This window comes from Tauraco erythrolophus, chromosome 14, assembly GCF_009769465.1.
Source record: "Tauraco erythrolophus isolate bTauEry1 chromosome 14, bTauEry1.pri, whole genome shotgun sequence".
Taxonomy (NCBI): domain Eukaryota; kingdom Metazoa; phylum Chordata; class Aves; order Musophagiformes; family Musophagidae; genus Tauraco; species Tauraco erythrolophus.
In genome coordinates this window covers 14,932,502-15,076,680 of record NC_141478.1, presented here as the reverse complement: position 1 = coordinate 15,076,680, position 144,179 = coordinate 14,932,502, and the positions used below count along the sequence as shown (strand labels likewise).

The following is a 144,179-nucleotide window of genomic DNA, read 5'->3' as shown; positions in this document are numbered from 1 at the left end:
AATTTATATTAGATAAAGTAAAATGAAAAACTGTATACATGAGAGGGAAAGTACTCTTCCAAATTGTTCTCAGATAGTGCCTGTGGTTTATGTTATGAGACCACTCATGTGTTTACCCTTCCTATTCATAATTGTTAGCTCAGTTATGAAGAAGAGTTCAACGTGTCTCTAGTATGTTTAAAAATAGCCACATTTGAAAGATGTGCTTGGTTGAGCAAGTTTTATTGTGTTTGGCCCACCTGCGCTGGGTCTGTCTAGATTACATTGTTGAGAGGTTTGGCATTTGTTAAGAGTTCATAATTTCAGGATTAACATATGTTTGCATGTAAGCAATGTAGATAGCGGGCTGAGGAGAAGGCAGTGATTATTACAGAAGACACATAAATAGTTACTGACTTGGACTGTATAATGGGCCCTTCTCTGCATCCATGGTATTAGCCAAAATCAGAGAATACTTGCATAAATTGTCTCCATTCTGTACTGTATTAAACTGTGTAAGACTTCTATGACTTTTACCTGCAATAGCAAGGTTAAAGCTTTTGTACTGTCTTTTTAAGTGGATTGTTACATGGGATAAAACGGAAGTAAACCACCAAAAAAGACACCAATATGGAATTGTTACTGTAACCAATGCTGTCTTCATTTTTTTTTTTCCTTTTTTTTTTTCCTCCTCCTGACATATAGTCCTTAAACCCCAAGTGGAATGAAGAACTCCTATTTAGAGTAAGTGTTTTTTATAGCCTTGTTACCTGTGTTTGATATTACATTAACACCTTAGGAAAAACGTTTTCTCACTACTTCAGATTAAAACCAGAAATACATCTATAATTAAAGTTCAAAAAGGCTCACAAACTGCTTCCCTTAGAAATACATTTGTTAACATTTTCATTTGTACCGGAGTTAAACTTTCAGTCTTGATGTTATTTTCTTCATTCCATGAATGTTTAAAAACATGAACATGGATTTAGAAACAGTTTGGGACAGCACCGGTCTTGGTTTATTAGTTACAATAGAAATGTCTTGCACAGAGAAATGGCAGCAAGGCCTAGATTTGCTATTTAATTTAGGTCCTATGCGTTTCTTTCCTCCTGCATAAACATAGAGATTTTGGTGAAGATAAATGCTGAAATTCAGCATATATTTTAACTATTAACATATTTCTTTTTCCTAGGTTAATCCTCAGAAACACAGGCTCCTTTTTGAAGTATTTGATGAAAACCGTTTGGTAGGTTCTTTGTGTTAATATTGCAGTGTATTAAAGACTTGAATGAAAGTAAGTTCGTCTGGATTCAACATGGATTAAGAAACCACACCAAACAACCTTAACTTCTATATGAAACCTAAAGGCAAACCTGATTCGTTCACTGATCTGATGTTACCACACTTTGTGATGCTCTGAAGCAGTTATATTATTATTCTTAACTTCTAATGTGCTTTAACTCATAAAAGCGTTGTTCTTTTATGGTGCTTTTCAAATGTTACGGCCAAATTCTTTGATACTGAAAGCTCCACATTGGACGTTTATTTTTTCCACGAACAAAGTAGTATTGACAATGTAGGTATCTGTACATGGTGTGAGGAGTAGCATGAAAGAAAGCATATGTGTATTTTCTTTGGAAATCTTAGCAAGTGGGCAGTGGATTTGTGATCTTGTAGATAGATGTCACTCTCTGAATGGCAGGTCATAAGTAAGATAGGGATAGCTTGTGCATTTATTTCCTCAGTGAAATCAAAACTCCTCTGACCATGCTCTCATTTTAAGTGTGAAGATGTCTACTTACCTATCTTTCTGTCTGTATGTTTTATTGTAAATGAGTACGGCTGGTAGCAGTACAATCATGACACTTGCATCCTAGGGCTGCTTCACAGACATTCCTTCTCTCTGGAATATGTACCTTTTCCTTCTGCAGTAGTATGAAACTCATAGGAGGGATTGAGTGCTCTTTAGTTTGTACTAAATCGCAGTTTCATTCTGATAGCTGTTATAAAGAATGTCTTTATAGTGTGTTGGCTATGAAAAACTTATTTTTTTCCCTAATGCTTTCTGCATATATTCAGTAATCCATTGTATCTTTTATGGAGGTGCTGCTCTGCTAAAGTTGGGAAGAGTTAAAACGTATGTAAATATAAGTACAAACTGTCTAGAATAATTAGATTTAAGAAATAAGAGGCCTGTTTCTTGATTATAGGCATTACACAGTCCCCAAACCATTTGCTTCTTGGCTGATGATGGTATTACCTGTCCCATGTGTTTCAAATATGATGTTTCTTTTATTTTTTTTGAAAGCAATTTTAAAGGGAATCACCAGTGTTTGTAGCTTACCTGACAGGTTAAATATGATTTTTCAGGATGCTCCTATGTTCATCTCGGTATGATCTTATGGGCTACAGTATGCTCTTCATGAGGTCGAAGTACTTTGTCCATTAGTCATTGGAACATTACTGCCGCCCCCTGGAAGCCAGGAGGCATGATTACGAAGTCAGATTCCTGATTATTTTGGGAGAAGGCCAATGCTTTCTTCATGGTTTCCACCAAGAGAATTCCTTAGCATTCTTTCTCTAATCTACAGTAGAGAAGGTATTTGACCACTTTGCTTATGGGAGAGGAACCAATAAAACATTTTATGGACATGAACTTGGAAATGGTGCTTTGTTTCCTATGTATGATTTTATTTAGAGATCAAAGCATCACGACCTTGTCAGTCACTGTATAGTTCTACAATAACCCCAATATTTTTCATCTTTTCCATCTTCTCCTTTGGTGAATGGAAAAGGCTGTCTCCCTATTTCTCTTTAGCTTGCCCTCAGAAATACTAAGCTTCTATCCCAGATGTCTTGAGCTGTTTTGAGTAAAATTGTTCCCTGTCTGTGATTGTTGTGCAGCATTGACAAGCTTCCCCACTTCTGTTAATTGGTCTCCACATGTCAGAAGTCCTAGGTGCCTTGTACTCTTTTTCACTAGGATATGCAGCTGTGATCAGAAGGTGTTTCATCTTCCATTATTTTAGTGGATGTCTGTTAACACATTACAAACTGTGCTACTAATAGATTTGTTGTTGGGGAGAAAAGCAGCTTTAGGAAATGCATTTTGTACTCTTCGCTCACATATCTTGGGGTGGGTTTGTTTTGTCTTTTTTTGTTTTTAGTATGTTGCTTGAAGTTCAAACGTAACTTTTTGAAACTGCGACTGAAAGAATCTTTTATGGTATTTTCCTTTCCTCTTCTCCCCCCATCCCAGTCCCCCTCCAACATTATAACATTAGGAGGAGTCCAGTTGGTAAAGCATAATGAAATAAATGAACTATTGTATTTGTTGGCTTTCTATGAATAAGCTAGTATTCATATATTGCTGTGTTCTAATAATGGAATTCAGGTAACAGAGGTTAAGTAAGCCCAGGAGTATAATTAGAAAACAAATTTGTTGCTTGCAAACAGGGTACTGTGAATTTGATTCTTGGCTCTTTTTTGGGAAGGCGGTATAAAAGTTAATTTTACTGCCTTCTGGCTTAAAATACAGTAAAGGTTAAATAAATATGGAGCAGAAAAAAAAGTCTAGTAGTATGACCTATAAAAGTATAAATGGCCTAGTGTTCTCTTCTGTTTGTACTTTTTCAGCAGCAGTGCATAATTTTATGTTAGTGTGGTAGCGTTTAGTACTGCATCATATATGACTTCTGTATTCAAGAGTACATTCATAGCAAAATATTTGTTTGTGGTTTTTTTTTTTAAAAAAACCAACACAACAAAACCAACTCGCTTCACAGGAAGATTCACGATTGTCTTTTTTCAGAAATGCCACTAGGTGCCAGCAAAGGGCCTTTTCAGACGTTAGGAGCCAGTGAAACATTTTGTAGGAATTCTCAATCCCATTACTCTTGTAAGAGTTGGCAGTATATTCCCTTCTTGACATGCTGATCGTTTTATTTAAAAAAATTAAAAATTAAATATGTTAGTAATTAGGTATGAATGTATGAGACCGTTTGTATATAATTGTACAGAATAGCTTTCTTCTGGAATTGTACTTGGTAATCGTATTTCTCTCTGTGCGTACTTAGCTCGGTGCTCTGAATTTTGCATAGCTGGTCATATATTTGCATGCCATATTGAACTCTAATGAATATCTGCTTATTGTGGTCTTCCATCAAACAAGGTGAGGTAGTTCAGTTTGTAAGGACACTTTGTTTCTGTTTAACAGCTGTAATTTGGAAAGGTTAAAACATAAAAGGTTAACATGGTGGTAGGCTGAAAATAAATGCCAAATTATTAATCAGAATAACTTTCTGTGATTCTAATTCAGTTGCACCTCACTGAAAATTATCAATTAATTGGCAGGACGGGTTTCTACTATGTGCAAATCTTCAGAAAGTGTGATTACTTAACAGTTTGTAGATTGTCAGATAATCCCAGATTTCTTTCAAGTTTTATTTAAATAGTGCAGAAATACTTTTTTTTTTTTTTTCCTAAGGAGGAGGAGGCTTATTTCACTGGTTTATGCACAATTCAGACCTCAGCAGTTTGCTAGCATGGTTACTATTTGGAAATTCAATCCTAGACTTGATACTCAATTATATGGGACTTCATTCCTACCAACTTCCTGTAATTCTAAACCTATGGGTAAAAATATTAGGAGTCATACGCTGCTGGGGAAAGTACGGACACATTGACTCAGCTAGTGCAGCTGCAGCAGGAGTTGCTGTTTTAAACTTGGAAGTACTGGAAACTTATTATTGTTTTCATTTATGCAAATTACAGAAGGTATAATTGAAACAAGGTCAGTAGTGTTTGTCAGTGTGTTGCAGCTGAGTTCGTTGGAATGTAAGTGCTTTGTAAATGAGTGCTTTCTGACTGCGAGCAATCAAAGACGGTCCAGAAACTGCAGTTCAACGAATGGCTGACTTATTTCGAGAGGTACAGTTTGTTTTTTTTTAACAGTAGTGTCTTGTAGAAATTAGGACAAAGACTGCAACTTTTATGGGCTTTTGCTGTTGTGATGTATGAACTCTAGGTTCTGTGCAGCTGCCTGTAGCCTTTCTGCTGAAGGATCTTTGTGGTTTTCATTTGCTAACATGTGTGGAAATGAGAACAAATGGCACGACGGTTAAGATTGCATTTTGCTACCCAAAGAAGTAGCACAGATCCATTATCGGAAACCTCTGAAGATGTTTTGGATAGTACCAATTGTATGTACTTCAAAAAATCACAGAATTCTGCACCTAGTGTTACACAAATGAAGCTAACTCCTAGACAAGTTGCTTATGCACCTGTAACGCAACAAGTAATTAATCAAGAGGAAAATGCAACTATTTCTTCATTGCAAATAAAAAAGAGCACCTCACTGCACATTTCCCTCCAGTCTGGAAAGTATGGTGGATGTTCTCGGTCCGGTGATGCTGTAGCTACTGATGAAGACACTTCATTCATTGGTATTGGTAATGAAGAAGGTTGTGGCGCTAGAATTGTGGTTGATCATCGATCTAATGATAGCCTTCTGAGCAGTACTGCTCTGTGCAATGGCAGTCTTGGCAGTATAGCAGCCAGTGACAGTGGATCGTTCAGCAGTGCCGGCAGTGATTACGGATCATGCGCAAGTACCACAAGTGATGGAGGTTCATATAGTAACAGTGTCTTCAGTGACAGTGGTAGTGGCACTTTTTCAACAAGTGATGGTACTTTCTATAGTAGTGTTGTATATGGTGATTCTTCATATAGAAGCACTGCAAACAAATGTAATCCCTGTAGGAACAACTCACCTCAGGAAACTCTGTGTCGAAGCAATACTACTTTTGACCAAGATGCTTTGTCAGTGAGGAAGAAAACTAAAATTCCACTGCGACGTTGTTCATCACTGGTTATTTTCCCTAGGAGTCCTTCCAGTACTCCTCCAGCTTCTCCAGTAAGCTCAGGTCAACTACCACATAGAGGCACCTATCAAACATCCCATAAACTAGTTATTTCCCCTAGTGAGCTGGCACAAAACGAAGATCAAACCATTTCCAAGGGATTCCTTTCAACAGCAGTCAATGGACTTCGACTATCTAAAACAGTTTGCTCTTCTGGCGAAGCCAGAGACATTCGACCGCTTTACTTTAATACATCACTACAGGACAAAAGTCAAGTTTTGAATAGTTCCAAGCAGGCAACTTGTGAAGAAGTATCTGATGGCTTCTCATGTGTTTCAGTTCATCTCACTCAAAGAGCTTCTGCATCAAGCAGTGAAATGGTTAATGGCTGTTGCAGTCCAGAGTTAAATCTGAACTCCAGTGCAAAATACCCTCATTTAAAACTGGCACGTAGCACATCTGCATGTTTACCCTCAAAAATAGATTCGGAATATCAGATGAATATAAACGAACTAGAAGGACCGAATGCACAGATAAGCAAAACCCACCATGTTTTGCAAAGAAGTGTTTCATTGGAAGGGTCACATCAAAAAGTTTCGTGCTGTTTATCCAGCCTTAAATACAAGTGTCACAGTGCAAGGACGTCTCAGTTGCACATACAGTTCAAACCTGGGAATGAAGGAAAAACAACTGGTGTTAAGAAAAGACACGGAACCTCTAAAAGGGAAATGTCTTGCACTTCTTTGTGGAGGCCCCATAAGGTGAGTCTTTTGCAATATAGAAAAATTTGACAGTATTTTACAACTGAAATTTAACTGGAAAATAATAAAATTTACAATCAAGACCTAAACACAATGATTTCAGAATTTCCTGATGATGTCAAACTGTCACTATTAGGAATTTAATTTTTATGTTATCTGTAATGTTTGTTTTTTAGATTTGTTTCTTAGAATATGGTACATACAGTAGCGTAGGTGAATAGGTCTTACAGTAAAATACCTGTATTTAATATATTATAAACAATAATTTCCTGTTTACATGAACTCAAAGGGATTTTGTCGTCTGTTTATCTAGACATGGGAATTATTTAAACTTTAGGTGAAATTTTGTAGTTCTAAATACATAACTTTACTTCTCAGTAAATTAATAGTAATTACTAAATTGTTTGCATGTAAAATGGGCAAAAATTAGTGGATTACTGTACAGTCTTTTAGGTTTATTTCATATAGGCTTTATTTTACAGAGCAGTTTGCTGTACGTAGAATTAAAGACAAGTAATATTTGAGCAGAGAAACTGTAAATACTATTTGTTTCTGTATACACCCTGAACCACAGGAATTTTCAGAGTTTCCTCTCTTTTTTTTTAATTTTTTTTCTCTCCTTCCAACCACTACTGCAGCCTGAGCAGAACACTGTAACTTAATATCTCTCCTAACAACATTGCTGTTCAAATTATAGTATTTGCATCTAGAAGGCTTATATTAAATATATTTTTTTGGTAATGAAACTCATGTCCACCTAAACTGCAGAAGTGTATTTGCTTTTATTAACTCTTAAGGCAGTTTATATTGTTAGTAAGGCATAAGCCACACAAAATATGGATTTTAAGACTTGTTTAAATAACATTGTGAGGACTCGAATGCTCTGAATATTACATATTAGTTTTAATTGTGAATGCTGATAAAAGCGCAATTAATGTTTACCAAAATTGTTTTAAGATCTCATTCTCTATGAATTGACACTACTACCATTTACCTAGCATGCTTGTTTAAGCAAAAGGCTTTATGCTAACGATGTATAGATATGACAGTCCCTTTCTAAACTAGTAATAGGATTACCTTGGAGGTATTAGCCTGTAATTTTCAGTCTGTTGTTGTCCTTAGAGTAGTGCCTGATGATTCTACATTTTTTGACTTCTTATTGGTTAAAAAGAGTTTAAAGAAAAATGCACTTTCCTTCTTGTAAAACTGTGATCTATGTTTAAGCTTCATTGTAAAATCCAGTGGATCACAGGTAAGCACTATACATATTGTTTACAGATTCATTTTGGGATGAGAAATGACCAAAGTTGATGGTAAATTCCACAAAAAGCACAAACAGATTATGACATATTTTAAGTAGTCTGGATCTAGTTATTTTCAAAAAGTATGTTGTAAAAAGGAAAACACGTTGAGTCATGCACTTCAAGTGCATTTCTTGTCAGCTTGCACTGTTAGCCTCTGTGTTTAATCGCAGTTGATATGTAAGATTTTATATTTTAAAACTGAGTGAATTTTAATAAATTAATCTAGATAGAATCCAAGTTCAAGATTAGATTATTAGCAAACATTTCCAGAAAACCTTGTAGAACACTGGATTGACAATAGTTTGTTTCAGTTCTCAGAAGCAGTGTTTACAGTGGATTGACATAAAATCTAGAGAGACTTAACATTTTAAAGCACTTGATAGCATGCTTCTGTGGTAGTTGAGCATTTTTACTGTGTTAATGTGTTTTAAACTTCCCAAATTCTTAAGATTTCATCTTCTGACTAGGAGATGAGAGAGACAAATTTAAAAATAATAAATAATAGAGAAAAAGAGTCTGAATCCCAAATTGTTGTAGTTATCTTGTACTTTTCATGTATTTGCAAATATTTAGATTTGTGCTATGTCTACATATAAATTAAAAGATCTCTGACGTCAGAAAACTGGGCGCTAAAGGTTTTATAGCAGTACACTTGTTTCAGATTCCTTTATGCAACAGCAGGCACAGGAGCCTTCCAGTCCTGAAATGGCCCTTGCAGTCTTTATGTAAAATCAGTTTTTATAGAACATCCTATAAAAAAAGTTATCAAAATATTTAAAAGCTTCCCCCACCAAGCAAAAACCATAGTTGACTTTACAGCGGTTCAGCAATTCACTGGAATAAAATAAATAATTACTATTGTATTTACTATTACAGTCTTTGCGACAAATATAATAGATTCTATGGCAATCATTTAATTATGTAGTCCAGTTAATTATCATGGCATATTGTGACTCATTTAAAAATAAACAACTCCCAAAATATTTCTCTTGGCTCCAGTTAGTCTGGCCTAGTATATTGATATGCTGAGTCTAGGTTCAAATTTAACAGGTTGATACTGGAGTAGCATTTAGTAACGCCAGCTATCTGTACAGAGCAGTCATGAAATCAAATCAGTGCTTTGGTCAGAGACTAGAGTCCGAAGCAGCGAAAGGTCTGTGCATTCTCTTCTTACGTGCCAAGCTACTAGCCTTCAGCCACCTCATATCAGATTTCCTGCTTTCTATAATCAACAGCTTGTTAAAGGCTGACTTTTTTTTTTTTTTAAATCGAAACACTGTTTCTGTGACAACGGGTCTTGGATTATTTTTAATTAAGTTGAAAAATGTGGAATGGTGATGGCCCACATACCACTGCTGATCTTCACTGGAAACACATTGAATAGGTTCTGTAGTAGATACTGGAGTTTCATTTATGCGAAGAAGGAGGAAGAGGTAGTCCATGGTTGCAGCATTGAAGGCTGTCCTTGACTTTGTTTTTAATGTTTTTCAGTGCATTTATCTCTTGCTTAGGGCAGAAATAAATCTGCAACTAAAGCACTTTGTCATCGCAGGTGTGAATTGGGAGGGTAGGAGTAAGGGAACAATTTGCATGTAATTTTACATATGTAAACTTTAAGAGGTACAGAGAAAGGCAGAAGCAGTGACTACTATTCTACTTCTTGTAGACCATGAACAAACTTTATTTAAAAAAAAAACCCAAGCTATGTTAATCTCTTCGACAAGTATATTATGCTGACATCCCTCGACATTAGCCATTCCTTCTTCATCAGTATCACTGCTGATTAGATAATGTGAATGTCATAAATGTACTTCCAAATCTGTTTCAGCAACTGAATTTTATACCTTTACACCTTTAAAATAGTTTTTTATACAATTAAGGGAATTATTGTGTTATTTTCCTTTTGTTTACAAGTAATTTTACTCAAGTTTTGTCTCTAGTGAATGAAATATATGTTTTGAAGCAAAAAACTTCAGAGGTGATGTAAGATAACCAAACATTTTTCTACTATCAGGTTCATGTGAAGAAAACCTTTAGTTGGAACTCTCAAGCTTTTTTCACCTGATTCTGAAACACTACCTCTTGTATTTGTAAAAGGAGATGCTATTTGAGTCTTTCAGTACTTAATTTAGATTGTGAACAAACAGTAATTTGAGGGGGCTGTGTGTGAGGATGTTTCTCTTTGCTAACTTATTTCCCAGCTGATCTGAACATGCTGAGACCAGAATCTATGCCTGCACGATCTCGATCTCCTTGATAAATGCTGCACCACAAGTTAGCACTGAATAGTCTGAGGTTGTCTTCTCTCTTGCATCCTAAGTACAGAGCTTCTGTCTTAGCAAATGGTCCAACCAGGGAGAAGTGCCAAGAGAAGGGGAAGACAACTGTGGCTTATCTCCAGCCATCTCCATCTTTGCATATTGAGCAAAGGGGCTGCACAGCTATTGGTGACCCAGATCTGTGCAAGGAAGTGAGGTGGAAAGGGGTAGGTGAAGCAAAAGGTTATAGAGGCAATACAAGGCAAAGCACAAACTGACATCTCTTTAAGCTATTGTGCTACGATTACTTCATCACCTAATAATTTTCATATTGTTCAGTATTGCATATCTTGAATGATGATGTCGCAGGACTGTCTGTGGCACATTGCTGTGTCATGGTATATCAGTTCAGTCAAGGAGAATTGGGGTTGAAATAAAGGTGGTGAAGGAATCATGGTGAAGACTACATTAGACTTAAATCCCACGGTACCATTTATGTTGTCTCTCAGACAAATTTTAGAAGTTTGAAGTGAGAGAGGGAGAGAACTCTAAGAGTGTGATAGAGTCCTCAGAAGAGACATGCCACCTTCCTGGTCAGCCCTTATCTATATACTGGGCATGGTGTTGCATGATATGGAATACTTTGCTGGCCAATTGGCCCTCAATCCTAAATCTAAGTTCAAATCATCAGGGGAGTTGCGGGCCCTTTGTCCCAGCCATGCTCCCCCCCAGCCTGTTGTGCTCCTGCACGCTGGCAAAAACACAAAGCTGAACGGTCCTTAAGGTCTCAGTACCATCTATAAACATCAGAGCGCTATCAACATTTTTCTCATAACAAATCCCAGAATAAATCCAAAACACAGAGCTATTCTAGCTGCTAAAAAGAAAAATTAACTTTGTCCCAGTAAAACATATAACAATGACCTGTAGTGCTTTGATAATTTGTACTGATTTCTTCCTTTTGCCATCTTGCTTAAATGCAGAGTTTTATTAGAGCTTCTTCTCCACCTTTCTTCATGTGCCTTTAGCTTTTGATTAGCCATCATCTTCAGGGGGAACAAAGATTACACACGAAGGATGTGATAAACCTTACTGCCAAGACTAGCTGTGTGTGGTTGCTCTGTGGAAGCATTAGCAAAGGAAGCAATCAATTAATATTATTCCATATCAGCTCCACACCTCAAGTTTTTCTTTGTCAGTTTTAGCAAATTGTGTTTGGCAACAATGAACCATACGTAACTTTCAGAATATGATTGTGCTCTAAGAAAGAGTGTCTGGGCTGTAGCAGAATACTTGAATAACTGTGTATGTCAAAAGCTCTAGCACTTTGTAGTCACCAGCAAACACTACACATACACGTTAAGGAGGATTTTTATTTGATTGTGCTCTGCACAGATTACAATTGAGCTCATTCTGTTTATAGTCTGCAGCTGAACTGAGTTTGGGTAGGTTTCTCATGCCAACAAAAGGGGAAACTAACACTGCAAAACGATGCAGAGCAGAGCTTCTGAAACAGCTTATATAAATAATTATCTAGCCTTCAGGTTGATTCATGTCTTCTTAAACTACCATGAGACAGTGGGAAGCATTGATGGTGTGACATCTTTAATATAGTCACAAGCTATAGTTATTCTGTCTCTTAAGGCTTAGTATACATTTAAGAATGTGTTAAAGTAGGACTTGTTCCCAAGGCAAGAGAAAGACATTCTTCCCTTTACTCCTGACTAGGCAAATAACTTGCAGGCTTTCAGATATGAGACTATGATCCTTGCTGTATTTTTTTTTTAATTGGAATGGTACATCCTTTTTGCTTTCTGTGAGAAACTGGATCAACACTTTGGGGTAAACAAAAACATTTATTGGAAAATGTTATGGTGATGTAGAAATCATAGTCTTTGTAAGCATTATAGCATAAGACAGAAGCCTTAACAAAACTAGTAATACCTGCAAGTATTCTCCCAAGAGTTATCAAAAAGCTCAGCTATCAAGTTGTTGAAATACTAACTATAAATAATAATCTTTTAGTCTATTAGATTCCCTTACTAAAGGAAGATGCTAAGTATTATGCTGGTATTTTAAAATTATCAAAAGGGGAACTACAGGCTATTGCAATGGGTCAGTCTGGAAGAAAGAGTACATAGAGTAGAATTAGTAGACATATGATAGGTTTTGTGTTTACAAGGAGGGAGACTGAGCACTGCTTTCATAAAAGGAAGTTTTGTCTTACAAATCAGATTAAGAAATGACATGCAAAGATGGGTGAACTGGTAGCGCAGGACACTGAGCTTTTCAAAATATTTGACAAGAACCCTTAGCAGTAGTTCTGAAAAGCTACCCTCAAGACATAAGTGCAGAAAAATGTTTCCTCATTGATGACAACTAATTAAAAGATAAGAAACAAAAGTGAGAACTAAATTGTCACCCCTGAAGTTGCAGAAAATCTCACGGTAGTGAGTGCCTAGACAGTAGAATGGACAATTTGAAAATCAGTGTTGATAAATGCCAAGTACTGCATACAAAGGAAAAACAGCTAATGATGCATGTGCAGTAATAGTCTCCCATACTGGTCAGGAAATAGTTTATGTTGTGGTGAGTGACTCGCTGAAAATGTCAGCTCAAATCTTGTTGACAGTTGAAAGGCAAATAGAGGGTTAGGATTTATCGGGAAAGTAATAAACTAACAAAATTAAAAAAAAACATTATGGAATTGTACAAATCCACATATTTGCATGGCATGCATATTTCTGGTCATCGTTTTTTCAGGAACTATGTATAACAGAACTAGAAAAATACCAAGAAGGGTCACAAGATTGGGGTAAGTTTTATATGAGGAGATGCTAAGTAGACCAAGGGCTTTTCAGCTTTGGAAAAAAAAAACAAACAAGTGGTATAAATTATAAAACTGTAGTTCAGGGAAAGTGAATTTAAACAGAGGATCCACTCTTACAAAATAAAGCTGAGCTCACTGTTGCTAGATGTTGTGCATACAAAAAGTAGAAATGGATTTCCAGAAGAGGTTAGGTAAGTTGAAGAAAAGTCCATCAAAGGGTATTACATTATCAATATGTATTTTAAAGTCAGGATCAAAAAGTCCATGTCCACTTAATCATTAGAAGCTGGGGGATATATCAGAGGAGGTACTGTTCTCAACTGCTGGTTTTATTATTTCTTAAGCATCTGCTCTTGGCCATTACTAGGGAAAGGATACAAGGCTATGCAGAGTTTTAATCCAAGTACGAGGCTCTTTGGTGCCTGCTGGGGCCTTGCAGCCACCTAGGATCAAATGGTAGCAATGCTCTTTCAAGTTCTCCCTTCACCCTGGGCTAAGAGTGTTCTTCTGTGTTCCAACACATGTTTTCTCATCTTGCAGAAGTGGATGAATTTCACAGATTGAGCAAGCAAGCAAAACTGACTGGCCTTTTCAGGCGAGTCATTTGCTTACGACTGACTTTCACCCTTGTCTGAAGGGGACTGCCCTGCATTTCTGTTAAGTGTCTCTGTTTCAAGTGAACTTTCTTCCTCGCTCCCTGTGACGAACAGAACATGCTGATTTGGGAATGGAGCCAGCAAAATGTTTCTAACTCATTTCAGTGTTAGTTTATGGATCTATAATCATGTCTGTTTCAAGAGAGTACGTAGCTTGTTTTCCATCGTGGCAGTTTATGGTAAACTGAAAAGTCTACAGATAGATGCAGTTATTGTTCGAGACTTTGGGCCGCTTTCAGCTGTATCAACTGGAACATAAGCAAACAGAATTTAAGAAGGACATCAGCAAGTTCCTGGCTGAAACTGCATACAAACTTGAATTGAAGTCATTGATGTTAAGGCATATTAAAATGCAAATGGGACACTCTAGCTAGTCAGTAAGAGGAATGTGGGAAGAAACATAGAACTGGATTCTTTTAAGACCTAGATAATTTCTCTGGCAATCTGTCCTTTTCCAAGCATACGGGAGAAAGCCTTGTTCAGTAACATGAAAGCACAAGGGCTATTTGAAGAAAAATATTTCTAGAATTTGCTATGAACATCACCTATTTTTTAATAGAGTTTCTACCTTAACCAGTTGTAGTAATTGTTGTTTCTAGTAAGTTGGATTTGAACAAATATTTAGTTTATAAAGAATAAATCCAAAGTGATTAACATCTGGCAAATTATAGGCCAATAAAACCCGTGTCTAATGTGGGAAGTGTGATGTAACTTTAGTAAGAAATATTGTTGAGTTTATCTGAAATAAATTGTAATACTGCTTTTGTTATAAAAGTAATTGTGGGTGGGTGTCGTAGTCGCCTTGTGTCATATAGAGACTGAGGCCTCCAAGGTCAGTTCACGCCGACTGGTTTTGGACAGATAGGATTTATAACTTGAGCATAGCACAGCTTAAGACAAACTGTAATTTTGCAGCAATTTCTGCTGTAGCCATGTCATCCGTCTACATTTAGGACTGGCAGAAGTAGGTTTAGGCTTGAAGCTGGGAGAGATCAATAGGTAGGGCTTGGGGCTCCTGCTCAGATCAGCGGTGGCTGAGGACTAACGCGGAGTGCAGAACAGAACGTGGCAAACGGCAGCGTGGCTGGCAGTGGCTGCTAGCTGAGCGCAAAGGCGCAGGGAGTTCCTGAGTTAGTGCTGGTGTTGAATTTGGATCAACAGTAGGCTTAAGAATGCTTTTGGAAACTGTTGGACTAACTTTGGAGTAGGCTGAGGCCATTCAGCCTGTATCCAGCCCTGTTGTAGGTCCATGTTCACAGAAATTTCTTAGAAGGGGTCAGTTACTTGTACAGCCTGGGCTGACTGTTCAGGATTATATTTAAGGCTAGAAAAAGCAGCTTCCAGGCTCAACTTGATTTTGTGCATCTGTGTGGCACTGCACTGGACCTAACGAACCTCCCAGGAGTGAGACCATGATGCAGAGATGCTCTAATTGCCTGTCTGCCTTTTGGAGGCAAATTTTTGTTTCGTTTTTAAAATTCTGGTTTTTTGCTCTGAATAACAAAAAGTCAACAGTGTATTGAGTCCTTTGACTGGGTGTTTTAATTAGCCAGTGTGGTTAACATTTGTCATATCTGGTTTATCTGTTGCTCATTTCAGGGAGCAAATTACACAAGCAGTTTAACAGTTGATAGGGTTTTACATTTTTGAGTGTTTTAAGCTTTACTGTGTTAACTGATGAAGGTAAAAGTGCACCTGGAATTGTTACTACAAGAATTTGTTTTTCAAACTTTATTTGAAGTCTTAAGATTTGGCACAAAATCTTCCTCAAACATATGTAAAAATTTTTTTTCTATACTACTATGAAGTTAACTGACTCGATGTCAGGAACAGCTTGTCGAAATAGTATCTAATTAAATATTCAATACTGTTTTCTGATTTTTTTTTTTTGAGTGTTGGCTGCTTTAATGTAGGAGGCCAAATCTGGATTTGCCCTTGACTTTTCATAAAATGTAATATTTCTGCTTTTTATATGATAGCTTATTTGACACGTTTGTCCATAAAACCAAAGGAACTCAAGTTCCCGATGAATAAAATATAAGCATTACTAACTTTTGACTTGTTCTCTGTTTATGTTGTGCTTAAGTATGCTTTGGTTGCTTTAGATGACTTCTTGTCTTCCTGTGACCTACGTGAAAATGAACTCTTGAATGAAAAAAAAAAAGAAGTTACCTTAAATTGTTTTGTTAATGAACTTTTAAGCACAAGTTCTCTAATTACCCAACATTGAGTGGAGTAATATATGAATGTTGTTATAAAATTACTGTAGACTAAATATGAAATTTTAAGGAAGCTATCTATAAGATTCTGGTTCCATATGAAAAGTGCCACTTATAATTGGAGAAACAGATGGTATTTTTGCTCTGGTCTTTTTAGAGAAGCAGTGCTCTGAAAACGTCTTTGAAAGTGAGGGAGAATTAGTGAAAATAACTTCAGTGTCATTTCTAAATGCTGTCTGTTAAACAGATGGTAAAACTGCTGAGGCATGTTATGCTGACGCCTTGCTGTTGAAGCAGCCAGCAGGGCTGAAGGTCCTGCAGAGACATATGTTGTGCAATAACTATTGATCTAACAGTACGTATTTTCTCTACGTCGAAAATGCTGATAGATTCTTACATCTTAGTATCGTAGATATTGAGCATAGATGCCAACTAAAAATAAATGCCTACGTGTCATTAAAAAGAAAAAAAATCCCCATCTCTCCCTCTCTTAAAAATACAGTAGACTGGGACTTGAATGTATTCCATGCGATAAAGTTATTTATCGCTTTGCAAGACAGAGAAAACACTACTTTTAGAATCCCTGAATTTGGTAACATCTTAACTTTTTTTTTTTTTTTAAACTGTTATTTTTTCCATGATGAATAGCATATGCTGGCAGTATTTTATGGACGAAAAAAAGCTCACTTTTCTTGATTTAGAGTTCAAGAGAGCCAAATAATATACTCAGTGCAGCATGAAAAGAAAAATACTCGCAGTTGCTAGTGTAGCTCGGGAAAGTTTTTTTTCATTCTCATCAAGCTTGTAACTAATGTTGATGTTTGGGTGTTTAAGCAAGAAGAATGTTGGTTTTATAAGGGATCTATTGAGCTCTTGCTTTCTTAAGCAGCGATAGTCCGGATCACTGCTTGTTTTTTCAATTTGAATTGATACTTTATATTCCTTCCAATAAAAGCTGTGTGCTTTCTCGTTTTGCCATACAGCTGTAGATTTGTGTGCAAAGACCAACTTACGCACAACTAGATGTCTGTATAATCAGAAAAAGACAAGGAATATACTTAGGTTCTAATTCATGCACTAACACCAACAAAAATCAGTCACAAAAGTTTTCAGAAAAAATACCTGTTATTTCAACACCCTGGTCTTATATAAGAGCTGTTTCAAAAGGCGCTGTGGTGAATCCAGCAATAAAGGCAGGCATTAAATTCAGTTAACTGCCTTCAAACCAGATAAATTACAGGTAATGTTCTCAGTACTCTTCTTAAGTGTGTGACTCAGATAAACATGCTTTTTTAAAATCTACTCTATCCAGTTTCTGATGGGAATTGCAGAAAAAAAACAAAACAAAGTCTTAACTGTTAAGGCTTATTAAGTAAATATTGATAAAATAGATGAAAATGAGTTTTCAACTGGATTACTTTCTTTCAGTACTTTTCCACTTTGAGCCCTCACGTTGGCATAGCACTAGAGTTTTTACATGCATTGTATACAGTAGCTGTCTGTCCTCACGTTTTTAATAACTTTCTATAGACTAAACCAATGAATCAGTAAAATAAAAGGCCTCTTTGTTAATGTACTGTATCATTAATTGAGGTTTATGCACTTATGGTTTGGCAAGCAGAAAGTTTGAGTTCTCTGGCTGTTAAGAGATTAGAAGTTGACAAGAATTGACCCACTTGTCTGTCTTGAAAAAAAACTGGGATGCCTGGTCTTGTGAAACAGAGATCCAAACAGTTTCAAGTCCGTTGACATTTAATTGTTAATGTGTGCGATGTCTCTTTCAAAGCTTCTTTGGCACTTCTCTGAAGGCAGTCAGTCAGCTTGTCGTAGTGAGGCACATCGCTAAAGAGCGTTCCTGCTATCTGATCTATGTATTAGTTGTTTGGAGGTCAACAAAAATCTCTGCTGGAGGATTTTACTCTCTGGCTGGAGGCAAAAGTACTGTTAAGGGTTGGTTATCAAGGCTAGCTCCGCTAAAAATAGCGGGAGAGACACAGCAGAATAATAAAGTGAATAACAGGAGCCTGTACTAAAATAATGCTGGTAACAAACACAATGTTCTGAGGTTTTCTAAAATACAGCAGACTTTTGTCCCACATTCCAGTAATTTCTTTGAAAGGCATGTTCCACTTGAGGATTGCCAAGAACTTTACAAACACTAAGCCTTTTAACATGTCTAAGGTATGTGCCATGCCATTTTAAAAAGAACCTCATAGGCAAAAATGATAGCTCTATTTTTCCAGAAGCTTGTGGTCTATAATGATACAGAAAATTTTCCTTCAGTAGTTCAGGGAAGCTTCAGATTCTTCAGGTATGAAAACCTGTTGTGGCTTTCTATCTCAAATGAGTTTGTGAACTAAAAAGGTGGGTTTTTTGGTTTTATTTCCACTCCTCCGCCCTTTGAAATCTGAATGTAAGACATACACGCTACAAATTCAATTTACAGTTATGTGTCTCTAGATTTCTAGGAAGTTGTCATCTATGATAAGATCTGCAATCTAGTTGTGCTTTTTGGAGGTGTAAAAATTAGAGCTTTTACAAATGTGAGGCACTGGTTCTCCATACGTGTGTACGATTTAAAGATGAAATGGACAAACTCAGGACAACAGAGCTAAAGAAAGAAGGTACCAGAGTTATTCAGGGAGAAAGAACAGCTTCAAGAAATACCTGTAGCTTCTAGTGTCAGAGCTGTTTGGAGAATGCTGTCAATGGGACAAAAAAATGAGTACAATTGGACTGGAGTTTCAATACTGGAAAACGTTGGCATTGAAAAAAATATAGTCATGCTAGAAGAAAGGCGAAACACAGGGCTCTGCCCAGAGTTGAAGGGAAGAGAAGTCAATGAGATGCAGAACCTCATAGTGGAAAGTTTTACGGAAGAAGGCTGTCAAAATCCTTAGGTGATGAGTTCGAATAAAAGCTTCCAACAGATTTAGGAAAGAATAGGCACCAGATCTTTTGTTAGCTGGAAAAATCAGGAAGACTAGAAATCCAGAGGCCGCACAGGCTACTGAGGACCTTCACAATTCCGTACTCTTTCTTTGCAAAAAAGTGTAGTCTTGTTGTAGCATAGATTTCTTAAAAATGCCATTGGTTTATATGTACCTTTTAAAAATTTTATGCCCTCTTGATTTTAGCTCACGGGCAGTGATATGTCTTCTTGTTAAATGACCCGTATAATAGATTTTCCTGCTTTTGTGGAGGTTTGCAGAGGCTCTCAAATCACAAATGAACTTGAAACAAGTCAGCATATGCTCCAGTAATCTAGTAAGAGGTCAAGTAAAGTACTTAGACTGTTGGAAGTGTTTGTTGGCGAATACTGAAATTGCCTACTTAAATGACTAAAATCTGAACTTCTTTGGCAGGCAAAAATCAGTGATCAAAAGTCAGCTGTACAATGATACCATGTGTTTATTGTCAGTCCCTCCCCCAGTGTTGCAGGGTAGGCTGGAGGGAATCAGGCTGCAAAGTTGCTGTATTCTTAGTCTGGTCGTAGTCAGATGGTCCAGACATCCAAGTCAGGGCCGAATCTTTCAGTTTTTAGTTGTCAAAACTAAACTCCTCAATGTGTGTAGGCAAATGGCATTTTTGCATAGATATAATGAATTTTTAGCACATTTTCAGATCTCAACAGGAATGCCAGACAGGGGGTGGGGGAGTTGCCAAACTCAAAGCTCTGGCTTCCAGGCTTGAGACTGCTAAATTGCTCAGACTTCCAAAGCACTTACCACAGATGAAACTTATTTTTGCTTTGTCTTATTTTTGACGGTAACTGTGTTATTTTGAAAAGGAAAAAAAAAAGTTTATATATGCCTGTTTTAAACAGCTGCCTAGGCTTATAGAAATTGTCAGGTGCTCCTAGGAGGAAGGTCTTTAGTTCTCTGTTAACGTGTCATAAATGTTTAGTTGCTTAAGCATATACCAAGACAATTATTTTACTGAAACAGCTAAGGAAAAAAGTGTCTTTATTCTTTGCTGTTTAGGATGATGTTTCTACTGGAGATGCTGACAATCTCACTCCTGATGCTGAACAATTCTCTCCTACTTGATTAGCATTAGTCTATATGATTTAAAAACCAATCTAAATCTCCACCCCCAGCTCCCTCAAACTTCATTTATTTTGAGGAAGGCAGAACTGTCCAAGACTCTGACTGTTGGGTCAATCAGAACGTTCTGTACAGAACGAGTTTTATTGTCTATAATCTAAGAGTGCCTTCAGATTCTTAGAAGGCACTACGATGCTATCAGGGCTTTGGAACAATGTTTGTAAACCACTTTGCAACTTTAAACTTCCTGTGTTTGTTTGTTTTTATTTTCCATAGACTCGAGATGATTTTCTTGGGCAAGTGGATATTCCTCTTTATCAGTTACCGGTTTGTATTTTTTGTTTGTTTTTTGTTTTAAGACTGCGAAAGGGAAAAATTATTCTATATGCAACTGTATTAGTCATTTAAGGAAGTTAACTGTACTGATAATGTAAGTGATTAAATTCTCCTGCTCTGTGGGGTTTTTGTTTGGTTTTCTTTTGTGGATTTGTTAGGGTTTTTTTAGTACTGGTATTTACCAAAAAATGTAGATTACCTTGCGTTTAGATATTGGTTTCTGCTGCTATGAGAGTACAGTGCAATGTCTGATATACAAGAGAGCATTTTTCTTTCTGAGATTCAGTGTAATAGTTATCACATTCAGTAAAATTTAGACAGCTTAATCTTAGGACTTTTCCATAACAAAGCTTGACTGTCCCCAAAAAATCCTAAAATCGCTAACTTAATAATGTTTAACCTTTTAGATTCTGGATTTTTTTTGTTTCTTTCCAATCAAATGTTGACAAACATTAGATTTTTTTTGAAAATACTATTATGGAATTAGTTCAACCTGTGAGGATTACATCATGCACAGTTCTCAATTAAAAGACCTACAAATATAGCAATTGCAAGGTTTTCCTCATATTATACAGTAATTCTTGCAATGGTTAAAATTTATTGATTAGTGAGAGTCTAGAGTAACTCCTTAGAATTTACAAACAGCTGAAAAAGGAAAAAAAAAAGACTTATAAAAGAGATTTACAAATGTTCCTAAACATGTAGTATTGTAAAAAACAAATGTTTTTGTAAGAATTGCAGAACTTCAGCTGGATTATAAATATTTATGTTAACCAGAAAAACAGATATCAATGTTTTCTTTAATGATCCCTCATGTGTATTTCTCTACCTGTACCTGGGATGTTTATTTGCCTCTGTGCTTCTTTCTGTTGAGCAACTTCACTTTTGTGAATCAGAACAGAGATGTTCTCAGAACGGATTCTTCTGTGATGATTTTTTTATCCTAAGTCCTGAAGCTAGAAATGGCTTTTGTATGTGTTCTGTGTAAAAATATTTGAAAAATACTGAGGGAGGAAAAAGAGTTATGGTAGATCTTTTAAATGTGAAAACTGAGAATCTGTTTCTTAATTTCAGGCTAAACAGGTTTTATTCTGTGTTTTAGAAACTGTAATATATGTATACACTTAAAGGTAATCTTTTTTCCCTGAACTGGAGAATTAGCCTTATTACGAAGATTAAAGCTGGTATTGTTATTACTGTACTCAAACCTGTAATTTAGATTTTAAAATCTTATGTGGCCCTGAAAGAATCTGATTGTAAATTTCTGATAATTTTTTTAACTTCAAGTGTTTGATACAGATTGTTCTTGAAAAAACTTGTCTTATTCCAGACAGAAAATCCAAGTATGGAGAGACCATATACGTTTAAGGATTTTGTTCTTCATCCAAGAAGGTTAGTAAATACCACATAAAATTCTAACTTTTATATCTAAACAATACTGTTACATAATTACTTGTACTTATGTAAATATTTTCTAAATTTTTATGTTTTCATCAAAGAAATCTGAGCATCAATGGAGTAAGATATTTGTGGTTCTACTAAAAAGTCAGTATTTGTTTAAATACTTATAGATTATTTGGTAAGAATAAACCACTTTTCTCCAGGCCGTGATATAATTCACATTATAACTTCATCTGAACAATTTACTGTTTTACTGAACAGTGAAGTCAGTGACCAGTGTTATGCCATAACACATTTATCTCTTTTCAACTTGAAATTGTTTCCTGCCTTCCTGTCCCTTTTGTTTGCCTGTTGCATGTAAGCAGTTTCATGTGCCCTTAATTATAAACATAACAAAACTTAAACTGAAAAGCTGTGTAACATTTAGGAAGGCCTGTGTTGGAAAACAAGGAATTTTTCAGTGATAGGTAACACTTTGTCACTGATATTAGTGTTATGCGTTTCATGTTTGTTTTTGAAATGTGGATTCTTAACCTAAATCTGAGTGGTTTTTAGTAGCTTTTATTAGAAACAGAATACATAACATACAGGTCAATGTTTTTCAGATAATAGGTTCCAATTCAGAAATAACATCAGAACATGTAGAATTTATAGATCTTTCTCATCGACACTGGTAGCAGAAAAAGTATTTTTAAAGTCTTTTACACTTCTTGATTTTAAGCAGATCAATGATTTTAACAGAGTTAGTGACTGTCAAGTTTCACTTTGATCTCCTATTTTTCTGTATTTAACATTTTCTATCCTGTAAATGAATGAAGAATAATATTTATTGTCTCTATGTAAATTAACTTCAATTGTTTTTGTTAGTCAAGGACCTGATTTCCTGCAGTGGCTACCACATGAATTTGACAATGCTTTGTACTAAGAAATACTGCCACAGGTTCAGGCACTTTTCTGCCTTGAAATCTTATTAGATGCTTTACTGTTAATAATGCACGTTCTTAAATATTTATAAAAAATCTATATTTGCATTTACTTAGACAGGAATATGAATACTAAGGTTACTACCTTCCCAATACCTCATGCTGAGTAAGAATTATTAACATGTTAATACTCTGAAATTAATTACTTTAACTATTGCGTTGGAAAGTAAGACAGTAGGTTACTTCCTCTTTCAAAGGGATGTAGGCTTTTCTGAAACCCAAATACAGTCTGAATGAATGTATTTATAATCCAACAAGAAATATTTTTCTGGATATCAGAAAATCTAATTCACTTCTACATGAAAAAAAAAGAAAAAAGCAAGGCATTTGACCCCAGTGATTGGGGGGGGAGGATTGTGGCCCAGGCCCCCCCCCCCCCCCCTTTATTTTAATAAGATAATGTGCAGGTATCCAGTTGACTCACTGGTGATATTTTCAGGACTCTTATTTTCTTTTTTTTATACCAATAGTCAAACAAATGAGATAATTTGGCAGATTTCTTTACCAAGTGAAATTATTAAATAAGATCAATATGAGGAAATCCTGTTTTCAGACTTCTAATGATGCATTAAGCTGAATATAGAGGGGCAGATGCTGCAGTATTTAAGCTTGCTGTAACTTAAAGTTTTAGGAAAAGTAGTCCTGTAGGTTTAAATAATGCTCGATAGATTGCACACAGTCAAATGATTATAATTATATGAATTAAGTTGTCATTATTCTCATTTTTTTGTTCTTTATTGTTATGCATTGGATACTAGGGAAGTTTCAGAAGAGTGAGTTGGAAGGAAAGGTTTCTTGTTGTGGTACATAATATCAAGGTGTATTCCAAAGTCTGAAAACTCAATACCATTATAGAACTTCATTAGTTTAAACTATAAAAAGCCAAGTTTGTGTTGAGAAACTTGAGAATAATCCTTTAGCTGTGCTTGTTCAGCTATTTTGTTTCCAAGTCACAATTTCATGAGTGCACAATAAGAACATTTTATTTTCTCTTCTGCAGCCATAAATCAAGAGTTAAAGGCCACCTTAGATTAAAAATGACTTACTTACCTAAAAGCAATGGGTCTGAAGAAGAATCCACAGAACAGGCCGAAGAATTGGAGGTGGGAAAAGATGCATTTATTGCTGAAAAGCCTAGCAAATGGTTGGTCTTCAGCTGTTAAGGGTAGTTACAGTAAAAGTGAATGCTAGGAGTCAGTAAGCTATAAATCGTGTTTTAGAAACAAACCAGTTAAAAGTGATTGCTTATATCTTATATAAAAGTTTCAAGTCTGCACAAAAATTCTGGAGCAGTTTTTCTAACCAAAGGAGTGACTTTGTCAGTCTATCTAAAAAAGAAAACATACATTATGGTTTGGTTTTGTTCTGGTACTGACTTGCCATATGTGTGTGTAACTTCTCTTGTTTTGGAATTAATGGTATTATCTTTGCCCAGTATTTTTACTGCTGTTTAATGTTGTTTGACCCGAGCCAGCCAGACACTGGCATCTTGCTGGTTTTAGAATTTCAACTCTCTCCAATTTATAGGGATATTTTGATCTTAACTACTTCACATTTGTAATCTTTTTTAAGTATGTCCAATATAGATCAATGCATTTCTTCTCAAGACCTTAAACAACTCTTACCAGCATTACCACCTTTGCTGTAATTAAACTTTCTGTTACAAAATGGTATGCTCATCTGACTAGTGCATTTGCAACATATGTATGAAATGAATTATTTTTTTAAAATCTATTCTATGAATGCTATTTATTTTCCTGAACAACTTTTCATGCTAATTCATTTAAGGAGCTTGAGTTAAAAATAAGATTTCTGCATGTATCACTTGTCCTATCGTTTCTTGAGAAATACACACAGTAACACCCAGAGCCAATCTTACTGGCTTAAGTTGTAGTGGAACTGCACCTTAATAAAGGGGAAGGTTTAATAAACTGAGATATTTTTTCAATTTTGGTAATATTAATTAAAGGTAATTGATATTATATCTCTTAGCCTGGCTGGATTATACTGGACCAACCAGATGCTGCTAGCCAGCCACAACAGCAGCAGCAGGAATCTCCTCCGTTGCCTTCAGGCTGGGAAGAAAGGCAAGACATCCTTGGCAGGACCTACTATGTTAACCATGAATTCAGAAGAACACAGTGGAAAAGACCAACTGCTCAGTATGTCCTTTGGCCTGACAATTCGAGTCTTATATTAACTAGTTCACTCTGGTTACATTGAAAGCAAGAGAACTAGATAGCGAACAGCTTGAGAATTAGTGGAGAGCTTTCCATAGCTTAACCATCAAGCCCACATGTAGTGGTCACTGGCTAGTGGTCAATTTAACTGCACAGTACTCTTCCTGTTCTCTGGAACTATGCATTCAAATAGAAACTGGTTGCAATTTTAAGAGATAGTAACTATAGTAATGAAAAGAAAATTATTTTTCAGCTCTAAGCCTGGTTCCTCCTTCCCAGCAGAGACTGCATGAAATTATTTACCTTGTTTTTTTTCAGATTTTGTTTTTTTTCCCCCCTTAGAGTGTGAAGTACAAAAACAATACCTGGAATGCTATCTGGTTCTTTAGTTTAACTTACGCTTCATTTGACATGAATGCTTATGCTTTTTAAACAGTTTACATTAATTTTATAGCTCGTGACAGTTTCTTTTTCTTCTGCCAGAATGACTATAATGTGTGTTTTTGCCGTTAGCCTAGCTTACTGTTGAAAGACAAAATGTGGCTACTGTATGCTGACTTGTCCCCTGCTCCCCCGTAGGGACAATGTAGCTGTGGCAGATGTTGGTAGTGTGCAGTTGGAGGCTCAGCATGTGTTCACTCATCGGCGACAGATATCAGAGGACACAGAAAATCTAGACAACAGAGATTCCCCCGAGGTAAAAACAATCTCTTAAATGTTTCTGAAATTCAAGTAACTTCCAAATCTAGTTAAAAAGCTTGTCTTAACTATTTATAACTTGGAACTACTTTTTAAAAATGTTTTTTCCTTATTTTCTTTTTAAAGAGCTGGGATATTATAACTGAAGATGAGGCAACAATGTATAGCAATCAGAACCTTCAAATACCCCTCTCTCAGAGTAACTGTGATATACAGACTCATCTTGCAGAAGAATTGAATACTAGACTTACTACCTCTGGAAGTTCAGCTACTGGCCAGCCAGCAGCCTACACTGTAAATTATTTTTCTCATTATTCTAACATACAGAAATATCTATAATATTTTGCACAAAATGTTACTACTGATAGAATTAGATTCATAAATACTTCATATTAACAGTTACATTTTTGATTTCATCTCAAACGTAGATAATTTAAGAATAATGTTTTTGCTATAGAACCCCATCTAAGCAAGTGTTTTATTCTTCCCTGCTTTGCTTTTATTCCTGCCTGAGGTTAAACCAGACTTGCATTAACTATTTTTTCAGTATATAAATCTACCTCTTAGTCTAGTATCATACTGAGTACTGCTGAAAACTACAGGTGAAGGAAGCTGTCTATATCCTGAAAGATTATTTCTAAGGGAGTTGTGCTATATTGGTTACTTTTTCCAGTAGGACAAGTTTTAAGATAACTCATTTTTCATTGTTAATATTGAGATAAGGTTTTACAATTGGGCTGAGTAAACCTGGTGATACCATAGCAGTGAAAAAGGGACCTCGCTCATATAGTTCCACAGCCCTTGTGCCAGTTATGAAACTTGTCCGACCTCTCAGTGAGTCTGTTCTGCTTACTAACCCAGCAGAAAACTATTCTCTTTTTCCCCCAACTCTGTTTTTTACTGTTTTAACAAGCTGCAGCAGCACCCTAAGTTGTCTGACAAATACTACGCTGGCAAAGGGGAAGCAGGAGGAGTACAGAGTCAGGAGTGAGACGTGTCTTTTTGATGATAGCAAGCAATTAGATAAGCTCAGCTGTCTTGTGAAACCCAAGCTCCACAAACAGCCTTGTAACCTAATATGTGACTTGAGAAATCCACTGTCCATTGAGGAAAGCCTGTAAAGGTGACCCAGACCATCTAGTCTGTCAGACTTTGGTATTTAAATAAAATCATTAGCTTTTGTGATGCTAAGAATGCTATTCCAAATGTAGATTTGGAATTGACTGTATTTTTCTAAGTTTGTACAAAGGCATCACCAGTGTTGCTGGAAACAGCAGAGTGAGACTGAAAAGACTTTAGTTGATCTCTGCTATTCAGAATCCTTTGGATAGCAAGAAAACTTACTTCAGCTTGCTCAGGTGGCCTAAGCAAAGGAAGAGGGAGATATTCAAATTATTTGCAAGAGCCAGCTAGAATGACAATCTTGCCTCCCTTCACTGCCATCACCCTCAAAAAAGTAAATTTAAAAACTTAATCATGCTTTTTCTTTGAAGTATTCTAAAACAGTATGTAGATAGGGAAAAATCCTTCAAATAATCTGGAAATTTTGGAGCAAGATGAAATATAGTTGCTTGATTGTAGCAGATGAGGTCTAAATGTGGCTCTAGGCAGAAAGGTAGATGTTTATGTAAAGTCCTGGGATTTAATTACTGTTTTCAAACTGGATGTCTCAGACTCTCATATCTTGTCATTATTAACTTAATCTACTCTCTGAAAAGTTGTGTTAGTTCTAATATATCACAGGCTTTAATCCACTTACAAGATAACGCAGTAAGTTCTGTACGGTAAATTCAATTGTAATGTAACTCTAATGTTTTAAGTGCCAAAACGTCTATGATAGAGTTTTCAGAACTTTTACAAGCCTCCGTATTATTCTGTTGTAAGATTATAATGGACACTATGAACATAATGTTTCTAGCAGTGTTAAAACAGTAGTTTCCAAAATAGTATGTTAAATGGACATTTCAAAAGAAATAAGTTGCATTGTTCAAGATGAAAACTGTAAAGTGTTGTAACCATTGTTGACTGTTTGCTGCCATCCTTAAAGCTGCAATAATAGCTAATATGTCATTCCTCTTCACTACTTCAAGAACCATTCCAGCAGAAGAGGTAGTCTGCAAACATACAGAGTTGAAGAGCAGCCTGCACATCCAGTGGTATGTCATTTTCCAAAAAAAACAGGCTTGTGTAGCAGAGAAGTTGAAGGATTTTCTTAATGTAAAAGGTTTTTTTTAACTATGTATCATGTGCTGACATTTTAAATGAGATTTGGCGGCCTTCTGGCATCTGTCCTGACAAAATTGAAATTATGATTCTAGTAAGATTGGAGTTCCATTGTAAAACTTTCATATTCCAACTTTCTGGTTTTGGTTTAACATTAGCTCAATACATGGATAAAACCTGCAAAAAGTAGTAGTCTTCCCATGAAGATGTAGATTTTGTTTTTCAAGTTGTTTGCTTTATAATTAAAAGATGTACCACCATCCTTACGTTATGTTTTCTTGGTGACAATGCAAATTTACAATGAGCTCATAGCCAGAAGTACTAGGCTGGATCAGCAATACCTAAACCAGGTATACAAATGAATCCTCTTAGATAAGGATCTTGAATTAAAAAAAAAAAATTTTTGTACTTCATACTATTCAGTAAGGATTTAAACACTGCTTTTATATTTTATCCAGTTTGTGCAAATCATTGACCTTCTGGATTAAGTTTCGTTTTGTTGTTTTAATTTGACAGAGGAAAGCCTTTTCACAGTCAATTTCGTACTTTTCTAAACTGTTTTTCTTCTGTTATCACTAATATTTAGTTACTGCCCACTTCATCTGGATTACCCCCGGGCTGGGAAGAACGACAAGATGAAAAAGGGAGGTCATATTATATAGATCACAATTCTAGAACCACTACCTGGATAAAGCCAGTTGTACAGGTACTGTCTGTCTTCTAATTATCAATATTTATTCATTTAACCTTTTAAACATCTCACATAATAGAAGTAAAGTTTAGAGGCCTCTTTGAAATAGAATATGTGAAAGGCATAAACTGGTAAAGCACTACATAAAATATCTGAGAGAATGCAATGAGACTTAAGAAAGTAATATTTATGGCCACTCACTCTACTATTAGTGTAACAAGAAAGTCTTCTGGAGAATGATGGCTGATTGAGAAGCCTGAAAGACTTCTTTTAACTTTGGTAGCATAATTAGTGATTGTTAGTCAATGTCGTTGATATTAAACTAAACAAATCTATGTACTGTCTGGCACTTGCTTTATGAAACTGCTGTCATGAGTCAAAACAGGTTAACAGAAAAAAAGATACTGCTCTACAGGACTTGGATTTTTTTTTTTTTCATTTACCATAGATTGCCGTGGAAGCAAGTCAATTGTCAGCTGCACAAACTATTTCTATAGTAAGACAACCACAAGCAACATCAAGTGATGCATCACAACAGTCTTCTCAGCAGCAGCCCGAAATGGAGCAAGGATTCCTCCCTAAAGGCTGGGAAGTCCGACATGCACCCAATGGGAGACCATTCTTTATTGACCACAACACCAAAACTACAACATGGGTAATGGAAAATTGCTCTCATGAACTGAAATTCTAGTTCCTGTCAAGTCAAAGCTTTGCTGCTTTCAGCAAGCTTCCGTAGATTTCTTTAGCGCCAAGATAGCTGTGTCATGTCTGGTGAGGGACATATATAACAAAAATGCAAAGTTATTTAAAATATCTATCATGAGTAGAACATTATGAATTTTACAGACTGTATTGGTGCTTGAAAGTTTAGCTTGGAAGGAGGAAAATAGTGATGTATATAAGAATCTGCTTTACACATGTAAAGCATCTCCTAAATGACACTTCTGTCGTAACTCTAAAACTGTGGTAGCTTATATGTGCTGTTAATAAAAATCAGTTTTGTAAACTTACCTTCAACAGGAAATCCACTACCTTGAATTTATCACATGGTACAGTGCACAATGCAAATTTCTGTGAATTCTTAAGAAAGCAGGCCAGGTGCAGCTGCAATATGGATGAGGGAGTTGTACAGCTACAGTTCCACAGAGTGGCACTGCACACTGCTAGGCAATGCTGATAGATGGACTTAAGCTTTTAAAGAGTAGGTCAGTATTACTGTGAGATGAAAGAGAAACAGAGAAATGCATTAAATTGACTCAAAATGTATATTGATTTCTTCAGGATTACGAAGAGATCTCATTTAACACAAACACTTTCCCCTTACTCACCAAAAAAACCCCAAACCAACCACCCAACCAACAAAAAACCCAACCACCAAACTGAAAAAGCACAAGATGTGCCAGAAACCATGTGGAAAGATTAATTTGAAACAATTACACTAAAACCGACTTGAATGAGGGATTTTATGTATATAGAAGTATATATATATTTATTATTTGTATATATTTTCTTTATATATATAAAAAATAAAATAAAGTGTGAGGTCATTAGAAGATGATTGTAAACTATTGGAGGACTCAGAATCCCCAAGGAGCTACCTAGCTGCAGAACATGCAACAATTATCTAGTTGGTACAAGGTATATTCTTTACACAATCATTAATAAAGAGAAAAAAAAAAAAGCAAAACAATACAACAAAATGATTTTAATACATTGCTTGTTTTGTTTCCAAAGGAAGATCCAAGACTGAAAATTTCTGCTCATCCGAGGAGAAAGACTTCCCTAGATCCAGTAGACCTGGGCCCATTACCAGTAAGTAAACTATTTTATACTTTTTTTTCAGATACAGCAATTTAAATACTTAAATTAGCACTATCAAAGCTTGCACATGAGAAAACATAGCCTGCTTTTTTATACAAAAAAAATCTTTATTTTGTATCACAGTGCTGAGAGTAGATGGAGGGTGGGGAATGCCCCCAGCTGCAGATCATGTTGAGTTCTGTGCAAACTATATGGTCAGAAATTTTTAAGTGTCTCCTTCTTACAGCCAGGGTGGGAAGAGAGAACTCACACAGATGGAAGAATATTCTTCATAAACCACAGTATGTACAATGTAGTATTCTCCCCTAGTCATCATTTTATTTCTGAACATTATCTAAATTAATGGAACTGATTAAGAAATGTCTTGCAGATACAAAGAAAACACAATGGGAGGATCCTCGACTGCAGAATGTGGCAATTACTGGACCAGTAAGCTTTCCTCATGTAGCTTTACATATTTTTCAAGAAAATTGTTAATAAAATTCAAACAAACTCTTGTCATCCATCAGATACTCAGTCTAGAAGATGAAACTTCCAGAGTGTTCAAACAAGGCTTTTTTATTTCTTTAAAAAGACTGCTTAGAAGGCTTTCTGTGGAAATGGTCTTTAAATGCCCAAAAGAAAAATCAGTTTCCATAGTAGCAAGAAAGTTTCCTTGTAGACTGGGAAGGAGGTGGGATTTGAAGTGGATAAAAAACTTTATTTTTTATCTATAGCGTCCAAAAAACCTAGCTCAATTCATGAAGTAAACTTGAAAAAAAGGAAAAAAAGAAAGTATCTTTAAGAGGAATGAATTTCCAACTGAAAAATAATTATCTAGCCTTGATACTTAATCTGAAGTGCAAAATTACCACGACTAATTGCGAAGATGGTACACATTATAATTATAGATAGGTTTTAGTGTTCACCTGATATCTGTGTTTATTAATAGCCCGCATATGTAAACAACCTTCTCTGTCCATGGAAAATAGAGGTGTTTGTAGCCAGGTCTCTCATGATACAGCAAGGAAAGACTATGTGTTACGTAAGTCACCAAAGACATTTTGGTCACTTCGATTTGGGTCAGTCACATCAGCTAATAGTGAAGTACAGCATAAATTCTATGCAATTGATCAGAACAAATGATCTGAACAAAGAAGTACTTTTCATTCCAGATGTTTTGAACTGGAAAAACATATTTTTAAAAATTGAAAGTCTCCCCTGATACTTAGTAAAGCATGTATTCCTCTTTTCTTAGAACTTAAATTCATTGTCTGTGTTTCACAAATGTAGACTAGTTTATATTGCATTAATTGTTGGAGTATCTCAAGTGCATTTTTTTTTTTTTCAAAGGCTGTGCCTTACTCCAGGGACTATAAGCGGAAGTATGAGTTCTTCAGAAAGAAACTGAAGAAACAGGTTAGTAATCTGTAGGAATCCAGCAGAAGGTTAAGAAATTTGTGCCCCTAAACAAAGGAAGGCTTAGGTTACAGTGAAATGAAGCTGAGCTTTGTAACCTGCGTAGGGAAGATAGGTTTGCTGTCTGATCACAAAGACGTTTGTGAAGCAGTGACTTGGTAACAATGAGCATTTAATCTAACAGTAGGGTTTGTGACTTTGCTCACAGTCTCATCACTGCATAATCTAATTGAAAAAGTAGAAATTCTAAAAGGTTAAAAACCTTGTGAACTTGGAAGTAGGCTGGCAGCAGGGAAGTTTGGAAATCACCGATCTAGCATATAATAGTTTTTGAAACTCAGAACATGGAAACAGAAGCTGTCAGAATAGATTTTAGACTGTTCAGATAGAAATCCGTACTGTCGTCTTGATCAGGCTAGATGACTGTGATCAATTGTTGTAGCCTTAAAATCTTCAGTTCATGAATCTCACTTGCGAGTTCCAGTCGGAAGCGGCAGTGCCAGATACAGTTGTCACGCGCAGCGTGAAAGGCTGTAACTAGCATCTGAATATCCAGGTAACGATGAGTCTTTGCACGACTGCAGTCAGATTTGGCCTTCTTGGGAGATATTTTATACGTATAATAATATCCTTAGACTTCAGACCCATACTTCACCTTTTCCCTACCAAGTCTGTCTCTAGCCTTTCTGAAACCTGTACGTTTTGAGCTAATGTGTAAATTGCTCACAATTATGTGTGCACCACATTTTTTGTGTCCTTAGTCAAACAAGCTTGGCATTCATTCAAATGTCGTTATCCTAATTTAGGAAGTGATAGACAGCTCTGCCACACAATATAATTGTAGTAATTTAAGAATTAAGTACACATCTGGATTTTAAAGCGTACATTCCTATTGCCTTTTAAGCATTCATATATCTAAATAACAGTTAGGGTAATGAGTTGATTTGTATTGAGATTTAATTATTGAATACTATTTTAATCAACTAAGTTTGTTTTTAGTAATTGTTTTTATTATTGCTTGAACTTTTTTTCTGAAAATCTGATTTGCAACTAAGCACAGGAATATATATATTAAAAAAAAAAATCAGGATATTTACTGCTTTCTGAAATGACAAGCAAGTCCTGTATATTTCAGCCACCATGGAAATTAGAGATATAATATTATACAGTAGTTGGCAACTTGGAAAATGACAAATAAAGTTCTCCCCACCCCAAGAAATTATTTTTTGTTTGTAGTGTGGATCAAGCTGTTGTGGGAATATGTATAGGCATTACATGTAAAGGCAGCATTTTTTTTTGGAGGGTGGGGGGGCATTTAGGATGGATTGTTTAAGGAGTACAAGAAAATAAAAAGGAAGCATATCTGAACACATGCTCTTCAGATTGATTTCCTATATATTTCTGCATTCAAAAATTCATTATTTCTACCCAGTGTGTGACTAATTCTTTGAAATTTGAAGTATATTGAGTTTCATAATCATCACAGAGCAACATGAGTTGATATTTCCTGTTCCCACTTTCACTGAATTTCTCAATTTTGCCTGAAGTAATTGCTGAAATGAACTGGCTGAAAACAAGTGAAATCAATAAAGTACTCTGTTCTTATATAGTGATTTAATGATTCAGCAAACTTTTATTCCTGGTTTATTAGGGGCTTACTTTGAAAGCTAAGCAGCAAATATTACCTCCTTGGATATTTTAATTTAAATATTTTCCTATAGAATAGTAAATATGAGTCTTGTGATTTGTTCCTGTGACTTCAAATTTTAAGTGGACTGATTTTTATTTGACTATTGTAGGAATACTTGTTTGTCATGTATGTCTTAAGTGAGACAACAGGACTTACAGCCTTATATTTAGAATATTGAACTAGAAAGTAAAATAAGTCAAGTAAAATTGTTTAAAAATAATTTTTTTATAAATGCTGAGATTTATTTTCTAATCAAGCTTATAATATGATGAATTTTCAGTGTTAAAAAAGATTCCATGCCTTGCTGCATGCAGAACAACTGAGCATATGCTGTTACTAGTAAGAACTTATTTTAACCCTATTTTCTTGATATGAAATAGAACTTAGTATCTGAAACTCTCCATGCTAGTTCAATTATATGTAAATACAGCCTCTTGTCAATCAGATTGTGTTATGTGTCCAAATTATTTAAGAAAAGTATTTGTGTGCCGTTTTTCATCTGTTTACAGAATTTGCATATTCTGCAAGACTAAAAGATGCTGGGTTTTGTTCTATTGTTCTATAGTTCTTTTTGTTTTGTTTGTTTTTTAGAGTGATATTCCAAATAGATTTGAAATGAAAATTCATCGCACAACAATCCTTGAAGATTCTTATAGAAGAATTATAGCTGTAAAGAGAGCAGATTTCCTTAAAGCAAGACTTTGGATTGAATTTGATGGTGAAAAAGGTTTAGACTATGGAGGAGTGGCCAGGGAATGGTTCTTCCTTCTCTCTAAAGAAATGTTTAATCCTTATTATGGATTGTTTGAATATTCAGCTACGTAAGTAATCCAGGTCCAGAAGACATGAAGACTTGCTAGAGAAAGCAGATCAATTGTATTTCTCATACCTACTTTAAAAATGGAATTACTTCCCCCCAAAAATGTATAGGAGGGTTTAATTGTTAATAACTTCAATCTTCTGCACCTAGTTTGTCATTTTACAGAGGAATAATGTGGAGACAGTACCTGTATCTTTTTTTTCAGCAGTCTGACAAAAGCCATGTCTTCTTTGCATAGACAAGCATACACTTGCAACCATCTACTACTTACAGAAGAGGCAGTATATCATAAATAATGTGGAGAATATAATTCTGATTAATTTAAAATTAATAGGAGTTAAGCTTTTCTCTTTGGATTATCTCTAACTTACAAAGGTAGTTTGTGGTGTTTCAAAACGAACAAAAAAAAACCACAACAACAACAAAAAAATCTACTATCCTAATAGAATCTTCGATTGAGTGTGTTTAATATTAGATTAGTGATTTATTCATTTAAATGTGATTATTTTTTCAATTTCATGAAAAGTAATACCTGATTTTAACCAGTGATGTCTTTCAGATCTTCAAACGTGGTAGTGTTCCAATAGTACAACATTTTGTTTTTCTTTTCTTCCCTGCTCCCTCCCTCAACTTCAGAGATAACTATACTCTGCAGATCAATCCAAACTCTGGACTTTGCAATGAAGATCATCTCTCTTATTTCAAGTTTATAGGTCGTGTAGCCGGAATGGCTGTTTACCATGGCAAACTTTTGGATGGTTAGTATTTTCTTTATGTAATATGATATTTAGATTAATATTGTGCATATTTTGAATTTTAAGTTACGTACTATTCAATTTATTTCTTCTTTTTTAAAGCCTTTTTTATTCGTCCTTTTTACAAGATGATGCTCCAAAAACCAATAACGCTTCATGATATGGAGTCTGTGGTATGTAATTTACTTTGTCATCCTTACATTTACATGTTAGGATTTCATGTTCATATTAATTTTTTATATTTTTTTTTAATGACATTGTGAAGGTTGAAAGTGCATTATTGAAAGAAATTTTAGGCTACATCTTTTATAAGTCTGTAAGTTGTATAGGAATTAAAACTTTCAATGAAAATCCGAGAGACCTAGACTCTAGTAAAGTCAGTTAAGCTATATCGAAACTTGACTTTAAACTTTCTGTGATGTTTTCTTAAAATGCTTTTAGACACTAAGGTTTCTAAAATTAAATATCAACATATTTGTGATCCCTGTCTTACCCTGTTTTTTATATTAGTTTGTGTCTTTTGATTATTAAAAAGAAATGTATTATACTTTCAGAGACTGAAAATATTAATGAGTGATACAATGTAACATTTTTAGAGGAAAATATGGGTCTTAACGTTTTCTTCGTTTGTTTCCCTGATAATGGTTCTTATCTAGAGTAGTTGTGAGCAGTGATTTTTATTCTAGCTCTTGAATCTATTACTGGTTTTGCTGTCCTATAAGAATACAGAATATAGTTCCTATCTGTTTCTGAGTAACAGATTTATAGATGTGTCCTGATTTTTTTTTTTTTTTTTTAATTATGGATTAAAAGGGACCTTAAAGATCATCTAGTTTCAATCCCCCTGCCATGGGCAGAGACACCTTCCACTAGATCAGGTTGTGCAAAGCCCCATCCAAGCTGCCCTTGAACACTCCCAGGGATGGGGCATCCACAACTTCTCTGGGCAACCTGTTCCCGTGCCTCACCACCCTCAGAGTGAAGAATTTCTTCCTTAGATCTAATCTAAATCTCCCCTCTTTCAGTTTAAATCCATTGCCCCTTGTCCTGTCACTACACACCCTTGTAAAAAGTCCCTCCTCACCTTTCTTGTAAGCCCCCTTTAGGTACTAGAAGGCTGCTAGAAGGTCTCACATGGAGCCCTCTCTTCTCCAGGCTGAACAACCCTAAATCTCTCAGCCTGTCTTCATAGGAGAATTACTCCAGCTCTCTGATCATTTTTGTGCCCTCCTCTGAACCTGCTCGAGCAAGTCCATGTCTTCCTTATGATAAGGGACCCCAGAGCTGAACTGCAGGTGGGGTCTCACGAGACCAGAGGAAGGTGGAGGATTACCTCCCTCAACCTGCTGCCCACACTTCTTTTGATGCAGCCCAGGATGCAATTGACGTTATCTTAATTTTAATTTCCTAAGGCTCTCTGTAATAATGCCTGACAATAAAGGGAAGGTAACTACAGGATGAGAGACAGAGAAGACACCAAAATAACATTACTTCAGATAATACTGTGACATCTTATCACCATTTTGCTACGTGAGAGATTTTTAGTCCCAAGATTGCTGAGTCTTCAGGTTTCAAATGTCTTTAAAGGTCTTTGTAGCTTTGTACAATTTCAGAGTCTCTGCATCCAATACAGGATTATCTATCCTAGGTAGCAGCATTCGCTGGGCTGTAATGGAGCTTCTTGTAGCTTAAAAGGTGGCTGCTCTACTCTATATATGCTCTTTTGTAATTCTCTCTTTTAGGATAGTGAATATTACAATTCTCTGAGATGGATTCTTGAAAATGATCCAGCAGAACTGGACCTCAGATTTGTAGTTGATGAAGAACTTTTTGGTCAGGTTAGTATGGTTAAGTAAAGTAGGATATACAAAACATGAAAGAAAACATTTGACCTGTGAAATTGACTGATTTTATCTGTATGGTGTTAAGAAATACCTTTGACTCACAGTCATGTTGGTTTGCTCATTCACCTGCTTCTCTTAGCAGGCACATGCTCATGCAGTGCTCTGTTAGCCTGGCTGTGATGTGATAAAGGACTTGGAAATAAGCAGAGCTTTGAAAAATAGGTCTTGCTTTTTTGCTCAATAATACTTGTATTGAAGTGTTGCTGTGAATGCAACTGAGGCTAAAATGTCCATAGTCCCATTACTTAATCTGGAGTAGAGGTTGGTTTTATGTGGTTGGCTGGAAAGGATGAGCTCTTTTGGAAATCTTTGGAATCATAAATTTCACTGGGAGGTGGTGATAGGGTTTTTTCTCTAAGATGTACTAGAAAACTATGGAATAAACAATCTTGTTGTGTAGAAAGCTATCCAAGGTAAGTCATGTAGAAATACCACAGGTCTTGAACAAAAATTCAAAATTACAGGTGCCAACTAGATCTAAATAGGATAACAGCCTTTGTGGTCTTGTGTAACTAAAGTGATCTGAAGTAGAAGCATGAAAATGTACATCCGTAATGAACTGAAAATCAGACATTTGTCTACTAAGATTCTAGTAGTATAAATCATTATGTAACAGATATGCATATTCATTCACTTACTGGGACCATTGCTGAATCTGTTCTGTGTTTTTCCCTGAGATTTGGAAAAAAGGCTAAATCATTGAAGGCTGAATCATTGAATATGCAGTTAGTGAAGACCACGTTACTTATGTGCAAACTGAGGTGATTTATTGTAGCTGGTCAGAAAAAATGGAAGTTGCCCCATTGCAGTCCGGCATCCCTGAATAATACTTTTTTTTAATAACAATCCACCAAATTCTATTTATTCAGATGACCTGTGAAACTGGTTCTATTTCTCATAGTTTTCAAATTCTGTGTTTTTCAAGAGTTAACTAATATTAACATATGAATTCTGTTAACGTATGCATCTCGTTTAAGACCTATTCTATGTATTGCATTTAGACCCATCAACATGAGCTAAAAAGTGGTGGATCAGAAATAGTTGTCACCAACAAGAACAAGAGAGACTACATTCAGTAAGTAGTGGTCACTGTGCAGTGTATCTCACTGGGTTGCCCCTCTAGTAATGGGGGCTGTGTGTTAGTTGTGTAAACAAAAGGAAGTTGTTGCGTTATATATAAATGCTTTTATGTTAAATGTTTTTGGCTTTGTTTTTTTTACAGTCTTGTAATTCAGTGGAGATTTGTGAGCAGAGTACAGAAACAAATGGCAGCCTTTAAAGAGGTATAGTTTTAATTACAAAAGAAATTCTTCTAAGAATTTGTTGCATCTAATCTTAAGACAAGGTTTTTTGAACATCCTGAAGACCCATATATAATGTTATTCCTGGTATAAAAAATGCAGTGATACTGTTTGTAGTGTCAGCTTTGAATTGTTTCAGACTTCAAAATCTTTTTGGTATGTTTTTACTGAGGTGTTTAATTCATATTGAAAAATGTGCTTATTTCTCAATTCTGACTGACAGCTTTAGCTGTAGTGCAAACTATTTAATGAACTCTGAAGAAATAAAAATTAAATCTGACTAATAGAATTAAATTAAACCAGTTGATTTATCCCTATTTGTATAAAAGATGTTATATATATGATATTCAGACATATGTTTATCATTCAGTGTAGTACAATAAAGATGTGAGATAAGTCAGAAATAAAAATACTGTAACCAAACTGGGGACTGCTGGTGTCCAAACATCTGTATTTGAAGTATTACTTTGGTTCTGTTTACTAAAGCATCTAAATATCATTCTTAGTGAACAAAACTGCTTAAATAATGTTGACTTGATTTTTAAAAACTTTCCTCATCTTTTTAGGGCTTTTTTGAACTAATACCACAGGATCTGATTAAAATTTTTGATGAAAATGAGCTAGAGGTAAGTGTATCAAGGAAAAGAAAACACATTATGTTGAAACTTAATGTTACTGACCTTAACTTTGGTGTGTTTTTTTTATCTCTATAGTTATTAATGTGTGGACTGGGAGATGTGGATGTGGCTGATTGGAAACTACATACAAAGTACAAAAACGGCTACAACATAAACCATCAAGTAATACAGTGGTTCTGGAAGGTATTCTGAAGTTCTATTTTTTTGCATAAAACCTGTTCAAAAACTGCTGCCTTTCAGCTATGCGAGTTTATCATGTGACACCTCAATAGGCCATTAAAACTCCTGAGAAAGATAGTAAGAAAACTAAGGATGAGATGCATGCTAAGAATGTAAATACACTGATGATACTTGCTTTTACAAAAAAATCCGTGTCTGACTGGGGTAAAAATATTTCTGTGTAGGTTTTTCTGGCATGGTTACACTAAAGAGGTGTTAAACTCTTCTGTTTAATAAATTACAGGAATTTGGCTGCTAGTTCATAACATCAGGAAACTTCAAAGAAAGAAGGGGCCAAATCTTCAAGGGAAATATTTTAACAGCCTGCTAAGCCAGTAACCATACTCTTGTTACAGTGCCATTAAAAAATTGTTGACTTCAGAGCTTTTAGCAATAGGCAGAGAAGTAGACTATGTGTGTCACTAAAAAAATGCATATATATATATAAAGAAAAATGATGTAGAAATAGAAACTATGTTGCATAAATCTGCTAGCTTAAAACTTTAATTTAAAAAAAATCTTTAATCATTATCATACATAGGCAGTCTTAATGATGGACTCTGAAAAGAGAATAAGATTACTTCAATTTGTTACTGGCACGTCACGCGTACCTATGAATGGGTTTGCTGAGCTGTATGGTGAGTACTTACGATTGTCTTCACAGTTAAGTAACAGAGAACATGATACCCACGTTGTCATGATATGTGACTTCAGACATAGGCACATTAGTTTTCAAATTTTGCTTTAAAATGAGTATGTACTGGCAGTTACAAGAAGCAAAGTTAGATCAGAGTCACTTAGATCGCACATTCTGAAAGTACTTCATTTTAATTCTGTTTTTGGAAGTTTTTAAATGTATAGGACTTCTCAAATGAATGTGGATTTTAAACTTCTAAAGAGCTGCAAAAAACCCTGTTTAACACGTGATTGAGCTTGAAGAAAATTCTCAGTTATCTAAGATCTGGTTACAAAGACATGCTGGTATCAGCAGTTTACTTCAGATTCTTGTAAGTTCCCCAACTTTTATCTGCTCACAAGCCACAGTTGTACAGATACAATTGTTTGTAAGGTTATACTGTAAAGAAGACCACTGAAATGACATGAGTTTAACATGATGTCAAAAGAAAAGTAGTGATCCTACAGTGCAGAGACTGAAACAAGCAGATGGCAGCGGGGAGCAGACTTTAATACCAAAGCCAGAAAACCCACTGTGGAAAGACCACAGGCAAGTGGATAGAACAGCCCACAAAGGGTGGGGGTGTTTGCTTAGGAGACGTCTGTTTTCAGCTGCCATCAGCTATTATGTTTTCTGCTAGACTACTTTATTAAGGCTAAAAGTGCTTGAGATCCTATGCAAGTGACTGAATAGCCTAACTTGCATATTTGAATAAACATTTTATTCTTTGTAAACAAGACAGTGATTTGCTTATAAAACACTAGAATTGTGAACGAACACCAGCCACCATGTGTCCCCATTTCTCCCTCTCTTCATTTTCTTTGTAAATATTTGATTTATTTTTCCATTCCACCAGTGAATGAGTTGTGATTTCCAATGGGAAGGACAGTGCCCTCAGCAGAGTTGAGCCATGTGACTGCTTTTGCACCTCAGCCTTGGTACTGTTGGAGTTACCGCAAATGCTGATTGCAGTGGAATCCTATCAGAATTCTACTGTCTCCAGATTATTGTTTATTTATCTAAAAACACAACCAGAGATAGAACTAAGGCATGATATAGGGAAAGAAACTGTTGAAGCTCTTGGTTCCCTTCTGCCCAGGGATGAGGATATTCTTGGGCAGTCTTCTGGCCAAGTCACAGTTCCTGTAGTTCTAGTCACTCACTAATGAAAAATTCAATTAGCAGTTGTCTTGCACAGTGCTTTGTTTCCTTCTCTTAAAGTTATTTCTGCTTTACTGTGGCCAGCATGCCATCTTCACTAAACCCTAGTAATGATCACAATCACACTTCCAGTACCTGCTTGTATTTGAAGAACTATAGGTGGTTCTTCAGTGCTTCATGTTGATATGTGGCTTTTTGCTGCTACTGGGCTGCCCCTGTGTTTTTTCCCTTCCCACCTTCTGGCTGCAGTCCTGGAGCTGGCTTTCTAGCAGGACATCTCCCTCCCGTGGCCTGAAGAGGCATTTCTGCTCATAAAAAGGGAGTGCTTGGTGCCCGTGGACAAATCCACCCAAGTTTGAGAATTAGGGTGCTGAACAGACATGACTTTTATTTCTTGTCTTCCCCCCACCTTGCTTTGTCAGGCTCTAGTTAATAAGTTGGATAGCTAAAATGAAGATTTGTACTTACCTAGCTATTAAAAGGGAGTTTTATCTTCTTGTCACATGGTAGAATGCACTGTCACGGAGCTGCTTCTCTGCTTCATCCCTATTCCAGGCATTCTTACTAGTTACATTTTTCAACCAGCATTCTGTGTTCAAGAAACATGTAACCCAAGGAAGGAAAGTAAAGTAGAGGAGCTGGAAGTGTTTCCACAACTACTGACATATCTGTCTCGCTGATAATATTTTAGAATTAAATGCTCAGTGTCTCTTCTCATCTATCTAGTTCATTTACTAGGCTTGTACGAAGTACAGTTTCTGTGCATTCATTGGTGTTTCCTACCTTTTTGTGTATGGTAGTAGTTGTGAAAGGGTTTTTTCCTCCTCTTCTTTTATTTTAATCTTTAGGATGAGTTGGCTTGGGTTCTTTTTTTTTTTTTTCTCCCTATATATAAGTTGGCTAACATCATCTTCCAAAGCTACTTCTACAATGTACATTATTACATGTTATCACATTATTTCATTTTATGATGAATATCTATACATTTCTTTTTTTTCATATCTCCATAAACCCACAAATGAAATGTTTTTGAGTGGAGAATTGTAACTTATATAGTAATATAAAAAAAAAAAACATTTTGGAGGAGTCAAAAAAAGGAAGGTGTCTGCCTGCATTATAAAACCAAATTGATTTCATAGATCTAAAAGTGCTCTACGCAGCACTTATATCTCAGCTATATTTATAGATCAACCTGTTCTCATTGCTGCTGGTCATCTTTATTCGAAACATGTTTCACATCTTGCATTTCAGAAGCAGAAGGCTACTCATTCTTAGCTAGCCATCTGCCTTGGAATACAATTCTCTAACTGTATTGATGGTCTCCTTGTGGAATAATCAGAGGACACTCACCATCAGAAATAATCACCTGTTTTCTGACAAGATTGACAAGATTGTGATTTTTATTTTTTATCTTTTTTTAACTGCATAGTCTTCTCCAGACATACACAAATGCTTTCAACAGCTTAAGGAAATGTTTACAAAATATCCTTGGCATCCGGCTGAGAAACTTTCAGATATGATATGTTGTAAGACAGTTGCTGAAGGCACAGGCATAGCTGGAGCTGCACTTGCTAGCCAAAAAACTTCTCTCAGGTGCATATGACCCTGGTGTACGCATATGGTCACTGTGTTTCAGAAAGTTCTCAGTTACACTACTCTGTTCTTGCATAGGTAAAGGTGGACATTGAGTACTTTTCTGCCAGGTTATGTAACTTGGCACATTGTGATAAACATGTCTGAATCTTTACATGCAAAATCTATACAGTATAAAACTGTTTTCTGCGTAAAATTTTCAGTGCCAACTACTATGCATGTGTTTTTAGGTCTTCGATTTCTGAGTTTAAGGCATGAAAGTCTCTTGAAATTAATATATAGCAAGAAAGAATTAAAATTACCAGTGAATTGGGATTATTGACCATTACTGAGTATAGACTGTTTGATTCATATAGATAGCTTCCACTAATGTCAGAATTGGATTACAAAAAACCCAAAATATTTCATAACTTGAATTTCTAATTACAAAAGAACCTCATAATGGAGTGGAGATTCATGTGTTCTTTTCTGCAGGTTCAAATGGACCACAGTTGTTTACAGTTGAACAGTGGGGTACCCCTGAAAAACTGCCAAGAGCTCATACCTGGTGAGTATTTAATTTAGGTAAATTATGACCTTTAGTAAGAGTGATAAAATACTTAAGAGTTTTCATCTGTTTTTCAGCTTTAATCGCTTGGATTTGCCTCCATACGACTCGTTTGAAGATTTATGGGATAAACTTCTTCTAGCGATTGAAAACACTCAGGGTTTTGATGGGGTTGATTAAGACACAGACATAAATTATATCAGTCCAGTGCTGCAATTTCATTTTAAGGGTTTACAAATTTGAATTTACCAGGGACTGCCATTGTGTTTAGTCATATGGCTATTGAATCTTCATGGTATCACTTGTAAAGTAAGTATGTATTAAAAACTCACTAACTTTTAAAAATGTATTTTACCTTTTCCACAGTTTTGTGTACTTTGCTAATAACTACAATATACACGTTGGATGGGCCAGTGCCAAGTAAGTCAAAAACTAAAATGTTTTTAAGCAGTTGCCTCTTCTACAGTATTTGACGGACTGTCCTGCAGTAAACTACTGAAGTAAAACTGTGAAGAAATCTTTGCAGGGGGTGTAAATTTGAATTGCTGCTTTAAGAGGAACAACTGAATTTGTTCAACTGTTTGTTTTTTTTAAAAAAAGCAACATGAAAAACAAAACCAACAAACTTCATGTAATGCAATATTGTAATCTGTGCTGCTTCAGGCTGTTTGCTACAGGTCTGCCCAAAGCACCTTATAATTCAGCATATTAGGTAAAACATTGGAAAGCGTTTGTTTGCATTATCAGGCATCAGTTTGCAGAACATTGACTTGCTGACACATTTTGTTAGATTTCTGTTTCTAATTTGCTTTTTTAAAAAACGTGTAAAAAACCCAGGATTTTTATATAAAACAGACAAGCAGCATAATTCTGAATCATAACAAGAAACTATATCATTTTTGTCTGAATTTGTATACAGTCATTGGTTTATTGAGTGTTTATCACTTTTTTTGATAAATTTGTAGTTCGATGATGGATAATATTTTCAATTCAGCCTTTTGCAACAAATTAAAGTGAAATTTGTATGGATATCACTCAGTATTAGTTACTGGTAGTTAGAGGCCTTTATTATCCATTCTTGCAGTATTGCACTACATAACAATAAAGAACATGTTTACAGGGTTTTCTGGGCCAAATTCAGCAATCTGATCTGTGCAAACTTCTCTGAACTGCATGGAGGTCATGCACATGTAACCAGGTGCAGAATTTGGTTCTGTAATATGTTTACAGGTTATGCTAGTTTCTATAGCTGCATTTTTATATTTTTTTCTCCACTGTTAGTCTAGAAACCAAATTTGTTAATACAGTATAACCAAAGTCATAACCAACAATGTGCAATTTATTGTAGATCAACTTGTCATATAAATATTAGTTTCATTTCTTTTGTAAATGTGGGTATTTTTTGTATTAACATTAACTTTTTTTGAGCAAGTGCTGGTTAAAATGATTAGCAAAGTTGATTCTAAAAGAAAAAATTGGTTTATGTACCTGACTTGCTCTAATTTTGACATTTTATTACCAATATGATCTGAGGAAATGACAGTACCTAGCTTTGGCCAGCAAATTTCTGTTTAGTCACAGTCTTTATAAGTATGCAAGAAGGAAGTGTAGGACATCTCTCTATAAAGATATGTAAATTATGTAACAAATGTAATGAGTCTTAAGGGATATTTAAAATCCCACTTTGTTTTATTCTTTGACTAGGTCATTAGGGCTGAGAACATTACGTGTAAATAAAGGTAACTTATACAAATTTCCCAAATCTATATGCAGTTTTGTAAAACATGAATGATATATCAGTAAATCTGTATAGATTTGAATGTAGCAGGTTTTGTTGCATACTTTCAAGTATAAAATAAGGAGCCTGAGAGCAGTAAATAAAAGTTTATTCTAATAAGTTGTGACTCAGTTCTTTGAAGTGCAAATTGTTAGTCCTGAAATAGCAAGAATTCAGTAATTTTAGTACTTCTAGGCAGACTGAGGCAGCAGTTCCACCACAATACCCTGCTACTTTTGTATAGGTGTTGAGGTGCAGCAGTGCTGTTTACTAGCATTCCGCTCCCAAGATGTCTTTGCAAAATTAATACCATGTTTTTATAATAGCTCTAGGTTGCTGTGAGCCTTCATTGTGTGGCCAGCCTAGAAATGCTGCACGGCAGGCAGGCAGAGGTGGAGATGCCACAGAAATGCCAGCTGACTGCTGCTGAGGGAGGGTCAGCAGAACACCCTTCCCGGCTGGTCGGCAGGCACGCAGCCAGCAGACTTCAGCGGTGAGTGTGGCAGGCGTGCGAAAGGGGCCCCGAGACTGCTCCAGGCAGCGTGGACCGCCCGGCAGCGATGGGGAAGTGCCACAGGGCTTGGTCCGCGGTGCCAGCTGGGAGAAGCAGCCCTGGCGTGTGTGGGTGGAGGTTCCTGGAGAAGGATGCTGCTGCAAGGCCTCAGGGGGTTCCTGGTGCCTCTCCTGAGAGGCAGGGCAGAGCGCTTTCACTCTAGCAGAGGTGAGGACACTTGTGGTATCAGACAGGATGAACAGCAAGAGGTCACAAGGGTCTTTGCAGAGACCTTGTAGTGGCGAAAGACCAAGCCATGCAGAGGGAGTAAGAAGGGACAGATGGAGGCCCTACTTAGGCAGGTGGTGGATGGAGATTCCCAAGATGGATGAAGCTGGAAGCTTGTGACTTCTGGCATGAGAAGAAAGGCTGCTTTTCCACTCTTGAGTATGAATTTACAAAATTGCTATGATGCTGTAAAAGATGAAGAAAGGAACGAGTTGCGTTAAGAGAAGGGTTCAGAGCCAGATGAGCCTGAACTAGGTGTTCACACCAAGAAGTGGTGGGTGATAGAGTGCAGAGTCCCTTCTGTGGGCTTTAAAGTGGGTTGTTGAGGAACGGTGATAAGTCTGTGGTTAAGCAAGAGCAAAGAGGTCAATGGTGCTGAGTACTGGGGCAAGGTGATCGGAGCGAGGCAGCCCTTGTGGAGGATGCCACAGGCTGAAGGGGGTCCACCTCATGTGCCTGAACACACAGGCAATCAGCAGAAGACCAGGAGGAGCAAGAGAGATGGCTGGAGCCACTTGGGTGCAGGGAAATCTGTGGAAGGGGTGACAGACTGGTACAGAGCTTTGTGGGTTAGGGTCAGAGGAGACACCAGTACAGGAAACATCCTGATGAGGACTTGTCCTAGGTCACCCGTTTGTTGTGAGGAAGTGGGCGGTGTGATCTTTGAAGCGTCCCAAAGAATTCCAAAATTGAAAACACTGCCTCTTACAGGAGACTAAACTCCCTGACGTCTGCGGGAAGAGCAATCCGAGGGGATGCAATCTGAGGGGACTTCTGGAGGGAGTCATGAACAGCTAAACATGGGTGCTGGCCTGGCGGACCCAGGAGATGCTCTCCTGGATCTGCTGTGTGTCCTTTTGTACTTGTATTTTTGCACAGCACGTCTCTGTATTCTCTGAAATTAGATTTTGAGGGGCAACTCCAAAGATGCTACTGTGAACACTTACCTGTTTTTTTCACCAGAAACACCACTCCTGGTGCAGTTCTGTGCCAGCTGCCGGCCGCTCATCACCGCGTTACGGATGAGAGCTTAACAGCCGCTTCCTTGCGTGTTAACGACCACCTCTGTTACACTGTAGTTTCATTACCCTTAACACCCAGCAGTGCCAGATGAGGGGTAAGGCAGAAAGATTTCCCAGGTAGGTAAGAGCTGAATGTACCAATCTGCTGAAAAAGAGTATGTAGGGTTGACATTTGGTATGGGATTTTGTGCAAATCTGGTTAACAGCCTAGATCTGTGAAGAAACTGTCATTTAAGGGGAGATTTGAGCAAGGAGCTAATTCTAGAGCAGGGACTGGACCATAAGAGGAGGGAGGAGTTGCCTGCAACAGGAACGGTTTCACTTTTCTCAGCTTTAAAAACACGGCGCTGCAAACTCCTGGGTGTTTTTGGTGGTAGTTTCCTGGGCTGCTCCACGCCTGAGGGCCGTAAGCAAAACAGTTCCCTGCCACGGATTATGGCTTCTGCTGGTAAATGCGGATTCAAACCGGTTTTCACAAAGCACAACCGAGAACCCGCCCTGTACTCGATCGATCCGCTGCTCGGGGCCGCGCTCCAGCGGCGGCGCCGGGGACGGCCGCCAGGTGGCGCCCTCGCGGGGACGGCGGCCGCGCCGGGGTCTCGCCGTTACCGGGAGCGGGCGGAGGCGGAGCGCTGTGGTTGCGCAGCAGGCGGCTTGCCGAGGGGCGGGATCATCCGAGCGCGGGGTAAAACCCCTCGGAAATTCTTCAGGGGCTTAACTTCGCTGGCGAAGTTGAGCTATTTCTGTTTCGTCTTTCAGAAGGGTGGTGGCGATGTTTATTTGTGTGTTAGCTGTGACCGTTATACCGTGAATGGTGTTTCTGAATAAATAAACATGATGCTGTCAAAGAAGTGAATTTATTTAGCCTAAAAAAGGTAAAGTATCTCGATTAACCCCAGCAAAGGCTTGCAGTATAAACTGTTTGTAATTCAGAGGTCTACGCAGACTGCTGGGGGTGAGGTTTCCTTAGATTTTCAGTCGATGTTAATAATTTTGTTTGTATTAAAGGATTTTGGTCTGAAATTGGCTTTCTCTAAAATGTCTCATTTACTCCAAAGGTTGTCATGTAAGTGGAAATGCTTTTGCAGTCTGGTGTTACAGAAATGAGACTTTAGGTATGAACAAGAAGCATTCAACAGTAGCGTGGCGGTTTCGGGCGGTGGGGGCTGTCCTTCTTCAAAATTCATTTCTCTCAACTGACAGATTTTTAGACTGGGTATTATTTGTATCAAATCTTTCACTTCTCAAGGTGGTACAGGTGACTTCAGTGTTTTTGTTGCATCATGAGGCAGAGCTGTGGGTTAGTAGGAAACTAAATTTCTTCTAAGTACAACTGAGGCTTCACCTATGCTGCTCGAAGGACACATGACTTAAATTATTTTAATTGCTATTAGTAAGTCACATCTGTAGCATATTAAACAAATTGTTTTTTACTAGAGACAGGGTTGAGTACTTATGCATCAAACCTAGGTAAAATATGTAAGTGTAGGCTACTCATTTTCATTCTCTATCCTATTTTCCCCTCTCTAACTGCATTGCTTCATACATAAACTTACTTTGCAAGCTACTTAGTGCCTTGGCATTTGATTTGTTCTGTAAATCCATAGCACCGTTTGGTGCAATTTTGCTAATCGACAGTGTCTTTACAAAAATCTGTGTGTGTGTCTTCAAAATCCACAGAGGCTTCTGGCGTACCATCAATGAGAAACACGTCCTGGATTAGCAAAGGTTTCCTTTTTTTTTCTTGTGTACTTTTTTCAGTGCAACTTCAATGTTGCTTAGCAAATACATGATACTCTAATCAGTTCCCTAAAGTGAGAATTCCATCATTACAATGATAACATGCTAAAACGCATAAGAAGTAGTTAAAACTGAATATGTGTAGTTTTAAATACCGTTTTCATTTTACTAATTTCTTGTGAGATTAAAAAAGAATGTTGATTGTTCGGAGACCAGGCTTATTTGGTCTATTGTTCTTCACACTGTTTGTGTTTTCCTTTTTATTTCTCATTAATTATTTTGTTGTGGTGCTTGGGTTCTTCACGTAGGGTCTTATCAAATTATTTTCTGAGATTCTGCATTTTTTTATGGCAGTTTGTTTATTTTAATATCTCCCATTTTTAATGAACTATTTCTTTAAAGGAATCAATGTGCAGTTCTTACAATGTGAACTGAGAGGAGCTCGCTTATTTATCTGCACAGTTAGACCACCAACACCAAGAATCCACACCTCTGGTGCCACAGAAGCACCTTATTGAAACGTCTTTATGTTTAAAAGGCAAGCAACACCTACCGTCTTCCATTGTTATAAATGGGAATTAAGCATTTAACAGCTGCCATATTGCTCTGCGGCATCACAAAATCAGTAGGAGATGCAAGCACAAGCTTTTGTACTCTTATACTAAATCATTTTTCTTTGAAGTGGAGACTTAATTGCTTTTTCTGTGTGGAACATATATCATTAGCACGCTAATCAGAATACAAACAGCTTGCAAAGGGGATAATGAGGGAGAACTTCCATGTAATGCTTGGTTTACATCCATGTGACTCTGTAGAAAAATGTTTTGTTTTGCTGAGCTGTCCTTAATTTGAGGTTTCTTGCTTAATGAGACTTCAAACAAATTCTGCATTGTAGGTTTCAGGTTTTCATCCCAGAGAGGCTTGGGATTGGGGGGAGGGGGGGAGGCAAACAGCTTGGAAAAGCTGAACAGACATTAAGTAAGTGAGCATGCCTCTTGAGGAAAGACAGATAAGGCAGCCTTCCAAAATGTGACAGAATGTAAAACTTTCTGTTGAAATACAACACAGTCTAAAAACATACATCACAATTTGTTTTTCCTAAGCCCTTTTGAGTTTAATGGAAAATGTTTTCATAATTGTCTGATAGCTTTTATGATTTTTTTTCTAAAAGCTAAAATATTTCTGACTCGGTTTTTGTTTTGAGGGCTGGGAAAGTATGACCTTTCGGAGGCTGTGAACACGTATGTCCTGCTAGGCACTGCTGCTTGGGAGTATGCAAAATGCTAAAGGTTTAAATCAAATTGCCCTGAGGACTGCTTACTGACCTTTTGAATGCAAAGCTGTCAAAACCTTCAACTAGACATCAGCTAGAGAAGAACACTTAAGGCAGATCAATGCAAATAATAGAAAACAATGTGGTTCTGACTTTTGGTTATTCCTAGTTAGTGAGAAACAGTTACTGTGCTGCAAGAGCTGCCGGAAACAAACCCACACTGCCAAGCAGTTGCTGTGAGTAACATATAGCAGTTGTTTTTCAGGGAAAACCTTGTGTAATCTACTTAAGAAATTAAAAGTTTTAATTAATTGCCAAATCCTGATATAGTTATCTGAGCAGGATGCTTCATTGACTTCAAAGGGATTTTTGTCTCTTTAAGGAATGTAGGGTCAGGCCCTTAACTAGTGATAACTTTCTTCAGTGGATTGTCAGATATGACAAACTATGCCACTTTAATAGAGGTTATCCTCGCCATTCCATGCCATCCCTTTGTCCTGGAAACTTCCTTTCTTCCTTTGCTCAGGTAATAGAGTTTCTGGATGGTCAAGATATAGATATAGATATAAGCTTAGAAATCACTCTCTAGCTGAAGCTGTGGTTTCTGTGAATATATTTTCTTTGTTTTGAATAGCTATAAAACATTATCTTCTAATTATGATAAATTATATAATAAATTCAGTTGTGGAAAGTCTTTGGTGGAGTTAAGAGTCTCACGATTCTGTGAATTGCTGCCCAGCAATTAGTTGTCCATCCTTAATAGATTTATTCTGAATTAGTTGTTCATGCACTATTGCTTGCTGTAATTTAGAGTTTTACATAAATGCCTTCCTTTCTATATAGGCTTACAGAAGTGGACCAAAAACCAGGGGATTGAGAAGCTGTTCATTTATATGTTGGGTCTCAGTGCAATAATTATAGGCATCCTGTGCAAAAAGTGTTAAGCAATGATATATATCCTGTGCTGAAGACTCACAGAATGATTACTTCACAGGTTAGTAAAAAATAATTCTCTGTGCTTTAGCAGAATGTTACAACTGCTCTTCTCTCAGTGTAATTAAAAGTTAACTATCAAAATATAAGAGGTCCTGCTTCATCCAAGGCAAGAATACTACAGTTGAGCTCTATTAACATGTAGCTAAAAATTAGGCCTTTTTTTCAAAATAGTTCATTTTTACTATTTTCCACACTGAGAATTCAAAGTTTGACTGTTATCCATTCTAAGATCAATTTTTCACTTATATAAACATTTACAATTTTTTGAAGGTTAAAAAAGGGTGAAGTTGAAATTTTTTTGCATGCTTACGTAAACCTGAATTAGGAACGCGAACAACGTTTCAGTCATGTAAGTACTTTTTTTGTACTGGAAAACGTCCAGCTATTTAATTGACTATTAAGGTGCAAACAGGCTGGATCAGTGATCTCTCGCTGTATAAAGAAATTAATCCTAATCACACTGTGTCTAACTTGAAGACTGAACAGCTGAATCGGTCGGTCTGAGGCTGCAGCTGAGATGGGCTGTGACGGGGAGCTGAGCTGCAGAATGAGACTCAAGGTATCCCACGCTGGATGTGTTAACAGAGAGGGGGCTGCAGCTCGCCCAGGATGCCTTGGAAAAGGCATTTGTCCATCTCAGCCCCTTCTGAAGCTAGTGGGAGTTTTAATACTCAAGGGAGGATTTGGACCGCTCTCTGCAGGTCGAAGGTTTTCCTTTCTCTGGTTGGGCTAAGGCATCATGCTTTCAGTGCTGCAGCAGCTTGCTAATGCCGAACGGGATGCCCCTGTGGCCCCAGCTGCTCCAGATGGGATTTCCACTCAGTGACTTGCACTGACCTGGTCCTCAACTGAGCACATCAGGCCTTTTTAACTCACTAACTTGTCATAAAACTCCCCTTCCTCCCCTCCTGCTCCCACCAAACACATATTTTTTTTTTTTTTCCCCTAGTCACTTAGGATGAACATTTTGGCATGCACATGATATGTATTCCGTACGTGTATTATGTTCCTAATACAAGTTCTGTCATGTGCCAGCATTCGGCCACTGAGACTGTCTAGATGTATCTGAACATAAATGACAGCAAAATAGTATTTAGCAAACATAATCCTGGGGTATTACATACTGGATAGCAGCACAGCTGGAACCAAGTTATACTACTAGCAGCCTTAACTGCTGGTTGCTCTCCTGATCTGTTCACTATGCAGACATATCTGCATATGCCATGTACTAAACTGAACCAGGGACTTGATTCCAGCAAAATAACACTTATATTTCTCCTCCCAAGTTATTTCCATCAGGAATAGTTCTCTGATCTTATTCCTCACTTGGCCACGCAAGCTCTTATGTCAACCCAACACAGGCACTACAAGTTGCAAAGTGCTGAATTGCATCAAACAAACCGAGGGTGCCTGTGGTTGTGCTTCCAGCAGAGCCTCTGATCTCCTCCAGCTGCACCTGGGCAGGGGCCAGAGAGAGACCCGAGCCATGTTACTAACAATGCGGGGGCAAGGGGAATTGGGGTGGGCTGCTCTGTTTCCCCTCAGTCCCCTGAGCCGTACAGGGCACTCTGATCCAGCCATGCCTCCTGCCTTCAGCTCCTGTCCAGCACTGGGCAGACAGCTTCTTCCAGAGCCTCTAAAATGTGAGAAATCCCCATGGGCTCCCAAGTGACTCCCACAGCCCAGCTGAGATAAAATCCCAGTGACTGCAGCTAATGGAGGCAGTAATTTTGGCATCAAAAGAAATCACCCCTGTGCTGCCCAGCTTTTGGCTCCTCTCAGTTCGCCCCCTCCTTGGCTCTCTCCTTGCACCAGGGTGTTGCCTTTAGCGGTTCAGCCTGAATTCTTGGTAAAGCCATTCTGGTGTAAGTCACAGCTTCACGTGGCCCTTCAAACATTTCAGTATCCATCCCCAAAGCCATGTTGTGCATGGGAGCGTTTGCAGGATGAGCCTGTGTGTGTGTGAGGGGGAGGAGGTGCTGGGAATATGCCTTGAAGGCTTTCAATCTGTTTATCTTCACACTCCTGAGAGGTGATCGCTCTCCCGTGACAGGGCAGCATGCTGGAGGGAGCTGCGCTGGCAGTGAGGAGATAAACCTATGGGGCATGGGCTGCTTTGGCCAAGTGGCCTCTCCCTGACCAGCAATTCCTTATGTCTCTCTGAGATGAAATGGGACAAGAGCAGCAGGAAGCCTCCTCCAATCCTTCTTTTTAATGGTTCCTTGGGATAAATTGTAGATAAGAGGGGAGACTTCATTGTTAACAAGCTGAGAACACAAAGACAAAGGAAAGGGCTGCAATCTTTCACAGCAAAAATAAATAGATATCTGTAGCATGGTATATCCAGCAGTATATCCAACTGCTAGTCAGCCTCTGACTTGTGTTGTTTTTCATTTATTTTATTTCCAGTAATTGTTTCCTGATTGCAAACATATAGACGAGGAGTCAGAAATGATTTGCCTATTTCCTGTTGTAACAGCAGAATGAAGGTAACATCTACAGGGATGAAAGGAGACCGTTTTTCATGCCTATTTCTAAACAAATAGCTGCAAAACAGTGGGTCATCATGATAAGCAAGACAGACACCAACAAAAGCTGCCTCTGTCTGGAAGGTTTGAGAGATTCTTTGGTAGATTCAAACATAGAAAGTGGTAACCTAGGAGATATTTTCTTTCTGTTCAGTTATTCTTGGTCTGATACTTATTATATTGACCTACTGTATTAACACGTCAATTTATGGAAGATAACAGTACTGCAGCATTTCCAGGATTTTGTTTTTTTGTTATTGGGGAAAAGGTTGAGAGAGGGGACTGTACGGAGCCAATTAAAAATATATATGCATTGCAAACGCAGTTTATGGGGCAGCCCTTCACCTGCTGGGTGTTCCTGCCCTCACAGCCATTTCCACATATGCATAAACCCTTAATGAAGTTACTCCATGGGTTTCAGTACACAGATTCCAGCTGCAGCTGCCCATCTGCTGTCACTTTGGTCCTAAGCCAGCCAAGCACCGAGGGCTTACCTCCCAGGAGTTCTGAGCATCCCTGAGGTCAGAGGAAGTAAACAGTGCTCAGCAACTTGTGCGAGAGCCCAAGGTGGCATGGCAGAGGTGGGCAGGCTGCCTTGGCGTGTGAAACGTTCGCGGTGGTTTGGCTGATGTGAGTCAGCGCAGCTGCTGTCCCACGCTATTGCCGTACCTTCAGCTGCACATTGCAACCCTTAGTGTAAAACGAATGGTGAAACACCACATAGAGCCAAGTTAAGGAGATAAAGCAGGAGAAAAGCTCTATTGAAAAGAAGGAAGTTTTCTCGCAGGCTAGGTGTCTGGAGGAGCTCACTGCAGGCAGAGGAGCCTCAGCTGTGGCATGAGAGACAGAAGAGAGAGCAAGGAGCTGCAGTAAACCCAAAGTCCACACTGTAAGAGCTCTACGCTGTGTGTAAAGCGAAGAGGGCATACACGTGAGGTATGCCCTCACGTGTGTACTCTTACTGTAGCCATAGCTGTGTGGTTTGTTAAAAGTACCAAGAAGACCTGATGGCTTGTCTCTAAGAAATAGCAGAGTGACTGACCAAAAATACTAGGGTATTTTGACACCTTCCAGCAGCAGTGAACAGGCATGGGAGAGCAAGGAAATACACTTTGCCATGTCTCTGTGAGGTTACTCTTCCAAACTGCCTAGCGGCAGGGGAGGGTGTTGTGTCCTCTTTCTGCTGCTGAGATTCATGGCAGGGTCTCTCTTCATTCTGGTGTGATGAGCCCTCAGGGCTGGAGGTAAATGTCTGGAGGCTGCCTTCAGGACACTGTGAAACAACCCAGCCGAGGTGCACTCACTGATTTGGGGCAGTGAAGCACAGTATTGTGGAAGACGACTGGAAGGAAAATAAAAAAAATGCTAGCATGGCAAATAATTGTACCCCCTCCACTTAATGTTTGTTGATTTATAAGCAGATGAGATCTGGTTAAAATCCCTTTGTCAGGGAGGTGTGCTTTTCCTGTACAGGAAGGTTCCCTGGAGAGAAAGTTCATTAGCATCCCAGGGGCTCAGCCCAAGGTGTGTTTGCCCATCTGCTCATAGAAGGAGCGAATCTCCTTTAGGAACGTAATGGAGATCGTAACTGTACACAGGTTCCAAATGAAGCAAGAATCTACTAAGTGACCAAATGTGCCAAAAGTAAACATTTGTATGGTGGGTCTTAATAGAGTTAGCTTAACATGTTGTACACCTGTGAATACTGTTGTAATTGGGCCGGGAGTTTGGCATGAGAAACAAGAAAGTGTCTGAACATGTCTACAGTGACACCAGATCAAAAACACTCAGAGCAAGAACTGTAAAGGAAGAAGTGGCTTCCCTGGGAAAAAGGGGTAATGACACCATGGTGGCAGCGCAGTGGCATGGCAGCCCGTTAGCTGGGTTTTGAGGATTCTGCCAGCTGAAGGCAGAGCTGAGCCAGTGCAAATTGTGGTAATTTTCCTGCAGTTAATAGGGCTCCAGCAATTGCCATTGCTCTCAGCCTGCCCTGAAAAATGACCACAGTCCAATGTCACCGCAGCCGTGCAAAGCTGCCCATGGTGATTTTGCCCTCTCCACCCTGGGTGCCTGTAGCTACAGCTTTCCTCATGCTAGCTCCTGCGGTGGCCTGCTGGTAGAGCCAGAGGATGAGCCGAGACCTGGCACTGGTAGCAGGGAAGGGTTGAGCCTGTGGGGCTGAGAGCAGTGGGGACACCAGGATGATGATTATATGTTGGTTTGAAAATAGATTTGGGCTCCAGGACCTTACTACTGCCTCTTGTAGGCTGCAGCTAATTGAGGATAGTGATTGCCCACGTGGCAATGGGGACACTTAAACTGCTGTAAGCAGCTCTCCTCCCATCTTTCCTGTTTCCCACCCATGGGTGCTCATCCATATTCTTTTCTGTCCCATGATGTTACGGTGTTAGAGCAGAGCCCTGCGAAGCCCAACTGGGGGAATGGATCATGTGGGCAAAGTCAATTTCCCATCTCTGAGCTTTTTAGGTCAGGCAGGACACGGCAGCATGTGGGCACTCAGCTCGGGCAGTTTGTGGCCATGCCAAACACCATCTGTGCTGCTGTGTTGGCTTTTCCCAGATCACGGGGATGAGAGAGATAATGTGATGCTATTCTTTCTCTCAGGTAGAGCTGCAACGCTCAGTGCAAAACTGATCACAGACCAAACTGAACTATTTCTGTTTTAAGCTGAAAGAAATGTAAATGGTCTAACACCAGAAAAATCTTATTCGAACCTGGAAAGAAACCACATTCTCCACCCTGGGCTTGTGGCTGCAGAGATCTCATAAATACAGAGTTCACCTTGGGAAACTCCAGTTACAGGTGAATTTTCAGCTTCTTTCGTTTTCCTGAGGCTGCTATATTCCATCCTAGGGAAGAGTCCTGCCTATTAGTTCTCCTTCTAGGGATGTTGGTAACGCTTTAGACAAAGTGTATAAATATGTTCATGATGGTCATGAGACTTCATTCACCTGTGGAAAGTCCCTCTCTCTCCTTGCTGGTTCATCATGGGACCAAAATTCTGGATTTTATGGCCTCAGCCTGGTTTAGCAGTCTTGGATGGATTGACAGCTGCCCTCATACACGTGCAGAAGAGCAGCAGAGCAAAGCCCCGAGTTAGATCTGTTCATGTCAATCTGATTTTTAAAATCTTTCTTTTCAGGAAACATATAAACTGGGCTTGCCAGGGCTGAGGCTGAAATGGAGCATAAGGTAAATCAGGTTATTTACAGACAGCAACCTGGACAGCATGCTGTTATTCCAGCTGTTGGTAGCACTTCAAAGAGAGCTCTTACTACTGACTTGGGTTTTGAGGCACTGAGGAGCTGACTGCTGAAGTATTATTATTTCTTTGAAAGATGTGTGCAGCTTGTTTGCAGAACCCAAAATCTAAGAGAAAGCATAGAAAAGGGTTTCTATGGGTCTGAAAAGAACCGCAAAAACTGGGGAACTTTGCATAGTTTCCCACATACACCAAAACTATAGATTGAGTCAAGCAAAAAAGTCTGTGTTGGTGACAGAAGAAAAAATTGCTGCCCTGGGGCAAAGTAGGCATAGCTTTCTTTATGTTAGCTGGCAATATCTTGTACACATCCTGGACTGCTATTCTGGCTTTCTCAACATATTGCTTGTGTGAGATGGTTAGCCAAGTAGGTAATTGTGTTTATTGGCTCCATATTTACTAACACGGTGTATTTGACAAAGTTATGGCTGGCAGTGCCTTTAAACTGTGGTTCAATGGGTTTATCAGCTTGCAGTGAAGTACGAATTTAGATATGTTATCGCAAGTCTGCACTATCTCCAATCCAATTAATTACTGGGAAATGTGCTAAAATAATGACATTTGAAAAATTAAGAGTTTATGCTTATCTAGTTATAGGACTGCTTAATTCTAGTAAGGAATTTATTATTTCCTCAACAGAAATGTGGAAATTAAAATATTGGCATTCACAGCTGCCCAAACCCAGGCACAGGGAGCTCTCCAGTGGAAAGCACTTTTCTTTGTTAAGCCATTTAAGACAAATATTGCATTTGATCTCGTGAGTCAAAACCTCCTGCTGGCACAGTGCAGTCCAGGGAGACAGTAAAGTGGTTTCCCTGCCACAGCAGAATACAGCAGCGAGCACAGGCAACACAGCTAATGGAAACCAGTCCACAAGTACAACTACAACTTGCTCTCTGTCCATCAGCTTTGTTTGTCCCCTGGCCAACTAGGACCAACTCCTGCTTCAAAAAGGGCTGGTGAATTGGGCAATGAGGTGTCCCTCCTGGGATGGGTGGGATGGTGCCAGCACTGGGCAGTACAGCCAGCACAGCCACGCGCTTGTGCCTGCGGGAAGCAGCACCCTGCTGCGCAGAGCGAAGGGCTGCAGGGAAATAACGCTACATCTAACCAGGGACAGTTTCAGCCAAAGCACGTGGCATAGAAATGTTACCGGGTAACTGTTGGTGTGTTTGCCTTCTAGACATGCTGAGGTCATCTCCATTTCACTTTGAGGCGTGAAACCAGAGTTTATCAGGAGAGAGTACAGTACCAGCCTGAGCTGCAGATGGAAGTCCTGACTTTGCTACAAGAATGAACATTTAATCATTAATACTCAAAAAAAAATACACAAAATTGCTTGTAAGTGATACTTTTTTTCATAGTTCACACTTTAATGACTGCATAAAGTAAAACAATGAGGAAAGTTCAAAAATACTGGGTCAAGTGGATCCTGTTGCTGTGTTTACTCCTGTTTGGACACCGAAGTGGTGCATGTGCAGTTCCGCTCTGCAAAGTGAGTGTGAGTTTCAGGCAGTTTGCCTGGATGCCTTTTGGGTAACCGATTTGCATGTAAAGCAAATATTTCCTAATTACCTTTTCTGAAAATGTGTGCTAAGATCAGATCAAGCTGAATTCTTCTGCTTATGTATTTTTGACAAGGAAGGAAGGTGATACAGGTCAAACTATGGCTTACATCATGTTTAGATAGCTCTGAATTTCTCCTGAAGGCTTTCAGAGGAGTCACTAACTGAGGCTGTAGCCAGTCCCAGTGATGATGCAGCAGAAGGGACCAAGTTTGGCTGCTGGCTCGCGGGTCTGTAAGCTTTGCAGTGCTGGCAGGAACAAAAAGCAGTAAAAACTTGCCTGTCACTGAAGTCAGCAGCTCTCACAATGAATGCAAACAGGGGGCAAATCTGCTGAGTAAGAAGATGCCTTCCTACATGGTAACTTTAGACACTAGAACTCTGAACAGACAAAAAAGAGCTTAGAAATCACTGTCTGCAAGCATGGAGTAATATCATGGGGGAATCTGAAATCTTAAATGATTGTGGCAGCACTTGATTTGACGATATCTCCCATACACATCGTCCATACGGTGTTGATAGCGCGATTCTCAAGGCATATGTTTGCAGTCTAGGTTTATTTCTGCAAGTCTCGTTTTGGACCCAAAGCAGATGTAAACTTAGGGCTGCTTTCTAGGGGAGACAAGTAAAGAGCGGCTCATCATTGGCAGTGGAGCATCGTCCCACATGGCCATCTGGAAGTGGTTTTATTGGTGCTGTGTGAAGGGGTCAGTGAGAACCATTGACAAAATGGCACTCTGTTTCTGATCAATTCCCATCCTCGCATTCACAACTTTGTGTGTGTGGGAAAGCCAGTTTCACCTGGGAGTGGGGGTGCTCTGCCAAACCTGGACATCACCGCACCTGCACCGGGCACTGCAGGGTCTACTGCCTGGGGCTCGCGCTGACCACCTCCACGGGTGGGATGCCCCGCGTGGGCATCTCTAGCTCTGGTACAGACATTTGGTAAAGCCGGGTCTGGCTAAGCGCACTTTTTGCGGCTGCTCCCCATGCCGGTGAGGAGCGCGCTGCGGTTTGTGGATTCCCGGGGCACCCTGTGCCCTGCGGGAAGAAACGGCCGGCAGCTCCAGCCCCGGCCCGAGGGGCTCAGCCCCTGCCCCCCAAACACCGGAGCCGGCAGAGCCTGGCCGGCTCGGGGCTGTGCCGGTGGGCCGGCGGGAGCTGCCGTCGGGTCCCGGCGCTGTCCGAGGCGCCACCGGCCGGGAGAGGCCGCGTCTCCGGGGCAGCACCGACGCTCAGGCGGGCGGAGGTCGGGCCCGGCTCCCCCGGCCCAGATGGCGCCAGACCCCGCCGCCCCTCGTGCGCGGGGCCGGCGGGCCCTGCCGCCCCCCTCCTCCGGAGTATTGTCCGCCGCGGCCCCCCGCCCCGCGGCCCGCCCCGTCCAGCGGCGTTCCGCCCCCCGCCCGGCCCTGCCTCTCGCCCCTCTTCTCCCCAAAGGCCAATGGAGACGAGATGCGGAGAGTAGGGCCGGGACGGGCGCGCGGGGGCCGCTCCGTCCGTCCCTTGTCTCCTCCCCTCGCCCGCTGACCGGTCTCTCTCGCGGCGGCCGGCGGGGCATGCCAGCCGCCTCCCGCTAAATGGCGCCGCTCCGCCGCCGGGCGCTGCTGCTCCCGCTGCTGCTCCCGCTGCCAGGTGAGTCCGCGCGCCCCAAAGGCCCATTGTCCGCCCGCGCCCTGGTCCCGCTCCGCCGCACGTGGTTTTATTTATCCGGCATCGGCGGGACCGGCGGGAGCGGGAACCGGCCCCGGCGCCGCGCTTTGTTCGCGCCGCGACGGGGCGGGCGGCGCGGAGGGGCTCGCGGGCGCCTCGCCCTGCCGGTAGGGGGCGCCAGCGGGCCGCGGGGTCTCGCCGCTGGGCGCGCGAGGAGCGGCCGTTGACGAGCCGCGCGCTCGCGCCCTCGCGAGCTGGGGCGGGGGGCGCCGAGGGGGCAGAGGCTGCCCCGGGCGGGCTGTGCGCTGAGGGGCGCCCGGCGGTTCGCCGCCCCCCGTCTCGCCGGCGAGGGCGTTTCGCTAACGATTTCTTGTAAAATTAGCGTTTTACGGCTAATCTTGTAAAATTAGCGAGCGGCGCGGGCGCCCCGGCCGCGGTAACGGTCGCACCTGTGTGGCAGCCCCCGCCGGTGCGGGGCTGGCGGCGGCTCCCCGTGCCCGCCGCCCGGCCGGCCCCGCGGGGGTCACCGGTGCTCCCCTCGGCACCCAGCGCCTCCCGCGCTGAGCGCGGGTGCTTAAGGCTGTGGCTCTCGTGCTCCTCGGCACAGCGCGTTTGGAAAGGAGAAGGCGCACGCCCGGGTGTTTTACAGCCTGATCGTTTTGCTCCGCTTGAAGTCGGTACCGCGGTTTTCTCAGAGCTGTCCGGGTTTGGAGGGCTGAGGGACCGCGCCGCGTGTGATAACGATGGCTTTACCTCGTGCTGTGGGTTCGGCATGATGACTCACAGCTCACAAGTGTGCTTGGCAACTTGCGTGTCTATGCTCACAGGGAAAATCTTTTTTTCCTCTCTCTTAGGAGTGTGGTGCTTTAGTGAACTGTTCTTTGTCAAAGAACCTCAGGACGTTACTGTCTCAAGGAAGGATGCTGTGCTTTTAGACTGCCAGGCCCGTGGTGAAGCTCCTATAACTATTACATGGCTGAAAAACGGAGGCAAAGTGTCTGAAAATGAACGGATCTACACTTTATCCAATGGTTCGTTATATATCAGTGAGGTGGAAGGAAAGAAAGGAGAACTGTCTGATGAAGGATTTTACCAGTGCTTAGCTCTGAACAAACATGGGGCCATTCTCAGTCAAAAAAGCCACCTCACACTAGCAAGTAAGTTCCAGCTCTTGTTTATTAACCTGTTCCTGGGTTTATGACAGCGATTCCCTGAACAGCACACAACAACCTGTCATTGTGATTGCATATCTGAAAAGGCAAATTACAAAAGCAAGGAGCAAGTCAGTTCTGCAGAACCTTTGCTTCTTTTTAAACATGTGAAGATTATGAGCAAAACTTGTGGTGGCCTCTTTTTGAGTCCCTGAAGTGGCAAGAGTGGTGCAGCCACCTCTAAGACCTCTTGGGCAGTGATGCCTTGTGTGGGTGGCTCATGTGGGTCACTGGTCTCCAGAGCAGCTGGTCATGCAGAGCCATGCTGGCAACCTGCTACGGAAGTCATGGGTCTTCTTTCTTAAGTGATGTTCAGGCACCTTAAAAGGGTCGTCTGCAAATCTGATAGAAAAAAATATTATTCCTTGTTTAATAGCTTGCTGTTTTGGTGTACCATCTTGGGGCAGTGCAGAATGATAATAGAGATGACTGTCTTGGGGAAAAAAATTTTTTGGGCAGCCGTGAGTGAGAGTTAAATTACCAAGCCCTTGCTTTTCTGATACGTGTCTTCAGCCAAGCAGATGTGGGTGCTGTCCGTTTAGAACTGCTTCAGGGTCCTCTGGAACCAACTCTAAGGGCCTGTTACAGGTTTTACTAGGAAGCAAGAGACACGTTTCTAGCATGACTCCCTACTACGGGATTAATGGCGAAGGAAATAGTTGTGTGTGAGTGCCTTTGTGGCTTTAACGGCATGACCTTGAGTGTGTGTTACCCTCTGTTTTTCTAGCATCTTTAAACGTATCGAGCAAGAGATGTGTGTTAGGAACTAAATGCTGTGCCTTTTTCCATGCCATTGCAGAGCTTTGCCAGTAGGCTGCTTCTGCAACACTATCTTTTTTTTGCTTTTCAAAAGTACACAGAGTCAATTCAAAGGAAGTATAACATAGAGAGTACACAGTTTATGTAGTCTTCTCATATTCCCTCTATAATAGGACTTAACTGATGAACTTAATCTAATAGGAAAAGGCTTCCTTTGACCTCTTCAACCCTGTTCTTAGTAGCAAGCTGCACAAAACTGTGGCTCTGATACCTCTATGGAAACTTGACGTTAGTTGTCAATTGCAAGTTTTACCAAATTCAATCTGAAGCTAGTTAATACAATTGGTATATTAGCTTACATTAAAAAATGTCTGAATGTTAACATTTCTTAGTTTTTATTTTCTGTGTGCTTCTGAACCAATTATAAAAACTGTCCATAAGATACTTCAGGAAGGTGTGAAATGCCTTGTTCAGTGAGTTAGAGCGTTGAGCAATTGGAAACCAGCCTGGAAGCAGGTGGCTCCAAGTAAGTGATGAGTTTTTCACATTCTGTAAGAGGCTGATCTGTGAACTCTCAATTTCAAAAACCTGGCTACTTATTACTTTGTATCATGGCATCTTACTCACATGTAGGATTAATAGTCCAAGCAGTTTGTGGTTACTTTTGATAAAATGATGAAAAAGGAAGTATTAATATTGTTGACGTTTCAATTCACATCATTAGGTTTCAGAGTGTCAGCACCATTAATAAACAGACTGAAGAAAACCTTTCTTGAGAGGAGAGGATTTTTTTTCTTGTTGTGAATAAATATAAAGCAAAGCAGCGGCTGATGGATTCTGTGTGTAGGACTGTGGAAAACTCGGGGCCATTTTAAATCTGACACATTGCAGGATGAGCTCTACTCAAATCAGAGAACTTCTGGAATTGTACAGGGCACTATAGTAACACACTTCCAGTATTTGGTTTTATTCAGACAGTACTGAGTTTTTGTAAATGTTTGGTTTTCTCATGCACATTATTTCACCAGGAAGATGGTTTAATTTTGTTTTGTGGGGTTTTTTTTTGATAACGAAAGATTTTTACCAAGGAAGAGTTGTGAACCGATAGATTGCATGCTATGGAGTGGGACTCTGGTTTTGCAGTGCTTTTTTTTCCCTTGCCTTTTTTTTTTTTTCTGCCTCCTCTCTCCTATAAGACTGTAACAAAAGGTTTATTTTTCTTTGAATACTTGAAAGGTTTCCTACGACTGTTGGAGAAAACTGGAAGAGATAGTGAATCCATAATGATCGCAGTAGGTGTTGTTGACTTAGTGATTAAGTGGTTAACTAGTGGCCAAACATGAAACTATCCTATATAGCACTCTTTTCAGTCATGTTCCAATTTGACCAGTTTCAGAACGTCATCTTTACTGTAAAGAGGTGAAATAAGGCAGTAATTTGTATTGTTATATTTTGAAGCCCATAAACCACGTGCAAAATTAGTTTTGTATTTCATTTTAAAAATGTTTCTGCTATCATGAGTTGATTGAACTTTGCAGACGTTTGAAGTGAAATAGTCTTGGGGGGGATTTTGTAGGCTTATAATTTTGTTGAGAAGCAGTTGTCGGTTGCTGCAAAGGCAAATTACCTTGTGGTCAGGGTACAGAAGGAACTATACATATTAAACAGGTGGAGAATAGGCATTAAATGGGCATTCTTTCTTTGGAGGAAAAAAGCAAATGCTCTCTTCACTCCCTGGTAGCAGCGGGGTGCGAGGATGTTCTTTTACTTTGCCTCGTCAAAGCTTTTGCCAGTAAGCTTATCTTTTGCTTCAGAATTGTAATGTTTAGTGTTGCATTTGGTAATCAAAAACTTTAATCTGTCCAAGAGTTTAAGATTTGAACACACAAGGAGATCAGGTCTTGGTTTCTAAAGTTAGGAACTGGAAGCTGAAGGTTGCACTCTTGGCAAGAATTCCATTATTCATGTGCAAATTAAGAATTCACAGGGTTAAAAGGTTAGAAACTGGCCAGGATGAGGTTTACCCTTGTGATAAAGAGCAGATGACCCTCATTCATTGGCCAAAGCTTTCATGTAGCTCCTCTGCAAAGTTAGTGATTGCCATGAATTGTTCTTGAGGAATGCAGAAATTCAAATGTGAGCAGGCCTTTCCTTAAGTGTCACTATGGAGCCTTATCTCCCGAGCACATCAGAGTAGGTCTGCAGGGACAGGGTTCCTCCCCAGAGGCCCCAAGGCTTTGCTTTCCTGTTGTTCATCCATGCACAAAAGAATTTGACTAATTTAGGGCTTTTTTTTCGGTGAGATCCCCCCACTTTTTTACAGGAAGCTGTGGGGCTGAGGTATTACTTAGGTAAAAATAAATATTAGTTTCAGTACATGCTTGTAGTTGCTTCCAAAGCAGGCTAATTGACGTGGGGGAGAGGAGGAGGTTCCTGTGTGGCTCTTTGTGAGGCAACATATGGGGGTAAAATGCTAATAGTGAAGAGTAAGACGTACTCAAAATTCAACTTACTGCTGCCACTTTTAAGGGAATGTAAAAGGAATGTTGACTGTGGAGAAAGTCTAAGCACTTTTGGTGCCATTTCAAATCAGCCAAAAATAAACAAGCTGACATTTTTGTATTCCTGCATTTTAAAATTACGACTATTTAACCATAGTTAACTAAGATTCTGTTTAAAAACAAAGCTAGACTTCCAAGGAGATAGTATTAAGGAGAAACGGAGAAGGTGGATCGTGTTCTAAAGCTAGTAACATGGGCTTTGGGCAGCGATTGGACAGGATGCTCATTGTTTATTTCCTTTTCAGAAAAAGTGGAAATTGAAGTCTTAAGATGGTTGGACGGGATGTATACAGCTGGATAGGAGCATTCCTAGATAACCCTTTCTCCTCTTGTAACTTAGCTGAATTGATGTACAGGTACAGTACATCAATGTACAGGTTTCTACATTTCACAAGCGTGAAAGGTTACGCAAGCAGAAAGTTTCTGGGAACATGCTCCTGGAGGGAATCTGTGCGCGTGTGCTGCACTGCAGTTTGTGAAATGCTGGGCCTTTTCCAGGTAGTGGGCTGTCCTTAGTGGAGAGATTTGTAATTTTGCTTACCTGCTGTGGCAGTGATGTGACTTCTGGTCCTGCTGTCTTGCCAATAGTTGGCAATATTTATGTTTTGATATCCCAATAACATCTTTTGTTCTGCTTTTAAATATTCGCACTTGAGAGTGCGTCCAGCTGAGCCTTATTCTGTACTGTGACAATTGTGTTTTCTTAGCACTTCCAGCTGTTTGTTTCCACTTCTGTGTTGTGCCCTTCCTTGTGTGGGCACAGCTGCACGTGTGGCTAACTCAACAGGGAACTGATCTGGGTACAAATAATAGAATTAAAACAAAAGACGGTGTTTAACCCAATTGAGTTCTCTGATGCGGTTTGTCATGGAGCCGCTCACAGTGATTGCACTGGTGTGACTGAGAGGAATGATGTGGAGGTGGAAAGGCTTAGTGGGGACAGAGAAGGCTACTGAAACTTAGACTGTTGCAAAAATAAGTGTACATAAAACTATGGCCTTTATGGAACGTGTCTGTAGGCAAAAATTTTGCCTTTATGGTACTATCTTTTTTTATTTAATTTTAGTATCTTGCCTTAAACAAAGGGATTCATAGCTGTGATCTAACAATATAATTTTCATTTTGTATGGAATCTGTCACTTCAGGTATCTTCCAAATGCATATAAAGCTCAAAGGTATGTTTAATTATTTTAAATAGCAATAGAGAGAGGAACAAATTCTGAGATGGAAGGGTGGGGCTGGGGCCAGAAGTGGTTTTGACTGAGGTGGAAGCGCAGTGGCAAATGGCTGTTGTAGACAATGGTCTTGTATTAAAGGAGATAGCAAAGTCTTGATGTTGTAGAACTGGTATGGTTACAGTTTAAGGAAGCTCTTGGTTTAGGCTTTTACAAGTGCTGCCATATTGCTATTGCTTAGATTACTTGATCTGAATGTCCTGAGAGGAAAATCTCCTTCTAAGCTGAGACTGCACATGACTGATCCCTGGTGCATTTAAATTCCAGTGTTTAAGGCAGGAGGAGGACTTTTAATGTCTCAGCAGTGTCAGTTGATAACGGTGAAGAAGAGCAGTAAGATTTTTTGTTCTTTAACTGAGATACACTGAAGGAATACAAAAACTGGGAAATATTTTCCTTCTTAACTCTTTTTCTTGTAGAATTTTCCTCTAGAACTCCCCCAGGCATCTTTTGACCTGAACAGGAGAAATTGTCACATCCTTTTAAGACTTATACATTAGTTACTTTTTTTTTTTTTGTGACGTTAGGGCATTCCCTATTTTTTCATCAATGACTGATCTGCACTTGTAAGAGCTCTTCCACAAACTAGGGGATGGGCTTTTATATTGTTGCCAGGACAAAAAATGTATGGAACTTTACTTAGTGCGCATGAACAGTATTCGTTTCTGCTACCACATTACTAGAGGAGTGACCTTTTTATGGGTTTCCTCAACACCTCATTTCAAATTTGTGTCAAGCATAATGCCAAACTGAGGCATTTCATGCCCTTGGTTTTCTTCCTAGCTAGTAAGGCCAAAGCTGTTACGGTTTTCACTAGTTTTTATCACCGTGACTTTATAATGTATAAAGTTTTTACCAGCTTCTTTTTTAAAGGAATGCTCAGTCTTATTGGTAGTGTACTCTGTAGCTAATAAAACCTTCACCTACGTGAGAAGTGTTGAAGGAAAACATGGTGCCATGCTAGAAGCTGTTCAGAACTGTGACGAGAGGTGCTCGCTTCTTACCTAGTGCAAGTTCTACGTGTGATCTGTGCACTAAACTATTGAGATTTCTATTTGCAAAGCAATGTACGGCTGCAAAGGATGCTGTTCTGTTCTTGCAGTGTGGTGCTCCCCCCTTCTGTTCCCTTTCTTCCCCCTCCCTCTCTCTGCATTTCTTGGTGTAGAAATTGTTGAAAGGGCATTCAGTAAGGCCCCCTTTTGTCAGCCAGCTCTGATTATCCTAAAGAAAAGGATCTCACTCTGAGCAGTTGTTTGCCTAGAGACTTGTTGTCACGTCTTCACAATTTAACAGCTGTGGCTATTGACGGTGTGTAGAACAATTTAAGACAATGACAAAAGATATTTTGGAGGAAGAATTTAAAAGTTACTAAGCTTTTTCCTACAGAAATATGGTCATTTCTGTTGTTGGACAAATTTGTACTTATTTTTTGTGTGTTTTCATCAGGATTTTGTATTTTTTCACATCTTATCTCCAAAATTGTGGACATAATCTTTTGTTTAGTTTTGAATTGTTTTTTTTTGTTTCATCAATAGGCCCAGCTGTTAAATTGGGATTGATTACTTCCAGTCTTTATAACTGGTAATCACCACCTAAGTGAAAAAGTAATCAACAACGTCAAGTCTCTACATTTTGTTGAGTAAGTGTGGGTTGTATGGTCAACATTAGTTACTAGGGTCAACCTCTATGTAGCTTTTAAGCAGCAGCATTTTAAGCAGTGTCTACTTTAAAGTTGATTGTCTCAGCAATTGAGTTAGAGGAGTGAAAAAAAATCACACTAGATGATCTATATTGAGAGTTAGAAATCCATCTGGCAGCCTTCCAAAACCTGCATCTATAGTGGAAACATTTTTTGTTTGTATAGATCAAATTGTTACATTTTTAATAGATGGAGATAAACAGCAGACATTAGAAGGAGATGCTTGTGAAACCACCAGATTGTGGAAGGCTTGTCTGTGACTTTATGAAGTTATTATAACTTCTGTGTTGTTTTTTTCTGTATGTAAAAGTTTTGGAGGGAGATGGCCTTCCTGATATATTAGAGGAAAATGTAAGTAAGCAGTACTAGACAGGTTTTCTTTACTGCTTTTATTTTGTTTCATAACTCTCAACAGTAATTCTGTTTTGTTTTGTTTTGTTTTTTTTCTTCAATGAAATCGAATTTAATCTCCTTTGGTGAGTGGAAGTTTTTTTGTTTTTAAAACGTGAGCACTTACAAAGGCAGAATAAACTAAGTGGCATTTGGATAACAGTTATCTCCTCGAGTCCCTGTTCCAAAGTGCTTGTTTCTCAATTGCCCGTCTCTGTTGGGCTTCTGGTAGGAGGTTTCTGACACATCAGTGCGTCTGCAGTGTAGGGGAATAGGATCTGGGTATCATTGGTCTTCTGTGTGCTTATGAAGTTTGCTTAGATTCTTATTATTGTTACCCAAAAATGTCAGAATTTGCAATCTTTGTATTTTATGGGGTAAAGATTTCAGGGTTACCAGGTCTTTCTGTGCTACTGTTACACTAAACAGCTATTAAAACTCCTGCTGTGCCCAGGGTATTGCCTGAGTTTAGCTGATGGGAAAACTGTGTAAATTTTTCAGTAGTTAAGCTTGAGGAGGTTATGTTTGCTTCTAGTCTAAACACTTCACTGTAGAAATTGTGGTAGTATTCAGTACCTTCTCATTTACTGGATGTCAAAACAGTCGAAAGTAACATGAGACATGAAATACTGAAAATGAACATGTTGTTATAAAAGACATAGGAATGCTGACAATAAGCTTTCTATCCAAAGCTGGTGTCGGAATTTAATCATTAATTTCGGGCAAAAGTTGCAATGTACCAAGGTACTACTTCGCCACCTCTGGAAGGGTTACTGGGGACTGAACTACTGAGGAGGGAGAGAGTCAGCAAGGAGTGCAGTTATTTAAACTTCTGTAACCCTGGTTCTTAGGTTTATATCTGTAAAAACTGACTTTCTCTTCTGACTGAAGTTGTAAGAATACACTCTTACTCCCATAAATTATTTGAAAATGATCTCATGAAGTTGTTTCTGCAAATAGGCAAAATTTTGAAAAAAGGAATGACTTCTGGAATATGAAATAAATGGAAATGCACTGATTGCAAAGTTCTAGCAAAAATAAGAGCAGACAAGAACTTTTGTTATAAAACTAGAAAACAGGTAGAAACCTCATTAAGTAGAGTTTCCTGCAGCCATAGGTGTGGAGGCTTGCAAGGCTCACAGCACGTGTGATGCCCCCTGTCCCTGCTCCTTCTGGAAACTTGTCTGTGCTGTCTGCGGTTGTTAATACAGTAAAAAAGTGTAAGGGCACAAGGTGCCACCCATATCCTATATCTCTGTGGTTGTAGGGGATATGTTTGGTGAAAATATCTCGGGTGATCTTGAGAAACAAAGGGCAAGAAGAAAAGAAATGCAACATTAATGTTTTCACCTGGGATATGTCTTCCTAGGCTAAATCTGGGCATTGTTTTAAACTAATGAGTGTGCAAGAAACAGCCAGGTCATGTAATTTTACCTTGTATAATATAAACCAAGGAATTGTTTTGTTGTGTGTTTTTTTTTTTTAAAAAAAAAAGCTAAGCCAACACCCCCCCCCCAAATGTGCAAAAATGTTTAATAATTTGCAAGTGTGGAAGTCCTGCCTTTGAATACCTCAGCAGACAATAAACTGTTCTCTCAATGACCATTTTTAAGGACATTGCTGCATGAGAGGATACAGCTGAGCCATCTGCTCAGTTAAAAAGTTATAAAAAGTACATAAAAGTTATTAAAAGCATTAAACACATCATCTAGTGTTCTCTTAATACATAGCTGGTGCAGTTAAACTAAGTCTTTACAGCTTGTAATGTAGATCTTGTGTATAGTGATGCATGAGTGTTGGAAACTGGAGGGGATTCTGTGAACAGAAGCAGCTCTGTATCTTCAGATTTGATTTTCAGCTTGTTCAGATAATAATCCTGTTCATGTTGATTGATTACATTGTTCTAATTTCACTACATCAGAATTTATTGTTCAAAACCCTCATGTCTTAATGATATCACTGGCAAATTAATAGAATTATAAAAGTAGAAAAAATGTGGGATTTCTAATTGGTCAGTGTAATTTTACCCCATGTGTATGAGCTCATCTTTGGACACCCTGACAGATACACATAACTCACTTTTAAAATCTTGCGTTACACCAAAGATCTTTCTGAATCTTCCAGTCAAGAGTTTTGATTTTTGAGTTGTTTTTTTTTTTTTTTCACCTCGCTCTCCTTCGAGCCATTTCAGATTAAAGACAAACCAAGATAAAATAGGAATAGGAAAATAATTTATTCTTCTATATCTCCTCAACATTTGCAGCATGAGTTTCTCATATGAAGTAGCAATGGTCAGCCTTCTCTTCTCCCACTAAAACCATAAAAGTCATGTCAACCTGTTTACAGAGTGGGATTGACTTTCCTTGAGACAGTAGAGAGATGCTCACTTCCTGTACACCTTAAAATGGAGAGGAAAAATGTTGAATAGAAAAGCTTTTCATTTATTTGCTGACCTGTTCTAATATTCAAAATTCTCATAATTTGTGCCCTCTCCCACGTTCCTACTCTTTTTCTTGTGTCAGGTGCAGGCTGTTTTTTCTGCATGTAGGTAGTTTTTTTTTTTCTTTTTTTCTTTATAAATTGTCCCATATATGCTATATCATTGTTTTGGATTTGCAAAACTGCTTCTGGTGACCCCTGTTTCTTATTCCTGTCTGATGACTGGAAGGAGGTACTGTGTTCCAGTGGAGCTTATTTTCACAGCTGTGGTAGAGGAGGGAAGTGTCATAAGATACTTTGAGGTCAGTTTTGACCCCAAATTTAGATGAGATAAAAATGATTTGACAGAAGTGTAATATCTTGTCTCAAGTGGTCTGGCTGTCACTTCAAAATCAGATAATAATTATGACTAAGAAAAAACTGTTTTGATAGCCATTACAATGTACAATAAAAACAACTCAGTGTTACACAGTATTGTTTTTGGTTTTACAACTTGTTACTACTGCAAGTTATTGAATAAGCTGTTATCTTTTCAAAGAAACTTTAAAATTAATCTTAAGGTCTTTGAACATGCAGAAGAATTTTATTTTTTTTTTTTTTTCAGCTTACTCCTGCTTGTACAATCTTCAACATATTAATAACTGTTTAGGTAACTTATCAGCAAATTAACTAGTGTAAATTGTTAAATTACCATTTCTCTGTCCACATCAACATCTCTAGTAAAGCTCTAATACGTGCCTCAGGCAGAGCTGTGCGTTATATGTGCTCTTTGTAACGAGAATTCATTGACTTTATGAAGCCATTGACAGACATTTATCATTTTGTTCATTAAACTTGTCTGTGACATCTGGCAAATTGATGTTAACTGGAAATATTCTCTGGGAGTTCTGGCATGACTCTGTCGTTTTGCCTGGGGAGAGAGAAACTTTGTACGTAGTGTATCCCAAATTACAAGGGTGAAACTTCCTTTCCCCACCCCCTCCCCAAAATCATAAGTAAGCGTATGACCAGCTCTTTCTTCATCTTGCTTTTAATGCCTATTTATGCAAACAACCCTGTGGCTCACAGTTTGCAAGCAGATTTATCATTGATCTTCAATAGAGTGAAGAAAGTGGATACTGCTTTTATTTGTTCAGCCAGTCTGTGTCAGGAGGCAGCTCAATTTTATCCCACAACCAAACCGTTGTAAAAATGATCCTAATACAAACGCGCAGTGGCTCGTGGAACCCGTACATGTGATTTTGTGTTCAGATGCATTAGCCTATGCTCTCAAAATGAGTATTTCATTTATTTAAGAAGTAGAGATGTAATTGGATATGGGGATGTTTTTGTTTCTCATTAGCAGAATTTTTTTTGTTCCAGTTGGTAATTTTTTTTTTTTCTTTTTTGTGTTTCCTTTTAAGGGTGTGAACTTTATTTCTAGCCATAATTTTGTTTTCTAGTGTTTGGAATTCTTGGATATACTAAACATTAGAAGAGGTACGCATTGATACAGTGTACAAGAAATTAAGTATGGAAGTCTTGGTAGCATTGATCAGAGTTTTGTGATATTCCCAGCACATGTCATTTAGTACTTGTTTTTAATGGTCATCATCTTTACCTGATGTTGCTTATTGCTGATTCACGTAGAATAGATGGTAGATGACCAAATACTTCGTTGAAAGCCTATATAGTATACATTGTAGAGCAGTACTTCATTTGGTCTTTTAAAATCACTATATTTGGAATGATGAGCAGTATCTAATTCGTTCTGCTCTTGAGCACCCAGTGTGGAAAAAAACATGCACTTTTTAACACCTGCCTGTGTTTGATTCCTGTGGGTAGCTATCTCTAATAATGGTAGAGGTTGTTAATAGGATGTCTGCCCACCTGCTAGTGTTCCTATTGTGCTACCTGAATCTAACTGTATCAGGGATCTTTCAAACAGGAAAGAATGTACTAACAATTTGTGGCATAACTGACTAAAATATTTATTGATGGGTCAAAGATAATGTTCAGATTGTAAAACCTTCCAAAAATTGAATATCCAAAAATCCATCACATAGAATTTTTGTCTTTTGAGAGAAAGAGTAGAGCAGTTGGCTCTTTAAAATATGTTGTGTCTTACTACATAATAGTTCACTGGATTAAATGAATTTATTGATTTCTGCTTCTTTACTGACACACATTTATGAGCAGTTTCTTTGGCACCATGGCCACATGTCAAAGGTCATAACTTTCCTTCACTGTGGAAGAATAAAAGCTTTCAGATGGTGAATCCCTGAAATCCACACAGTGCTTTATTCCCTCCTCTTGCCCATATAATTACTGTTCTTGCATGACTTTATTTAAGATAAATAAACAATACAAATAAAAAATATGCACACTAGAAAAAACCCTATACTAATCTATCATAAAATAACTGCAGGAAACTATTTTTCTGCACAAAGGGCGACATATCTAGTATGCTAATAGGTATCATTATGAGATACATGGTAGTATATTAGGCTTTTTTATGGCCAGAGATTTTACTGAAAATAGTCAATTTTAAGAATATAATAAACATTTCTCATGAACAATTTTATTACACTTCAGTTTAGAAACAATATTTCTTTCCTTTTAGAGCGGTGTCAAAGGCATGTTACACTTTGTGGACCAGAGGTGATGCTGGAAGTAGATCCTCCTGAGAGAATGATGCACATTCAAATTCTGTGCTTTGTGTTTAGATGAATGTTTATAATATTGACGTTTTCTTTAATGCCTTTCATTAGTAGTAGCCTGTGGGATTTTTGGTATGTACTAGATATGAAAGTCCATTGATGACATAAACATGAAGCTATTAAAAACCAAACTACAATAGAAAATAAAGAAGTTTAATCAGTCCCCTAGTTTGCCAAAAGAGAACAATAACATGTTTTAAACATAAAGTGGTTGACACTCGTTCTAAAATTTTGGAAATGTAGGATAGGATGCAGTTAGTGCCAGATCCCTTTTGCAGTATGTGGTGCTCATGTGATTGATAACCTGGAGGAAAAAATATTCTTTCTCTTTTTTTTTTTTTTTTTGCTAGATTGTTATCTAACTAATACAGTTAGCTATGATGATTTGAACTGGTTTTCTGTGTTAAATGACAAGTGCTAGAGCTGGCTGGAGGTAAGTAGGCAAGAGTAGTGGGGATTTGGGACTATCTGGGAAGAGTTTGTCTTCACTTTTTAGCATCTACTAACTGGTAGATTAGGTCTGACCATCTCAAGAAACAGCATTGTGAGGGTAACTTCACTCAGGTGTTACTTTGATTTAAAATCATCAAAATGTTTGTGCGTGGTAAGCTGAAGTAGATTTGAATTGTTAGTGAGGCCTGGCTATAATTCTCTTAGCAAGACTGTTTCTGAAGGACTAGCAGAGCCTAGAGTTATATCAATGGGAAAAAAACCCCATGATTTCCTGAAATGTAAAAAGTCTTCCCATCACTTACCTCAAGAAAGAGAACTGGCTGCCAGGTTTTGGTTTTACATAGCAGGGATGAAGCCTGTTGAAACTTTTAATGATGACTTGCGAAAAATACCAGTGGTACACTTTTCTGCTCTGTTTTATGCAAATGATCTTATTCTAAGGGGGCTGGTGGCACTTCATTGTTGAATTTACTGAATATTTATATTACAGGACTGTAGGTGCTAAGTTTCTGACATGTTAACCTTCTGGATAGAAATTTGTCATGTCAGTATCCATCTTTTTGCTTTTAATTTTTTTTTTTTCTTTTAAAACAGTATAGTTCTGCAGGACTGTTTATCCTGTTTCCTGGAACAAATGTAAAATGAAACTGCTTTTTTTTGTATTTTTGTTTTTCAGTAGGATATCATGGGAATGTCTACTTAGGGAAGAGAGACATGGGATTTGTTAGGGAAAGTAGTCTTTGTGTCTGGAAGTAGCTTTTGCTACTGCTATGAATATATTTGTAGATTTGGTTGTCCTGTAAGCTTTGAAGAAAAATCTCAGACTTTTTTTTATTTTTTTGCACATGTTCAGCACAGGCTCACTCAACTTGACTAGCTAGAGACGCAGGAGTTGCTGTTTGTGCTGAACATGGTGCTCGTGAACACTGAGCTGGGCTTTCCCTCTAAGCAGTCCCACGCAGTTGTGGACTTGCCTTTTTTTCCTGTTCTGAATTAATGGGGAGCTCAAGTGTGATCTAACACTGCCTGGAGAAACCAGCTAGCATTGAAAGCTGAAGTAAGTCAAAACAATGGTCTAATTACCTGGAGAGGAAGTTTGGGAGAGGAAGTGGGTGAGGTGGAGGTGTGAGTGGTCTCATGTGTCTAAAGGTCAGGAAGGGGAAGAGAAACGCACAGCTAGTACTAAGGAAAAGCTTGTGGAGCAAGGCCTGGGGTTGGCTCAGTTTGGAAATTGCCATCAGCACAAGTCAGGAACGGGAGAGGACCAAGGGGCTGGCAAAGACTGACTCAAAAGAGTGTGCCCATCGAAGCAACTGATCTTTCAAGACATGGAATGTGGACCCAGGAGTCCTGGACTTCCGTGGGAACTTCAGAAAGACAAAGAATAACCTCCCAGTCAGGGGAGCTTTGGATAATTTAAATTGCGTCACTGCTTCAGCCAGAAGCTTGCACTATATGTGACACAAGTCAACTTGTCCGTGCTTTTCATGGAAAGTCTGTGATTGTGTGTGTCTTATGGTCTTGGTGTTTGATATGAGGTTCTGAGGTTTGATCAACTGGAGCTTCAACAAGTTGGAGAAGCTGTGGTTACAACATATGGAGTGCTGTGAAGGATCAGTGTCTTAGCTTGGACACCTAAATTTAGTGAATCCAACTGTTTTTCTATACTCAACAGTAAAATAAAAATAATATTAGAACATCATCTTAAGGTGTTGTGAGAGTCAGTGCACTAACGTTTGTAAAGAGCTGTAGTGCAGAACGCTGCAGAAAAGGCCGTGGGGAAGTTAATAACTCTGTCTTCAGGGCAATGCTTAATAGAGTGTAATAAATAAGGAATGAGGCCACACACTGAACAAAGAAGAGAAAACAAAATATTGAATAGATGCTCATTATGTGAACACCATTCATTTGGTGCTGTGAATAGTAGGGGAAGTGTGACTGTGCAGTTGGATTGTTTCCTAAAGCATGTATATAAACAGAGCAAATCAGTTACATAAGCAGCTTAATTTCTTCAGTTTCTTAACTTTTGAGCATTTGGGTTTGGAAATTTTCATCTCGTGTGTGTATATACGCACATGTAAGAGGCAGGTATACTGAATGCTGCCTTAGTGGCAAAGTTTAGGGGTTAGCTTCATGTGTTTAATGATGTATGTAATGCAGCAAAAAATGAAATAAGTATGCTTGAAAGTATTAGAGTTTTATATAGGCAGGATGCCAGGAACAAAAAGATGCATAATGGGGCACTGTGACCACTTCTGAGAAGTTAAGTAAGTTTATTAGAACTTTTGATTCAACCAGAACATGGGCTGGTGTCTAAGCATGTATTTAGTAATAGCTTTAATTTGATAGTAATAATCTTCAGATAATTATTATTTTATTTTTAATGTATAAAGGTTTGCTGACCAATGAAGATACTGTAGAGGTCTGCAGCAACATTTGTAAACCTGTTGGTAGTATTGTTTATCAGAGAATAATCTGACTAAGGAAATCATTTTAGCACAGTATTAACGAAACTCACATTTAATTTATGCTTTCGACTACAGTTTAAGCTTGTGTGTGGACAGGGCTTAGGTGAGTGCTCACCTGTACACTCTCTGGTGTTTGTCAGTGCGACCTTTACTCTCTCCGTGACCTGACTGAGAGGAAATTGAGTTTATTGCTAGTGTATGGGAGAAGAGCTTTTTTGTGGTGCATGGTATTAGGTAGATGCCAGGGAGGACTTCGGGCTCCAGTGCTGGGGAGGAGTTAGCACCTGTGGATTTCACCACCACCTTTGTTTGATCTGTCTCTTCTCAAGTCTTTAGTCCAGCACATAGCCTAAAGTACCACATAGTTGTTAGGCTACAGGTCTTGCCTTGAGCCATAGGGCAGCTTTCTGGAAATACAGCCCAGCAGTCATGACAAGAGAAAAGCCTTGACATTCTTTTTTTGTTCTTTATCCCAATGCATTTATGTAACGAATCTTAAAGGCAGTGAAGTATTCAACACCTTGTGCCTTCAGTGCAATGTACGCACCTTGATCCTGTCAGGTATCTCGCCCTTTGGGTGCCAGGACATTCCTTCTCTGAGGATTTTTCATAGGCATGTTCAGAAGCTGGAATTACAAGGAAACATAAAGCATTATTCGTACTTACCGTAATTGTTCCTTTCCTCACTCTTTGTTGCTGCCGTGTTTGCCATTGTCTTGCGTTTACCTAAATAATGGTTGCCTGGCCTTTCAGGAACTTGGGAAGAGGAAAGATGGTGACCACCTGAAACAATAATATCTGCGGCAGAATAGCCTGAGAACTTTAAATAACCAAAGGGGACGGTTTCCAAGGCAGCTAAGTGACCTTTGGATCCCAGAAGCAGGCTATTCATAGAGGCGAAGCCTTTGTCCTGCTTTGACCAGTGGTCAGTGAACTCTGGCAGGCCTCTCGGCTCACCATCTTGGTCCTGGACTAGCAGCTGGTGATTGATTCATTTAACTGTCCAGATTCACATTCTTCTGTCAAGGACTTGTCAAGGAAGAAAAAGGTTCTATGGAGGGCTATTCATTTTACTAAAAGGAAAGGGATGCATTATATGATTGAGTGGATTACTTTTGGGTCAGAAGAGTTCCTGCATCGCTCTGTTTTAATTCGGCCTTCAATCAAAGAAAGATTTAGTTTATCAGCGCAGTGTGGTGCTAGTGAAGAGGGACAGGTTGTTTCAATTCCATCAGTGCAATAGGACTGTTTTGTTTTGTGGGTTTATTTTGTTGTTTCCTCCCCTCTTTTCTATGATTCATCCCCTCCACTATTTTTTTGCCAACAAATCCATAGATTTTTGTGATTGGTTGATATGACAGAGGATTAAGAATATTAATGTCTATTATTCTTTCTCTTAGTTTTAATGTGTATGATATATGAATATTAATGCTCCTGCTATCTCTTATATATGGTGTTAAGCAATGCAGAAACACCTAAAATAAGTAAAAGATTAGTGTGTTACCTCTGCTCTAGATGTGGAGAAGACTGAGAAGAGAATAAATTATACAGGATCAAACTAATAAATTACTTTCCTACAGACAACACAGGTAGATGTAAAGCTGGAGGTAGAACCTAGTATTTTCTTTCCAGTTCTCGTTTACACCTGATGAACAAAAGTTTGTTGTACAAACTCAGCATTTTCCAAATGCACAAGAGTGCTATCTGTCCATTTGTCTGCTGGTTTAGAATTCGTTTTTTTAAAACAAGGGGAAGATGTTTCCACACTTTATGAAACTTGAATCACATTTTCAGTTTTATAATTAATGTGTCCAAAAAAAACCTTGGAGTTGCATTAGGGAGGTGTGCTTCCTCTTCATCGTGCTGCCAGGCTCTTCTGTCCGTCTGACCTTCAGCTGGCCTGTGTTCCTTTAGCATTAGAATTTCTTTTGCTCATCCTCTTCATGAAGTACTGAGAAAAGAACATTGTTGCTTAGCTCCTTCCACTGGAAATAACAGGCATTAAAAAGCAGATCCTGCCAGTTAACCTTCTGCCTCTGTTTGAATGAACATGATGAGCTGCAGCAGATGAAATATGACCTTCAACTTGCTTTACCCCACTCTCATAAGCTATGTATTGTTTTGATTTGGCTTATGGAACGCATTATGAGGGATTTCTGATTGGCTTCAGGCCAAGGCGTTACACTTCGGCTGATGGAAGTACAAGTGTATAACTTAGAAGAAAATACAGTGAGGGTTGATCTGTTTTATTTTTTTCTCTCTCTCTTTTTGAGGGAAAAGGGAGAATTTTGAATTTGTTGAGATAAATGAGTGGCTTAATTATCTTAAGAGCACAAGATTGGAGAGAAGACACTGCTATGTATGTGTCAGAAATCTGGGGTAAGTGCAACACCTGTTGAATACGCCTCCTTCTTTCATGGAGGCCTGGTGGTATTCTTTTCAGGTCTGCAGTTGCGTTTCCTGGGGATCAGTCCCCTTTCTCAGAGCTTGCTTGTTTCAGGCTGGAGCATGATGTCTGAGGTGGAGGCACTCTCTGTGCTCTAGATAACACTTCCCTCAGCACCTTCCTGGAGGCTTTGATTCATGGCCTTGAGTTGGAGATAAACAACGAGCTTTTGAAAATCATGGAAAAGGAAAATGGATTGTCATTGCGTATTAGAGAATATAAGTAATCTAGTAACCAGAGGTATTACCGACTTAGTAGAACATGGTTATTTGCTTGCACTATGACTGGGCAAACTGGAAATCCAACTGTTGCCTTCCACCCGAGCAGTCAATAGCCATAGCAAGGTGGCTTCCTCTAAAGACCACATTTTTTGGTTTCTTCTGTTTGCTTTTGATGTGGGGGTGTTTATGATGCGTTCAGAATAAATTTGCAGGGTATTTTGCAGACACATAAGAGAGTAAGAGAAATATGCTTGAGCAAAAATATAGGGATTTTTATGGCATTCATGGCAATATGATTTTTATCTGGAAGTCACACTTCTGATTTGTTTTACATGAAATTTGCAAGAGTTGTAAACTCTTCCTTCTCCCCTACCTGCAGAAATCTTCAGATAAACATCTAATTAGAGGATTTAAGTAACTTCAGCAAGTAAGCAGTACTTATAATGCCTTTTGTGACTTGTTTTTTTGTGTGAAGTTTGTTTCTCTTTTTCTCCCTACTGCTCTCAGACTTTAAGACATTTAGGATTTTGCTGTTAGTTACTACAGTGTGTAGAAAGACTGTTACTGGGGAGAGATCCCTGAGCTGTGTAATGCAGTAGGGGGGCATTTGGTGACAGGGAAATGAGCTGCAGGCGTTTGGCCCTTGAGAGTGGAGGCATCTCTTCTTTCATTTCCCCATGGGAACGCCGCAGTGTTGACATTTGGAGAGGGGGCTGAAGAGCTTGAATTCCCAACACCTCTCCTCAATGTTTTGCAGTGAAATTGTCTTTCATCCTAGGGTGCTGATTCTGAAACGCTAAGCAAAAAATGGAGAGTGCTCGTATCTCTCAGGGATAGTGTTTCTGACAGTCTAAAGACTTACGGCATCACCGTATCAGCTTACGCTCGTTCATACGTGGATGGTGTCAGTTTGCCACTGTATGAAATGAAACCTCTTCCTCCGCCTCCCCCTAGATATGAGGGAAGGCTCAGTGGTGGGCGGCGCAGCAGAGGAATGTGTGGGGCCCTGCTTCTGTCCTGGGATGTGCTTTGCGCTGCTTCCTCTGATTGATGAGCTGGGCAGGGTGAGGTGAAGAGCGGGTATTGCATTCTACCTAGGGTCTTGTTTTATTTTAGCCAGGAATAGCATTTATTTATTTTTAAAGGTACTGATAAATACAGGTCTTACCCTTCAGCTGGCTTCTGCAGTGAAGTCGATCAGAATAGGGCAGCTTTAGCGCTTCAGTGCTTGAGGCTCTTGTTGCACAGTGCTGAAATTGTCTTTTCTGTGTTGCACTGAGCAATTACTACATTTTCATTGTTCTTTTTGGGGTTGTTCTTTGAGGAACCTTAGAAACATAGCAGTCAACCTTTAATTTTCTATTTCTATTTTTTTTTGTGGGGTGGTGGTTTTTTGGATGCCAAATTAGGATAACAGTGAAGGGATACGTCTTTTGCTGCACAATTCTGCTTGTATTCGGGTCCTTCTCTTCATGTTGTAAAGTGCAAAACTCTGCTGGATGTTCCCTGTGCAACAGTTGGGCTGTTAAGCAGAACTAATTCTTCGCAGAATGGCAACAACTCCAAAGAAAGGCATCTGTAGGATTAAGCAGAGATACTAGAGGGCAATCGCTTGGCAAACCGCTGAAGGAAAGCAGTCCTTGCTATGGAGAAAGTGATGTGTTCTTTCTTCTGAATGCATGCAGCCACACAAGTAGAACAGCTTTGAAGCTGGTTAATGTGGCTTACTGTGTGCCTTTTCTGTACTATTTCCTACATTTCTTGTCTGCAGAAGAGCTGAGGGGCATTCCTTGATAAGTGCATTAGCATTTATTGTGCACTTCTGTGGCCACACACTGTTGCCTGGATGATAGATAGACTGAGAAGGGAAAAGCCCAGCTGGGATGCCTTCAAAAGTGAAAAGATCAAATCTCTCGTGCTTGTTTACATGATTCGGTAGGGTATGTCAGGTATACCATCAATAATCTGTTGATTATATAGAGCCACATATTTTTAAGCCTGCATCTTTTATTTCCTTTAAAACAGTGCTAGTGATAACTCCCAATGTGACATGTATGCCTGGTTTCTCTGGAAAGGGTGGTAGTGGTATATTTTTTTGCCACTTACTAAACGATTGAGGTGCAGTAAGGCAATATGTGCGGTTATGTGAATAGCTTATACATAGCTGCAAGAGGTGGGAAGTGGTGGTGTTGCAGTATTGTTAGCTGCTTTGACCAAGGTGAAATGGAAAATCCTCTACTTTCTTCCTTTACAGATTGGGAATTGTGATGCGCGCCCCTGTACTGTCATCTCAGTGTGGCTCCAGGAGCACCTGGTGGGCCAGAGAACGAACAGTAAAATAAGGCACTGGTGGGTTGGTAGTATGTCAGCTAGCCTGACTGAGGGAGGCTATTTCAGAACCACATGCCTCATTTGTTCTTTTTTTTTTTCTGCTGTTTTTAGTCTGTAGCAGCCAAAGGCTGATCTCTGTCTTTGAGACCCTGTCTCCAAACCTTGCATTTCTAAAGAGCTCTTGCAAGTGAGGAAAGAAAGTTTTGGGGTTTTTTAATGAAAACAAAACCAAACTTTGGAAAGTCAGGAAGTACAAGGAAAAGGCTGTTCTGGGTTCTTCCTGAGTGGGGGTGGAAGTTTTCCTTATCTTGTCAAGTTTCTTCTCCTTTCCTGTCAACTGTCTTCAACATGCATCCATCTGAGTCCTCCTCTTCTCTTGACTTTCTGCACTGGGATATATCAGAAACTTGCTCGCAATAGTTTCCATTCTGTATATGGAGAAGACAATATACTTTCCTACTTTCTGAGGACACTGTAAAAAAGAAGGAATAAGAGGATACTGTAGGGAAGAAGGAATAAATGAGTACATTTCCTTAAAAACCTAGTCCAGAATAGTCTACTTGACTTCCAAGTTTTCAGGAAGAGAAAATACTACATACAAAACTTCAGACTGCTATTAACTTTTGAGAAGCTGGTGATGAAAACTGTGTCTCTGTGTGTGGCCAGAAACACTTCTACAGAATCTAGTTCCAACCCAAGTGGTGAAGAGCTTAGTGGTCTTCAGTGGACATATTCAGACTTGGTTATTCCTGTACAGAGATTTTTAAAGTGATCATTTGTCAGCCACTGAATTAGGAGCTTTAAAGAAAGGAGCAGGGGGACCTGAAAGTGTTAGAGGAAACAAATGAGATTGCAGCTGACGTCTCCAAGGAAACTTTTGTTCAAGGGTGCTCATGCTGTTGACCTCTTTGCTTCTCCATTTCATTGCCTTTAGATTATAGCATTCTTCAGCACCAGAAAAGTAGTGGCTAGTTTGTGACTGGGCAAATGCTACCTTTTTTTTTTTTTTTTTCTGGTGGGGAAGGCAATCATGGAGATTACTGTGGAAAGATTTGAATGCACAAAGAAAGAGTTTTGCATTGTATTTTAAAAGTGTGGTTGTTATATATGAAGCTAATTATTTATTTCCTTTTTTCCTTTCTTATCACCAACTGGAGAGTAATTCCTAGTGATCTGCATCTTAGTTTGGAAATTATTGTCTAAAAATGGCACATCTGAGATATCTGTCAGCAAGTTGGCAAGAATATGAGAGAGGAAAGGAAAAACTCCCTTCCCTTCCAGTCTTCCTTCTTCCCTCCTTCTGATCCCAACAAGGCAATATATGCCAGAGTTCTGGAGTAACACACACATCATCTAGAGAATTGAGGAGGCACAGTATTTTCTCAATGAAGGGTCTCTTGTCTTTCTAACGTAATTCCCTGACTCAAAAGCTATTGAAATCAAGGATAAGACTCTTACTGGGCAACAGATGTCAACAGGTTGGAAAAAATGCAGAAATATGTGTCAGTGGTCTTAAGTGTCTGTCTCTGAAATTCTCTGAATTTGTGAACTTAAAGTGTGTGATGCCAATAAGCTATGTCAGTAGCTCCCAAAATGTCATCCCATTTTGGTAAAATCTATTCTTTGGCTTAGGGAAAAAAATGGTAGGAAGGGAAGAGAAACCCAAGTTGTAGTGCTAAGCTAGTGGCTCCTAAAAGCGCAGCTCTGTAATTTCCTACTCTGTAGGGCTTTCCAAAGCATCAGAATAATAATGGTCACTGTAGAATGTGGTTGTATTCTGTACAAGATGTAATTCCAATCCACCTTCTTCAAAATGTTAAAATGCCTGCTGGGAGATTCTAAATGGCAAATGATTAAGAAAAATCTTTGGGATAGACAGATGAATAGGTGTCCCATATCAATTATTGATAGTGTCAAGTCAATGCAGCAGTTTCTGTCTCATTTAACCTCCCTATTATTTAATTATAATGCTCTGAGGTAATTGCCTGAGACTGGAATCCTTTTTCAATACAATTCTGAACTATTGTCTTCAAAACTGCTGCTATGGTGTTCATACTATCGCAATCTAAGAATTTCTTAATATTGGTAAAGTCATAGAAGAACATTTGTTTATCTTTTTGCTTTCATTTTAGGAGGACAAAATCGGTGTATTAGATTTATCCTGGAAATATGTTTAACTCAAGAAATATCTGTGAAAATACACAGTGTAATCTGTTTCACAAATAGCATGGCGATAGGCTAAATGCTATCCTGCTTGCTGATATTGCCAGTACACACAGCAAGCTGTGTGGTTTTGTTCTATATGTTCCTGAACAATGTGGAGTTTATTAAAAAAGGGAGCACTATTTGCACTTCAGTGACTACTTTCCATTTCAGTGTAGACTAAAGGAAACATGAATTGCTGCCATACCCAGAATTACATTTTTGTCTCAATCTAGTATTTTTCATGTAAAAAGTTTTAAGCTTTCATGAATCTAAACTTAAACCTTTTGCTTAGTGACAAAAGGGAATGTTTTTCTTCCTTAGATTAAGGTATAAACATTTCTTTTAAGGAAGTTTGCTTTCCACTTGGAGTGATTATACAGGCATTTTTTGAAATTATTCATGAGGAAAACCTTCTGATTATTCTAAGGAGTTGGCAGTATAGATTTAGGGCTAAATGCACAGTTAGGTTTTTCTGTAGAATTTTAATTCTGCCAGCACAGTAGTTCTGTAGATACATGGGTTTTTGTCTAGTGAAAAGATTCTCTGCTAGCTATTGACCTGCATGTTCAGATGTTTCTTGAGAAAGGTATTAACAAAGAATCTGAAAAGTACTGAAATATTTCTATATGTTGAAACACTAACTTAAGTGCTGCCCGAGCCTCGCTTTGTAGCAATGTTAGTAGTAAGAACTGTGCACCTGGCTACACTGGCTTTTAAACCGACAGGATACTGTGATTTGAGGAGTCCTTTTATTTATGTAACACTACTGTTTGCAGGAGTCTCTCTCTGTCTTGGTGTGGTGTTTTTTTTTCCCCCTTTCTTCCTTAAAAATACTTATTTTCTGTTATATAATATTTGAATTGAGTTTGGGTTTGTTTTTTTTTTCCATTTTTGATGTTCAGCCTCCAGGTTTTCCAGGCAAATGATTTTATTTTTCATATTGAGAAATTAAATGTCATACTTGCTAATGGCAAACGAGCATGTTTCTGTCATGTTATTTTAGGTCTCTATCCTGTCTTCTTTCTAAGAGTGAGTTCTTAGTAACTAGCTTGATATAACAAAGGAGAGACAGAAATTCAAGCTAAAATATGAAGCTGGGAAACAAAACAAAGGTAAAATGAGTGCCCTTTAAGAGGAATGACGACATTTTCAGACAATTCAAGCAAATACTGATTTTAAAATCATGTCACACAGTTCAGTGTTAGTACCTCATTAAAATCCAGGGATTACTGTCAGCAATCTCCTTGCTGTACATTAAAAGCATTTAGTTTAATTTGAGATTAAAGGGTATGAGATGCCATTCTAGCAAAGCTATTCCCAAGGTATCAGTGAGGTAAAGTGGGATTGCTTAAAGACTGTGGTTTCTCTAACTGTCCTAGTTATACTATATTTTTATATATATATCTGTACAGATTTTAAAATTGTGTTGAACTGGTTCAATAATCCTTTATACTCTGTTGTCTTTGGAGGTTAAATTGTCTGGAAAAGCTTGTTTGAAATGTTAAGAAAGGCAGTTGGAGTTACAGATCCATACTGCCTTTCTGAGACTGGAGGTGTGATTGGGCTCAGGTTAGTTCACGGACATTAAAGTCTGTGAATACTGGTGTTAGAGGTCCTTGTGTATTAAATAAGAATAACGTGCAATATTCTGCTCTTCTCTCCTGCAAGTATGCAGGGATATGCAGCAAGTGCAGTGTGTGTGAGTAGTTGGAACGAGATTGGTCATTATTCTCCTCCCTTTCGTACTACAGGTGTTCCTAAGCATGCGACTGAGAACAACCAGCATCTTGAGAGCTCTAATTTATGAATTAATGAATTTGAGGAGAGGGATAGGATGAGCTTATGGACACTACAGTTCTCTCCCTGTTTTTAGACTTTAAGGAAAAGGAGAGGACGACTGGTTGGTTATTTTATTGCTATCAGTTGCTTTTTGTTAGGCTGTCTCAGCTCATTAATACTTCAGTGTGTGATAGCATTTACTGCCAGGGATTAATACAGAGAAAAAAATACAGTTTTGAAATTCTAGTGTAAATAGTTAAGCACCTGATATAGCATTATCCAGAATTTTCATTGTGAGTTCTTAATGCACTGGCAGCGATGTCAGCAGCCTGTATGATTTATTTGATTATTTTATTTATTTATTTTGTGATGCTTCTGATTTTTTGAAAAAAAAAATAATCATTTTGTTAGAACTGAATTTAAGTATTATGCTTTTGTCACTGTATACATATTTGGTTATTAATTAAAAATAAGTATATTAAACTAAAGTTTTAAGCAGTAGTAGTACAAAGCTATGCAATTTCTGAGTATTTTTTTAAAATGCAAAGATATAGAAAAAGTGTGTTTTAATTAAGCTTATTTTTCCAGCCACTCTGGCAGAAATTAAAAAAACAGCTGGCTTTAGGGAAAAAGCCACAATTCCAATTTATCAAGAGTTAAATCTCTGGTAGTTTACAAGAATGCCGTTACCAGTATGTTGTTCAAATTATAGTCTTTTCCTCTTTACTCTTTTATAACGGTCAGAATGAACTGACACTTTTCTTTTGTTCCTGAAAGGGCTGAATGTGTTCTGGATGATATCACTTCCTCTTACAGACGGAACTCAGTTCGGTCCCAGACTCGGTTGTTTCCCTTAAATAATAGCCATTAAGAGGAGGAAAATATCTGTGCCAACAATGAGTGAGACTGAAGGAAGAGAAAGTCTTTGCAGATGTTTGCCTTTATAAGCTGGACTACCAGAGGCCCATAGTTAAACAGCAAATCTATATGATGCCTGGAGTGCTCAGGAAGACTGGAGAACTAATGTTTTGGTCCCAAGTTAACGTATACTGTTGCATTTCAAAGAAAAGCAAGATAAGATAAAATCAAATCTGATTCTTGGAGTTAGAGAAGGACCGATTAAAGGAGAATACTTTGCAAGAAGCAAAATCCAACAAATAATCTCCTCCTCCATTGTGTGTGTGTTTTTTTAAATACTTCATCTTTGATTTTCTTCCAAATGTGTTGGATTTTATCCAGCTTGATGAAGAGGATGTCAGATGGTTTGTTCCTCAAATGTTTAGCTCATAATTATATGAGGATGTGTTCTTCAGTATGGTGCTGCTGTCTTCATCTGATCATAGTATATCAGTAAAATTCAATTTCATCTTGATCTCATCTCCTGCTACTGCAGCTGTAGCAATACCTCCACTGTGACAGCAGTAGATTGTTGTCTGATTGCTTTCTAGAATGACTTACAATTTCAGATCTACTTGTACTTACTTGCAAAGTAACTACTTTTTCTGTGTGAGTGGTCCAATTAACTACAGTTAACGTAGCGTAGCTATAATACTACTTTCAATTCATTCTCCTTTTATATTTTTTAAAATTTTATTTTCTTTACACAGAGGAAATTTATTCATTGGGTGAAGTCAATTGGACTCTTTGCAAATTTTCTCTTACAATCTTGGTCCTACTCATGTTCCCACTGACCCACAACACTGCAAGTTCTGAGATTTTGCAGAGCAGACAGTGCCAGTAATGTGGAGTTACTTGAATTGTCCATAATGTTTTGCTGAGAGCAAATATAATTTGGATCAAAACAAGTCAACAGGAATCTGTAAGGAAAAGCTGAGCATTATAGTCCCATTCATCAACTGTAACACTGATGTTCAGTATGGTAGTCTTGCTGAATAATACCTGCATTGATGAAGAGAAATTTGAAGTGGATACTTTGAAAAATAAAAAATTAAAAAATTTGAGCAAATGCAGAAAAAAAGTGTAGTCCCTGTGCCAAGAAATACAGAATTTAAGTGGGAAGAAAGAGACAACAGAGAGATTCAGACAGGAGACTACACGGAAATTATACTGATCCATGTGTTTGGTCTTGGTCTAGCAGCCTAACAATTACTGAGTGCATCATGATACAGTGACTTGTAAGGACAGGTTAGATCAAGAACCTTAAAGCAGTCCCTGCTAGAATTTAGAGTTCTCTGATGTTCATACTTTATATGAACCTATCCAGTATTTTATATTCATAATCGTAACTGAAGATGTTAAGAATCAGTTGGGAGATTCTTGGTGCTTTGGCACCTTCATTGGGAAGATATTATATTGCCATTAAATAATAAAGCAAAGGAGATGTTTGTCTCATATCTGGAATGTAAATTATAATTTAAATCAGACCTGTAGCCGTATTTTTTAGTGAACTAGGAGCAACCCCTTGAGCAAAATACACATCCTCTTAGATGACATTTACAGTCTATGTGCTTCTGCATGAATTGATGTATAAGCTGTTTCTTTAGTGGCTTACTAAAAACATGGCGTTTTAAATGCCTCAAGAGCTGTCATCTACCTGCATCCTAGAAATGGTATTTTATGAGATTTTACAGTTATCTAGAGAGATTTTCCTTCTATGTTGAGGGTTCCGTACTTTAGTATGGAACTATGATCATTGTATGTTGTACGCCAAAATCTGCTTTAGGATTTTTTTTATTAAAACTATCGATTTTAAATTGAAACATAACAGATTATAACCTGCTTCATAATAAAAAAAAAAAAGCCAATGATATTTTACTTTGAAAGATTTTGATTTCCCTGTCCACTTTGTGTTTGTACTCTTTTTTTCTAAAAAAGCAGCACACATTTGTAGACTGCAGCCTATGCTGATTAAAGATAGTCAGATTTTTTTTTTTTTACTGAACAGTTTAGGTCTGTGTTGCTGTAAAACTTGGTTCCGTTTCAACTTGTTTTCAAATCCTGAATGTATCATTTTCAATAAGTAGGTTGATGTTTTGTTTTTAAAAATCAGTATGGCTATCCTCCTCTTCCCAAAGTAAGTGAACAGCTATTGAGGCATCAGAGGCTACCTCTGGTACCTCTTGATTATCTTGTCACTTTTTTCTCTGAAATAAGTGTATTGACTTGCTTGGCTTGAAAAGAACGGGAATGCTTAAGGATATCGATAAAGCTATTCAGGTGCATCAGCTGTTGAATGGCCAGTGTACAAACCGTTGTCCAGCAGTAGTGGTTCCAGGTGAGGCTGAGGGCTGCACAACTCAGCCGTCTATTATGCCTTAGGGGATCGTTTGCTGACTGACACTCGTGTTCTAGTGAGGGCTGCTTCTGTCCCTGACTCCTTCTTAGACATTCTTTTGTTTATGTACTAGCTTCATTATCTTATCTCCACAGATTTTAGGGCCTATCAATGTAAAATGTGCTACACTGATAAAGCTCTGAAGAGCAAAGAAGGATGAAAGAGAAGGCAGGGGAGTGGGAGGGCTGGAAAATGGAAAAACCTTTTCATACAAATCTACTCTGAGTTATCTTTTTGCCCAGGGAAAGAAACCCAAAACACCGATAGATTCTGGATGTTTCTGAAGGACAAAATTATTTTCTTTGTGAAAGGATCTTTACTGTAGCATTTGGTATGAGGAAAGTGCCAGGAGCAGTGTCCCTGCCCTAGGGCACGTAGGTAACAGCATAGGTACCCCTTTTGCTAGCAGTTGTATCACCACCCTTTACTTGCCTGCTCCTTGCTAATAACATTGCCCTTCGGCAGCCTCACCTGAGCTTCTTCCCCTGCTAGAGCTAAAGCCTATTCCTGCTTTTTCTGTTCTTACTGATTAATGAGAGTCATTGCTCCCTGTCCTCTCTAATATCTCCTTTGTATATTTGTAAGACTGTCACTTCTCTCTTCAACTTCCTTTCCCAGGGCTAATCAGATCCCAGCTCTTTTAATCTTTCATTACAGGTCAGGTTCTGTGTTCTCCTGAAATCTTTCATTTTTATGTCTCACATTTTAAAAATTATAATTGTAGGTCAAACGACATGATTAAAATTTGAAGGGTGAATGTAAGAAATCACTGTGCTTGTGGAAGCACATACAGAATGCCTTTTCACAGTACTCCCTTTTTTTTACTTAGTTATGAAAAACTTTACCCATATTGCTCCATTTGTGTGACATTCACCACTGAACCGTATGCAGCACTTGAACTCCCAAATACTTTGTTTAATTTTTACTGGCATCTCCCGGTAAACTCCGCAAAGATCCACCTATTAGATCACTTGAGGACAGCTCCAGCTCTGTGTACTCCAACTGCTTCACCAGAAATGGGGAGAACAACAGCTGAGTGACTGTAGTCTTGCCACATGTCCGATCTGCCAGTACTCACGTAAAGTTTATTTCCAATCCAGATCCAGATCAGAGTGTGCCATTTGAGTAGCAAACCATTAGAAATACATGTCCATATACCAGAAGGCATGGCAGAACTCCTTTCGTAATCTGTTTTAAGCCTCACTCCTGCAAGAACTGGGAATTGCACTAAACTCAAGGAAAATATGTGCAAATTGTCTTCAGTACTAGAATCTAATACACATGCATATTTGTTGCATTTTTAAACACTGTTTCAGAGAGAGGATCGTGAAAACTAGATCAAAAAGAAAATTTGATGTGAAATTTATTATGTGCTGTTCTGAAAACGGTTTCTTTGGAAGAAGCCATGGCTTTCCTTTAACATACAAGTTTATTTTTCTCAAGTGAAACCTCTTCACCTAAGAATTAAAAAAAAAAAAAAAAGGCAAAAGATTATTGGTTTCATTTAAGGGTTAGAGCTATTGTGTAATTCTTAATAGCATTAGCGTGTAAGTTCTACAAATGGCATTGTGCACTTTTGTTCTTTCCACCTGAGCAGTTCGTGCATCTGAGTGGCCATTATCTCTTGAGAAACACTCAAGTGGTTGGTGTCTGTGCTGGAGAGTTTCTCAATACTTGCACCATTCTGGTTACATGAAACCCAATTCTGTGCTACTGTTTCAGTTCAGGGAGTAATTTCAGTTCAGAGGTTTTATCTTTCGTTCTTTGTTTCTTTATTATACAGTTGCAGTTCAGTCTTGGGGGAGTGTCAGCTGCGATGAAACCAGCAAGCTTTAACAATAATAAACATGTAGGTTGTTGGAATTTCTTTTACCCCTTAAGAAAGCTCATTCAGAAAATCACTTAATGACACAGAGTGTGTGAGTGGAAAGTGCAGCATGTACGGGAACAAGTCACCTGGACTTGTGTTTGAATGAGTTTCAGGAGTAAATGAAGTATGAGTGTGTTGTGTTTCTTTTTTGTTTGTTTGTTTTGCTCTCTTTAAAAAAAAAAACAAAGCAAAACCAAAAAAAAGTGAAGGACTGCTGCTATATTTAAACAAACAAACAAAAAGGATATGAGTCATAAGCTGCTTAAGTTTTACTTTTTCCTACCTTAACAGTTAAATCTGTGTAAACCTGTTTAGGTACACAAAATTGTTTTTGCATGCATGCAGGATAGTATTCAATCCATGCATGGTGCAGAGACAGCAGCAGTATTTCTCTAATATTTGATCAGTGCGTGATAGCAAGTAATAATTTGGGGTTTGGGCCTGTGGATATTTGCCTTAATGGTAAATGAGGGAACTCGTACCAGAACTGAACTCTGATTTCTCTCTGCATAGATAACTTTATCAGACAGAACTGTTTTATGCCATCAAAGATATTCATGCTCAAAAGTAACTAAACAAACACCAGGAATTTATAAAAGTAAATATAGTTTCTAGCTGTTTTTTTCTTCTTCTGTAAGCAGTGTTTGATATCTTGCAAGTTAAAAAGGATGGGAGCATCAGGTTCTCAGAGTTACATTAATTGTTTTCTTTTGGCTATAAATCTGGGAACAAAATGATTGAATAGATCGGAGTAGAGGGGGAAAACTCAAATAAAAAGGCACTTACATTTATTGCGTTGTGCAGGGTTGTTTTCGGGAACAACGTATGTCTCTTGAGACTTTGTTTCTTATCCATTTTATAGAGCTCTGGCCTCTTAACAGCACTGCTTTAATGACTTTTTCTTGGGGTTCTGAGTTGGTATCAGCGCTTGCCATGAAAACAAGCCTGTTACAAAGAGGTCAGGTTTCACAAGACAGCAATAGACTTGTAAAAACAGATTTTACTGGAACAAATAAAGTCAGAATTAAGAAGAAACCAGAGATTTGCCTAAAGAAACAAGATACAGAAGGAGCAAGTATTGAGCTAAAGTGATCAACAATGTATAAATTTAGATGACAGATAAATGGGGATTTTTGGTTTCTAAAACCACGTTTAGTGTCATTAATGAGTTTTTCTGAAGATTTTGTGTGGTTCTCTGTAGTTCTGACTTTTGCTGTCTTTAAAGATTAATTTTCAGAGGAAATGCGTTGTTCCTGCTCAGGTGGAAAAGTGTTCTTTAAATATGAGCTTCAATTAACAACTTGCATTGAATTTTCTAAATAGTATAGCTGAATGTGTTCTTGCTTGCTATCATGATGACGTTTTGTGTTGTGTGAAATACTAATTTTCCTCAGTTTCTTGTGTAGTTCTTGAGAGTCTCTCTTCTGTCTTTAATCTTTAGCTTTACTGTGCCGGATGTATGGAAATAAATCATTCCTTTTATATACATAAACAAAACCCAAATATTGTATTTCTGTTGTCTCACTCTGTCCCTTTAAGTAATCATAGCAATAGAAGAAAATTCTGCATGTGATTTTATAGTTCCTATGGAGACAAAACTTTTAAAGGTGTGTAAGAGCTTTGATTCAGTGACAGTGTATATTACCCTTCTGCATTGTTAAAGTGGTCCTTTCTTATGCCACTGGCTGTGTGGTGCAGCTGTGCTACATGATGGCCCTGGAACTTGTGTTGCATTGACTTCTGTTCTTATTATCTATGTCTTTATTACATTCCTAGAGATTTTATTTTGAAAGCGAAGCAGATTTGCCTAGTTCGCTGCATCATACTTTCAGTAAAGAAATTAAAAATGCAATGTATTTTCTGTTAGAAAATCTGTTAGGAACAGCATTAGGGAAATATTATTCTGACTCCAGGTGAACACATTTTCTGTGTAGGGAGAATTAGAAAGGAGAAGGAGGGAAGGGAAGAAGTAAGACAAGCCTAGATGCATTTTCGTGTGGTTTTTTTTTTTGTTTTGGTTTGTTTTTTTTCCCCTTTCTTCTTCCCCCCACACCCTTTCTGTGGTGGATAACTACTGGAGGGTCGGGCTGCATCAGATTCAGCAGAAAGCACATCCAGAAAGTTTAGAGTTATGGTAACAACCTGATGTATGTGCAGGTTATTTGACTTGCACTGAGTCTTTCTGTGAAGCTGAGTTTCTGTAGGTAGGCCAAGAACTATTAAGTCTTTTTTTTTTCTTCTGATGATTCCTTAGCAATCAAAAGAAAATCTGTTAAAGGAGAGAACTGTTTTTGTGTCTTCCCCCCTACACGCTTTACGTGTAAGACTTCTGTTGTAACATCTTTATGGAAACATGGGGTTTTGTGTGTGTTTCCTCTTGGGCCTGGTACTGCTCAAAAGTGGAAGAACAAAAAGTGGAACATAAGGAACTGGGTTAAATTCTGGTGGTGGGAGAGGCTAGTTTTGTCTGCCATGAAGATGAGTAGGGAACAGACTGCAGAGTGTGCTGGGGCTGTGGGGACCTGCTGCTAAAAGTAAGGGACTGGTCGTAAAAACGGATACCAAGAGCATCTCTGCTTGTGCCCGAGGAGTCTGAATCACATTTGAGGTGCCAGGCCTAGTTTTCAGCTGCCCCGATGTTTGCATCATGTGGTCACTGCTTTCAGGTGATTTTGCTGTAGAAGGTGGTTCGATTGTCTTGTTAATCACAGTCTTTGGGAAGTCTGTTCACAAAGCTGCAACACTAACTCTGCTGATGTGGTTAGGAGCGCTCATTCCTGCAGTGCTGATGCAGCTGCAGAAATGCAGAGCAAAAAAGGATTTATCCTGACCTAGGAAGTGAAATAGGTATGCTAGTAACAGGAATCTTTAAGTTATGTAGTTAGGCCCATGTTAGGAGTTAAGTTCTGCATGGAGAGGAAAGCAACCACGTCATGTCACGTTTCCTTCACACTCTGATATCCATCCATTGATATATGCACTAGTATTAAAATGGCAGGAGGTGGGGAACATTTGTTAGGATGCTTGGTGTGCGTCAGTCCTCTGTGTCCTCTACGCAGAAGGGTATCATTGAGAACATGTTACAGTAAATAGGGTGAAAAACTATTTCAATTAATAAACAAGTAAAATAGAGGAATTCTTTCTACACAAGACTTTAAGGTTAAGAGATGGGTAATTTAATAATATTGGTTTATCTATTGAATTCGTGTTTCTGTGTACTTTATACAAGAGTAGAAATTTATTTGAAATCTGATTTTTATTTTTTTTTTTAAATCAGTATCATTGAGTTTATGCAGATATTGTTCCCTGTGCAGTTACATGGGGTGGGAACATGTGGAATTTTGTGATTCGAGTTATCCAAAAGGAGTTGCCTCTGAAGAGTTGTTTTTTCTGTTAATTATATTTAAGTAGCAGTAAATAGAGCAATTAATTAGTGGGTTTTTTATTCCTTTCCCTTTGTTTTTTTTTTTTTTCTGAGCAAAGAAATCCAGCTATGAATCCATTTCTTAGATGTCTGTCTATTAGACGAAAGATATTTATTGATCTTCTGCTTCAATTAGCTTGATTTCGTGAACTCTTTAAGTTGTAAATGCTTGAAATTATATTGATGCTCTGTGCATCAGACATCTGCTCAGTGACTGCTCGGACTGTTGGGATGAAAGTGTTCTTACACGAATAAACTTATTTTGAAATCTTTTCTGGTTTTAATTTCTTTTTTTCTTTATCAAACATGAACTTGTGCAACTCTCCAAATGCTTTTACTAAAAGTAAATTTTAGTAAAAATTTACTAAAATTACTACTTTAATAAAGTGAGTATTATTAAAAGACTAAAATATGGCTGTCAGGAACCAAATGTGGTTTTGGAAACTTTCTATTGCAGTCAATTTTTTTTTTTTTAATTACGGTGGGGTCAGTCCCAAACTCTTTGAATTGACATGAACTTCAGCAGTTTAATAACTGATATGCTTTCCAGCTACATGCTAGTCAATTTGTATGCTTAATTCTATTTGAGAATGTAATTTCAATTGAAACCTTTTTTTTGCCAAATTAGGTTAAAGCAAAGTTATTTTAAGTAAACCTTCAACCAATTAAACCATCTTATTGACCAAAGTTGACAAGATAATTAGACGTATCTTTCTTTGCACGTAGAAAAGAGGACTATTTGAAGTATTTCTGGGTATCTTTGCAAGTTAATCTATGATCTGGAGTTTGGTTTAGCCAGGAATTTTTCCTCACTTCAGTCCTTTTCAATGTTCTCTTATTTTTAGCCATTTCTGCATTTGAAGTCCAGCCACTTTCAACTGAGGTCCAAGAGGGTGGAGTAGCTCGATTTGCCTGTAAAATAACAGCAAACCCTCCTGCCACTGTGACATGGGAAGTGAATCGAACAACTTTACCTTTAGTGATGGACAGGTATGTAAAGTTACACATTGTAGAATGTCATTTATTTTCTGTGATAATTTTGAGCCTGATACAAGAAGAAAATCTGAATACTTGCAATGCCATTAAATAAAAAAGGTTCCATGTGTATAGTATGTCAACTATTAAAATAGCTAGTAATAGTTATATTGTTAATGAATTTTAAATAGGTGTGAGTGCAGACTAGCGTCACCTGCTATTGTCTACACAGTAATCATTGACCTGTGAATTGTCATTGGAGAGGTCTGCAAGATACAGAATAGATGGGCTTTGGCTGTGGGAGGGGTTTGAACTAGTGGGATTGCTTTCACAGGAGAATTGATGCTGAACCTGTTTTTCTTTAGAGGGCCAATAAAGAATTATATGTATAGAAAATTGAGTTAAAACACTTCATCCTAGGGAAATTGTGTGCAGGGGGACTTCTCTTGAGTTGATTAACTGGAAGCACACAGCCTGCTCCCTGCTAGATTCTTTCCCTATCCAGATTATATTTGTTGAACCTATTCCCATCCTTCTTGACATGTAACTTTTGTTGAACATGTCTAAGATACCTAGCATGCAAAGGAAGGTAAAAAGAGAAACATAAAAATTGAAAGTGTAGGTGGGTTTCTGGGAACCATATACCGGTTATGCCAGTATATCAGAAATTGCTGCCAAAAAATCAGCCAACCTGAATAGTATGAATGTAGTAGCTGGCTAAAGAAGGTTGGGATAGTTGCTTCTGAGGGTGAGAAAGATCTGCTTGTTGAAAGTAAATTCCTCTACTCTCATCATGGTGCTGGGGGGAATCTTGCCTGTAGTTCAGAAATGTGGGGAAGTGAGTCACATATAGAGAATGTTTTTGAGTTTCCAGCCTGCTGTTCCCAGGTCAGTGTAGCAATGACTGTTTGTAAATCAAGTACTTAATTCCATGATGATGTTCACTGACTGAACGCTTATCTACATTTCTTTTTTTGTTTCTGTGACAGGATAACTGCTCTACCTACAGGAGTTCTTCAAATCTATGGTGTTGAACAGAAGGATGCTGGGAATTATCGATGCGTTGCCACAACCATAGCCAATAGACGTAAAAGTACTGAGGCAATGCTGAGTGTTATTCCAGGTACTCTCCACGTGAGATCTTTTTCAATGGCATTATATTCTTTCTTTATGTTATAGCAAAAATGCGTTGAAGAGCTGTAGCTGTCCTCTGAACCACTTGCCCAAATAATAGTTTTGCTTGCTTATGTCTTGCAGCTAAAATATTGTTCAGTGTAAGTTTCCACAATTACTGAAATAAGGCTTTGGTGTAAATTTAATTTTGAACATCCTTAAAAAAAAAAGTCATGTTTTATTTCATATTTAATTGAGTTTTTGTTTAACTGTCCTCACAGTCTTTGACTTTTATTTTATTTTATTTTATTTTTTTTTCCCTCCAAAGCCTCAGACTTGAAGCCTTTTCACAAGCCGTCTATAATAGCTGGTCCTCAGAACATTACGGCATCTCTTCATCAAACTGTCATACTGGAGTGTGTAGCCACAGGGAATCCAAAGCCAATCATCTCATGGAGCCGGTTAGGTAGGTCTTAAAATTACAGCATACGACCTTCAGCCTGTGGAGAGGAAGTGAAACTGGAAAGAAAGGATTTCAGCAATTAGGTTACTGTTCTGAGGTTTCACATAGTAGGTAATGATTAGTAGGTTAGGGTAGGATAAGTGAAATACTTTTGGTGTGTATTTCCATGCTGCTGTTAAGAAGCCCTGAGGTTTTCTGAGGCTTTGGACTCCCCACTTCTGCTGTCAGTCTCGCACTGCCCCCAGCGCAGTGTGGGCAAAGCGCTGGGTAGGGCTGTGACCTCCAGGGATCTGTGACTCGGAGTAGAATCAGTGGTGAGTTAAGGCAGGTTGGAGTGCTTGCATCCTATGAAACAATCCTGTAAATATTTCTCCCTCTCTTCTTCTTAGAAGCAGTATGTGAATGTGACTTGGGCCTCATGTTGACGAGCCATTTGGACTATAGTCGAACCCCGAGTAGTCTGCCTAGAAAGGGAGAAGAGAGGGAATGCAATAAGAATAATAACATTCATCAGCACATCACGTTTTTCCATGAAAACTACCTCTGGTTTTATTCTGACATGTACCTAAGTGTGAAAGTCAGGACTGTACCTGTAGAAGCATGACAAGTTTTCCTACATTTTTATTTCTAAAAGTAGATGAAATAAACATGTTTCCCAGTCAATTCAGTGGCTCTTAGAGAAAACAAGAAAAAAATTACTTACCAGTCATAGAGCATTTGCTGTGAAAATAGAAGAAAATGTATGGTAATCAAATATACTCATTTTGTCCTCAGCATAATTCAGGAGGAGGTAGTGATCCCAGTTTGTAAAGATGATGTGGATGTTGGTAGTGATGAACCGAATCATAGTGCAAGGCAACTGGGGAGGCTAATGGGGAAAAGAGCATTAGTGTTTTAGCTATGAAAGTGAATTTTGTATATAAACCACTTACCATGCGGTGAGACTCAACCAACTGAATGGTCAGCTACTAGAGTGAAGAACACAGCAAATGCAAAATGGAAACCTCTGAAAGCTCATCTGTTAGACTCTAATATATGCCATTACTGCCTAGGCAACCCTGTTTAGATAAGTTAGTTAGATACATTGAACAGCCTTGTAACCACGCTTCTCTCAATCTCTCAAATAGACCATAAGTCCATCGATGTCTTCAATACCCGTGTCCTTGGAAATGGGAACCTCATGATCTCTGACGTAAAGGTGCAGCATTCAGGCGTGTATGTCTGTCGAGCCACTATTCCGGGCACACGAAACTTCACGGTAGCAATGGCAACTCTCACTGTGCTGGGTGAGTGTGCTTTGACTTCCACAGTATGTTTTAACAACTTGCGTCTGTCTTGAGCTATGCTATGTCCTGGGCTGAATTTTCATCTCAAACATAGCACACCAAGGGCTGTAGGGAGACTGCAGAGGTGAAACAGATCACAGAACTGTGGCTGCCTTCTTCTGTCTGTTGACTTAGATGAGAAGCGTCAGATACTCAACGTCTGAGTTATAAACTGGCAGTTCATTTGCACTTGGAGATACCCAGGTGCAATGTTTGCTCTGGGAAGACAGGCTTTTATCACAGAAAAGAATCTGTAACAAAGTAGAAATAGAATATATATGTATGCTTCATGAGCAGTATGTCATAGGCTGGAGTTTGATTTGTTTATATTCATAAATGCATCAACAAAAATGTGTAGAAATGTTGCTATCTGTGCAGATAGTGTGTATCTCTAAACAAATGTGGTTTGTTTACACGGAACATGCTTTCTGCATGGGTATATGTATCTGAGTGGCCAGAGGACAGAGGAAAATGTGTGGAAAATTCATTATTATTCTGACCTTGCATTTGTGGAGGCTTAATTATTTTATTTTATTTTTTTCTCCCTTTTATCTGTAGCTCCACCTTCATTTGTGGAATGGCCAGAAAGTTTAACAAGGCCTAGAGCTGGTACTGCTCGTTTTGCTTGTCAGGCAGAAGGAAATCCTGCCCCCAAAATTTCATGGTTAAAAAATGGAAGAAGAATACACTCCAATGGTAGAATAAAAATGTACAACAGGTAAGATTACAATTGCTGTATGAGAGCTGCGCTAGTGATGTGCTACCAAAGGATAAAATTCCAGTAACTAAATATAGCCAAGATACATACAACTCAAGGAAACATGAAATTGGACATTAAATGTAGTTACGGACATTTCCTTGGCAGATGGAAGGCAGATTAGTCAATACCTAAATTCTGCAGCAAAGCTTTTGTGATTGCTGCCTTACCTGGGAGGGAAACCTCAAGTGATTTCACCACAGAGTTGCTCTAGATTTACAGCAGCGTAGCAGAGACCAGAATCTCGCTAGTTGTTTGAGGCTCTGTTTCACTATTTCTGTATAGTGAGCAGCTCATATTAAGGAGTTGGTTAAGAATTTAAAGAGGGTAGAAATGGAAAGAGGGTATATTTAGATTAGATATTAGGAAGAAATTCTTCACTCTGAGGGTGGTGAGGCACTGGAACAAGTTGCCCAGAGAAGTTGTGGATGCCCCATCCCTGGAAGTGCTCAAGGCCAAGTTGGAGGAGGCTTTGAGCAACCTGATCTAGTGGAAGGTGTCCCTGCCCATGGCAGGGGGGTTGGAACTAGATGATCTTGAAGGTCCCTTCCAACTCAAACCATTCTATGATTCTATGAAATGACAGCCTTAAGCTTGTGCTTTTGCAGGAGGCGAATAGATTTACAGGTTTTTTTTCACTATGCCTGGCTTTGCAGGCATAAACATAAACATGGCAAGTTTTGAGGAACACTTCAAGTTGCTAAATTTCACAGCTGCACATCCATTTTCAATATAAGAGTTCACAGCGCGTAAGTCAATTATACTCATGAAGCAGAGGCAAACATAACTGTTGTTGCATTACATAGAGCTAAGTTTATCCAAGATGTGAGCTTTTCTTCCCCCTTTTTCTTCCTTTTGTATTCAGTAAATTGGTGATTAACCAGATCATTCCTGAAGATGATGCCATTTATCAGTGCATGGCTGAGAATAGCCAGGGATCTATTCTCTCCAGGGCCAGGCTTACGGTAGTTATGTCAGAAGACAGGCCCAGTGCACCTTACAATGTCCATGCTGAAACGATGTCAAGCTCAGCGATCCTGCTAGCATGGGAGAGGCCACTGTATAATTCAGACAAAGTGATTGCATACTCTGTGCATTACATGAAAGCAGAAGGTAAGCAGTTCGATTTAAATACTGATTAACTACTTGTACATGGTAAGAACTTGAATGTCCTTGCAAAGACTGTCCAATTTGAATGGTTCATAACCAGAGCTGCATCAGAGCATACCAGCATATAAATGCATATGGTAATCAACAGGCATGCTTAGGGAAAAATGCTTTTGCCACATCATCTCACTTGTGGGACTGAGAGTTCTTCCAACTCGCCGTTGTCTGATCGCTTCAGTGAGCAGATTTTGGAGTTAGGAATGGGCTTTAAAAGCTGGGACCTCCGAACTACTATCTGGGTTTTCCTCTGTCCTCAGCAGAAGCTTCTGCCTACTCCTTTCCATCTGTGTGCTTGGCAGGGAAGGACAGAGCATACAACAGAATCGTGGAGGCTTACAGAGGAACGTTTCACCAGAGACAGTTCTGTTGTCTAGATCCCCAAATTCTAGTGATGTTACTGACTTTCATATATTTTGGAGTAGAATAATTAATACTTCATTGGCTTAACTGTCTTCTCCTAGAACGAATATTAACTGAATGGTAAAATCTGCTCTCCTTTCACCTCTTGGTCTCCTATAATGAGAAAAGAATACTCAAACTCCTAAAATATGCTGAAATAGCTATGAATGATTTATCCTAGTCTCTGAAATGATATATAAATTCCTATGTAACAGAGAACAGATAGTTAGAGTAAAAGTGAGTAATTAGATGTTTTAAAAGCCCTTAGTATTATGTATTTGCTTTAAGTTAAGATAATCTTTAAGGTGATAGAAAAGAGGCATTTTTCATAAGCAAGAGAAGTGATTGCCAAATGACTTTTCATGTTAGGCTTAAACTAAGCAGCAATGCCGCTCTGTTTTCTAGGAGCGATTTCTTTTTCTGTTTCTATTCAGTAAGTGGTTTATTCAAGGACAGGACTGCAGATGCTCAGCTCTATGTGGAATACCAGTCTGCCATCTGCTAAGCAGAGGACAGGAAGGACAGCTTAATTACTCTAATACTGATGCAGGAATAGCTGCCTTTGCTTTTGCAAGTGAGAGATTTCAGGACACAAGAGAATTTTGTCTGAAGGAAGGAAGGAAAGAGTTTTGAAAGATAATGAGGACAAGAGGTGCGGGAAATTACCCCCTACACTTTCAATCACTGAGGTATTGTGCTCACAACCCCCTCTTAACTTATCTAGTGTGACTTTATTCATATTAGCTTTATCTGGGTAATTGTATGTCCTGTGCCAGTGTAGAGAGCAGAGACCGAGTAACTTCAAAGAAAGCTGGAAAACTGTCCTTAGGGAAGTGTGTATTTGTGCAGGAAATACTCTTGCACAGTAGTGAAAGGAGATATCTTCTGAAAAGTGTTTTCTGCAAAATCATGTTGCAATCCCTGCGTTGTTTGCTTCTTTTCCACAAGTTGTAACTTTTGAAATGAGACTGTAACTTGTCTTGGTTTAAAAAACAAAACAAACTCCAAAGAAAAAAAATCTGGTTTATTTGAACTTGCTTTCTCAAATACCCATTTTTTCATATTTCCAGTCTATGTCTTATGATATTTACTTTATTTAATGTAATGCTGTTGTGCATCCTTTCACATTAGTAAGGAAATCCACACAGGGAGAGTGGGGAGGGCTGTGTTAAGAGGAGTAATTACAGAGGTGGGAATCAAAATGTAGGTGATCTGCTTGCGTTTTTTCTTTTGTAACATGATTTGAGTAGTACCAGAAGATCTTCACCAGGATATAAAACCACTTTTGTCTTGTTTTGTAGAAAAAAAAATTGAGCTTCAAAGGCTAACGGACTGCACTTCCGTAAAAATGATTGCTTTCTAAGTGATAGTCTGCAAACTTTTCTGAGGATGTGGCACACTTAGCAGAGGCATTACTAAAAACCTAGAAAATGCCTTTGTAAGAAAGTATTGAATCAGCCATGTCTATGATGTAAATTAGAAGCAACTATATTTAAAGAAATGCAAATTAAATATTAAGGAAAATCTTTTTGTGACATTCACACTATACCATGGCACAGGGGTGTTAACATTGTCAATATCTATTTACTCTGTAAGAATTCTGGATAATCATGTATTAATGTAAATCGTTTGTATGAGTGTATCACTTTCATTATTCCTTTCAGCCCAGTCCACCCTCACGCCTCGTTTAAGGCCCTGATGAAGATTAAAAATGATCTCAGATGTTTCTGACTTAACTAGAGCATATCTTACTTTAAAGCTTCTTACATGTAACTTTTTACTTTATATGTTTATGTTCATATATTGCTCTCTTGTTTTAGTTAGGAACCACGTTTGCCAGTGTAAGTAAAGAACATTTTATTGCAAAAGAAAAACAGTGCTTGCCAAGTCTCTTAAGGTGTACTGATGCTTATGATTCCATAAACTTTAAACAGAAGAGAAAACTGCATAATACACTAATCACATGCAGTTCTGTGGAGTTTTTTCTGTAGCCTTCACAATGTGGTAGGTGCTTTGAATACAAAAGATACCATCACTCATTGTTTAATTTCACAACTCAAGTATTCTGATGTTTCACTGTTAAACAGGTTCAGGTCCTCTTCCCTATTTAAAATTAAAAAAAAGAGTTAGTGTTTTAATCAAGTTAGTTGAAGAAACTAACAGGTGTTTTTTTGTGTTTTTGTTTTTTGTTTCTTTAAGCAGAATATTTTACATTCAAATCGGGGTCATAGTAGCAAGAAGAATAAGGGTCTGATGAGTGTGCATGTTGGAGTGTGTTAATTCCTTGTTAGTGATTTAGAAAAGGCACAAAGGGAACACTGATTGTGGTGGAAGGCAAGCCTTGTTCTCTATTATGGCAGTTTCATTAGGGGCTCTGCATGAGGCCTAGAAATCCATTCAATGAGAGAACAAGTCCTTTTAATTTGAGCTCAAGGATCTTGTTTAGCAGGTCAGAAATCGTGCCTTGCAATTCCTAATTAACAAGCCATTAACTAGTCTGTTGTGAGATGCTCGTAATCTTGTCTAATTAAAATGCTATCAAGTTAATTCATAAATGTGGGAAAACTTAATGGTGGAATTTGCCTTTCGTTTTGTTTATAACTTCATTTGTGAAGAGAAGGAGCTGGCTCTTACAGAGTTTTGATTAAGTTGACGTGCACTTGGTGTGAATTGTTCTTTAACACAGCAGCTTTCACCACACTTATTCCACTTTATAGCCTTCCTCTATAGGAATAAAGCCCAACAAAGGCAAGGACTGCTGCATGCATTGCTATGCATATTGTAATGTGAATTGCTGAGAATTTTTTTCCTTTTCTTTTTTTTTTTTTTTAACAACTCACTAAGGAGCCAAACATTTTTGAATCGTGTTCTGGTCTGTTCTGATTGGCCTTTCTCCAAATTAAAGAAAAAACCGTGTCAATCAAATGTAATAGAATTCACAGGGCTAAAATGAGATCCTTTTGCTGAATAAATTCTTTCTGTTTGTTTCTTTTGGGGGGGTGTTTGTTTTGTTTTTGATGGAGTGGAGCTCTCGCATTCCTCACAGTCTGCTGTAGAAAGGCTCTGTAAATAGGTTTTGAAAAAAACCTCCCTGACTCTAAACAAATAGATGTAGAAGCTTGGTATGAATGATAAGGCTATTAGAGCTTGTCTGTTGTGTTACTGTACATTGGGCGCAGTTTGTTGTGACTAATTCTAAATAGGGTTTAGCATGGCATTCAGCATCCCTTATTCAGGAAAATCCTGAAATGCCATAATCTACACCACAGCAAGATACAGTTACTCCTGTGCATAAAAGAGCTTTTACTTAGTCAGGTTCAAAAAACAGAGGTAGGCTGGGGAAGAACATGAAATAACTTTATAAGATCTTAAAGGCAAGGTACTGTGATGTTTAGGGATTGTCAGGAATTTTTGTTTGTCTAACCCTTATTTTATGCCAGGTTTAAATAATGAAGAGTACCAAGTGGTCATTGGAAATGATACAACCCATTACATTATTGATGACTTGGAACCAGCCAGCAACTACACCTTCTATATTGTAGCTTATATGCCTCTGGGAGCCAGTCAGATGTCAGATCATGTGACTCAGCACACCCTTGAAGATGGTAAGACAAAAAACACTGATTTAGGGGAACGTTTTCATTTGCACTGAATAGCCATGTGCAATCCAGTGCTAACAGCTCTTGAGGATCCCAAATTTCCACTGATGTCAGTGAGACTTCTGGATACATGCAATGTAAGACTGAGCCAGCTAATGAAAGGAATGAGAATAAAATAACATTCTCACAGGGCAACATTGTATATTACATGGTGTCTTTTTCTATGTTGAAAGGCATTTCATTAAGTCATGTAAATAAGTATTCTTGATCTTTAAGAATTCCCTCATCGCTGAGAATTTGATGATAGCCTAGGATTTAGTCTCTATGACTCTTTCTTAGGCATCTGAAATGTGAATCAAACTGCACACTCATTGCATCTTTTGCAAATTTCAAAGGAAAATTTGGAATAAAAATTTGCTATACCAAAAAAATATTTTGTTTTGTCTTTGTGCTTGTTAGTAGAATCAGAATTTCATAAAATACCCTACTGATATATTCCGTGCAGTGATTTAACTAATCTGAACATCATGGCAACAACAAACTGTTTAGTATAGCTCATTAGAACTGATTAATAAATTCTGACAGGGTTAAGCTTTGGCAGCATGGAACACTGCCAGTTCCAGTTGTCTGCCTGTCTCTGCCAGGAGCTACTGCCCTCATTACAGTGAGTCTTCAAGAGCACAGGTTGTTGTCTAGACTCTCAGATCTGACCTTGACAGTCGGTTTGTCAGAACAGTAAGGTGTTGATTGCCTTTGATTACTGCTGGCATCAATAAGAGAATCACAGAATCATAGAATGTTTTGGGTTGGAAGAGACCTCAAAGATCTGCCATGGGCAGGGACACCTTCCCCTAGATCAGGTTGCGCAAAGTCCCATCCAACCTGGCCTTGAGCACCTCCAGGGATGGGGTATCCACAATTTCTTGAGTGCCTCACCACCCTCATAGTGAAGAATTTCTTCCTTCTATTTAATGTAAATCTCCCCTCTTTCGGTTTAAATCCAGTGCCCCTTGTCCTGTCACTACACGCCTTTGTAAAAAGTTCCTCTCCAGCTTTCTTGTAGGCCCTCTTTAGGTACTGGGAGGCTGCTAGATCATCTCCCTGGAGCCTGCTCTTCTTCAGGCTGAACAACCCCAACTCTCTCAGTCTGTCTTCATTGGAGAGGTGCTCCAGCCCCGAAGAAAACATTGAGGGCCATACACAAAGGAGCTTACTAAGGCTATGCATGCAGAAAGTAAGAAGGATGTGCAGTGCCAAGTTATTCTTAAAATAAACAAGAATCTACGAAACTTACTGAATTATTTACTCTTATGTTAGTGGCATCTCATCATAGGCTAAGGTTTCAGACGACAATTTTCCATTTCTGTTTTTCCTGAACTCAAAAGCTTTGTCTTTTCCTTTTTAGTTCCCTTGAGAGCTCCTGAAATTAGTTTGACAAGCAGGAGTCCTACTGATATTCTCATCTCTTGGCTGCCAATTCCTGCAAAATACAGGAGAGGTCAGGTGGTCCTGTACCGTCTGTCTTTCCGCCTCAGCACAGAGACCAAAATCCAAGTATTGGAGCTGCCAGGGACTTCAGATGAGTATCTCCTCGAAGGCCTGAGACCTGACAGTGTCTACTTGGTTCGTATCACTGCTGCAACAAGGATTGGCTGGGGAGAAGCATCTTTGTGGACATCCCACCGGACTCCCAAAGCTACAAGTGTGAAAGGTAATTCTTAACCTTACCAGCAGCTTAGAGATCGGGTCAATCGCAGGCTTCATCTGAAAGCTACAAATTTTTCTCACAGGTAGTGCAAGGATGTGAAATAGGTTTTCCCACTACATGTTCTTGTTCTGGAGATCTAGAAAATAGTCTTCTAACTGTGATTCTGTGCATAATCTGCAAAAGCTTCTGATTCCTTTAATAAATTAAATGCAGTTAATGCATAGTTTCAGGATCAAAAGTTGAAGAGGAACTAATCTATCTTATGAAGGGCCTTAAATATGACAGGAGAAAGAAAAGCTGATATATTGTTTTTGTGCCAATCTTTGATTGTTTTCGTACGTTGATGTTCATGTATTTGATATGGTGGCAGGAAACTTTAATTCATGTTTGTGAGCTGCTCAAATATTTCAGCTTATAAACTTGTTTCCGGTGATAACACATTTTTCTTCTGTTCTCTGTAATTTGCCTAAAAAAATCCAACCACCCCATTGTTGTTCAGTGTAAAATACCTTTCTGCAAATTGGGACATGACACGTTCGCAATGTGTACAGGTACTTAAGAGATCTGAGTTGATGCATGTATGTCTGCATTGCAAACAAAATGCACGTTTTGAATATGCAAATTGATTTGATATTTGAAGTCTAAGTTGCTGTAATTGAGCTTTGGATTACACTATTATTTAGTAATGTCATGCAGAAGAGCATTCAACTTTGCATGAATGGCTTGAAAAAGACATAGATTTGAATTTGTAACGGTATTTCTTAGCTGTATTCCGCATCCATCCACTTTGGATTTCATTGAGTTTCGACTACTATAGTAAATTATAGCACTTGATGAACTGTGATGTTATTGTTAATCACATTTGCTTTGGCTCACTTTAAAACAGGACGTAGTTTTTTAACTATCTTTGGAGTGTTTTTGTTTTTCTTTGAAAATAACTACCTTATAAATTTAGTTTATTTATTTATTAAGATGCAGAATTAAAAAGTGTTTCTGTTCTGGTTTATCCTAAATTAAATTGTTAGATTATCTTATAGGGAGTCAGACATCATAATAAAGAAATAATTATGTGAGTATACAGATGAGCTAAAAATCTGTCTTGAGTGAACTTTGGACTGAGGAGCATCCAGATTTTTGTGTTGTTTCTAGACTATAAGAATATTATATATATATTTCTCTAAAACCAGCACCAAAGTCTCCTGAGCTGCATTTGGAGCCGATGAACTGCACAACCATTACAGTACAGTGGCAGCAGGACTCTGAGGACACTGCGACTATTCAAGGGTACAAGCTGTATTACAAGGAAGAAGGCCAACAGGAGAATGGACCGATTCTCTTGGATGCCAGGGATCTGGAGTATACTGTCAGTGGTTTAGGTGAGTATTTAAAATATTTCTTACCTGTTCTGGAAGACAGAAGTCAAAGGACATCTTAGAGAGCTTCAATCATTAGACCTGTAAGGCAGCAGCATTAGGTTTGGCCATCTGTTTTCCCAGCAATAAGCTTTGCAAGCTGGAGTTATGCTGCTGATGGAATAATCCTCTCCTAAAATATGTATTGTGCAACACTTAGACAACCAGATCTTGTAAATCTTGTGTAAGTTGGAAGAAGGACACCCAACTACTTATCACAAGATACAGAACGTATAGTTAGTAAATACTGCTAGTAAATGACATGCCTTTTAGTATTCAGTTTAATACTCAGGTTTTTCAGCTTTTGTGTATTTACACCTGTTCAAGTAACAGTGGAGGATTAATACAAAATACAAAAGATTTTTCTCTGGTATTTCTACCCTGTTTCTCTGTTATTGTAGCCTTTGTCACAGCTATACTGCACAACAAGCACTGCTTGCTCTCTGTAGTAGCACCTGGCCCTTGTGCATGTTGTTATACTGTTAATATTTTTAAGGAGTACTGGTAAATATTTGCAGGACTGAACACAAGGATTAGGGCACAGAGCTTGCTGAGTCCCACTGGAGTCTTTCCATTAATCACCTGACTCTGTTTTCTCCTGTAGCTCTTGCGATGTATATTAGTACAGATGTGTTGGATCTTATCCCTAGGTAGAAGGTGCTTCTGTTTACATATATAACCAAGAATTTCTTTCATAAAAAGATGTGGTCTAAAATGTAATCAGCAAAAGTAATATAAGACTTGACACTTAGTGTCTGAAGTGTGTTGAGATAGATTACTTAAGGGTAGTGTGGAGAAAAGTCTTGACTAAATTATCAAAATTGACCCGCAGTCTTAACTAGGTCAAATAGCCTCTTGACCATGCTCAGATATTCTCATCTGCTGCATGCAGATGTTTTAGGGGACGTTTGAGGAGAGCATTCTGGTCTGTTAACTGGACAACTGACCATCTGTGACTGTTTCTAGCCAGAGCATCTGGCTGCAGCTGACTGTTTAACAGAGCTGAGACAAAAGAGCAGTGGGTTTGAAAGGATGTGGTGTCTGTGTGTCCTAGGACATAAATGCATTTTTTTTGTCTCCTCATTAGGCAGTTACAAAGCAGTAATTTCAGACACATGCAAACTTATTAGTGTGTGATCCACATCATATGGATTTTCTCAGTATACTAATCCTCCTCAGATTAAAATAATATTTTACAGAATTATGTTAGAATGTATATTACCTGTGTGGTTTTAATCGATTTTTCTTTCCAGTAAGAATGTAGACAGAAGAAAACAAAAGCAAAATGAGTTTGGGAAATTGCACCTTTCACATGGTCACAATGTTAACTGAATTACAAGAAGTGTGGGCATGGAGCAATTCACGTGCTTGACTTAACCATTTGGTCATGGTGCACATGATGTGTTGAGTGTTTATTTCTTATCATAATTATGAGTATCCAAGTATGGTGACAAAAACATGATACATTCCATATAATGTGATTGCCATCGTCTACATTTTATTTATGCTGCCATAGGTTCCCTCCACTGAAGAGTATTTTTTTCAAATAACTTCAGTAGAAGTCATCTTTTTATCTTATTTGAAGTATATGTCAAATATGGGAAGTTTTCCTGTGTAAGTTTCTTTGCTGGTTTCTTATTTTCATTTGCTTTGTAGCATCTGCAGAAAAAGGCACTCATTGCTACAGCTACAAAAGACTCACCTGGCACAGGAAATGTGATTAGGTCATGATTTTCCACTGCTAAGGTGATTGCATATGTTGAGGCCTGGAAAGTTCATGTAGACTTCCCATAGTGACAGCGCCTGTCTGACTAGTGTTTGCCCATTGAGAAGCTGCCTGTTTGAAATTCTTGCGCATGCTAAGTTATTTCTTAGAAAACGGTACTCAACCAACCTTTTTCTGCCTGTGGCAGCTGCATATGTGGAGAATATAGCAGGTAAAATTATATGCAATATATAAACCCACAAGGACTGTAGCAACATCCACACATTAAGAGGAGACTGATTTGCTTTCCTTTTTCTTTTGTGGGAATAATTTAAATCATTTAGACCCGGTTATTTTATTTATGCATTTCAGATTTAAAATATTACTTATCAGGAAGGGGTCCTAACTGGTAGAATTAGAGATAAAATAAGGCAAGCCACCGCTCTAGGTATTGTGACTGTGGTAAACTGAATCTTCATGAACTGGATAGAGGCTTTGAGAACTAATGTTCTGTCATCCATTTGCCTCTCCCGAGGACACTAAACTACTGATTTATTGACAGACTCTTTAAAATAAATGTCTTCATTGTTAGCTACAGGAATTAGTAGAATACTGCAAGTCTGAAACCTGAAGGGGAAAGGTATGTTTTAAGATTTTGTTTCATGTATGTTGGATAACATGATCAAAAGAAAAGGTTATTCCTAATTTGGAAGAATATTATGCTAATAGTATTAGGTGCTTCCCAGTGGCAAAGATGGAGTAGTTTCTCATGCATCATCTGTTGCCACTGAAGTTATGTGGCTTCCAAACACTCCCTCTTCATGTCTTAGTTTGTCCTGACCTAAGGCTGCTCTACCATTCTCTGTTCTCTTACATAGTTGATAAACTAGAACTAAATAGACTTCTAGTGACATTTGGAGCGTGTCAATACATCTTCCTGCAGATGTTGGCACAACTGCCAATTGGGCAAAATCTGTGTGTTCAAAGAAGGCAGTCCACTTACTCTGTGGCAATTGAAGTGCATCACAAAATTGGAATTCATGATATTCTCTAATCAAAGAGAACATTAGCACTGATACTGTAAGCACTGTTGGTTGCATTGATTGTTGATAGTGTTGATATAACTACTGCAAATGATTTGCAAATGTCTACATGACTCTTGATGGAGGGACAAGTGTGATAGGTAAAGCAGAATCAGCAATACTAGTTTAAAATAGGTTACAATGATTGCATATGAAATATAGCAATATGAATATTATGCTTTATGTTTTAATCTCTTGTTGGTTCCTACCTTGTTTTTTTGAGAACTGACCTCTCTTACTCCAGTATAGGTCTGTCCCAGTTACTTCTGTGTATTTTTAAACTGGATTATTTAGCATGATAGTCACCATGTAAATGGAATTAAATGATCTGATCAGAGTCAAGGCTGCCATTCTCAAAATAAATATCCAGAGTTTCACACAGACATTTATTTGTGTTAAAGGTCTTGGCATTTATTTTTCAATAGCAGGCCATTTCCTAGTCCAGTGTAAAATTCCATTATCACTTGCATTTGCCACAGGAGCAGACCCTTGGGTGCATACCATGCATTTTTGCCTCTATTTTTAATTCCTCCTTTGTTTCCTCCTGCTCTAGAAAGTTTTCTGTAACACTTTCGTTGTGACACTTGATGAATCTGCTGGTACAGGTTCTCTTTCTGTAAAGTTTCAGATTATGTATGTTCAGAAGTTGAAGTGAGTTTTGTTGGTGGAAGTTTTTGGGAACCTTCTCACAGTGCAACACGACGGGGATTGGCAAAGCTTGAAAGTTAAAACAGAGGGAGTGTCCAGAGAAGCTTATCTACCCCTTTAAAAGTCTTCAAATTATTTTTTTTTTCAGAGAGTATTTTAAGCATGTGTACATGTATCTCTGCCTCAATGCTGTTAGTACTCACTACCGTGTGAGGTGGACTGTTTGCTTGTCACAGCTCGCTTGTGTATGCAGCTATATGACTGATAGGAAGGTAGAACCTATACAAGAAGGGCAGTGACTCAGAAGAACCCATTTTAAACTTATCTGGTTTATTTGAGCCAGGAACTCTTCATAACTAGGTTGTAATGCTGCTAGGAATCTCATCCTGGAAGCTACATCTAGGGAGAACAAAATCAAATTCAGCTTCTTGGTTAACAAGAAAGTGCAATCGATTCTGATGCTGTAGCACGAGAACACCGTTCTTCAAGCTGCCTGGAAGTTTCCCTCCCTGAACTTTTTTTAATTTTTCAGTTCTTATCATGCTAGTAACAGCAATATTTTTATTAACTATATGGATGCCACTGGTGATGAAGGAATGCAACATGTCCATGTGCCATTAATGCCTTCTAAGCTTGGAGGAAGGGAGGAAAGCAAGAATCCACTCTGCTAATTCATCCTTCCGTAGCTGCCGTCTGGGAGCTGTACCACCTTGAGTGATGGTAGTTGCAGTGAGGATTTCAGGAAGTGGCACCTTGGGGACAAGGCTGACGTCGCGTCGCGTCTCGCTGAACGCACACAGAACCCTGGGGCAAGCAGGTTGTGGCAGAGATGTGCGCACCTCAGGTGCCCTCTTGTTTGTGTTGCATACAAGATGATATCACGGTAAATAACCGTTTTCAGGCAGACACCTTAGGGGAGGGAAAAACTGGTCTGTTAGCTTTGGTGAAAACGCCGTGAGCGTGGGAGCCCACATACCTTGGACTTTCCCTGGTGAAGGCCCCTCACCAGGAGAGCCTGCGGAGCAGAGTGTGCTGGGCTGGAAGCTGCAGCCCCCAGGAGCACTGCTGGCTCCCCAGGGCTTGGGGCGCTTGCAGGCTGCAGGGGACTGGGCAGAAACTGCCAAATGATTTGATGGCCATGAAATGGGGTGTAGCTGCTTTGAAAGAAAAAAAAAATAAACTTCTTTGGTGGTTCTGAGACTTGGAGAGACTGCACGCTCTCCCTCTGGGAAAGCTGCTTCTATGCTGACTGGGGTCATCAGGCTGTTGAACATGAGGGACATTGCAACCTCTTGCTGTTTCTCCCGATACTCCAGTTTTACATTACCCAGTGGCGTTTTCTCCTGCCACAATATAGTGTTTTTTTGAAAAATAATTAGATTCTGTCAAACTCATTTGCGATTTACTCCAAAAAGTTTGGTCTTAATCAGAAAAATTTCCCTGCCTGAAAGCTCTTCTATGTCCTGCCTCTTTCCAGTTGCAGAGAGAAGAAATAAGGGAAAGTGCGTTTCCCTGCCCCCTCCCAACTGGACCAAATTTCCAAGTGAAGAATTTGTCAAAGTCTAAATGGCACAGACACATTTTGTGACCCTGCACGGCACTCTCCTCTGAAAAGGGGGCTTGTGCTGGAGAATTAGCCATCTACCTACTACGCTTAGCATCCCTCCAGAGACTTCACCTTCAGTTGTTTAATTTCCCCTGGATCTATTTATATCACGTTACAACCATGATTATAGCTAAGCTTTAGTCCAGGGCAGCAAAGTGATGTTACAGTCTATAGAGATTGAATAAAGGTGGGTAAGAAGAGTCAATGCAAACAATTTCTCCGCTTAAACTGCCTGATGCACGTCATGCAAGTGTCTGTTGTAATAATTCTCTAAAAGTGCTTACGAAGTTTCATAAAGCTGTTGATATGATGGTAAGATATGACATAGTGGTTTCATTTGCACCATATTGCAAGTGGATGTGCTAGAAAAACATAAATTTTAAAAACTTAATGGCATCTTTAACAGCTTTGATATCTTTCTCATTAAGAACTGCAAATGCTGTAATAGTGAGAAGGAATATTAAGAGCATTACATGTGTTAATGTAGTTATTTCTGATAGTTAGGGCTGTAATTTCAGTTTTATCCCAGATTTTGTTGGTGTCAAAATATACAAGTCTCATATACTCATACCTTAACATTCTGGGATATCCAAAATTGTGTATGTAAGAATTGATACTGTTTTTTCGTTATAAGTTACTACGGAAATTTAGCTTGGGATTCCCATACAAATTCAAGAAGAAAGGCATTCCTACAGTTTCATAAAATGATGTGAAAGAAACACAAGTCTTCTCCCTCAATGCTTTTTTATTTATTTATTTATTTCATGGTTAACTGTCCCCAAATGCCATTCAATAAAATATAAGTAGTATTACAGATATACTTTATTTCTGCTTGAGGTATTTTATACTAGCTCAGACATTCACAGTTACTGAAATGTTGATTTGAACAAACTACAGCACTGTTTAAAAAAAAAAAAAAAAAAATCGGAAATTACTTTAGTTCTTAATAAAGATCAACTAAAAGCTCAGTTTTCTTGCTCGGAAAACCAGATGATAGCACAGTATGCTGTATATACTGTACCCATTATATTTGCATTGGTACATAGTGAAAAGTGTCTAATAGCTCAGTAGGTGACCAGGACAAATATTATCATTTATTTCCACTGTTTACAGCTGGGTCAGTCGAGTGTTTACTCACGCTGATTACATCCTTAAACTAAACCTCTTATCTGTCAATTCTCCTGATTGTGTGTAACAGGCTCGCTGCTACTACTTACCAGCTAAAACATAGGGATTTGCTGAGAGAGGGGGACAGGAATTGGTCATATTGCACAGTAATAAAACCAAAAGCCCTAGAAGTAGACTGGGCATGTTTAAAAGCAACCTCTTCCTCAGCTAACTGTGACCTCTTTCTCTTTTGCAGACATGGCAGTTTATGTATATTTGTGCTTAACAAACCCGAGCTCTTGCCTAGTCCTGGTACGATAGCGCGCTTCCCCACGACACACATTCCTTGCCTCAGAAGCACGAAAGGCAGAGCTGTCACCACTCTGAATGGGCCTGTCTGCCAAACGCAGACATGGCGTATCTGCATATCATTTTTTTTCCTTGTTTTTTTTCTTTCAGAGTTTAAAAGGGAAGGGGGAGAAACCCTTACAGATTGAAAGGGAGAAGGGAGGGGGCTTTATTACCCTGTAACTTCTTTTACCTGCAAAATATCAAAGCAAATGCTGCTTTGGTAAGCTTTTACCTCTTTTATATAAGGAACCGTATTACATTTTACAGGCTGTAAGTGTAAATAGAGATCAAACTGGTTTTTGTTCTGTTTTGTTGTTGAAATTTACAAACTGTCACATCATGTTTTGTTTCAGATGTGTGTCGGTGCTAGTAATTTCTCTAGATATGTTTGTAGCAGAGAGCTCCTTTTAGATTCAGGTTTACTGTTCTTGCTTCTGCAAGACTAGGTTAGGTGGCAGAGGCAAAGAAGGAATCAAACCTCTGTCTTGTGCACCATTTCTGCTTATGTACTTGTTGGTCCATGTGCAGCTTGATGTGTACAGGACCAGCGAGTGGGCAATATCAGGGCAAATATACTGACATTACGTGACCAGACAAACTGATTCACAGACTGACCCACTTGGTTCGTGCATCCCTTATGGAAGAAAAATATTAAACTGCTCTATTCCGATGAAAAGTTGATACACTCGGGTTGTAAATTGAATTCTTACTGAGCAAAACTGAAGCTCATGTTTAACTCTGTGGCCCTTTGTTAGAGCTTATTGGCTTGGCATCCATTACAACTGTGTCTTTGGCTCAGCTTTATTTAAGCGCTCTTACACAGGACTGAGTGGGAATCCTAGATAAATATCAGCCTGTTCTGAGCAGATTTGCTGAGAGGCCAGTTAACTATCAGCTGCTAATGCTGCGTGCTTATTGTGCAGTTCAAGTGCCACATCTGTAAAAATGTAGTACTTTCCTTCCTGTGTAGTTCTGCCATTATTTCTCTTGCACTGTGCACTGTTGCAGATTTGTATCATAGTTACATATTTTCACTTTAATTTTTGTTCTTGAAAAAAAAAAATTACTTGGTCATATGTCTTTCTGACAGCATTTCAGTTTGCTTCTATTAAAGAACTTGGATTTATAAATTATTTTTTTTTAATCACATCACAGTTACTTCTGTGCATGTTTTGCTTTTTTTTTTTAAGTAAATGCTATTTTCATACAGTTAATTTGTAATGGAAAGCTTTAATTAATGTTTGATGTATTTGTCAATTTTGAATTACTCCATCAAGCGTCTAAATAGGTTACTGATTTAGCCCGTAATCAACTTCAGCAGGCACTGGAATACCAAAATCTGTAACATCTGCATTAGCAGCATAACTGGTTTTGGTGTTGATTAAAATGTTGCATATGACAGACACTTACTAAGAGGAATCTCTAGGCTTTCTCTGAATTAACTGCAGAGTCATGAAATGGCTCTAAAACTCATGAAGAATTATTAATTTGTCTACATGCTAAGCACTTAATCTTGGGTCAGAAAGATACATTCTTGCTCTCTTAGACAGCTCTTTCAGAAAAAGGTAGATTGTGCATTGGAAGGTTTGCCTAATATATTTTTATGTAACCTTCTTGAAAATTCTCTCTCAACTGTTCCAGTTTGAACTCATTTATCTGGCAAAATAGTCTTGACATCCTCATTTAAACATGCCTTGACTTTTGCAGTAATTCACTTTAAAGGGGGAGGACATGGTAAGGGAGGAGATACCCAAGTGTAGAGTAAAGACTGAATGTACTGTACTTCAAAAAACAAAATAGAGTGCTAAGACCAGTTAAGCCTGGCTCTCTAAAGAGATAGTGGGAGCCGTCAGAATGAGAGGAGTTTCATTATTCATGGGACAGTGCCTTGTAGCAATTTTAAAGGTAAAAATTGAAAGATACAGACTTCACTAAGGCAACAGGAGAGATTATGTTCCATGGGCCCACTCCACTAGCGTGGAGGGTTGTTGCCTGGTTTTGAGAGATTTTATGTCTCTTTATATCTCTTTATATGTCCCCGTAACTGAGTCAGATGCAGTTGTTGTCTCAGGACATCAGACTAATTGTGTCTCAACTCAAAGGACTGGAATCAAGGGTGCTGCAAAGCCTTGGAATATGAGAAGAAGATTTTTTTTGCACTCTGGCAAGATCACTTGCCAGCCTGTAATAAAGCAAAATACGTCATTTTCAAAGTATTTAAAGGTAAAATTTTCAGTGGTGGGAAAGAGATGGGAATCTTGCAGGAAATGCTCTCTGCTGCTCTGCATTCTCAGGGTAGAAATTCCGCCATTTAAAGCCAAACCTGTGTGGGAATTCAGTTGGGAAATTGTGTCATGTTGATTGAGTAACAGTTAGGATGTATGCAAATAGTGTTTCATTGTTCGTTTGCTGGAGCTGAAGGTTAAAATTCGCTTCATGAAAAGGACGTATTGATCACTCTTTACCTCAAGATAGTTGTAAATTATTTTAAATAAAAACCCTCAAAGTTGCTTTTGAAATGTTTCTGATTATTACAATTAATATGTAGTAATATACATTTTAATAGCCATACTACAAAAGTGACCAATAAATAAAAAGTGAGAATTAAGTTAAATGTGTACCCCTATTTAAAGAGACAAAAGAGCAAGCAGTTACGAATGGCGAGAATGATGAGAGATAATTGCTCGAGTTTCTTAAACAAAACAACAATGTAACCCAAACCAAACCAAAAAGCTGCAAACAACTATGTAAGTTCCTGCTATACAACCCCTTTTAGGTGTAAACAGAATTTTACACACGGTGGTTGTTTTGGTTTTTTGGGTTTTTCTTTCTTTGTTTTTTTTTTCCCCCCTGAAATGGGAGGATTTGTCTCTGGGAGACAGCATTATTTAATTTGCTATTTATTGAACTTCATACTTAAGTCCTGGATTGCAAAGAAACTGCTCCTTGGAGAAAGCTTAGAGAAAACTCCTGTTATAGGAAATTAAATCAACTTTGTCCATTAATCATACTGCATGTCAACCCCCAGACCTCTCTTGATTGTTCTTGGTGAATGTGAGGAACCATTAGATGTGTGAGGTCCTTAAAGGTCTGAGTAAGTCAAAGGGGAAGAGTTTAAAAAAATGCCACCATTAGCACATGAAAGAGACTTCAGAGTGGACAGAAGAAAACATTTGCTGTACAGGGCTAGTTACATTTCTTATTTTTTTTTTTCCATCTGTTTTTTTGGGGGGTTTGTTATGGTTTTTAAATTATTTTCTTCCTTTGTTTAACAACAATCCATATGTTGTGATCAAAATGTTAACTTAATTTCTCCTGAGGTTTTGTCACTGACTTTTTTTGGGTCATGTTAGCGCTTGTGATAGTTGTATGGAAAAGGTAATAGTAGGGGCTCTTTGCAAGTTCTGTGTTAGTGATAAGTAAATGCACTTCTAAAGCTAAACTAATATGTTTTCTGGAGCTTTCCTGCTTTGATTAACACCTTGGTTATATATTTGCCACGAAGGCATTATTGCTAACAGAAGCAATTGTGGAAAAAATGGGAAAATATGCAATTGTGGAAAAGCCAACGTTTGTTTGTTGTGTGTGGGTTTTTTTTTTTTTTTTCAGGCTGCCTGGAGTCACACTTTTGTGGCAAATGAAGGGAGGGTATGCGGGAAGTGGGGGGAAAAAAACAACCTTGTGTCGGAAGAAGCAACTCTTCCTGTGAAACTTCTCTTCCAAACCTGTGAATTTTTTTTTTTTTTTTTTTGGTATCTGGGAAAATAGTTTAGTAGAAATAAGTGTTGCATAAAAAGTGTATTTCAGCATTTATACTCTCTTCCACGATGTTTTTACCGTTGTCATTGCTGAATATTGTCCTGTGCCTCAAGCTGGTTATCATTACAAAACAAATAGTTGCTACTGCTCCCGTTTGTAGAAGCTGGGATGGGGAAATACGTTACTGATCCTGTTTGGTAGATCAGGTAAAGATTTGAGTTTTCTGCTTCTTGCATGCATCCAGTTGTGCATGCTGCGGCTCTTTGTACAACTGACACATTTGTGTATTCAGACAAAGAAGGAGACATAAAATATGGTATGCAAATACATCCTGAAAATGTGGTCTGCATATGAGATCCCAGGGCTTTTTTTAAGGCAGTTTAACTGGAGATGTTTAGAAGCAGTAGAGTAGGACGGTGTATACAGGGGAAGAGAGGCAAATTGGTAGGTGTTGCACTACTGTGCCTTGTGTCCATTTGCCCATCAATTCCTCACTTTCTCCTTTGTGTATTTAAGATGCAGGGAGGGATATGCTCACAGCCTGTTGACCAGCTCTATCTGTGTATCTATATTTGCATGTGTATGTAGAAACTGTTGGGAGAAAAACAGGATATCTTCTGGCTTCCTGATGCTCTTTGTCTTAGTCTAGTCCAGCACTTCATCATCAGAAGCATACCTCTTACTATATTAGTCCTTTGTATTAATTGTTGTTTTCATGATGATTGTTAATGTTGGCCTAACCTAGGCTTCTTACTGGTTCTCACCTGCCTTTATCTAGTTTCTCTTCATTTCCCATCAGTCCTCATTGCCTCAGTGACAACCACTTGCCTTGGAAAACTCATAGCTGTAGCACTCCCTACCAGTTATTTGTGCTGGAAAACTTTGCTTAGGGGTGGCTTGGATGTATGAAGTTTTTGTATGTTATCCAAGCAAAGTAGACAGGCATGTATGGGCTGTGATTGGAAAAGCCCTGTCATATACACGGTGATAATCATCTCTCTCTTTCTGAAATGACCGCCAGATCGGGCTTCCAGTCAAGCCAGTAAAATACCTGAAGAAAAGCACCAAAGAACAGTCAAGCGGTAGGACAGAAAAGTGGATTGCTTAGCATGATTCAGAGTGCCAGCACAAGTCCAGGGTACTTTGGCTGACCCAGCAGTGCCTACATTTCCCTCATTTGCTTGAGCTTCCCTGTCTGAAGATCGGCCTCTGAAGGGTCATCTTCTCCCGTGTTGAAGCCAGGAGTTGTCTCCCCTGTAGGACCCCAGAGCCTGTATTGTCCCTCGTGCCCCCGTGCAAGGCAGCTGAAGCACACTGCCTGGAAAGGTGTGACAAAAATCCACTTTAGGCAGTTATTCATATTTCTTTGTTATTTCTGCTAGCAACACGTGCTGCATTCTTCCAGAACTTTGTAACCATTCCCTTGAGTTTCACAAGTGGATGAGTGTTCACTGCCCCATCTTAAAAACTGGATATACCTGAAACACAAGGAAGAGAAGGGCCATTTTCATGGAGTTGCTCGGGTACTGATGGTTTAGACTGAGTGTGATACGATATTCCCCAAAACCAGTGAGAGAACGGAGTATAAATTTCCAGGTTTCCAGCTCTGCATTCAGTCTATTAGATAACAGCTCCCCCTTGAGGGAAACTTCTTTTATTAATAAATTCATAACAGCTATTCTGTCATTGGAGTTTTTGTGTGGATAGATTTGAGGTTCATGGTTTCACCTGGCTGCGTAAGATGAAGCAGATTCCTGGTGGCTGTGTTGTGTCCTAACCAGCTGGACACAGCTGGGAACAGTGAGGTCGTTCTGCCAGTGGCTCGCTCTTCCTGCCTTGGGATGTCACTTAGTTCTCAGAATTCATCAAAGTGCAGCTCGGAGCACAGTAAAGTAGCAACAGGTGGCACTTCTAGAAGAAACCGCTCCGCATTCCTTGTGTGTCTGCCTGCACCAATCTGCGCTGCTCCTCTCTGTGCGTGCGTTAACACTGGTGTGGTTGCACAGGGACAGGGCGGGAAGCTGGCCTGGATGGAAAGTAACTCGCCAAAGGAAGGTTGTGGCTGGAGGGTGAGGGCAAGCAGGCTGGCCGCTTTCAGCCGCAGTGTTGGCTAATGCTGGTTTAAAACGCTCATCAAACCGCAGGCTCAACTTAGCGTTTGTAAAACTGAATTAATGATGGGAAACTCTTTTAATTGTACACAGGAAGATAGTGAGCTAAGAGTTAAGTAGCCGTGTGTTTATTTTCCTAAGTAATCAATCAGTCAGACTGCTTTCCATTTTCTAAGTGTTGTATAAACTTTATATGCAGAGGAATTACATCAAGATCATTTTGTTCTCCCTTTTACAATCAAGATAGTAATATAGCTTGGATTTAATTTTGAGTGCATTAGGAAAAATAACAAAAATAACCTTGATTATAAGTAGTCTCCTAGTCTTTTACTCTGTACCTTTCAGTTTGCTAATAAAGTGTTTGAGGTATTCAATGCTTGTTCTTCACAAAACTAACATTAAAAAATACAGCAGGTATGGCAAAAGATTTAAATTACAACTGGTCTGTGGTCAGACATTTTGACGACAGCAGCATTGCTTTCCATGAGAAGTGATTTTGTTTATTAAAAAAAAAGCTAAAGAAAAATATTTTAAAGGAAAAATTTAAGCCAGACCAAATTCCCATGTATATAATTATGGAAAATACTTTACACACATAAAAAGCATTCTTGGAAAAAGAGGCACAGTCTGTGAAATTCTATTCCAGATTCTGCAAAGTTCTAATTTAGTTCTCCATGTTGTTATTGCTATTCTGAGCATCCTTTAAAGTACAGTAGTATTTACCTGCAGTAAGTGGTATTTACATTAAAAGCATGTTGTAATCCATTCCCAAGTGGGGGAAAAATACACTTGTTTTTACGAAGCACCACAAAGTGTAAAAGAAATAGTAGGTGCTGTGTTGTCAGCCAGAAGAGCAAAAGCTTTTCAGCAGTTTCAGGAAGCCTGAAAGATTACAGGCTACTCTTATTGTTTGGATGCTTCTTTGTATGGACATTAAACAAGGTTTTTGTAGAAGGATGTTAGTACTCAGAACCCAGCTCAGAGAATTACTCTGAGTGAAGGATTTGAGCTTCTTAGAATATTAGGTCCAAATTCAGAATGCACGTGTTGACCCCTTTTACACCACCTGCAATATCTGTCTATGGTGCTTTCAAGAATACTGTTCCAGAAACTTGGTCTTAATTAAATCGTCTTCAAATAAACCATTAACATCTATTTAACTAAAAGCAACAACAGCATTAACTTGCGCAGCTGCTGCCACTAGTATAGACTGAGTAATCCTTCTGGTGAATTATCTTAGATGAACAGAGTCCTGGCCTGGGAGGAGATGAACACAAGATGCCATTGAAATATGGTTTTAGGTGGAATCTAAGTCAGTATAATTTTTACAGAGAACCAAATTTTCCGGGCTTTCTATATAGGTATTTGTACCAAATTTAAGCTCACTGAAAGCATTCAAGAAGGAATATAAGTATGTGGTGTATCACCAGGCTTCACTGCCTGGTGGCAAGCTGTCACTTACTGTGTTCTTTTAATAAACCTTTTTTGTGCAAATTGCTACCACAAAACTCATTATGAATAGCTCGTGCCAGTGCGCACGAATATAACAGCAGTGCATATTAGAGCCAAGGACGTTGTAGGGTCCTGGATACTTCTATTATCATTACACATGGAAATTTTCTTCAGGGCATGTTTTAGAAGCCCGGGATGTGCTGTATGAAAATGTAAATGCTAAAAATAACACTGCTGTGCCAAAGCACTAGGGAGGTTGTTCAGCATAATCTAAATGTAATTAAAACGAATACCCTTGCTAAATGTCAAAGATATGCCACCAGTCAGAGAGGCCGTAGAGAACGAGGCATCTAAGAAGATCGTGACGGAAAAGTAGCAGGTACCTATCTGTCTGGTAGGTGCTCCACCACAGCCTGGTGTCTGACAAATAAAAGGGAGCGCTGTGTGAGCGGGAGCACACGTGGCCCTGGACACCTGCAATAACAGTCAGTCCCACTGAAGTTTGGGCCCTAATTATGGATACAGCTGGATATAGGCTGTGCAGCCAGTATTTGCCTTTAGAAAAAATATAGTGCTGGTTTCTACTTACGTGTATGTTGTTTGTTTTCCTGTCATGACTGACTCGTTTTACATCTAGCAACTTGAATGTGTTTTAGTGCAGTTCCTTGTCACCCTCTCAAGGAGGAGAGAGCCAGACTGACTGTTAGTTTTCCTACCTGAAACTTTTGCATCTTGCAGTCATGCTTGCAACAGCACAACTCCTAAAGCTTGAGATCTGAGAAGAGTCACCAGACCACAGATGTTTTTGCAATGAAACTGTGCACCTCCTAGAAAGTCACTGTGGTGTAAGTAATGATAGATAGTGTTTTCATTTTGCTGCACTAAAGGGTCAAAATGGCATGGGGAGTCCATGACAGACCAGCAGAAAATGTTGGTTCTGAAAGAAAATTTATTTCATAGCTTCAGGGGAAAGTTTGGGCACTGTGAACAGATTGCCTTTGTCATTGTGTAAAAATGTGTTGTTTGTAAGGTGATGCTGGATGTCGGGCAGTCAGTGCATATGCATGATGGAACTTGGTACCTAAACAGATGTTAAACCAAACTTGGTAGACTGCTTATTGCATTGTGTTTAGATGCATTTTCTAGAAGCATTCCTCTTAGCATGAACATCAGGCAAATTGTCTAAACTTCCTTCTTATTTGCAACCCAGAAATGTTGGTCTTCACTGGGGAGATCACCTTTTCAATCTCTTCCACCTTATGGAACAGAACGTTTTATGGCACACTCCTGTTTTGAGGCATACGTGTAGCGACGTTTTTGTGTGGGTTTTTTTCCCCTTCTTTTTGTTTTCCTGGCTCTCCACTGTAACATTTGATTCACTAACTGTTTTCTGTCACTTGTGCATGGGTCAGTTGCTGTATGTAAGGGAACCTGTTATATGGGGTGGCACATCCCATTTGGACCACTGCGTGATTCTCAGTGGACGTGTCTGTGTTAGTAAGTGGGGGTAATTAAAGCTCTGCCGGCTCCTTCGGACACTCTTTCCTTCCCTCCCCCCTCGCCCTCCCTTTCTTCTTCCAGAGATGGCCTCTCTACATAATTCCATTAAAGTGATTGTGCTCTGAGGGGTGGGCTGAGGGGCAGTGCTCTCATCTTTCAAAGCAGGACCAATGAGCTATGTGCTTTCCACTGGGCAGCAACAAAAGAAAGGGTCTCTCAGAAGAAAAGACGAGCACAAAAGATCAAAATTAGGTGTTTGTCCAGGCCTCTGGTATTGCTTTCAAGTTAGCTTTGAGGGCTCACTTTGAAAACGGTGAGCTAGGCTAGTTAACATAAGGGTGTCTGCTAGTTTTAGAGTGTGTTGTTAGAATAATATTGGAAGAGAGCTTCTTGCTTGTGCAATTTAACGCTTCTGTAAAGCGCAAGAGAAACATGGGGACTGACTGAAAACGTTGCAGGCATACTGGTGATGTTCTGTGCCCATGAGGAAATCGAGTAAACTTCAAATCCTTGAGATTTGCTTCATTTTTCTTAAAAACATTGGAGACATTTAGATAGTTCTCTTGTTTCCGAAGTCTCCAAAAGGCCAAAATGCTGTATGCTGGGAATTCATCCTGCCCCGCTAGCCTTCCCCTCCCTGCTTTTTTTTGTATAAAGCTGCTATTGCTGATGGTGGGCAGTAGGAGAGGTGATGTTTTTACTGCAAGGGGGTGTGAGGTGGTGTTTGTCCTGGGGCCCTCGAAGGGGACAGCGCAGAGCTACAAAAGGGATACAGACCCTTTTCAGATTTAGACAAATAAGCGAGAGCCATCCAAAGCCGTGGAAAGCTAGACCGTTTAGCTGGATCAATTCACATATGTCGTATGTTCTAGTTTCTACCAAAATAAACTTTTACAATGTTGTACAAAGAACAAATTGCTTAGTTTCTACTTCAGTTATTTGGTTTGCAAAGGAAAACATGAGAACCCCAGTCAGTCTTTGTTCTGTTTAACTGTTTAAAGTTACCTTTAAATTGAAAAAGAGACCATGAGATGTAAAATGTTGGCAATTTGTAACCTCTCAAACTGTTTTAATCTGATTAAAATGTTATTTAAAATGCACGATCAATTGAAATTTCCCCTCCTTTAAAAACAGAAGTAATTAAATATTATTATCTGAAGCTAGTAATAATGCTTAGCAATGATGTACCCAGAGCCTCGACAAGATTTTAAAATCCGTAATAGAACAGAATTGCGAAACTGTGTTTCTTTGCCTAATCATATGTACTCGAGCAAGGTAAGAGGGCATTTTTTTTTTTAGAAAAGAGAAATAAAATCCAGTCCTGAAAATCTGAGAGGGAATACCTGCTTTTGGGAGGAACAAACCTGAATCTGTATCATCCTTCTACTTCCCAGCTTTATGTTACTGTTTGATTTGATGCACTTTTCTGTCCCTTTCGTCTAGTACGTTTGAAATGTATTTGCTTATTTTCCTAATAAGTTTCTGCTGTATTTACATTACTTTGCTTCAAAAGTACATTTTTAAGGATAGTATTTCTCAGTGCTCTTCCTTTCCCACCCTTCCCCCTTAATAATTCCCCTGGACCTCTGTTGCTTGGAGCAGACTTTGGCTAGCCCCAGATTCGATGTCAAAGGCCATGACCTGATGTCAGAGCAGCCCATGCTGCTGGCCTCCTCTTTGAATAATTATCTGGAGTTTATTGTGTTGAAGGGACAGGCTTGGGGGCAGCGCAGTCACCCTGGCAAACCAGACCAATGAGCTCTCCAGCCGGACCACTATCCAACAATGGACCTGTAGGTTACACAAAAAGTCCAGCAGCACAAAAGATTAAATTAAAAATGGACATTTGGCCACAGAAGTTTAGTCCTTAGAACAGCCTTTTTTTTTTTTTTCAGCCTTCTGAGTGTAGTGTAGCTTTGACACCTTCAATTGAAAGCAAAAAAAGTATTATTTAAAATTTTGTATATAAGCTAGAATAAAACTGAAATATTTTTCATATTCCCTTCTCCAGCCGTTAGAATCACCATTTTGGATGTAGCTTAAGAAGTGGTTTTGAGGTTTCTAGTCGCTGAGCTCGACTCAGAACATCAAGGCAGTGAACTTTTGTTTTTTCTCTAGAAATTCTGTGCAATCCTAATTCTTTTAGAAACAAGAACAAAGCCCCCAGTACTTCTGTTTCTATCAACATCTTTTAAAGTGCTGAGAATAGGGATGTTCAAAGCTGATATGAAAGTATGTTCAGTATCCAGACTTAATGAGTCAACAGTAAATGATAGTAAAACGTCCATTTTCTGTGGGCTTCCTTTTTCCTCTCCCCAAAGAGGACTTAAAAAGTCTGAAATCCAGATTGTGGAGTGCTGTCGCCTCTTATCAGGACTGAATGAAAGGCTGCTGGAGGTGGACTCACTGTTCTGGAGGGGTTGGGGGGGGGGGGAAAAAGTTCTTTCATGGTCTGACCTCGGATTCTTTCTTAATTTTATCTAGCCCTGACCTGTTGGCTCTGCTCTGGCTCCTTTCAAGGCCTTTGGAGCTTCACAAACATGCAGCAGCTGAAGGAAACAATGACAGGGCTTTTAGGGGTTGCAATATTGCACACTCTTGTAACCTTGGCTAAGTAGCCTGTAAACAGACGCTTTCTATGAAGCATTTGCCAGAAAGCCAAAATTCTGGCCGTGTTGATGCCAGCAAACACAGAGATTTAGGACTCTTCGTTTTATGTTCAATATGAGCTTCAGCTGAATGAACAGTTACCCAGAACATGTCTCATGTACGCAACGTGATCTGTAACCTGCTGTCACAGGTTTTATACTTGTCTTTAATGCTGTAAATTTACCTGGAATAGAAGAGTCATATGAAGACAAATTATCAAAATCTGAAAGGGATAAACACAGTTCTTTTTTTTTTTGCAGAAAACTGATTTGAAGACAGTGTTAAAATGTAATCGGGACATATGCATTTCTATATATTCTTTTGAGAAGGGAGGAAAGAATTGTATATGGATTGGGATTTTTCATTGGCTGTAGTGTTAATGTTGTCCTGCTTTAAGTTTTGAGGATTTTAATTATGTAATAGAATATGTTGAGAATGGAATTTTTGTTTCGTTGTAAATATGGAAGTGACATTATTGTTCTTAGTAACTTTTGGGAGAAGTTCAGTCTGTGCAATCTTGGTCATTTAAGAATGAGCTAGTTGCATTAAAAAGTACTTCACCAGCTGCAAACTGATTAGAAGCACATTTTTGGTTTTAGTTCTTTAACTGCTAATACAGGCATTTAATCTTTGATGCCACTAGTTTTTCCAGCTGTGTTCCTTGGAAGTGCAAGAGGACACCATCTGGCAGTAATGAGGTATAACTGCCAGATGGAACCTAACCCACGTTGGTTGGAGAAATGTTCCTTCCTCTCCCCATGCCACCTTTTTCACTAGGGAAATGTCTTCAAAAGAGAGGACTTTTCCCCGCCCCTTCCTCCAAATAATGGTAGCTGGTACAGCAGTCATCCCAGGAAAACTAGGTTTTCAGTGGATATATTTCAGAAGCCAGTAAGGGTCAACAGAAGCATCATTTATTGTACTGTGGAACAGTGCCAGATTGTTTTATATGTTTTTGTGTATTTACCTCAATGTTTTAGAAGAACTGAAGAACTAATTTTGAGACAGTAACACAATGGAATTACATGGAGTACACCAACATACATTAAAACTAATTCTGGCATGAGGAGATATCAGTTCTGTACTTGCTTTTGCCTACCATTGTGTATGTATTTACTAGATCATTTATATTTTCCTAAGCTTTGAAAATTGGGCTCTGTATATTTAATCGATGTTTAACTAATAAATAGATAAAATTTGAACATACTAAAATCTTAAGTGTTAGAAGAGAAAATGGGAAAATCTGAACATGAGTATTTCTGACTAGCAGCCGCTTTGTAGTAGCAACTTCTCCCTTACTGAAAGAGGTATGGAAGATTTACATAGAAGCAGGGCTGAGGCAATAGTGAAGAATACTGAATAACTCTGAGCTGGTGCAGTAAAACGTGGATGTTCCAATGAACTGTAGAGCAGTAGAACTGCTAATAAATCGAGTCTCAATTCTTCATGATATTTTTGCAGTTTCCTTCAGTTTCTTGCATCCAGACAGACAAGCAGCTGTGGTTTTCCCTCTATTCTGGGAAATGAAATGACTTGTCGCAAAAACAGAGTTGGAACATCTGAGTGCACTGTAATATTTTGCTTGAAGAATCTGTTTTTACAGCATTAACACCAGTAACTGCTATGAGCTTCCTATCTGCTTTCCGAACATAATCTCTAAGATTATATCTCAGGGATATAGTAGGACAGTAAAATAAACAAGTAAATCATTGTCGTCTCAATTCTTACCAGGCTTCAGCTACTGTAATGTTTAATGTTTTTTCCAAGTTACAATCCATGTTTTAAGTGATAGTTCAACTTTTTGCTCATATTTGCACTATTTAGCTTTGCCATAGTTTTACTAGAAGGTGTAGAACATGTTCATAGACTCGCAAAGCAAAGAGAAGGCTTTCCCATGTGTCTTGCTGCTGAAAGACCTATCAGGGTTGAATCTGCAGGGCTCACTGCAGATTTTTATGGCAGAGTGAATGACAGGATATGGGATTCCAGAGGAGTATCACCAGGGAGCAGTGACCTGCCTACAAAAACTGCCATAGGAGAATTAGGCTGATCCTACATAAATTGTAAAACAATTGTTTTTGGGACAGTATCTATTTTGATAATTTGGAATTAATCACTATAAGGTATATTTAGCTATTTCCTACTCTTAAAGGATTATTATTATTACCAGAGGCGAAATTTCTGCCTCTGGTTGAACGATTATTCATGTGTTTTTAATACTAACAGGTTTTGGTTATGTAAAAAGGATGTATTAAAAAGATCCACTGTACTCTGTGAAGCCACGCCAGCTTATCACATCCAGCCTCTAGTGTCTTTTAAAAGAAGACAGACTCTGTGTACTCCAGAGGCACTCTTGTAATAAAGTTTATGAATTAGCTCTAGCATGTTTATATCAACATCAGTGCCGGCCTCTTGATCTGTACAAACAGTGTCGTTTTTGTGTCCACCAGCTGAATTGAGTAATAACAATAAAAATGCCTATTAAAAAGCTGTGGGTGCTGTGACAATATTACAACAACCTAATGCCAGCAGCCCTAAAAAAAAGCAAACTGAAACAAACCACATTCAACAGAAACAAATTAACTTTTAAAAAAATCAGCCAGTTGGTAAATAGGCTATGAAATTTTTCCTTTTCAAGTTAGGTCTGGAAACAAGCCTTCAACCACTACGCAAATGCTGGCAATTGCGTTTGCAAGAGAATTAATTGAAATGACGTAGTGTTACTAGGCTGTTTGCAGAAATTTTGAAGATGCAGAGGTGAAATCTTGATGTGAGGTTTTTTTACTAAAACTGAATTTATGTGTTGAATGGGTTGAGTAAATCACTGCACGCAATTTTTTTCTGAATAGCAGTGATCTGTGGAAAGATGTGTTACTCCTGGGTCTGTTATGAGCATGACTGATGGCTTCAATACTCGCTTCCCTGATTTCTGAGGCTCTCAAGCCTCCTGTTGCTGTATAATGTGCATGGATGGCATACACTAAATTTGGGACTGACAGCCCCCCAGGTGGCCATGCTATTCCCAATCTTTTATCAATGATTTATGAGTAAACTATTCAGGATACCTATGTTGGTTAAAGATAAGAAAGCTCCTGAAGTTTGTTTTCTCTCTAAGGATACGTCTGGCTTTGAATGTTTGATCCAGCTGATGAGCTGCTAGATGAAAGTTTTTATGCCAAGTTTGTACCAGGATTGTCATTAAGGAGTAGATCATATCATAAGCCTGTAAAAGAAACTAACAGTTGCTAAAAACATTCTATACAGAGGCTACTTCAGACAAGAAAACATTTTCCACCACTTCATAAAACAAATAGTATGCAAGTATCTGTTGGAACTGGAGGCAGATCTTTGGCTATTGATAATCTTATTTTGCACACGGTGAAGCTATTGATCAACACAGAACAGCAGCTCAGCAGGTACTTTGAATTAGTCTTCGCTAATGTTATACATGTAATCTGTGAAGCAAGTTTCACATCAATGTCTTTCGCTGCTCAGTACACTGTCTTTACAATTCTTTTATAGTCTCCTTTTTAGATTACTATAACATTTAGGCTTTTCTAGGCCAGTACATAATGCAACCCTCCTCAGTTGCTGTTTCAATTACAGATACCAGCAGATGGTTTTTCAACCAAAGAAGCAGTAATGTGTGACAGCTTAAAAATTCTGACATCGCTTTTGGATTGAACTGGTCTTGCTATCAATTGAACCATGATGTCCTTAAGTGGAAATAACCTTGTTTTTTAGTTGGTTGGGAGACTATTTTTAAACAGGTTCTTCTATAGGAAGATAATTCTTTTTGAAACTTCTTGCATTACACAAGAGTAAGATGAGTGGTATTCAACATTGTGCTTTTTCTTAATGTAGAGCGTTAAAGACACTTCAAGATTAAAAAAAAAAGTGTTTTTCTCAAAGATATTTGACTTTTTTTTTTGTGGGAGTTACACTTTTGCCTTTCTTCCATATCCCATTCTTCTCTTTCCCAATGAAGTGTTAATGAGGAATTCAGGTTTTAAAAATAATAATAAAAAAAAAGCAATGAGGATAATCAGACCTCACAGGCTCCTCATTCAGCTCAGCAGGGCACTAGACCTTAGCTATTCTTCATTTCACAGTGAAGATGATCAGTTCTGGGTGACCACTTTCAAAGGGCACAGAGTTTTTGAAGGTGCTCGGCAGGATGATAAATTGTGGTGTCTGTCATCCTGTGTCTTGCGGAAGTGCAGCAGGAGTCTCTTCTGCAGGAACTTGTAAAGGAAGATAGACTGTGACACTTGGCTGGCTGGATGCTGCCTGTTTGTGTGGAATCTGTTCAAGGGTCTGCTAAACAGTACCCGAATGCAAGTTTTTTCTAAGAATGGATGAGAGAATCAATTATGAGGATAACTTCCAAACCATAATCCTAATGAGATCTTAAAGATGTCTTGATGGCCTCTTCTTTAAATTTTGGCTTTGTGCTTAACTGTTTCAATTATGCGCTAAATACATGTATTCCTACCACAGGTTAAGAAGCCTGGGAAAGTATATTTCTGCTTTTCTGGGATGCATGCTGTAGTTCACCTCATAAGTCACCATAAGTTGATTTTGGTGTATTCAAATCACTTTGTACTTTTGAAGTACAGTTATCTTTTTGTTTGGGCTCAGCGTTTTTAAATGCACCTTTCCTTCATGTCTCTTTTGTTTGTTACAAATTTTTAAGAGATTGTGATGATTTACATATATCTTACTATCTTTCTGAATTTTCAGTATTAAAATTCCATATTTTCTTTTACCACATGCCTAAGGTTATTCTATGTGTTTATGTCCATCTCTTCCTTTTCTCTGATTGTAATTTGTTTGCTAGGAACAACTGATGTCATCTGTTAAAGTGATATTGTAAAGTGGGGAAAAAAAAACAAAACCAAGAAAACTTCAAAGCAAATGAGAATTTTGCTCTAGTTGTTGTTTTTTTTTTTTTTAAATCCACCTCTTTTTTGACATTTTGTTATTTATATTGTCTACTCGTAATATTAAATCTATTTGGAAAATGGGAATGGGCTCCTCTTGCCTATTCTACCATTAGTATTAAGCACATCAAAGAAGTACTTTAATCTGAATTTAAGAGCCTCTTTTCCTTTATACCTATATTTAGATTTTAGTAAAACAGTCTTTTAAAAATAAACATACATAGAGATGTAAACTCTACCTAGTGATCTCTCATTTAAAACTGATGTTGGTAGCTACAGCACAAAAAGATTGTCTATTTCAAAATAAACATGAAAGATTTTACGGAATGCATTATTACGAAATTACTATGCCATCTTTATGGAAACATCAAATAAAGAGTTGTTAAGATTGTATTGCTGGTGCAGAGACTGCAGAGGGAGCTAATGATCTGATGGAAACAAAACTGTGCTGAACAAATGTCAGGGATTTGTGTTCCTGTTTATTTCATGAGAAAGGCCATGCCAAACCTCAGCTAAAATGAGAAAGGAGGGACCTTCTTTTGAGAAGAGGTAATATTACGGTATTGTAGGGCAAGGAAAAAAGAAATAAACAAGATCAGCACAGTTGTATAACATCTGTCTAGACCTTCTGAAAATCTTAACAGAAACAGGTTTGTGACAATAGAAGAAGAAAATGTCCTAACATGTCCGTCAGTACTGGGGTGAGGTTTAGCTGAACCCAGAAGAGCTGATATGGACTATCAGCAAGTGCTACCACCTTGCAAACCGTCATTGTGTGGAACGGATTTGTTGCAAACACCACGAGCAAGGGAGTAGGTGGCAGAGCAGCAGTGCTGCCATCCTGGTTGTTTGCACTCCTAACCACCTGTGGGTACCCCATGCCATCTCCACTTACAAAAAGCTCAAGGCCCCTTTCTAACTCGTTTCTCTGTAGTAATTTTTCACTTGGATCAAGGTCAATGTATCACCAACAGAACTGAGAGAAGCAGCAAACTGTAATATGGGTTCCCAAAGACATGGCCACACGAAGGGAAATAGGGAGACCCTTCAAGCTAGGAATGGTGACCCTCTAGGAATGCCAGAACGAGCTTTCAAGAAAACACGTGGAAGTTGTGAGTCAAAGGCATTATTAACAATCACTGTTGTTTCACAGTATATCTCCTCTTGGAACCCGGAACCAAAACATTTCCTATTTCTTGCTGGGTCCTGTTTTCCTGCCTTTGCTCTCATTGCCCTGCTTCATTACAGCCTGCTTATCCAGAAGAAAACGTTGGTTTCTGTGGGCCTCATGCTGTTTGTTTTAGCAAATCTTTACTATAGACTGAAAGCACTTTCAACATGCTGAAAAATACTATTAAATCTAGCTCTGAAGCTGTGACGGTGTGATTTTGTTACAGATAGAAGTGTGGTATTTATCCTACTCCCACTGATTTCTGTTACAAATTTCGGTTTCGGGCTATTGGAAGCAAGGCCAGGAGATGTGTGACTGATTCTAGTGCGGTCTGGGCAAAGATTCAGAGAAATGTGCAGAGCTGGAGAAAAGAGGCTTCCAGGCATCCAGCCCATTCATCAGTCTGCTGATTGTAGCTGGCAAGTTTTGAACCACACTTGCAGGAGAATCAAGTTGTCTCACTATCTGTAGAAGTCTGAAAATCCTCATTTTTTTTTCCTGAGTCTAATTATTTCTTTTCTGTTTGTGCAGATCCTAGAAGAAAGTATCATGTAAGGCTGCTGGCATATAACAGTATGGAAGAAGGTTATCAGGCAGACCAAACAGTCAGCACTCCAGGATGTGTCTGTAAGTGTTGTAGGTGCATGAAGAATTTATTAAGAGCTGAACTGTTTCAAGGTCCCAGCAGCTCTGTGTTTTTAATCTATAAATAATTAAGTAATTCAGTGTAAAACAGAACCAGAAAGATCGTATCTGTGACAAATACTGTCCTTGTCATCCTGCAACTGAGACAGTCTCCTGTGTTCATGAACTGCAGCTGAGGAAACGAGACAGCTACCAAGCACATTTTCATCCCCTATTGGATTGTCTGCATCATCTAACCAGTGATGTATCATGTATCTTATGAGAGATTTATCTCTCTCTCTTGTCTCTGTTTTTAGTTTTGACTTGGTTTTTGAAAAAAACAGAAGGACTACAGAAGTAATATGTGATGTATTGTGTTAGGAGGGATCTTTAATAGCTTGAACCAGATTCCTGGGTCTGAATACCAAGTAGTGCTGGATAGGGGCAGATTTGAATCTAAACCTGTGGGCTCAGACCTGTCTCTTAATCTTACCAGTATCTGCATACAGTTAATTAAAGAATTCATGCTTCTTTTTTTGTTTTAAACAGCCGTCCGTGATCGCATGGTGCCACCGCCACCACCCCCTCACCACCTCTATGCCAAAGCTAACACTTCATCTTCTATCTACCTTCACTGGGGGAAGCCTGCCTTCACATCTGCACAAGTCATTAACTACACAATCCGCTGCAACCCAGTGGGGCTGCAGAACGCTTCTCTGGTTCTCTACCTTCAAACGTAAGTGCAGCGCTACTAATGAGTCTTGGTTTCCCGTTTCCAGATCCTTCCCACAGTTTCTACTCTTCGTGCCCTCTATTAATTGCCTTTGGCTGTAACAACTTTTATCTCCCTCAGAGGACTGTGTGTTTTGCCCAGTGGCTGCTAGTTCTGTTTCTCAGGTTATTTAGATGTGTTTGTAGAACACCTGTGATCCTTGTGTTGGTGAGCTCTTGAACTTTTAATGGCTTTTTAGCTGCCTAAGTTGAACTTAATTTTAAACTCCTCTTCAACCAAGCAAAAGAGATTACCTGTTTTATAGGTAGCTTGTCTGGACAAAGATGGGACTTAGTCCAGTGTCTGATTTTAAGATTGGAAACACGAATTTTTGAATTTTGAGGGGTCGAGCATGTTATTGTGGGAATGCCACGTTCCTGAGTGTGTGGCACCCTGCGAGGAGAAAGCTGAGTAGGAACTACAGCTTGCTTTTCAGAGAAGCAATGCATGAGCCACAGAATGGCAGAATAGGGAAGAAACTCTGCCTGGGCTTGGTGTTAACTCAGGTGGTATGGGAGCAGAAAATATTGCGCTGTTGTGACTGCCTATGCCAGGGGCCACGGTGCTGTGGGGGGAATCCATTATGTGTGTAGCTCCCTCCATTCTTGGGTTTACTCAAGCCTGCTAAATAAGAAAAGTGCTGTCTGAAAAGATAGTTTCTGTTCTAATATTGATGGTTTTCTCTTCAAAGAACACATCCCCTGCTGTATTACTTCTGACTTAATGATTAGACACAGTGTAATCACCATGTAAATTCTTTTGTGCAATTTGGAGCATATCAATAAATGCTGCTTTTTGTGATAGGATGAAACTATTGCAAATATTGGTGACTGCCTTTGTAGTATGGAAGATTAAAATACTGAATGAGATTTAATAAAGCAATATCTGTAGAAAAACACCATTTTAAACTGAGATTTAATCTTGATTTGGGTATTATCACCTGGAATTAACCCTGGTATATAAGAAAGATTTACCCCTGCTCCTAGAATCAAGATAAAGCAGAATGTCTGTGATTGACTTTGTGTTCAAATAGCAAATTGCAATATTACAATTAATATAATCAATTTTAAAATTCATAAATTACCAAATATGGCTACAAGATGAGTAGAGAACATTCATACTCTATAGGTATGTATGGTAATAGACACCACAAGTGGAAGTTGCACACATAGCCCGTGTTCTGTGAACTGAGCAGCAGATCCAGGAAAAGCTGATAGAGCCGACAGCATGGGCCTTTTCAGCTGTGGTGCTGGTTGTAGTTCAAGCGTTACTGTAGCTTGAAGCATAGTGTCCTATGGATGAATGTGGAAAGAGCTGAGTTTCGGATACCTACTGGTGATCTGGGCAGTGATAATCTTGGACTTACGTGTGCATCAGCTGTCATAGAATGATAGAATGGTTTGGGTTGGAAGGGACATTAAAGATCATCTAGTTCCAAACCCTCTGCCGTGGGCAGAGACACCTTCCCCTAGTCCAAACAACCTTTATAAAAACTTGAGCTCAAATCAACTGACAGCAGCCATCATTTCCTCCAGGGAGCTCCAGGGTTAGCACAATCACATTTTCAGGTAGATAGCACAGATGGACCACATGTCTGGACTTGAACTGGTTTGCCTTGTGTTGAACTGACAGCGAGAATCTACTCACAGTGACTAAGAGATATGATTTGAGTTTAGGATCTTCAAATCAACTGCTGCTGTTAAATATATTTTATTCCTTCATCTGTACAGGTCAGAGACTCACATGTTAGTTCAAGGTCTTGAGCCAAAGACCATGTATGAATTTGCGGTTCGGCTGCATGTGGACCAGCTCTCCAGTCCCTGGAGTCCAGTAGTCTACCATACTACCCTTCCAGAAGGTAAGGCACTAGGAGAGGACCACATGGTTCTAAAAAGAAAGCTCTGTAAACAAAATGGCCTGAAAAATTGCTCATTAATTTTAAGCTGTCTGTAGGAGAGAGAAATACTTTCCTCTGAGATACAGATCTTGCTCTTCTTGGTGAGAGATAGAAAAATGCTGTCAGGAAAATGCATGTTTGGAACTGCAAAAGTATTTTTCAAAATCTACCTAAAATCAGCAACAATTTTTGTACAAAATGTGATATGCTTACACCATTAGCAAGCAATGAATGAAAATAACTTGAACAAAAAATTTAAAATATGTATTGAAGAGGCATGGCTGCTTCATAGGCATTATGAAAACATATTTTAAAACCCAGAAGTTTTAGAAACTGTAAGAATATTACACATCTACTGCCCTAGCTGCTGGTTTGCTTTTCTGTCAGCTTGGTCAATGAAAATCAAAACGTCAGTTTCATGTTCTCAGCATTGCAATGTTTGGGATGTACATGTTCACAGGGTAATGGTGTGATTTTTTTGGTCAGTAACTGTTTCCTTCTGGAGTTGAAGGAAAAATACGAAATTTGCTTTTACTAGATCTAAGCTATTGACCAGATCAGAGTTAACAGGAGAGTTTCTCTTGAGGAGCAGTGAATATGTGTTTGTTTATATGTTGTTTATCTGGGATGTAGCAGTAGCCATTAGATCTGCACATCAGTTTCTTTCTGAGCAATTTAATTGCATGTTAATTAGTTTAGCCTAATAGCATTGTGTTACTGTTCTCCCAGCACCATCTGGCCCTCCAGTAGGAGTGAAGGTGACTTTGATAGAGGATGATACTGCTTTGGTTTCCTGGAAGCCACCTGATGGTCCTGAAACAGTTGTTACACGATATACTATCCTCTATGCATCCAGGAAGTCTTGGATTGCTGGAGAATGGCAAGTGTTGCACAGAGAAGGTAAACTAAAATCATAAACCTACCAACTGGACAAACAATGATGCTACTTATACTTTGTTACTTTCAGTTCCCTTGAACTACAGTAAGAAGAAATTCATATAAATGTTCGCATCAAAGTTATAATTAGTATAGAATTATTTCCGTGGTTGTGATGAAAATGTATTAAAACCCAATACTCAGAAGGGGAGCGGGGAAGGGCTGTCTGTGTCACGCTGGAGCTAAGCGTGTGCGTGCGCACCAAAACGTCTCATAAATCCAATTATATCCATCTTAGTTCTGTTGCAACCACGGCTGTGATGGTTTCATTTTGTAAATGCACTCTTTCAAATCTGAAGTCTCTGAGGTATCGTGCTCTCCAGAAATAGATTTTATAAACGTGGCTGTGTGGGTTTATGTTTCTTTCTATCACTGCCAATCCAGTTACCCCAGTTTGCTTAATGAAGTTTCTCCTGGTCCCTGTAAATTGCTCTGCAAATTCAGTTGAAGTTTCTGGCTCTGTTCTACTGCTGAGCCCCAGCTAATCTAACAGTAATTCAGGTATGGTGGTGCGAACTGCAGTCGTGTCTTTGTGATTAGATGTAAATATAGTCTAAATTTTTATAGACGCTTTCCAGAATACTACGATTTGAAGAGCTGCATCAAGAGCAGATTTCTACTATAGCCAGAAAAAAAAAGAAAAAGACATTTACTGTTCAGTTGGTATTTAAAATAGACAGGGGCAGTTCAGAATAGATAATGTTCTAATGATGTATTAAACTGGAGAGGGAAGCTCAGTGTTACAGAGTAAAGTCATGTGCTTGAGTACCTTAGTTAAGAGGATTGCCCAGGAAGAGTAACTATTTTGTTGTTCTGTGTTGTTTCATGGCCAAAAGCTTAGTTGTCAGCAGAGAGTGAGGCTTTAAATTTTCTGTGAAGAAAATTAATAAAACTTAATGAGTGCACTCACAAAGGACAATTTGTTTCCCCATCAGTGGGAGTGAACTGTTTTAGTTCAAAGACGGTGGATGTCCTTTGTGCTGCTCCTGAAGAGAGGACGCAGGACCAACAGCCCATTTGAAAGGTGGCAGTACTGCTTTGCCTTTGCTGGAATGGCATTTGCTGGGCTTGCCTCAAATAGAATGGTCAGCTGTGAAGACTATTAATCTTAAGCAAAATTTGTGAAAAATAATTAGTCTCTGAAGTATCAATGAGGTCTAACTATAGGGGGAAGATTGAGCCCATAGTTTTTCACTATTAAAATTGTTCAAAGAAACAGTTATATAAACTTGTCCTATTAAATTGTTGAAAGAAACAGTGATGTAAAGTTGTAGTATTAAAGTAAAAATTTAATGTTAATTTTTACTCACTAAAAACTCAGCAGATTTAAGTTCACAGGGAGCTTGTATTTGAAGAATAAATCTTGTCGTTCTGGTGGTGATACGCTGTACTTGTATGCAGCAAAGTGGCTGAATTGCTTTCAGGTATATACTCAGCTCAGCCATGACTGTGAAACTGAGCAGCATCTCAAATAGTATTTTACCATAGATATTTCGGATGAGGGGATTGGAATAACAGTAACCATTTTCATGTGTTCCCATACTGAAGGTGTTGGAGGGAATGAGCAAATGGAGAGCTATAAATCTCAGCGTATTACTGTGTCCATCAATGTTAGAGTCACTAATTCTGTATTTTGACAGATATATTAGGGTTTGAGGCATGGCATGGAATTTGGGCATCTTGACACGTTCGGACAATCTGTAATGCTCTTAGTTAAAGTACAGATGAAATGATTGTGTAAGAAAATGAGTATGTAGAGGTAAAATTGGGCAAATACTGTGATAGTCCCGTGACAGCCCCTTCACAGGTAGTTTGAAGTAGAAGCAAGGTTTGGGGTTTTTAATGCGCTTGTTCTGATAAGATCAGCTAACTCTGTGCAATAAATAGCATTGTTTTGTCTTGACACTAAACTTATTCTGCAGAAGATTTGTTAAATCTTAACCCCATTCCTTTCCCATATCTCCAAAGACCCCCCCCAAATAAAAAAATTAAAAACCTCATCAAACCAAAACAATAAACCACAAACTGACCCACTATCACCTATAAAAGTCCTAGCATGAGCTTTAGTTATGCATGAAAATTTCTACTAATCCACCAACTTAAAACCCAAAGCCTGTAATTTGACTGAGCTTGAGTTAGCTATGGCAGAATTAGAAAATATAACTGCAGTTTGTTGCTGATTTGTGATGCGAGTTACCTTCCAGCTGCCTCCTCCCTTCACCTTCGTTCTCTTCAAGGATCAGAAGTGACAGCCTTTGCACACTTGGTGTGCAGTAAATCAGTACAAAGTGCTTGCTTGCTTTAGCAATGCAGCAGATTTGAAAGGAGCTGGTAGGAAAGAGCTTGTAATATTGAAACGTGACCTTTGCCCTTGCTGGTGCTAAATATTACAGCTCCTTTGGTTACAGATACCTCACATTTGACTTCAAATGCTTTCAGCTAATGGGTGGTTTTTTATGGAAGAGCTGAAATAGCTTTTGAAGTAGCTTCCCTTTTGCCAAATATATAATCTTTTCTGTCAACACAACAACCTTATATTTTATATGCTCCCATGATACTATAAATTCTGACTTCTGAAATGGATTTGAAAGGTTGAAATTTAGACTTAAGTCTGAGAAAGTGAAAGAGAACAAGGGATAGATTTGGTCCTATAGCTGCCATTATTTAGGGAAAGAAAAGCAATATATTTCTATGGTAGGAAGAAACACAGGCATTTTAGAAAGGAATTCAATTTTAAGCAGCAGTCTGCAGTCCCTGGACAGGCAAAGCTTCCACTGAATTTGATAGGAGTTTTGCCTGTCTAAGGACGATGCAAGTGAATCCTGTTTATGTTCTTAATCTCTTTTTCCTGCCTTCAGGGACTGTAGGAAATGAATCCTTAGCATGTGAGAGAGACATTTTCTGTAATATTTTTAGTAGCACAGCTTAGATGCACAGTAATCAAGGAAGCCTACACAGGTCTAAATAGGGTTTAATTTCATTTTTGAAGTGCGGTATAATGTGCTCTTCCAAATCTGTCGTGTTCATTTTACCAACTAGACCTGAAATTTGATAAACTGAACCTGAATTATTTTGTTATGACAGTTTTCATTCACATTCATGGTACAGGGGATCCCATACACATAGATTAGGGTATGAGAGAGGTCTAATGTTCTGCTTTCTCTGCCTGCAAGTCTGCTTAATGCGTGGAGCATCTCCTCACGGATTACAATCACATGTAAACGCTGTCGTGCTGAAACGCAGCTCGCGCGGGATTTAGGATTAGTGTGCTGTGTGTCATAGCCAATACTTGACTTGGTTTTGAACTATACTGGCACGTCAGCGTGATGCATTCGAGCAGTATGGAGAGAAAGGACAGAAGGGACAAGCAGGCAACCCCAGTGTTCATTCTGTACCCTGTATATGCAGGTTAGAACGTATAAAAGTGATCGGAGTCCTCCAACAAGATTTGGAGGTGGTATTGGAAAGAAAGTGTAGGTCCCAATGTCTAAATCTCAGTCTGTTCCCACAGATTTTGTCTAACTGGAACTGTTTTATCAAATCTTTTCATAGGAGCAATGACCATGGCTTTGCTGGAAAACCTTGTAGCAGGAAATGTCTACTTGGTCAAAATAGCAGCCTCCAATGAAGTGGGAGAAGGACCATTCTCAAATGCAGTGGAACTTGCTGTCCTGCCAAAGGAGACATCAGAGTCTAATCAGAGACCTAAACGCTTGGATTCGGGAGATTCTACAAGTCAGTAGCAATGTTTTGATTACTGCTGTCACAAGTACCAGGAAAAAAGATCCCTGTTTGTTTTAGCTTGTTTAGCTTTCCGGGTAAACTATTCTGTTTTATGTGAGGCAGTCCTAACAGGATAACGTTTTCTTCTAACTGAAACTATTTTGGAATTTTTATCTCAGTTCAGCTCAGAACTGGTTTAATTCTTTTGCTTAGAAGTTGGAAGTTTGCTTTTCAGATGAGAATACATAAATATTTTGAATTTTACATCAATATCAACTTTGCAGCCACTCTTTTAAGGCTCTTCCTATGAATCCTTTATTTAGCTTGACATACCAGTAGCACTGGCTCAGTTAGAACCAGACAGCCCAGCAGATGAGATGGCATCTCAAATCTGCTGAAATTGGCTGATTCCTGGTATTCCAGCAACTCAGATCAACCTGTCAGGCAGTGATATAGCAGTGTATATTTTCATCAAAGAAGTCAGCCTCACCTGCAGCTCTTTGGGAAAACTATGTGTTACCTTGTGGAAATTAAGGTAACATGGATGGTTTCTCCCTGTAAGAACGGAGGAACGCATTCTGTGTCTTTGTCTGACACAGAACAGGATTTATCCTGATGACTTGTTAGAGATTTTAAAGCTATTTGAGGAGACAAGAGCTAGTAATTATTCAAGTATATGAACCTTTTAACCTTTCCTTGTTGCAACACATTGAATTGTGATTAAAACACAGGGATTTTTCTTACTCGGGTTTTCTCCCTTCCTGGAATTCAGTTATATTTTAGGCCTGAATAAACAAATAGACTAATGCTTTCAGGATTAGGCTGACACATATGATGTCAAAGCATAAACCAAAGTGACTCCTCCTAGGTGACAGTGGCTGGAATTCTCCAAACCTTTTCTCTTTGCTGTCTAGTAGCATCCTGTAAGGAAGGGTTTGGAGAGAGGTCCTCTGCTCCATGTTGTGGGTCAGCAAAGAGGCTGTGATGTGAGGCGGTCCCTTCTTCCCTTCCCACACAAGAACCGCACATGCTCTAAAAGTTTTATTTTCAAAAGTGTCAGTGTATGACAGAGAAGGTCTGGAAGTCTCATTAAAAGGAAGCATTTGTCCCTGTGGTTATGACTGTAACCCTGTTAATTTCCTGACGGGGAGTGGAGGGTAACTCTTCTTATTTACTGAGCTTTTCTATGTTCTTTTTTGCTGTAGCTTATTCTGACTATTACCATCTGGACCAGAAATCAATGACTGGCATTGTTGTTGGGGTTTGCATAGCCTTGACCTGCATCCTTATCTGCATCCTGATCTTAATTTACCGAAGTAAAGCCAGGTATGTTTTTGTTCTTGAAGTCTGAGCTCTCTCTCAATGCACAGATTCTTGGGACATGCCTTCTCCAAGAGTGCTAAGTTCTCTGAGGTGCTGTCTCTTCACCTATGCCTACCAGCAGTGGAAACAAAGCATTTTGTTGGCTCTTCCTACCTTCTCCAAAGAAAAGAAGGAAGAACCCACCGAGTGAGTCAGTGGTGCTTTGACAACTATGTATGAGACGTGTTTGCAAATAAAAAAAACCCTTTTGAGTCAGATAAGCATGCTGCTTTACATCATCTCCTCCTCCTGCTTAACCTTCCAGCCTGCCCAGACGTGGTTTGCAAGGCTTTAACCCTCTGCTGTTGCTGGACAAGAGGAACTCTGACATAAAGCAGTTGGATGATGCAGTTTCTTTGCAGTGGTGCTAACCACCATCTGTCTCTCTTGTCATCAGCTGCTGTGGTGCATAAACTGGCCCAATGACTCTGCCCATAACTTAATAAATTAAAAACAGTCTGAAAGTATATTTTAGTAAAAAGGGCGTTTTAGCATACATGGAGGAAAAAATATGGATTGGGAGACAGTCTCTGTGTAGCATGGTAGAAAAGTCTTAATATCATTAGTGTTTACTTCCTCCAAGTAATATTTACTAATCATGACAATTCCTGTCTGCACATAAGCTTGTAGCCTACTGTGTGTGATTAACTGGAAGCAGATGTTATTTTTATCGTAAGTAATAACATTTAAATTCCATGAGAGTTAAGAGAATCATATAACAAAATATAAATGCCAAGAATATACCAGTATCACTTGATTAATAATAGCTTTAAAGTTTATCCTTGGTTTTTTTTTTTTATTTTCTTCCTGTGGGTCAATTTTATTCCTGCTTAACATTGTGTAGGAAAACATCTGCTCCTAAACCTGTGCAGCAGGGCACTGACCAGCTGTCACACACCAGCATCTCATTAGCCAGTGCTAATGAGGTGGAGAAGAGTGTTGAAGGAATTGCAGAGAATGAAGAATCCTTATTGCCAATGATAGTGGGAAACAGCTTCATCGATGCTAAGGTACTGTGAGCTTCACTTGCTCCCAAAACAGAAATCTTTCTTTATAACATCTGAGTCCTTATCAAAAGTAAAATATGTACACTACAAACCTACAGCAGGTTTTTTTTAATGGGACAGGCACAAGTTTGGCAATCCAAGGTCAATGTTTCAAGACTCATCTAAAAGTTAAGCTAGAGATCTGATTCAATATGCTTGTCTTACACTGTACTCATTGCAGAGTTTGGCTCTGGCACAGCATCAAAGGATAAAAGCTCCATAGACTTAGGGCTACTAGATGGCCTCTGCTAGTCCAAGGAGATAGGTGGGAGAGTCCTTGTCAGCACCTAGTTCAGTATCTAGTCAAGTATGACACTAAGCAGGTATTAAAGAAAATACTGTTTTTCTGTATATTTACAGTAAGACAATGTTACATTTTATAAACTCGTGTTTGGTCAAATTAGAAATTAATCTAGATGGCAGGATGTATCAGTGGATGTATAGAATCTTACAGTCCAGGAGTCCAGTGTGACAAAACCACATTGGCCTTAATTTCACATGCAGACAGACTGATTTAAGGCTTGTTCTGTAAACACTGCAAACTTGAATGGAGCTGCTCCCTGAGGATACCTGCAAGAGCTGGGAAATGGAAATGGACCCCAGTACAGGCACAGACACTGTGTCTAGGAACGGCCACATTCAAAGCAGTAGAGCAAGACCAGTGGCTGGAATATTTTACTGTGTGTTTGCAGCATTATAGCTGTTGGGTCTGGCCTGTGGGCTTGCCAGATTTAGTGGATCCGGTCCTGACTTGTCTCGAGCAGTAGATGAACACCAGGCCACAAAAATGTTACTGAGCACTAGGACTTCATTTCTCCTTTTCAGTATGGAGCCTATAGGTAGGAATAGAAAAATCTTGTGAATTATCTTAGAAATTTAGTTTGTTAAAATAAATGACTGCATGTCTCCTTGGATTGTAGGGGGGATCTGATCTGATTATCAACAGCTATGGGCCTGTCACAAAGCCTAACTGCAAGAAAAGGTGGCTGTTCTTCCAAGATACTAAGAAGGTGAAGACTGAGGAGGTAATTAGTGTAATGGGCAGAGATGCGCAATCTTTACTGTAATACCCTGTGTTTGCAAAGGAAGATACGTAGTTTTCTATTTACGGAAAAGCAGAATTAGTGGTCTAACTTTTAATTGGATAGTTTTGGTTGTGTTAAGGTTGATGGTGTTCTGTCTTGCAGTAAAATCTTACGGAAGTTTCATTTTCTGTCCCAAATTGTCAAATATTGTAACTCTTTACACTTAACCGATTGCTTTCTTGCCTGTGCCCTTTTATCTGTGAGCAAAAGGATTTGTGTGTAATGGGTCTGTGCAGGGCATCTACAGTCCTACATCTGCAGACACCTTGTATAAATATAAATACACATTTATATTTACAAATATATATTAAGAAAATAATAAAGAATCTCCTCCTACCCTGACTGCTAAAACTTTGTTTGCGGAAGAGAAAACAAAAGAGGGAAATTAAATTATTTACCCAAAGTGCTGAAGAAATTGAGAATCTGAGTAGAACTGTCTGGCTTCTGAAATTGCTGCTTTGGACACATTTGCCATTTGGATGAGAAAAGTAGCAGTTTAAAACTGAAGTGTTAAACCAAATCCTAAACGTTATAATGCAAATTCACACCTATGGGGCATCTAACTAATGCTTATTGAATTTGTAACTTGTATTGTGCTCTTGTATGTTTAAGGAATAGGAAGTCTTGACATCTATGTTGTAAATTTGTATTCAAAAATATTTCCAGAAGCAGCTGCATATTTCTGATGCTTCTATAAGCAAAATATTTGCTGCCATCCAAGGAGTAATGCTTAAAGAATATGCATGAAGGGATGGGAGTTCTACCAAGTATGTTTTGAAAATACCATTCAGGTCTCTCCAGTGGAATCATTTGTGATTAGCCATGCTTAGCTAGAAGGGATTATTTCATCTATTATGGAAGAGAAAAGTATGAGCAAGACTTGAGATTGATTCTTTCTAACCTCCTGTAGGGAAGCCCAGATTGTTCTGAGCCAATGCTGTTAGAGGCATTCCGGAAGAACAGGAGATAGGAAATGCAGTAAAAATTCAAATTATGGCTCAGCTTTTCAGAGGCCGAACAACCTTTTTCTCTTTGCTTTTTATGTAGCCTCAGAGAAGATTTGTCCAGGCGGTGTGTCTGTACCAGCCAGGCACCACTGTGCTGATCAGTGAGGATGACTCCCCCTGCTCTCCCAGCCAGCAGTCTAATTTCCAGGTGCCGTTCAGTATTGTTGCTGATACGGAGCATTCAGCCAACAGCGAAGGAAGCCACGAGACTGGTGACTCTGGAAGATTTTCTCACGAGTCCAATGATGAGATACACCTCTCCTCTGTGACGAGTGCCACGCCTCCCACTACTGGTCCTTTTCTAAGCAGTGACTTGGGTACGAACGTGATGAGCCCGACCATAAGTGACTGCACAGAGCCTCCTCTGCCGTTCGCTGCTGACCAGACTCCTACCTCACCTCTTCAAATACGCTCTGCGGTGCAAAACTGACATCCTTAGGGCCACGCCAGACATTCTTGCAGTGTATGTCTGTTCGAAGGACAATGAACAGGGAGCCAAAGTTTTATTGTGGAAAGCCTGACTAACCTAGCAGGTGATCCCATATTTCTGTTGAATGTTTTTTTTGTTTTGTTTTGTTTTTTAAAACTCACTCATTTTGAATGTTCAGTGGTCAACAAATGTGAAAGGACAGTGAACATTTCTGACTAAAGTTGAAAATATGTCACTGGAGCAAAGGGAAGGCTGTTGGCCCTTTTGCTGACTATCTACCTCAGTTTGCCGAGAGGTGAACTCCGAATGACGACTGCTTTACCTCATTTGTATTCTAGTTGGTCTCAGCTATGGAACTGATGATACTTCCTAGTAGTGTTGTTTTATTTGGGGTTTTTTGTTGTTGTTTTCAGTTATGTGTAGAATGTGTGCGTGTGTGCACACGTGTGTGTGCTCAGTGATCAGGGAGTTGTGTAGGTAGCTGAACAAGATTGTTTAGCTGAAGCTCTGTCTTTAAAAAGAAGGAAACCTCAGAGTATAAAATGTAATGATTTAACGTGGTTGACATAGAGGATGTGGAAAACTGGAGCTGGTGCTTCCATGTATACAGCCACATGAAATCTTTTGTACCTCTTGATTTCTCGTAACCCCAGTAAGCCTAGGACAGTGCCTTTCCCCCAGAAACTTGTCAGCAACTGCTGACAGGATGTATGCTATATCCTTCGGGCTCTGGGACATGTTGGGTTCCCCGCAGTGACAAATGTTGCCCCTATATTCACAGTTAATGCTAAAAAGCATGGCAAAATGAAGGAGTATTGAGCATTTCCAAACACTTTGGCTCTGTCTGAGGGTCATAAGATAGACAATAATGCTGAATATTCCAGTATCGCAGTACTTGTTAGCAATGGTGCCTTGCATTATATATTATGAAATTACTGATTTGCCTTACGCCTTTTTAGTATTCATAAAGTTGCTCTGGAGTACAGACAGAGATGCCTTAAATGCTTCTCAGATGTTGTAAGTAAACTGTATCATGAGTTTACAGTTCATTTTTACCCAGCTTTGAGTGCTGATAAGCACTGCTAGCATCATAGTATGTCTCAGAGCTGCTGTTAGGATGTAACCCTGCTCCTTGCCTTTACCTAGTGTGCTGTTAGCCAGGAATTTTAGCTCAGGGAGTGACTTCACCCACATGCCAATCTGAAACTCTGATTAGGCTACCACAAGAAATGAAAAAGCCAGAGC

At 38.8% G+C, this 144,179-nt stretch overlaps 2 protein-coding genes across 6 annotated transcripts in view; both read left to right on the top strand.

Annotated features, from left to right (window-relative positions):
* The window catches only part of NEDD4 (NEDD4 E3 ubiquitin protein ligase), a 59,538-nt gene extending 15,747 nt beyond the window's left edge, over nucleotides 1–43,791 (top strand). For 2 of the 5 annotated variants that reach the window (XM_086620605.1, XM_086620606.1), the window contains 26 exons: nucleotides 685–723; nucleotides 1,172–1,225; nucleotides 20,191–20,241; nucleotides 21,581–21,642; nucleotides 23,635–23,737; nucleotides 24,627–24,796; nucleotides 25,394–25,511; nucleotides 25,640–25,807; nucleotides 27,604–27,669; nucleotides 28,323–28,442; nucleotides 28,876–29,082; nucleotides 30,162–30,239; nucleotides 30,475–30,529; nucleotides 30,619–30,677; nucleotides 31,581–31,646; nucleotides 33,928–34,157; nucleotides 34,793–34,914; nucleotides 35,014–35,084; nucleotides 36,654–36,749; nucleotides 37,817–37,890; nucleotides 38,038–38,098; nucleotides 38,683–38,742; nucleotides 38,830–38,937; nucleotides 39,515–39,611; nucleotides 42,878–42,950; nucleotides 43,028–43,791. In XM_086620605.1, coding sequence (XP_086476731.1) covers nucleotides 21,596–21,642; nucleotides 23,635–23,737; nucleotides 24,627–24,796; nucleotides 25,394–25,511; nucleotides 25,640–25,807; nucleotides 27,604–27,669; nucleotides 28,323–28,442; nucleotides 28,876–29,082; nucleotides 30,162–30,239; nucleotides 30,475–30,529; nucleotides 30,619–30,677; nucleotides 31,581–31,646; nucleotides 33,928–34,157; nucleotides 34,793–34,914; nucleotides 35,014–35,084; nucleotides 36,654–36,749; nucleotides 37,817–37,890; nucleotides 38,038–38,098; nucleotides 38,683–38,742; nucleotides 38,830–38,937; nucleotides 39,515–39,611; nucleotides 42,878–42,950; nucleotides 43,028–43,130 — 2,352 coding nt within the window. In that variant the 5' untranslated portion in view covers nucleotides 685–723; nucleotides 1,172–1,225; nucleotides 20,191–20,241; nucleotides 21,581–21,595 and the 3' untranslated portion in view covers nucleotides 43,131–43,791. Of the gene's footprint in view, nucleotides 1–684; nucleotides 724–1,171; nucleotides 1,226–4,648; nucleotides 6,602–20,190; nucleotides 20,242–21,580; nucleotides 21,643–23,634; nucleotides 23,738–24,626; nucleotides 24,797–25,393; nucleotides 25,512–25,639; nucleotides 25,808–27,603; nucleotides 27,670–28,322; nucleotides 28,443–28,875; nucleotides 29,083–30,161; nucleotides 30,240–30,474; nucleotides 30,530–30,605; nucleotides 30,678–31,580; nucleotides 31,647–33,927; nucleotides 34,158–34,792; nucleotides 34,915–35,013; nucleotides 35,085–36,653; nucleotides 36,750–37,816; nucleotides 37,891–38,037; nucleotides 38,099–38,682; nucleotides 38,743–38,829; nucleotides 38,938–39,514; nucleotides 39,612–42,877; nucleotides 42,951–43,027 lie in introns of those variants that run through there. The other 3 variants (XM_009990121.2, XM_086620603.1, XM_086620604.1) reach the window with 3 other exon arrangements.
* Nucleotides 43,792–59,471: 15,680 nt separating this feature from the next.
* Nucleotides 59,472–142,934, top strand: PRTG (protogenin). Its single transcript, XM_086620512.1, is given in 20 exon segments — nucleotides 59,472–59,547; nucleotides 60,420–60,722; nucleotides 93,896–94,040; nucleotides 95,015–95,148; nucleotides 95,467–95,604; nucleotides 96,729–96,887; nucleotides 97,485–97,644; nucleotides 98,549–98,796; nucleotides 102,690–102,854; nucleotides 104,254–104,559; nucleotides 105,744–105,932; nucleotides 130,584–130,679; nucleotides 131,226–131,412; nucleotides 133,179–133,306; nucleotides 134,075–134,245; nucleotides 137,834–138,016; nucleotides 139,210–139,330; nucleotides 140,211–140,376; nucleotides 141,333–141,437; nucleotides 142,545–142,934. Coding segments are annotated over 20 exon segments (3,570 nt in total).
* Nucleotides 142,935–144,179: the final 1,245 nt, after the last annotated feature.